This window comes from Rhipicephalus microplus, chromosome 8 (assembly GCF_043290135.1).
Source record: "Rhipicephalus microplus isolate Deutch F79 chromosome 8, USDA_Rmic, whole genome shotgun sequence".
In the NCBI taxonomy this organism is placed as follows: Eukaryota; Metazoa; Arthropoda; class Arachnida; order Ixodida; family Ixodidae; genus Rhipicephalus; species Rhipicephalus microplus.
In genome coordinates, this window is record NC_134707.1 from 62343453 (window position 1) to 62487631 (window position 144179).

At 46.0% G+C, this 144179-nt stretch overlaps 5 protein-coding genes across 19 annotated transcripts in view; 4 read left to right on the forward strand and 1 right to left on the reverse strand.

The window, feature by feature from the left end:
• The first annotated feature begins 2237 nt into the window (after nt 1-2237).
• Nucleotides 2238-11792, forward strand: LOC119164524 (uncharacterized). 2 transcript variants are annotated; one of them, XM_075871982.1, is made up of 4 exons: nt 2238-2391; nt 4945-5140; nt 6776-7461; nt 8558-11792. In XM_075871982.1, the coding sequence occupies exons 2-4, from the start codon at nt 4966-4968 to the stop codon at nt 8795-8797; spliced, it is 1101 nt and encodes a 366-aa protein (XP_075728097.1). In that variant the 5' UTR covers nt 2238-2391; nt 4945-4965; the 3' UTR covers nt 8798-11792. The 2 variants fall into 2 exon arrangements, with proteins under 2 accessions (XP_075728097.1, XP_037272627.2); XM_037416730.2 differs by lacking the exon at nt 2238-2391 and adding an exon at nt 2398-3056.
• An 8515-nt stretch (nt 11793-20307) lies between these two features.
• Nucleotides 20308-82096, forward strand: LOC119164525 (uncharacterized). Of its 7 annotated transcripts, XM_075871984.1 has the most exons (6): nt 20309-20531; nt 20600-20762; nt 22213-22408; nt 47767-48434; nt 77358-77426; nt 81077-82096. In XM_075871984.1, exons 3-6 carry the CDS (start codon nt 22234-22236, stop codon nt 81581-81583), a joined length of 1419 nt encoding a protein of 472 aa, XP_075728099.1. In that variant the 5' UTR covers nt 20309-20531; nt 20600-20762; nt 22213-22233; the 3' UTR covers nt 81584-82096. The 7 variants fall into 7 exon arrangements, with proteins under 7 accessions (XP_075728100.1, XP_075728099.1, XP_075728098.1 ...); XM_075871985.1 differs by lacking the exons at nt 77358-77426; nt 81077-82096 and adding exons at nt 60323-60391; nt 63034-64381 and having other exon boundaries at nt 20308-20762; XM_075871983.1 differs by having other exon boundaries at nt 20309-20762.
• On the reverse strand, nt 39217-42730 carry LOC142769094 (uncharacterized). The gene is made up of 2 exons (XM_075871988.1): nt 41693-42730; nt 39217-40426 (listed from the first exon to the last, which is right to left on the reverse strand). The coding sequence occupies exons 1-2, from the start codon at nt 41989-41991 to the stop codon at nt 40336-40338; spliced, it is 390 nt and encodes a 129-aa protein (XP_075728103.1). The 5' UTR covers nt 41992-42730; the 3' UTR covers nt 39217-40335.
• Nucleotides 82097-112195: 30099 nt separating the features above from the next.
• Nucleotides 112196-140818, forward strand: LOC119164527 (uncharacterized). Of its 8 annotated transcripts, none has more exons than XM_075871989.1 (6): nt 112196-113236; nt 121505-121751; nt 123163-123248; nt 124349-124954; nt 128462-128746; nt 138256-140818. In XM_075871989.1, the coding sequence occupies exons 1-6, from the start codon at nt 112724-112726 to the stop codon at nt 138838-138840; spliced, it is 2322 nt and encodes a 773-aa protein (XP_075728104.1). In that variant the 5' UTR covers nt 112196-112723; the 3' UTR covers nt 138841-140818. The 8 variants fall into 8 exon arrangements, with proteins under 8 accessions (XP_075728104.1, XP_075728107.1, XP_075728110.1 ...); XM_075871992.1 differs by having other exon boundaries at nt 138259-140818; XM_075871995.1 differs by having other exon boundaries at nt 124349-124903.
• Nucleotides 140819-142286: 1468 nt separating this feature from the next.
• The window catches only part of LOC119164529 (uncharacterized), a 14015-nt gene continuing 12122 nt past the window's right edge, over nt 142287-144179 (forward strand). Inside the window, exon 1 of the mRNA XM_037416742.2 lies at nt 142287-143276. Coding sequence (XP_037272639.2) covers nt 142566-143276 — 711 coding nt within the window. The 5' untranslated portion in view covers nt 142287-142565. The remainder of the gene's footprint in view (nt 143277-144179) is intronic.

Here is a 144179-nt window from a genome sequence, read left to right on the forward strand (position 1 = left end):
AGCAAGGTCACCATTGGAGCTACGTCATTTAGTGGCTCTAGTAATTATGGCCACTCGAAGACGAAACTTCCCAATTGTCTCGACGTCCTTTTTGGAATAGTACCTTTTCCATGTCTTGCCCTGACAACAGTTAGCTTTACCAAACGCCACCAAGAAGCGGCATTTCTGCAAAAGGCGAAATAGTTTTAATTGAAAGAATTATTGAGTCAATTAACTGACGAAGTTAAACCAGCTTACATGTCAATAAGCATAATGTTCTTTTCAGCAATTTATTGGTTTTCACAGTGCACACTTTACGGCAGACACAAAGTAGAAAAATATATGCAACGTTTTTTTTTTTTAATTTACAATCAACTCCACACCTTTTTTGCTTGAGGTGAATATTGCTACAATATACCAAAGCATGTTAAGAGAAACAAAGTAAGTAATGAATAGATACATGCAAGCATTTTTATTTACAAATCAACTCCACATCTTTTTTGCTTACGGTGAATATGGCTACAAAATACGAAATCATGTTGACAGAAAAAAAGTAATGAATAGATACATGTATGCAAGGTTTTTTTTTTTTCATTTACAACAAACTCTACAACTTTGCCAGCGTGCTTGCAGCAGCTTAGCGCGTTTGCGCGCCGACTTGACCTGCACATTCAAGGCACGCTCTTGCTGAAGGAATCTGGAATAGAAATGCATGCGCGTCACCAAAAAAAAAAAAAAAAAAAAGCTCCTTATCCGGTGAAAGCTCCTTATCCGCACGCGGGATGGCCTTATTCCAATAAGGCCATCCCGCGTGCGGATAGCGAAGCGTCGCATCTTTGGGAGCCGAGAAGTAGTGCCTTTCCGTGTTGTTCTTGTTGCTGCTGTAGCCACTGGTACACCCGGGAACGAAGCTGGTCGGCATTGTCGGCCTCAGCCTCACATGCAGAGGCTCACAGCAATGAAATACAGTCGCTGGAAAATCACTAAATGTGCCACTCGAACGGCATCGCTCATTCAGCACTTCTGAAAACGACCGCGCGAACAAGAAACGCCGGAGACCGGGGCACCGAATGCGCCGGCTACTGCGGCGCATAAGCGAAACCGCCTGCGAGCGCCCCGGCAACCGAGCCGGTTGCGACTGCAGCGCCACAGAAAGATTGGTGGTGGTTCCGGGCAGCGCCGGCCAGTTTTACAACTGAAAATAATCTAGTAACGTTGGCCCTAAGGTGCCAAATGCGACAATTACAAAATGCGACTACCGCGGCCGGAATCGAACCCGCGTCCATCGAGTCAGCAGCCGAGCTCGTAGCCACTGTTCTATTGAGGCGGGCCACCGGATGGATGGATGGATGGATGTGGCTGTACCCTTTAGATCGGGCGGCGGCTAACGCCACCTAGCCGTAATACTTAGTGAACTAACCATTACATTTATCTTTTTTTACCTTTAAATAATGAAGTTGAGGATTCGTACTTCGCAGTGAAGGGTTTAATTTTCACTCGTGCCTTGACTTTAGCCACCAATCAGATAACCTCCTTCTAGTTAAGTCTACCCGCTTAAAGTCTATTTTGCCCTCGCTGTCCCTAAATCCCAGTGCTTAGAAAAACTCTGCGCCATCATCCTGAACTATAGGGTGAAGCCCTTTACAGAACATTATCAAGTGTTCGGCAGTTTCTCCTTCCTCTCCACACGCACTGCATATTGTGTCGACCCCCTTCGTATTTGGCCCGATATGTCTTGGTTCGCAGTACTCCCGTCCTGGCCTCAAACAATAGAGAACTACCCCGAGTATTATCATAGATCCTTTCCTTGGCAATTTCCTGCTTAAAAGTTCGATAGATCTCTAGTGCGGACTTCTTAATCATGCCCATTCTCCACATGTCAGTCTCCGTTTCCTTCACTTTTTTCTTAACCGATAGTTCTTTTTGGTTTGGCCACCTGCTGTTTTCTAAGTATTTACCAGTCAACTTCCTGGTTCGCTTCCTCCATTTTGTATCGACATTCTTCATGTACAAGTAGCTGAAAACCTTCCTAGCCCAACGCTCTTCCCCCATTTCTCTCAATCGCTTCTCAAATTTTATCTTTTACCGAACACCTACAAGCACTGACCTCTAGAAGTAAAGAAAAAAAGCAAAAATGAACATAAAAAGAAAATGAAAGCAAGGTGCAAGAAGTTGCATCAGGTAGTATTGAAGCAAAAAAAAAAGAGCTTTTTTTTCTTTTTTTAGCAGTCCTGTTATAAAAGGAACGCTCATAGCATGCAATCCATCCATCATCCGAAGGGTGTGGCATGGGCCAGGCGCTGTATTATCATCATCATCTGACAGCCTCAGGCGCATGGAGGTGTGATCCAAAGCAATGTTGTTGCAACCTTGGTTATTGGTCCATAAAGCACGGAGCACGGTGATCCAAAGGTAGGGGCAGCACACGTGAGCGCTTTGGGGGCCCATACGTCGTAACTGGCCGCAAATTCGAAAAGTCTCTACTATAAATAAGGGACACGTCCTTGAAAATGGAAGCACTTCGAGTTCGTATTGGTCGGGTTACGCGAATACTACCCGTGATTGACGACGCTCGACAAGAGCGCAAACGCGCGCTCGCACGGGAACGGCAGCGTCGTCGACGGGAGGCTCACCCGGAGCTACGGGCGAAAGCAGCCGAGGTCGAGCGACAGCGGAGGCGAGCTAAGGCCGACCTGCGGAAGAAAGCAGCGGAAGCTCAGCGACGGCGAAGGCAAGCGATTCCCGAGCTAAGGAAGAAAGTTACGGAGGCCGAGCGGCAGCGCAAGCGAACCGATCTCGAGCCGAGATGCAGGGAAAGCGATACAAAACGATGGCGAAGGCAAGCTAACCCGGTTGTTCGGAAGAAGGAAGTCGAAGCTCAACGGATTTGTCGGAAAGAAAACCCCGACCTTTGCGAGAAATCAGCGCAAGCGAAGCTGGCTTGGATGGCTGCGAACCTGGACTTGTTCCGGCGAGAAGCGGAGCGAAACCGCGAGCGCCAAAGATTGAAAACGCAAGAGTTAAAGTGCAGCTCCTCCTCCTCTCATTCGGCGGATTTCACCCTAGGTGGAGCTGGGGTAATTTAGTTAGACCATTTGGCCTTTCTTTCACAAGCGATGCGGGCTTGTTTGTAGCAGAATTTTTTCCCGGGGGGTGCTTCAGCAAACAGAATGAGGCATACATTTTCGCGTATGACCGTACTACGTGCAAAGTTCGCCAGCCAGCAATCCCGAAGGACATTTTACATGGATATAAGTGTCATGAGTGTGCTAATGAAGCTGTGTTGTTTATTGCTAGATAAATATAAAAAAATCAAGGGGAGGGGGGAAGGGCAGCATCTTTCCCCATCCCTTGCACCTTACTCCAGATGCCCATGTTGGTAGCACACCTTTAGTAGGTTTCTTAGTAATGCACATATAAAACAGGACAAAGAGAGTGCTAACTTCCAACACAGTTTATTTTCAAAAACTAGAATGCATTTAATTTATGCACTCCTGTTGCAAATCACAGCCATGTGATGAACAAAGTGAAAAACGCATTCATATTTCAAGGCATGTGTACATATACTAATTCTTTGTCTGACAGTGCCAGCTATAAATCATTAAAAGAGGGAATTAAGGTCAAACTTTCATTATGGAATATTGTGCTTCAGCACGCCAACATCGGCCTGATGTCATGAGTTTCAAAGACATCTTGCGAATTTCGGCCTCATTGGATTTATGAGATGTTTTTAAACCTGCTTTGCTAAGACTGCATGTCCCTTTGAATCTGAAGCGGTTTTATCCATGAGCAATAATGTAGGCTCAAGCAAACGCCGTCACGTTCTGTGATGTCACAGTGAACTGGTGCGAGAACATCGATATACTGCTGCCACCTGTATTTTTTTTCTGCCCATTTTCTCGCTTACCAATCATCCTCTTGCCAGAAGATTGGCACTTTTCATATTGTGAAATTGTGATTTACTAACGCGACAAAAATTGTTCTCTTTGGTGTCTTTAATATTAGGGTCACAACATCTGTCTCTGATTGGAGGTCACGCTACAGGTTGCCTCTGCTGGTTGCTTAGGTTCCCCCAAAGCAGGCTTTGCTCTTGTGAGACAATTTTGCAGAAAAATGAAAAGGCTTTTCACTGGATTGAAGCGATGGGCACATTCACTCAATTTGTGCTGGAGCAGAGAAAGGACAGCGAGCCCCGCCGTGGTGGTCTAGTGGCTAAGGTACTCGGCTGCTGACCCGCAGGTCGTGGGTTCAAATCCTGGCTGCGGCGGCTGCATTTCCGACGGAGGCGGAAATGTTGTAGGCCCATGTGCTCAGATTTGGGTGCTTGTTAAAGAACCCCAGGTGGTCGAAATTTCCGGAGCCCTCCACTACGGCGTCTCTCATAATCATATGGGGGTTTTGGGACGTTAAACCCCACAAATCAATCAGAAAGGACAGCAATCCATCTGTCAAAGGAGAATCTTGTTCGAAATGGTAGCCGTTGCAAAGATTGGACTACCTCAGTGTAAAACGCTTGTGTTGACTGCATTAGAGATAAATATCCCGGCTTGTTAATTACAATTGGGCATTTGTAGCTGGTGTCAAACCAAGAGAGTGGCTCGTAGAAACTTGTTGCTGAGCACTTTCTTTTTCTTTACAGCTGCGGCTTTGCTTTTTTTGTGTGTTTTCCGTTTAACACAGTGAATCAGAGGAATATCTGTGTGGATATATGGAATAAGAGTGTGTAATGTAGGCAAGGACAGCTAAGATACTAACAGTGTCCTTGTCTACGTTAGGCACTCGTATTTCAAGCAATCATGAATCACGAACTTGCCCAATCGGCCTATTTTGACTGGAGATATGGAAGCTGCCGTCTTTCGTTTCACAAAAATGGGTACATGAATATTTCTTTTTTGTTGAACCTGTGGAACTAGCCTTTACAGTTTAATACATTGCTGCACGCTTTGTCATGCTCTCTGACTCTAGGTTGCAGTTCCAGCCGCAGTTATGCAACACAATGCTGCTACGTACCGTGGGCGGTCTACATTGAGTGAGATGGGCCTGTCCAAGTCCACACAGGTCAAGATAACCACTCCAAATATCTGTAGAAGGATGGGAACCGACGAGTTGGAAGGCCACCACGAGCCCTCCTCGACCCCAGAAGTCCCAATTCTAAGCAAAGGTACATGCTTATGCGTTTCGGTATTGTCACTATCGTCAAAGAGTCGTAACTCTGGTCACACGGGCATGTGGAAGGTTGATAGTTCATTGACTTAGTGTTCGATACTGCTACGCAGGTGTTTTGAAGGCCACTGAGTCAATGAATCTTGAATGTGGTATGATCTGAAATTTCAAGCTCTCACAACCAGCTCCTCGCATCTATGAGCTAGTAAATATAGAGAAGTTTGAGTACAGATAGAACAGCTCTTGCCATTTTATTGAAGAATTTTTTTTTAAATAGTACACTATTGATTTTAACGATGGCATTACCGGGGTTTGAATCTTAAAAGAGGGAGCTTTATAGAACTGTAGATTGTTCAGAAAGAGTTATGCATGTAATGCACTTTTCAGGATGTTTTCAGATATCTCAGATGCATAGGCATTGAGCATAGAGAATTATATTTTTTCCAAAGGCGTTTTTTAACTTACGTCACAATGCAAGAACTCTACGAAAGAGCCTGCGCAGTCAGTCCGGCAGTTGCTGTCAGCATAGCCTGTATACATCTCATAAAAATTGCAGATGTGGGGATATCCTGTTTTTTAGTTTACATAATTGTCTCAAATTCGCATGACCGCAGATGATGAACGAAGACAAGTCTCTGTTGACAACACAGCGTATTTACTGAACACACGCACGACACACCCTCAATATACAAGTATACAAAGCCAATATGAATAACTTTGAAATTCAAACTAAGCTCCACTAAGCTTACACACCAACCGTACTACGAACTAAGCCGTCCTTGTCAATGTCTGGCATCTCTAGCTTGGTAGTTCCACTCATGATTTGGGCCGATCTCACTTGACACCGCTGATAATCTTCCTGACAATGTCCTGATTGGTCGTGTTCGGTACCTGTCGGCGTTCTCGACGTTCATGACAAACGTTGCCGTTCCTGCTGATGCCAAAATTGTCCTTCGTCTCACTTGACGTCTTTGCTAAGTGGCAGAAGCCTCTGAGGTGAGGCCTAGTGGCGTTTGCGGGTGCCCAGTGTTAAGAACTGATTTGGCCCACCGGGGACTGTCTTTCGTGGCTTGCTTCGAAGGGGACTTGTGCCAGGAATGCAGCGACGGCTGTGCGCCGTTGCTGCATTCCGAGGCTGCACACGAACCCGGTCGTTGTCTCCGTCCTCTCTTGACCGCCGCATCACAGGCTGCTGAGTCAATTTCCCGCCGCTCCCGTCGCCAGTGCAGTAGCTGGTGGGACGACCTTCTCTTCGCAAGCCCACGTCGACAACACCAGCCCGCTGTTGCTCGCAGCCCGATCACAGCTCGGATCACGCACCTCATGCTTCACGTGATAGTGCTCGGGCTCGCACTGTTTCAAAAGCAGCCTGCACCTCTTTGTCTTCATTCTTCTGCAAGGCTCTTACTCATGACAATTATCCATTCTTGTGGCAAACTAGGCTTGGTGTGCTAAGTATAATTACATCTAGTTCTAGACTTAATTTGAATGAGTGAATGTTTATTCCGTAATAGTGTTGCATCCAGGTATTAAATGTACATAACTATGCTGCTTCTATGAGTGTTGTAGCTGAGGCTTCAAGTTTCTAACCATTGTCACAGTATAGTGCACTGAACTTTCCGTTTTGTTTCAGGTGTGTTTTTAGTGCCGAGAAGTTCAACAGGAGCCAGCTGTGCAGTACAGGAACATGCAAAAGTCAATGATGGCACGGAAGGTGGCCGCCGAATCAAGATGGACGCCAACAAATCGGGCAACGTAAAGAAAGACATCCCTCCCTCTGAAAACGTGTGTTTCGTGGTTGGTCCATACGGCTGCGGCGTTTGCTCGCGCAGTTTCGGGGAGGTGGATGCCCTGTTCTCGCATGTTATGGCGTGTCCCTGGCCCAAGCCCTCCCGGTGCGGCCTGTGTTCGAAGCTGTGCGCGAATTGGGGTGTGGTGCGGGACCACCTCGCCGCTCACGTCAAGATTGATGCGGTAAAGTGCCCGCTGTGTGGAAATGCATTTGGCAAGTACTGGAGCATACGGCGTCACATTCAGCACTACCACGTGCCCTTCCGGCCGTTTGTGTGCAACTGCTGTGACAGCACGTTCATGATGAAGTCGGAGATTAGCAACCACAGCCGTCAGTGTCGCGCCAGGACGCACTTGGTTGACAAATACCTGGGCTCGAGCGAGAAATGCGACTCACAGGCTCGCAGCCACCTGGCCACTGCGGTGTACAGGTGCTCCATTTGCCCGAGTGCGTTTTTGGACAGTTCAATGATAGCGCGGCACATGCGCGTTCACTTGAACCAGGTGCAACAAAGTGTAGGAGGTGAAGTAAGTACATTCGATTTCATTGCATTTACCTTAAGGGAAACTAAAGAGGAATATGATTGTTCCCATATTGCAAAATTTTGATTTCACAATAGCAAAAGTGCCAATCTCACTGAAAGAAGACAGCTGGTTTTGAGAATATTAGGAAGGATTGAAATCGTCAGCTTCTTTAACAGTTGACGAGTGTTCCCAGCACTCCGGCCCACAACTCGGCATCCTATGAGTGACGTCACAACGTAGGTGGCGCCACACCATGTCCTTAAGGCCAATATCGAAAATGAATGTGTTTTTTTGAAGGCGGTGGCATTAAAGGCATAATTAATGAATTTGCTGGTGCCACTATATACTCTTTGTCGAGTTCTTGACAGCAGGGTTTTTACTTAGAGCAACAATGCAAAAATATTTATTTTCTTCTCACTTAACGGATTGGGTGAAAGATCAAACATCTTTGTCTCTCACAGACAAGGAGTTATGTAGTTATGTACATACATAACTACTTGTCACAGACGAGGAGTTATGTATGTTGGTTTTCCTGCTCAGCATGTACGTTGTTAGGTGATGGCAGTTTTTTTTTCTTAACCATTCTAACACTTCTCTGCAATGTCAATGCACCTTCACACATTCTTCAGACAAATGTTTTCAGTTGCGAGTCAGTGCTTATTAACAGGAAGTTTTCGAATAGGGGTTTTAAAAGTTTGGGGTCCCAAACAAATAGCGTCAAGGCCACTGCGCATGCGCCAAACCCAAACCGTGTTTGGGTCAGACAAACGTGACGGCACCCACTGAAGTGACGGCTCTCGGCCAAGACTAGAGTGACATAGAATAGGGTGAGTGTATAAAGTGCCGCAGACCCCATTCAAAAACTCATTGCTCCTGCTTGACCCAAAGCGTCCATACGCAAAGGGCTTTAGGGCCCCAACTTTTTAGGGCCCCTATTCGAAAACTCTCTAATGTCTATTCTGTTTTACTTCGTCATATCCGCACTATATCAAACATGCTTTATGAACCTTTAAATGGGTGTATTTTATCCTTGCTGACAACTTGTGTTGAGATTCTTGTGATACATGTTCTCTAACGCTTATCCTCTCCCTGTGCCTAGGTGCAGAAGAAGCATTCCTTTGATTGCAGCAATGACAGGTCATGCGATGCAAGACCTCCGACAGTCAGGCAAGGATTAGAGGCTGAGGCATCTGCGGAGCGCTTCATCAGTATAGACGTTGCTGACAAGACCACATGCTGTGAGGCCATCTCTAAAGTCACACAAGCAGAGTTGAGCTCTTCCACGGTGTCCAGGTGGACTCAGTGTGATGATCTGGAGGACTTCGAAGACACTTTGTGAAAATTTGCTGCGAAATGTTGTTGCACCCCCACGCATTTTTGTGTGATCATGTATCACTTCTGCCAACGAGTTATTAACTCTTTGCGGTTCAAAACCTTTACGCACCTTCCATCCGTTGCGGTCCGAAACCAAAGAAATCAAAGATGAAGTAAAAGAGGTTTGCTTATTTAGAGATGGCACATAATGCAGTGAGGGCACATGAATCAGCTGCAAAAAAAAAACTTTTCGAGCAGTACTCAACCACAAACTGCTGTGGCCGTGCTGTGTTATTGGTAGTGCCTAAAAACAGACTGAAAAAGGTTGAATTAGCATTTTTATAAAGAGGAGTGCCAAATACATTGCACGAGCAAGCTAATACACGTGTGAAATACAATTGAACTTCGTTGTAGCAAACACCGATATAGTAAATATGTTATTTATAGCAAACCCGGCATGAACTTTGGTTGACTACACTTCACTTTAGTGGCATTTATTATTTGTATATAAGAAAAACAAAAACACAAATGCCATCACAATATTGGTTGCAATGAAAAAATATTTGGTTTGCACAAGTTCTAAAGTTGAGAACTAGCATACAAAGCAAAATAAATACTGACCAACTATTCGCGACCACAATTTTTTAGAATTATTATTGTGACAATAAGCATTGGTTAAATGTGTGGTCACACCCTTTTTTACATAAGTGATCGCAGGCCTGTTTTGGTACTGCCTTATTGTATTTCAGCCTATTTAGTTTTAAATGTCGTAAGGAGACAGTAAAAAAATCACCTGTTAATACTTGGTTTGAGGCATTTAGTAACTGATTTTCGTACCTAGGATTCTCGCTGGAGCAAGACCTTTCAACTTGTCGGAATGGTACAGCGAATAATCGGACATAACAGGTTAACTCAAGTGTTGCATGCTAATCATTATAACGAAGTTCAACTTTCCATCTGCGAATGTGAGGCCTATCACAAATGGAAGACTGAGCTCCATAAAAAAAGGAAAGGGGATGTACCGGTCACACCTGGCATACCATTTGCTAGTTCAATGTATCAGTATCAATGTATCAGTATCAGGCAATGTATCATAGCATTTCATTAATTTAATGTAATCATACATTGCATAGAAAAGAAATCAAAAACTCAACGAACTTTCGGACCTCACTCTTCTCATCCACAGTTACCCTTTTGGGTCTCAGAGCCAAGACGCAGGTGCTGCACAAAGCCCCTCCATCACGTCTGCTGCCGCTTTCCTAAAAAGGCCCTGAAACACTTTATGAGCATAGTGGGAAAATGAAAATGCTGCCGATCGGTTGTAGAGGCTCCCGACAACACACGAGTCAAATATTATAGCGCAGCATGCGGCCTGGAATTCACAATAAATGATCAAAGTCAGCTAAAAATTGCTTTCTTTTCTCCCGACAAGTCACGTAATAAGCCCAAAAATCACTCGTAGTAAGTCCATCTATCAGTCATTCGCTGATTTGAACATGATGCGCTCGGTTGTTACAGAGATCGCCGCGAGAGGCCGTCACTTGTCCACGCGTGCGTGTGTGATAGCACTGAAAAAGGCCACGTATTCAAAGAAAAAAAAAATGCTCAAGGTCACAAGGCACGCATGACGTTTTTTTGTTTGACCCTCCCATTCCTCCCTGCTTAGCTGCCAGCGCTTTCGTCGGGACGAGAGAAGAGAGAATGCGATTGCAGCGCGTGTCAAATACTTGTAACTGGCTTCGTACTGGACAGATTCTTAAATTTTTTGCGGCATTGAATTTGCGAAGCTATACTCTTTTTTTCAGTGAAATCGATGATTACTCAAGAAAGTGTTTCAGGGGCCCCTTTGAGTAGCACCAGCTGTTGTTCCGCCACCCCCTAGTTCCGGAGCTTCCGGAAGGAAGTTATTGAGCCACCACCTTCCTATTTTTTTCCTCTGCTTTGTTTCTACAAATGCATGTGCACATGCGAGAATGCAAATACACTCAAGCCTTGATATAACGAACCTGGATATAGTGAAATATCGGTTATAACAAACGAATTCAGTAAGTCTTGCACTAGATATATTGCTAGAAATATACCTTTATAACGAATATACAGATATAACGAACTTATTTTTGTCCGAGATGCAACTTTGTTATGATGAGGTGTAAGTGTATTTTCTTCATTCCACAAGTGTCGCCTTAAGTTTCGTTCTAAACTGCCGCAGAGGGAATTTTCGCTCGGTGTTTCTGCCTCGCGAGGAATGCCACCTCGCTGCAGCCCGATGCGGGCGACAGCTGAGCGGTGGGACAGCATGAATGAGGCGGTGTGAGCTTTCTGTCCTCCGTGGCGCAGGTGCATGTACCGGAGAAGCAGCAGAAACATAGTGCCGGCAGTGCATTTTAAGTTGGCCAACAGACTGGTGTAAAGCGAGAGGGGGGCAACTTCACCTAGCCGGCAGTAGACACATGGAGGGACTTCAGTCCTACCCAGCCCTGAGCGAGCGCTGTACAGTTTGTGGAAACGCTGAGTTAAACGAATAACGCTGAGCTCAGTATGGAACCAAATTGAAGGTTTACACGCACTGCTTTACTTTCGCACTCTAATGTGGCAAGCATACGCTGGAGATAACGTGACTGTCCTATATGTGCAGGCTTATCTTCAGCAGGAAGATTTGTCTCTTATCCTTAGCAGGAACATTGTTTTGAGTGGTGCAGCAGAGTCCGCTGTCATTTTCACTTTCGTAGTGCCTTAGTATGCTTTCCCACATTTCGCATTGTATTACCTTGTGTGACAGCCTCTCGATGCTGACAGTGCCTTAACAGTGACTTGTGCAAGCCAGCACCACAAGGTGCATGGCACCTCTGTGCATGTACTACTACAATGCATGTGGACTACTTTTCTTAGAAATAAATGGAAAGTTACAGGGGCAAGCCAGCACCACAAGGTGCATGGCACCTCTGTGCATGTACTACTACGATGCATGTGGACTACTTTTCTTAGAAATAAATGGAAAGTTACAGGGGCAAAACTTATAATGCGTAGTCGTAACTCTAGTGCGTAGTAGTCCAGTCTGGGACAGGTACGCATCCAGCCACTCAATTCTGGGGAAGGGGGGGTCTCTCAAAGTATAGGAGGAGGGCAAATCCTGCCTCTTTTATTGTTAGTAGTTACCAATATCACAAGAACCCCTTCACAGCATAAATACTGTTAAAATGTGTTCACAATGGTAATATTCATTTGTGCTGATTGTTTTCATAATTTTAGCAAATAAGAATTAAAGCAAATTATGGGTTATCACTCTTCAGATGTAGGCAAGCTTTGCTGCTCTAAGCCTTTGTAAATAATGGGGCTGCGTGGCCAGTGTGAACATGGGTCGCTGTCATGCTGGGGAGATCGTCAGGACAAGCTGGCGTAAGAAATAAAACTTTATACAAGTGCTTCCCTTGTTCATACCTCGTTGAAGAAGCGCAGCACTTGCCTGTGCGATGAATTTAAAGAACCAACAACCGATTTTTCTCGACCCATTTTTTTCTTGCGGTGCGACAGAAAGCTCACCTTTCTAGGTGTTTGTATCAACAGCAGTTAATCCAATAAGCACGTAGCTAATTTACAAGCTGTATTTTTCAATCTTAAATGCTGCGAGAATAGATGTACATTTCATCTAGCAAGATAGTGACGACGCCAGTCCTTTTCTTAATTTGTGAAAGCTGGTTTCCTGCTTTCATAAAGTTTCGTGTAACTTAACCACCTTTATTTTGAGCTTTACAACATTTTTTTCAAAATAACATGCTCTCACTATGGGATGGTGTGGCCTATGCTTTCCTTATATTTGTACTGCATTGCGTGCACCTGTATCTTAGGTTGCCTGCCTGTGTCACGGGTGGCTTGCCCCGGCATCGTTACTCCCTTGATACGGAAGCCAAGCCATGTCATCGAAAATGTCACTACACATATGCACGACCATGCCGAGTAGCAGCACCATCATTTGCGAGACGAAGTGTTGGAAGCAAAGCTATGTCGCTAAAAACTTTGGTGGCCTAGCAACCACGGGCTCAGTTGCATGAGCAGTAGGAAAAGTTGCTCAAGATTGCTCAAGACATGCTGACGAGCATGAGATCGCTACATTATACAAAGGCAGCACCGCTTTAATGCAAACTACTATTACAGGCCTTTATGTACATATTTATGGATTAATGTTTTTTGATATAAAAAAACAATATTAAATACTGAGAAAATTGTCGACTGCATACAGCAATTAGTCGTCATGTGGCCGGGTGCATCGGATTGTTCACGTTTTTGCTGCCAGAGCTGCCAAATGTCATTTTTGCATGACTTGCAATGAATAAATAAAAACATAAATATTCCTCTTACGAAAAAAAAAAAGATTGGTGTGGGTCAATGCGACAAACTATCTTTCCGACAGTGGAGTGGTCTCATTTCATGTAGCGGACAGTTGTCGGTCTCTGTAAATAAGAAAGTTGCGGTTCACCCCCCTTTACCCTCTCCTAACCTGGTTTCTGCCAATTGTGGAACATGGTGCAGCGTCAAAATGATGAGCACACAGCCCCACTTCAAAAGTTGGTCCCATTAGCCGTGTAGGACTTCACGGGTTGAATACTGAATCTCTAACCATCGCTTTGGGGATTTAGAGGCTCGACCCCGTGTTGTCAGTTTATGTGCGAGGATACACGTTTGGCTAAAGATTGTTGGTATGGTGCCGAAGGAATGAAATTGCAGGTGTGACATGCTCCCTTTGTACTTTCTCTAGGTCGTTTTGAATGTCGGAGAAGCTAGGCTGCAATTATCAAGGTGTTAATTGGGAGAGGCATAACCACAAGAAAGACTTTGATGGCACTTTTGTGACAGAAATGGTAAAAGCCAGAGAACGGAACCGAAGGAATCCGTGAAGGAGGCTCTCACCTGAATTTCGGCACTATCAGAACGCACCTGTAAACATCTCTCGCTGAAAACAGTGCCACCGATTACATTCACAGCCTCCGAAGCATGACGGAAAGGTAAAGGCGTAGTCGTAGTCGCTTCCATGACCAGTACAGTCACCTCCTTAGAAAGGGACTGAATCGATCCCGAAGTGTTGGATTGCTAACACTGTGGTATCAACCTTTCTAGCTTTTTATACCTTTTAACTCTTTCATTACCGCGCAAAAATGGTTGTTTTTCATATGTCTCGAGAAGATCATTTTTGCCAGTTGGAAAAGTACTTCAGCACGCATTACAGCATTCCAAACATTGCACAACGAAATGCTCTTAACAAAAAAAAAAAAAAATGTGTGTTGTAGAGAAACAAAAGTACTTTAGAAGGAATAAAAAAGTGAGAAGTGTAAAATTTTTGGTTACAAAACACTATATATGCAAAAATATTCAAAACAAAGAAAGTTCAGAATATACATTTTATAGATAAATGACCCAGGAACAGTATAAAAAATATTAAATGTTGTACAAAATGTTTCTCTTTACATAGACAAAAAAAATCTGAACCGAGGTGCTGCTTAGTTGCACGTGCAATGTGGTGAATCATTGCATAGTTTTTTGTGAGACACATGTGTACTTGTACAATTTTTCTCAGTAAATCTTTGTTGCAAGAGTCTCCTGGTGTTCCAATAGAGGTAGATGGATACCCGTGATGTGAATAATCTCTGTATAAATGAGATGTCCAATGAACTTTGTTATTTCATTTAGCGTCACCTCTTTTCATGAGCCACCTTACACCGCATAGGTTGGCATCCCAATATATGCATGCAAGCTTATTTCTTTGCATTTTCATGCATATCGTATTAAAAAAAGGCCAATATCGCGCGCAGTTCTAAAGAACGTTTCACACTGCTCCTTAGTCGAGGCCAAGACGTGCTTTGGGGGCCTTGTTAGGAGAAACTCTGCAGCCAGCGCCAGCATACTGCGCTCCAGCGAAGTGTGGACCACGCACGTAACCAGAGTAGCTATAAGATTGTGCGCAAAGGTCTGAAGCTATACGCACTTGCGGCGAAGGAAACAACTTGAGGATGCAAACAAAACAAACACATGAACGGCTGTGGATGTGTCAGGCTGACGCAAAACATTGTCGGCATAAAACTTGAAGCGGAAGTGCTGTCATCCTTGAACGCTAAGCTTGTCGTCACTCAATTCAGGTGGGGTTGCAAGGTAGTTTTGAGCAGGGCAAGTGTTTTTCAGTGCTGATGCGCACGTGATGACGTCATAGGAGTGACTAGTGACAGTAGATGCGACCCTGTGTCTGATATAAAGATGCAAGCAAAACCAATGCTGCTGGAAACTGTTATGGAAGGCCACCTCTCAACACTTTAAACACACGGCGGACCTTCGCAAATATTTTTTTGTAGAACAAATTTTTAGTGACTCCTAGGAACATAATTTGTCAATATGGTTGATTGGGTGAGTTGGTGATACATTATTGTTTTGAAATGAGAGTGCATTACTTGAAAGCGGACAGAAAGACGGAGACAAGCGCTTCTACAGCTTTCTATTGAATATATGGCATAAATTTCTGGCTATCATTACTGCTCAATATAGTCAAATTGCGAAGCTGAGACTTTAATTCGATACTTGGCTTGCAAAGGTTCTTTTCAATACAGAACTTCGATGTTACTGTACCATAATCACTAGGGGCACACACTTCTGTCAGGTTCGCCAGCCTAGTGCACTTTTCCAACAATACACGCACATTAGTTCGCGCAAAGGCCTGTCGAAAATCGCTATGTTGCCGAAATGGGCAAACTCAAATTGATTCTGAAATTTGAGTGGCTGGACTAAATACTAGAAAGTGCTGGCTGCACGCGAAACAAGTTTAACATGTCGAAATTGATTATCCAAAAGCATCGATCACCGCTGATCAATTTGGATAGGTGTGGTAATAAACAAGTTAAACGGACAAGGCACGAGGAGAAGCTGTGACAAACCTATTTAATAAAAAAGAAGGACACAAATTGCTGCTGCTCTAACCGATAAAAGAAATTGTATCTCTAAGTACGGAAGTAGGGGCAGCACACGTGTGTGTGGGGTGGAGTTTGGGAGCTGCATGTGTGCTAGTTTCTAAACAAATTATTTTAGAGAGTATCTATATTGTCAATTATAGAAATCACTAACTGGGAAGCCTGCTCATGTAAAAAAAATTCTCACAATAATAGGAAATGAATGAACAGCAAGCATTGCATCACTTGAGAGGTGGCAAATAATAGTCCTCGCCGTGTGCCAGCTGGGGTATTGTGTGCACCCCACAAATGTTCTCTGACGTCGACAATACTTGCTTGACCTCTGCAACATCACATGCGGTCTCTGTCTATTGCAAACCACGGAAAATGTCGATTGGTCCTGAATACATGAATAAGCAGTCACCCTTACTTTAATGTCAAATTAAAATATCTTATAAGCAATGCTCATCACTAACAATCGATCAGAAGTGTGCCTACATGTAGGACTCTCAAGCATTTTGAGTTTCCTAAGTTTATGTCCAAGGTCCTTCAATTCAAGCACTGGTGCATAATGTTATAGTGTTTGAAAAGAATATTGGTACAATCCTCGTAACTGCATTAAAAGGGCAGTATATTGTATATCACTTCCCTCGACAAGTCAATGACAGCAAATCGCTGGATATATTTGGCTGCTTACTGGCATGTTCATTACCTCTTTCAAGTGTTCTTGAACTGAAAAAAAAAAAAAAAAAGCATGGTGGTGATATCACGTGTAAAGTTCTAAACGCCAGCTAAATATTTGTGAGGAGCCTACACTTGCCTAGTTTCACTGGGACGGGTACATTGGTGACCACAGTACCAGTCTCCAGATTCATAAGGCCCGGGTAGCGCCTCGCACGTTGATGCAACACTCACAGGACTGTCGGACAGTCGCTAGCTGTTGGTCAATACGCACCAGGGATTCCCACCAAATTTGAGAAGGGAAATTCTTAGCCTAACTAAACACTGTGCAGTACATTTCTTTTCACTCCTATGCTGTAGAAGCATTGTTTTTTACATGCAGCGCAACATCAAACCTACAGCATTAGAACTGCAGTTTGCAAAAGCTGCATCTGCTGTTCATTTGTGCACCGCAAAAGCTCTCCAGTGAAGAATAAAGTCGGAAAGGAGTGAAAGGTCAAACCATGTGTGAGATTAGAGTGTTTTAGCAAGTTTTGGCAGTAACGGTAGTTCCGTACAATAAGTACAAATATAGCAACTCGTTATGTATGGTTACGTTTCGTTAAAGTAGCCAGGTCTTGCACATATAAAAAAAGAGAGAACTATAGCGAGAGAGGCCCTACATAATTGGGAAAGGGACAGTGAATAAGTTGAAGGAAAGAAAAGGCTGCCTTCTGAAGAATGCTATTCCCACAGCACAAAGTGCTTGGCTGGTGTAACTTCTTTACCCATTAGAAGAAACGGTGGGTGACCGACAACACTGGGTGTATCCTGTATTGGATGCAGATGCTCTAACTACTCGGCTACCACTCAGTTTTGGGCAGTGGTATACCCGAGGCAACCTGACAAAGAAGGCGTACGAGAGGCACTGAATGAGGACTGGGCTGGCAAAGGCTTTATGGGGGCGGGGGCAATCGCCGCTACCGCTTCCCTATGGATCTTGCAGTAATCTGGGGCAGGTTTTGTATCGCTCTGCAAAGAGATCACTGATCGGCAGAAGTGTTGCACGCCATTCGCCTTGTTTGCTTGAATCCCTGTTTGCTAGTCAAGTTCGTCTCAGGTTTCTGAGACAGCTTGATGGAAAAGCCATAATGAGGTGCACGCTCTCCTGAAGATGCAGACACCACTTAGCAAAATGGTCGATGGGGCGAGTTGGTGATTCATCATGGATTGAAATACGAGCGCGATACGTAGACAGGGACAGGAAAGACGCGGACAAGCACTACTATCAACTGAAAGTTTACGCCTATGCGGTAATCCCAACGAGGGCTGCAAAGTTGCGTCTCTTCCTTTCCTCAACCTCTCATTCTTCTGCACTGGCGGACTGAAGTGAAATGAGCCTAGGAAAGGCACTGGCATGCCCATTCTCTTTTTGTTGTTCCTTTCTATAAATTTTTTACATCACTACCTTTGGCCCGCAGCATGTTGCAAATGTTATGGCCACAGGATGATAATCATCGCCGTGTGCTGAGAGGGCGATCGGCGCGCCTTGGCCCTGAAAACGCTGTTTCTGCGATGGACGCTAAACCAGCTGAACTGCCAGCTTGCAAAGAATGAGAACGTGCCCTAGCACGCGAGAGGCAACGTCGATACATGGTCAATGAAGCTGTTCGCGCGTGGCAAGCAGCGGCCACTCGGCAGCGCAGACAAGCTGACCCTAGCCTCGTCAAAGCCAAGACCGCAGTATAGTGTAATCTATATTACTATCGCAGCCGCGCGTAGGCGCAGGCAAGCCGACTCTTGTGCTGCCAACTCAGAGAAATTTTGATAGATCTAGAGAATTTCGTTAGTATTTAGGGGAAAAAGGAAATTTGTCAACATCTAGAGAAATTTTCTGTTTCCACGTGAAGCAAGCAGATCGACGGAGGCACAGAGTTTCATACAATAATACTTGTATGTACCTCTATGTATGGAGGGGCAAGAGCTTTCGCCAGTGGTGCCCCGTCCTCCGACTCCTGCAGCCGTGTCTATCTTTCCTGTCTTCTCTTTACTTCCATCGCTCGCTGTCCCTGCGCCTCGCTCTTTATCTCTAGTTACCTTTTAATCCTATCCTTTTAATCCTTTCTCTCACCCCATCCCTCGTGAGCTACTGTTGAGGTGCCCTCCCCCTGAGAGACAGTTACAGGGCTCACTTTTCTCTTCTTTTCATTTGAAATCACCCCCCCCCTCCCCCGCTCACAACCTCTTTTTTGTTCCTTAATTTCTTCTAACTTTTCTCTTTTACACCCCCGTCTACACTCCCCCAAAAGCGCTGTGTCATGCCCAGCAGTGGTGCCGAGGGGTGCAAGGGGTATGGCATCTTGGGCTAGTTGGTATGGCATGACGATACAGTTATAGCGCAAGAACAAAACGACGACACAGAGACAAGAAGGACAAGAAGCGCTCGTGTCCTTCTTGTCTTTGTGTCATCGTTTTGTTCTTGCGCTATAACTATCTTCGTGCAAGGGGGGACGGGGCCAGTCAACCTCCTCAACGCTGTGTCAGCGCTCTCCTCTCCCCCACTTTAGCCACCCCTACCCTTGCTTCTGGACTGCTGCTTCTGTTGATGACGACCGTTCCACTGCTCAATTAATCTTTCCTCTTCTTTCCACTTTTCTCCCTTTTCCCTTCCCCGCAGGCACTGCGCCGTGCTCCCGACCGGGTTGCAGAAATAGGTGCCTTTTCTCATCTTCTAACCACTACCCCCACTTTACTGCTGTTCAATCTTGTGAAGTCCGTGTTCGACGTCGATTGCCTGAATCCCGGTTCGAACTAAAGAAAAGGTGATCTCACTCGAGCCCGCCAAGTATATATGTGTTTTCCTTTACACCAACCTCCCATTTTCTCGCCTTTCACCGGCGGCGTTATTTTTGTTTGTTGTTGTTTTTTATCGGTTTCTCTTTTTTGTGAACGCTGTGATTCCGCCAAGGTCACCAAGGTTTCTGTGAAAAGCGCAGCCGAAATAGTAGGCTGCATGTATGTGGTTATTTGCACAGCTCAAAAAAAAAAAAGTTGAAAAAAAAGTGCCTGGTGGAAGAATGCAAGGATATATTTGGAACGAATATATAGCAGTCAACATTTCTAATAAACATATCTTTTCGTTACCATTCAGCAGGTTGCGACGAATGAACTGCCACACGGTATAGTATGCTTTAATTCATGGTTAAACTATTTTTCGTAACAATGTCCTGCATCAGATATCTTGACAAAGATTGAGAGTCACGTTTTTCAAGACATTGTTTATAATTTAAGTAAGCATGCATCACTTCATGTTTTATATGAACACCACCAAGCATTTTCTGCGGAAGAGTTGCAAAACAACAGAATTGATGATTATTTTTGAAAGCTTGCCCACTGGAATATTTCACGCACTACATCTGATTATATATTATTATTATTATTATTATTTCTTTGTAACTTGCATGCTTAAGCGCACTGTATTGTAGTGTAAGATTTCCGTGTTTTGCATTGAACAGCTAGCAGTGTTCCTAAGTATTATTTTGAAAACTATTCCTTCTTCAACCTTTATGCGATGCCTTTTTCTTGGTGATGTGTATAAAATACTGCAATACTACATCTCCCCCCCCCCCCACCCTAAATGTGATGACCGCTTACCTTTGTAATTTCATGGGATAAATGTTTAAAGCTTTTCAGTTTGTACTGCGACATTTTCACCTTCAGCACGGTGATTTCAGAGAATATTTTCAAAAGAATGCGCTAATATATTATAAAAGTGGACTTGGAAATTGTTTTCCACAGCACAAACACATATTAATCTTCAAAAACTGCTTTCCATGAAAATCTAGCGAAATCTAGAGAATTTTTTCACTCCAGAGAGAGTAAAATGGCTCCGCAGGTTGGCAGCACTGGCCGACTCTAGCCTCGTCAAAGCTCCGAGCGCTGCCAGTAGCGCAGCCGCTGGCCAGCGCAGGTACCACGAAGGAAGGAAATCCTCCGTGGCAGGTACAGTGCTGTGTACTAGAATAGTAGGTGTTCTGTGATAGTACACTGTAGCGCAGGCCAGCGAATTCGCTACTGCGGACCCGGCAAGCGGCAGCCGCGCGCAACCCAGAACTGAAAGCTCGGCAAGCAGCGACCGCGCGCCGGCGCAGGCTGGCCAACCCAGAACTGAAGGCACTTCATTGGATGCGACACTGCCTCTGCGCAAAGCTTGCACAGGGAAACAACAACAACAACTGAAGGCCTGGAAAGCTCAGTACACGCGCCAGAACCGAAAAGCCAATCCGGAGCTTCAAAAGAGAGAAGCAGCAGCAAACGCCAGCGCAGCGTAGAGAATTCGGAACTTCGAGCTGCAGAGGCACAGGCTCGTCGCGAGGAACGCCGTCAACGCCGTTTTTGCACGAGGTAGGGTTCCAGAAGGAAACACCGGTCCACCGCTACTGCGTGCTTTGCCCCTCCGCAGGTTTTACGTTTTTGAGCTGTTTTAGACCTGGGCAGCTGGCCTGATGAAGCAAACGATGCGGCTAACCTTCTTTCCAAACTTTTTTGTGTTTCTCCCTCTTCTCTCTCTCTCTCTCTCTGGCGTTATGCCTTTTCTTTCTTTCTCCCCATAATGCTTCTGTAGTCTCCTTTTTCTTTAATTCTGTGTCATTATAGGTCTAGTCGATTAAAAAAAAGTGCACGGCACCGCATTCAAAAAGGTGCAGCCTTTTCTCCTCAACCTCGCTTCCATTTTCTCGCTTGCTTGTATGCTCTGCTGGCCCGCCTGAATAGATGAATGCCTTCGGATCATGGTCTTCTTAAACAGCCCCACTGTTAAAACAATGCCTCATTTACATGGGTGAGAGAAAGTAAATATCATAGTTCAATGATTGTGTGCCTTGTCAGAATCATCTAGCTAGCATTGGAAGGCGCTGGCAACTTGTGCATGTGAATTAAACGTTATAAAGTGTAAACGATGCTGGTGAAATCGGTAAGAAATTTCTTGGTGTTTCTGGAAACTTGCTGGGGTAAAAGGGCACAGTAGCTGGAATTAATTTTTTGGAAGGATACCTTTGGTACGCATGAAAACGTGTAAGAATCCGGCACAACAACCCATCACTCCTGGACACCAAGAACTGCATTAGCACAAAATTGTGACGGATTCATGGGCACGAAAGGATGAGACTCTATTGCAATGTAAGAGGGGTGGTGGTGCTTTTGCCATTGTGAAACTGTAATTTTCCAATGTGAGAGAAATCGTTCTTTTAGTACTACCGCCTCAACAGCTGCCTCCAATCAGAGGTCATGCTACAGGTTGCCTCTGCTGATTGTGTGGTTTCCTGTAGAGCAGGCTTTGCTCTTGTGAGACAATCTTGCAGAAGAAAAAAACTGCTTCACACTGGATCAAAGGCGTCTTTAGACACAGCCATTCTTTCAACCAGTGCTGGAGTGGCGAAGGAAGAGCAATCAACCCACGCAATGAAACCTACACCTGAAGAAATAGCCAGTGCTAAGATCTGACTACTTCAGTGCAAAAGAGTTGTGCCGACTGCACTGAAGTTAAATGTTCTTGCTTTTGAATGGGATTGTGCATTTGTAGCTCGCGTTGAAACATGAGAATGACCCGCAGAAATCTGTTCATGTGCACATTCTTTCTTTATGGCTGTTCCTTTGTTGTTCTTGGTGTGTTCCTCCATTTACACAGTGAAGCAGAGGAGCATCTGCGAATAGATATGGAAACCAACCCCTTTCAGATATGTAACAAACAAGGGTGGATGATTATTTATTTTCTGTGGAACCTGTGGAAGTATGCTTTACATGCCTTTGCGGTTTAATGCATTTCTGCATGCTTTGTCGTGCTCCCCTACTTTAGGTTGCAGTTCCTCCCGCAGCCATGCAACGCAATGCTGCTTCGTGTCGTGACCAGTCTACGTCGTGTGAGGTGGGCCTGTCCAAATCAATACAGGCCGAGCTACCCACTCCTAGCATCTCGAGAGGGACCCAAACCAACAAGTTGAGAGGCCTTCAGGAGTTTTCTTCAACCCCGAGTGTGTCACTGCAAAACAGAGGTACACCGCCACGTATTTCAGTGTCATCCCCGTGCTACGTGACGTCAATAGGCAAAAATGAGTGCCCTACACTCGCCGCAATGACACAGCAGGCAATGCTGACTAACACTCCCGTATTTAATGCACATGCATACCCAATAAAGTGAAGGGGGGATAGCCGCCAGGGTAGCTCAGTTGGTAGAGCATCGGATGCGTTATTCGAAGGTCGCAGGTTTGGACCCTGCTCACGGCAAGTTATCTTTACATTACAATTACTTATAATAATATTTCACATACTTTCCTTGGCAGAATTGTCTGTCAGTTCTCATTAACGTTGTTTCTAACAAAGGAAACGAGCCCTTGTGTTTACCCTTCTTCCCTTTATCCCCGTCATCACAGTCACTTATACCCGTGTCATAGGGGCGTCTAGAAAGTTGATAGTCTATTGACTTAGTGGTCAAAATAGAGCTGCTACATGGGCGCTTCGAAGGCCACCGAGTCGGCAATCTGTTGAGTCAATGCAGCAGCTGATCACTCTGCCAGAGTCTCGATGGTCATTGAGCAGTGGAAGCAGAGACAGCGAAAACGAGCCATCTCGTACACAGTGTGCTTGACTAACAGTTAGAGTGAATGTACTCAAACAATTGTGGTTTAAAAATAGTATCTGGGAGTGATATAGGTTATTTAATAAGGTATATTTACCTCCTGAAATTTTCAAACTACTCAGAGCGATGTGCACGTGTTGTCTATAGAGTATGTGTAGCCGCATTGAGTGGTTTAAACTTGTCCACTGTTTCCAGGTAGAACTTTTTTTAGGCTAGTTGGTGCATGTCATACGGCAGGAACAAGGCGCAAACGAGACGAACCCCAGAAGAGACATGGATGAATGCTTCGTTTCTAAGCTGTCCAGTAGAGAAACGGTGGCAAATTCTACGGAAGCAATAAGGTGCAAAAACACAAGAAGAGATGTGGACAATGCATTACAATGCATAAATAAGTGATTAAATTTTATAAACAGAATTAAGAGACATGTTTGTACCTTTGAGTAGATTTACCATAATATCCCAAGCAAAGCACCTTCTTCCTCTTTTGGGAGGTTTGAAATATGCGCTGACCACAGAGAAAATGCCCCCCCCCCCCCCCTTCTCCTGTCACTCGGTCACGCCCAGTCCTGCTCGATTCTGCTCTCTGCTTACCGACTCCCGCAGCAGTGGTTCCTAGGAACCCAAGTTCTGAGGGTCTTTGGATATGTGCACAATTTCTTGATACTGTTACAGTGTTGTGCCTTGCAGGTGCTTTCAGAGTTAAAGGGTTACTGACACAAGAACTTTGGCCTCACGTTTTTCTGCTGCAATTTGTTGCTGGGGGCCTGTTAGCCACGACACGACACATCATTTGCTGCAGCACGCAACAAATAATTATTTACAGGCCCTTTATTATGGATCAGTTTCGGTTTGAGAGAGCTTCAAAAACCGGGTGCAACTGTCGCCACCTAGCGTGCGGAGCTTTTGACCACGTCAGCACACAGAACTGTGACACAGTTGCGCATGGTCCGCATAAAGAATTACATTTGAATAGGAAACAGGACTGCAATATTGCCAAACACAAAAATTTCTAAGCCTGGGCCACGGCCACGCACTCGCAACTAGCCGCCGTGAAATATAGACTGCGGTAACAAATGCGGCAAAAGAAAAATGGCAGTTATGATGTCATCATAACTTTTGTTGACTGCAGCGTGGTGACATGAGAGAAGTAGGGGGTCACATAGGGGTCCCCTTCAATGGTGTCAATGGCACAATAGAGTTGAGGGCTCGCACAGACTTCAAAATCTTTTTAAAATACCTTCCCAGCTATATTCGCTGTTGATGTTTTGCAGATGATATACGAATGTTCCTGGGAATCAACCCTACAAGCTATCTCGGCCACGAAATTTTGTGTCAGTGCCCTTTTAACGTAAATCATCAAGACAATTGAGACATGTCATTGCCCCTTTGTCGTGACACATGAAATTTTGCACAAGTATTTCCTCGGCGTCAGTGGAAACTGAAAATGCATGCGTTTTCAATGAAACATTTCATTAGGGACATGCTTGGTCGGGATTTGGTGGTGTATCATGGAACTTTTTGTCACATTGAAACCAAAACAATCATAGGGCTGGTGCACACTGGCGACTAGCCGCGGTCGCACGACCATTTGCGACTGGTTGCAAGCAGTCGCGAACGGTCGCAAAGCGACTGCTTTGGCTTGTCGCTACCTGACCGACTGCAGTCGCAAAACAGTTTAACCAATCAGCGAAGATCAGAAGTGACGTCAGCCTTTGTTTACATCCGGGCTCCTCGTATGTTTTTTTTTTTTTCTCAGTGCGCTTGCCTACTGCCGTGAGGTACGAACGACGCGTGCGTTCCTCCATGGATTTTTCCTCGCGTCAGGTGAATGCCACCATGGCCAGCTTTGAGTACTCGGCCGAGCTCCTCATCGTCGCGATAAAAATGTACCCATATCTGTATGAAAAGCGGCACCCTTCTTTTAAAGATCGGACGAAGAAGGATCGGGCTTGGGCAGAGATCGGAAGCATGTTCAGCATGTCGAGTAAGTACCGAGATTTTTTGTTTGAATAGCTATATAAGCAAGAACAGTTGTGTACTGCATGGCTGGCGTTGCCAATGAATGAACAATGAAAATATTGGTATTTGTACTGCAAAGTGACATGGTTAGTTTGCATTAGATGTATTGACTGTGATGTATGCGAGGGCAGTTGTGTCTACGTTTATTCTCGCGACTTTCCGAGTTTAACATCGAAATCGACGTGACAGAACATTGTATAGCTGATAATAAAGCTCAGACGTTCGAAATACTGCTCGCGGTTCCCAACTCACCTAGCGCATGCTTCTTGCTGTGTTTGTACATCATCTTCTGGCCAAGGGAATGTGTGCTTTTGTGAATGTGCGGCCTTTGCAATGCATAATATCTAGTGCGCGGTGAGGGGGGGGGGGGGTGCTACACTTTAATTCTGCCTATGTATTGCAGTTGTGCCATTTTAAAAAAGAATGCAAAGTAGCTTTTGCTTTGAGCGCATTTTGTGCGCTCCATAGAAGAGCGTGTAATTAAGACATACAAAACATGTTTAGCAGCACTCTCTAATGTCCAGATTCGGGAGTCAGACATGCTGTTGATGCCAAATGACATGCAATTGTAAAAAAAAAAAAGATATGGTAGTGTTCTAGTGGCTGGGCGAACACTGAAGGAAAGCACAGATGGGGGAATTTATTCCCCTGTAATGTGGCCCATATCTAGTCCAAATTTCTTCACAACTGTTCCTTTCCTCTCCTGTGTTTGTCTATTGGTGCCTTTATATCTCGATTATTCCTTTCTTCCCAGAGGTTATATCTCTCCGCTTCCAACTGTGCCTCATTTTTGTTTGTTTCCTTTGTTCCTATATTTTAAAGTCAATTTTTCATGTCTGCTTCTATGTGTTGGTATGTTTTCTTGTTTTGGCCCCTTTATTTTCTTCTTATATTTTCCTTCCTCTTGCTCTCTTTATGTTACACTTTGAGTCATATACTATGTTTGTTGCATTTCTTTCTCTCAAAAATTGTCATCTTGCTCTAGTTAGTTTCAACCTTCTTTTCAAGTTATTTAACATGTTTGCTTTTGTTTGACAACAATCTCTCCCGCTGTACATGACAGTGGTGCTTGGCCGATACCAATGGCATATACTCACCTGTGGAGTTTTACACAGTGCAGTAATGCTTAAAAAGCTTCACTGTGAAGGTGATAAAGACATCATGTGCTGGTTCATGAAATAGACTTTTTACCAGTGAACTTCAATTGCCGACAGCATAAACAGCCTCTTTGTTACAATAGCTTGGCAGACATGCTTACCTTCAAGAAACAGTGTACATAACTCTCTGCGCAGCTAATCATTGCATCAGCTGTGATGTCGTGCACATGTAGGTGGATGGTCCAAAACACTAGGTGGGTGGTATTTCTGGAACCCTCGGCTGCAGGTTCCCTCAATCATGTCGTGGTTTCGCAATGTTAAGCCCCTACCAATACTTAAGTTTAGATGGCATGCGATTCATTTTGATGCCCAATATTCAGATTTCTAGGGTGCTGCAACCGAAATGATCTGGGCAAAGAATATAAAGACCGCTCACAATTGTGCAGAAATAAAGTAGAAAATTGTGTAAAACAACATGTGTAAAATACATTACACAACATGTGTAAACAACATGTGTAAAATACATTAAATAGTCAGAAGCATCATTATATAAAGCTTAAATGGAAAAAAATTGAAAAAAAGAGTACACACAACAGTGATGACACACAACAGGATAATAAAAAACATATATATAAACTCAGCAGAAGAAAAGGTACGTTAACAAAATACAATAGGCTGCAGGTAACAAGTGTAGGCGCGAATAACACACACAAAATATTCAAGTAATTCACATAAACAACACCACCGCATAACTACATTAATCGATTGGAACTTCCAAGAACATTTTTACCGCTTTCAGAAAGGATGATGATTCTGTTAGAGTGTCTACATCAGCTGGCAAGGAATTCCAGTTGGTTATTGACAGGGCTAAGGGCAAGTTTTGGTATGTTTTTGTTCTCGGGAAGATGGAATTAACTTTGTTAGGGTGATCAACAAGGGCTGAAATGTGTGATGGCGGGAGGATATGCTTGCACGCAAACTGGGAGTTGCTGTGGAAGAGCGAGTGAAAATTAGATAGCCTTGCAAGTTTACGGCACGTGGCAAGGGAGGGCAGATTAAGCGATTTCAGTATGAAACTTACGCTTTCATACGGTGAGTATGACGACATTATGAAGCGCGCAGCTTTGTTTTTTGAATTGATTCAACCAGGTAAGTTAAATTTTCAGTGTGAGGGTGCCATATTATTGAAGCATACTCCAGCGATGGTCTTATCAGGGAAACGTGTGCATGCAGTCTGGTTTCTTTGTTGGGAACGTTTTTATATTTCTGCCAGTCCTCCGACGCGTTCGTTCTCGACGCTTTAGTGTATGCACTCTTTTTTCTATTAAGCCGTCTTTTAATGTCACGGGTGAACCATGGATCAACCGCTTTTTCAGTTATTATAATCACCGGCACACAAAGACGTTCTATTTCTTTCAATTTGTCACGAAATAAGCACCTGTTTTGTTCAGTAGACTGATTGGGAAAGTTAGATATAAATTCATCCGAAAAAGATTCTAGCAATCTGTTAAGCTTATCAGTGTCTGCGCGTGCGTAGTTAAGTAAATTTTTTCGAACGTTTGTTTTCTTGGCATGCGGAAGAGGCAGAGAGCAGTGAACTGTCCTATGATCACTTATTTCTTCTAAGATCTCAACTTTAGTGCTGTCGGGATGATTGGTTATTATAAGATCTAAAATATTGCTGTCACGTGTTGGTTCCTGCACAATCTGTTGTAGATTGTGATAATGGAAAAGGCGCAGAAAGTTAAGCTGTTCATGGCGATTAGGATGAGCAGGGACAGATAAAGTGGACCAGTTGATTGAAGGATAGTTAAAGTCGCCACCAAGTGTTAGAAAACAATTAGGAAACTTGAGGAGAATGGAATCAATGGCTTCCTGAAGAAGCTCAACAAAATCCTGCCGGCAATCAGGGGGTCGGTAACAGGCACCAATCATGAAATGAATGTGATCGAAATATGATGAAACCCAGACAATATCGAGGGAAGAATCTGAGGGAAGAAGCGATGGCTGATAGATTTCTTGTATGGCAATAATAACGCCACCACCTCGACAACCCATTCTATCTTTACGAAACAGAACAGACGATGATGGAAACGAAAGTTCGCTGTTCGTTACGTCCTCGGTCAACCATGATTCCGTACCTACGACTATATTAGCTGAGCACGTGTACACGAGGGCGTCTATTGCATCAAGCTTTTTATAAACGCTGCGAAAATTAAACAAAAGTAGCGAGACCGATTTTGACAAGTTTGGCGTGTGGTGACGTGTTTTACAGGGTCATTCAGGAGGGCTTTATTTGTTTACACCATGACAATGCAATCATTTACCGAGTCGTAACAGAATGTAGAACCATGCATCTGAAGCTTGTTAAAACGCACCGTATATTTTTCATCGCCTTTACGTTGAGCCTTAGCGTAGTCGCGTAACTTCTTTCTGGCAAGTTGGACTTTTGGCGAGAAATCTTCCTCAAGCCAGACTTTGGGCTTTTGTAGGTCTTTCAACTTTGGGGCGCTAGACAGAGCTTCTAATTTTGATTTGAAGTTCAAAAACTTCACTATGATAGGGCGGTTAAAGTCGGGTCGAGGTTTTCCTAATCTATGAGCACGTTCGATGTCACCAGCCTCAATTTTCAGATGTGTCGAAAAGAATTTTTTGACTATTCTTTCAGACTCTGCATACCCTTCGTGCTCTTCTTCTGGAAGGCCTTTGGTTATAAGGTTATTTCGCCTCATTCGATTGTTCATATCGTCCACGACGTCAGCAAGACCTTCGTTCGTCTTGCAAACATTTTCTTTTACTTCCTAAACTGTGTCGATGACAGTTTCAACGTTTCCTGTCAGGTCCTATACTTTGTGAACGGTGTTTTCTAGGCTTGAGAGGCGGCACTCAATGCTTGTGATCTGCTGTTTGATTTCAGTGTAAGGGGGTTTAATAGCGACGCCAGGTAATAGGCAGACAGCCGGTACGGAAACAAATGCTCGGGCAGTCCAGCGTCTACAGCTCGTGCTACCGCTCGCGCTTCGCACTCAGCGATAGTCCCACTAGTCATTGCCTTGCGAATTCCCCCCTACAATGCCCCGGCGACGAAGACGAGCCATCCTGGCGACTCAAGGTGACGAGAGAACAGGAGGGTCGTAACAGGGCTTGAGGCGACTGACGTGGACCGTCTCACGACCAAGGCGGCACTTGTTCGTGGACGGCTTGAGCGGTTCAATCACATAGGTGACAGAAGAAGGGTGCTGTATGATGCGGTAAGGGCCCGTATACTTCGGTGCAAACTTGGGAGTCAGTCCAGGAGAGTGGAAAGGCAGTCGGAGCCACACGAGAGAACCGACAGGGAAGGTATTCTGAACAAGATCATGGTCGTGGCGATCTTTTTGGAGGGCTTGGTTATCGGCTGTGAAGGACCGTGCAAGTTGACGACACTCTTCGGCATGTTCGGCCATTTCAGAAACTGGGCTGAACTCGGAGGCATCAGGATTGTTTGGCAGAATTGTGTCGAATGTGTTGCATGGGTCACGTGTGTCACCAGCGGAGCGTCGGGTAATTGCAGAACAAGTAGACGACATGCTACAGCGTGGAGTCATCAAGCCTTCTTGTAGTCCTTGGTCTTCCCCAGTTGTACTCGTCAAAAAAAAGGATGGTTCAATCCGGTTCTGCTAGGACTACAGGCGCCTAAACAACATTACGAGGAAAGATGTTTACCCTCTTCCCCGCATAGACGACGCTCTCGATTGTCTCCAAGGTGCAGAATTCTTTTCCTCGGTTGACCTTCGCTCGGGTTATTGGCAGGTCCCAATGGCTGTGTCTGATCGTCCAAAACGGCGTTTGTCACACCGGATGGCCTCTATGAATTTACCGTGATGCCATTCGGACTCTGCAATGCGCCTGCCACATTCGAGCGAATGATGGACAGCATTTTACGCGGTCTCAAATGGAACATTTGCTTGTGCTATCTTGATGACGTAGTGGTTTTTTCACCCGATTTCACTTCGCATCTCACTCGTCTTCGTAAGATTCTACAGTGCCTTACAAATGCCAGGCTTCAGCTTAACCTGAAGAAGTGTCACTTCGGGGCTAAACAACTCACCATACTTGGTCATGTCGTCTCGAAAGCCGGCATTCTTCCCGACCCTGACAAGCTTCGTGCTGTTGCCGAATTTCCTAAGCCGACCACTGTTAAAGAACTACGTAGCTTTGTGGGCCTGTGCTCCTATTTTCGTCGCTTTGTCCGGAACTTTGCCTCCATCATCGCTCCACTCACCAAACTCCTTGCTGGCCCTGCAGATCTTTCAAATTGGACAGCAGCCTGTGACGAATCCTTCGCAACACTGCGCCAACTCCTTACCTCACCACCCGTACTGCGCCATTACGACCCCACTGCGCCAACCGAAGTACACACGGATGCAAGTGGCGTCGGCCTTGGTGCAGTACTCGCGCAACGCAAGCCAGGTTTTACGGAGTATGTGGTCGCCTATGCCCGCCGCGCCCTCACTAAGGCAGAAGCCAACTATTCTGTCACGGAAAAAGAGTGCCTCGCGATTGTGTGGGCGTTAAACAAGTTTCGCCCCTATTTGTATGGCCAAACTTTTGATGTGGTAACTGACCATCATGCACTCAGTTGGCTGGCTTCACTCAAAGATCCTTCCGGCCGCCTCGGACGTTGGGCACTACGCCTCCAGGAATTTGACATACGCGTCTACCGATCGGGGTGAAAGCACTCTGACGCAGATGCGCTTTCGCGATCACCCGTGAAATCTAATGATACGGATATATCAGCCCGGGACCTTCCCCTCTCTGCCGTCAGCGTCACAGACATGCCATCCGAACAGCGGAAGGACCCTTGGATCGCCTCGCTCTTGAATATGCTGTCTTACGCATCAACTTCCGGTTACCCGCGTGCTCTTCGCCGCCAAGCAACGCATTTCGCCATACGGGATGGCCTGTTATACCGTCGCAACTATCAAGTGGCGGGTCGTAAATGGCTGCTAGTCATACCCAGCACCTCCACCACTTTGTAAGGGGGTTTAATAGCGACGCCAGGTAATAGGCAGACAGCCGGTACGGAAACAAATGCTCGGGCAGTCCAGCGTCTACAGCTCGTGCTACCGCTCGCGCTTCGCACTCAGCGATGGTCCCACTAGTCATTGCTTTGCGAATTCCCCCCTACATCAGTTAAGCTGGACGTGGTTTCATCATGACACTTTTTTAGCAAGCTGAGAACATCCTCGATCTTAGGACCGGGATTTGCCTCCACGTCGCCAGCACAAAGCAGCAGCAATGCAAGACACATTGACAGCAAGAGAGTCGAGGGCCTAGGGCTGAGTACACGGATAAGACCTGATCCAGCAGAGAAACGGCTGCCGAAAAAACATTTAGGCATTCGGCAAGCAAAGAACAAACCAATGCGAGCACGATAACTACACACATTGTAGCGAAGCCTCCGAACTATGAAATGGGTCGAACTCTTGAGTACCTTCTAGTGGGGCTACCCAACAAGGACGCCGCTCGCGCTGAGAGCCCGTGCCTGGCTGTGACTGTCGCCATTGTATATTCTCGCTCGTTGCCGGCTAATAAACGCCTTAACAATTTGGTGGAGGTGCTGGGATCCCTGTCTATGCCTTTGGAGCTACGATCACGTACCCTGCCATCTACTATGTACCACGACGTTTCTCAGCAAACGCCTCCTCCAATGCCACCCCCTTGTCCCGGTGTCCCCAGAATCCGCGATCCACCCATCTTCACTGGCGCTGATGGCACTGACGTGGAGGACTGGCTCGCCATTTACGAGCGCGTGAGCGTCCCCAACAAATGGGACGAGGACGGCAAGCTGACCAACTTGGTGTTTTACCTTGCCGGTGTCGCCAGTTTGTGGTACAACAACCACGCGTCCGATTTTGCCACCTGGTCCGATTTCAAGACCGCAATCGTCAACGTCTTCGGCCGCCCTGCTGTTCGCAAACTGCAAGCCGAGCAGCGCTTGCGTGAACGTGCTCAGGAGGCTGGTGAGTCATTCACCAGCTATATTGAAGATGTCCTCGACCTATGTAACAAATCCAATCACACCATGTCCGAGTCTGACAAGATCCGAAACATCATGAAAGGCATTGACGATGATGCCTTCACGATGCTGCTCGCCAAAAACCCCGGCACGGTGGCTGAGGTCATCACACTGTGCCAGAGCTACGAGGAGCTCCGCCGGCAGCGTTCGATGACCCGACGCTCCCCACCACGAGCTGCAACGCTTGCTGGCTTGGAGGCCAGTTGTGACCAAGTGGCGTTGATGGCAGACCTGAAGTCCTTTATCCGCGAGGAAATCGCACGTCAGTTCTCGCTCCTGCCCTTTGCCCACCAACCTGCTGTTCAACAGTCGGCTACTACCGTTCTCCCTCCCATCTGCCGATTGATTGATCAGGAAATAGCGGAGGTAATGCCTGCGTACCACCCTCCACAGCCTCCGGCTCCTGCGCCCCTGAGTTACGCGCAAGTGGTTGCCAGGCCGCCCCAAGTCGTTCCAGCAACCGCCCCTCTGACTTACGCTGAAACTGCCACTCGACCTCCGTCCTTTGCAGCGGGTGTGCCCGCTACGTATGTTGACGTAACCCCTCAGCCTCAGCTTCAGTCCACCATGCAGCCACCGTTCCGTCCATCAGCCCTTGCGACATGGGTGAGACCTACCCCGGTGAACAGATGGCGCACACCCGACAACCGGCCCATCTGCTTTGCCTGCGGTTACGCCGGTCACGTGGCCCGTTATTGCCATCGCGTACAGCCGGCTTCAATTTCTTCACCTGTTGCTGGCCAATTCAGCCGTCCTTATCGCGAAGAACCGCCGTCTATGCCACCTCGATCTCGCCCAGGTCCATCTCGAAGATCACCGTCTCCACGACGCCAGTCCCTGTCTCCCATGCGGCCAAGTGCGGCAGCTCATGAGCGGGAAAACTAGTCGTCGCAGTCCCTGAGGCAAGGACTGCGACGCTATCGCAATGTGAAAGCCCTCAGAGCAGCCCCTCGAATGTCATTGACGTGCTTGTGGACGGTGTTTGTGCATCGGCTCTTATTGACACTGGAGCTGCCGTATCAGTTATGGACGAAAAACTCTGCCGCTTACTTCGAAAAGTGTCGACGCCACTTTCTGGGTTATCCCTCCGTACTGCAAGTTTGCACCGGATTCATCCTACAGCAGGGTGCACAGCTCGCGTTGTCATCCAGGACGTTCTGTATGTCACCCAGTTCATCATCATTCAGGCATGCTCTCATGACGTCATCCTGGGATGGGACTTTCTGTCCCGCCATGACGCCGTCATCCATTGTGCCGCCGCCGGAATTGAGCTCTCACCCTTCTCGCATTTGACGCCAGAAGACAGTCCCCCGACACTGAGCAAGATTCTAACGAAAGACGATACAACAGTGCCTCCAAACTCGACGACGGCTGTGTCTGTCTACTGCGCTGGTCTCTCCGACACCATTGGACTTGTTTCGCCATCTGACCGCGCTTGCAGCAGGAAAGGGTTGCTAGTACCTTTCGCGACCGTGCAGGTCAACCAGGGCAACACTGCTATTTTTGTAACCAACCCGTCCCCGTACGCTGTTACCTTGCTTCGAGGGGAATGTCTCGGCAGAGTGGAACCAGTCGACGACGCACAAGTCCTGGACGTACCCGATGACACGCGCGCTCCCAGGTCGTGTACCATCAATGCTGTTTCCACTTCTGATTCGTCGTCTGCTGATGTATTTGGCCCCTCCATCGCTGACAACCTTACGGCCGTACAGCGTTCCCAACTTCTGGACCTGTTACAAGAATATCGTTCTTTCGATGTCGGGCGAAGTTCTCTCGGTCGCACGTCCGTTGTTACGCATCGCATCGACACTGGTGCCCATCCACCTTTACGGCAACGTCAATATCGCGTGTCGCCTGCTGAACGTCGAGTAATTAATGATCAGGTTGACGATATGCTCCGACGCGACGTTATTCGGCCCTCCGACAGTCCATGGGCGTCTCCTGTTGTTCTTGTTGCGAAGAAAGACGGTTCTGTGCGGTTCTGTGTGGACTACAGGCGGCTCAATAAGATCACTCGCAAGGATGTTTATCCACTGCCACGCATCGATGATGCGATTGACAGCCTTCATGGAGCCGATTTTTTTTCTTTTCTCGATCTGCGCTCGGGGTACTGGCAAGTACCCATGGCTGACGACGCTCGACCAAAGACCGCCTTCGTCACGCCAGACGGCTTGTACGAGTTCAACGTCATGCCATTTGGTCTATGTAATGCACCTGCGACCTTTGAGCGCATGATGGACACCGTTCTGCGCAACTTGAAATGGTACACGTGCTTGTGTTACCTCGACGATGTCATTGTCTTTGCTCCGGATTTCTCCTAGCATCTCCAACGTATGAAAGAAGTTTTCGCACGTGTGAGCAATGCCGGCTTACAACTAAATCTGAAAAAGTGCCGCTTTGCAGCACGGCAACTCACCATACTGGGGTACGTCATGTCCAAAGACGGCATTCTTCCTGATCCTGCCAAGCTTCGGGCCGTGGCCGAATTCCCCAAACCTGCATCTGTCAAAGAACTGCGTAGTTTCGTGGGCCTGTGCTCATACTTCCGACGCTTCATACGAAATTTCGCCACGATCATATCACCACTGACGAAGCTCCTTGGGAGCAACGGGCCCTTCAATTTGTGGTCATCCGAGTGCGACGACGCGTTCGCGAAGCTCCGCCATTTGTTGACGTCGCCTCCCATTCTACAACACTACGACCCTACAGCCCCAACGGAGGTGCACACGGACGCCAGCGGAGTAGGCCTCGGCGCTGTCCTGGCGCAGCGAAAACCCGGATTCCCTGAATATGTCGTAGCATATGCAAGCCGTACGCTCACTAGAGCAGAGAAAAACTACACCGTCATGGAGAAAGAGTGCCTGGCGATCGTCTGGGCTCTTACAAAGTTTCGACCGTATTTGTATGGTCGCCCATTCGATGTCGTCACCGACCATCATGCACTATGCTGGCTTTCATCATTGAAGGATCCCTCCGGCCGTCTCGCCCGTTGGGCTCTTCGTTTACAAGACTACGACATCCGCGTGCTGTACCGCAACGGACGCCAGCATGCTGACGCCGACGCCCTCTCGCGCTCCCCTCTGCCTGAAGGTGATGTGCTCTGCTCAGTATCCTCGGCTGCTGTTTCTGCCATTGATGTTGACATCATCGCTACCGAACAGTGAAAGGATAATTGGATCGGCCCGTTCATCGACACGCTCTCTGATGCATCCGCAACGCCTTCCACGCGTGCATTGCGTCGTCAAGCTCGCCATTTTGCCATTAGTGACGGCCTCCTACACCGACGCAATTACGACGCCGACGGCCGGCAGTGGTTACTCGTGATACCCCGCAGTCTGCGGTCAGAGATATGTGAATCCTTCCATTCTGATCCGCAATGCGGGCACTCTGGGGTATTCAAAACCTACCATCGCATTCGACAACGCTACTTCTGGCGCGGGATGTACCGCTATGTGCAGCAGTTCGTTCGCTCTTGCCTCACTTGCCAACGCCGTAAACCGTCAGCCCACATGTCGCACGCCAGTCTACAACCGTTACCTTGCCCTGACCGTCCCTTTGGGCGCGTAGGTATCGATTTGTATGGACCACTTCCTCCGACGTCGGCTGGTAACCGCCGGGCCATCGTTGCCGTTGACCATTTAACGCGATACGCCGAAACCGCCGCTTTCCCTGCGGCTGCTGCGCGCGATGTTGCGTCCTTCCTGCTGCATCGATTTATACTGCGCCACGGACCACCCCAAGAGCTTCTCAGCGATCGAGGCCGTGTCTTCTTGTCGGAAGTCGTCGAAGCCATTCTGACGGAGTGCCATTCTGTCCACCGCAAAACTACTGCTTACCACCCACAGACGAATGGCCTCACCGAACGCTTTAATCGCACCCTCGGCGACATGCTTTCTATATACGTCGCTGCCAACCACACTAATTGGGATAATATACTGCCCTTCGTCACCTACGCCTACAACACCGCCCCTCAGAGCACGACTGGTTTTTCACCTTTCTACTTGCTGTACGGAAAGCACCCGTCGCACACCATGGACACGATACTCCCGTACAGGCCGGATCCATCTGAGTGTACACCTATTTCCGAGACAGCCAGGCTTGCTGAAGAGTGTCGCGAGCTTGCCAAGACTTTTACGACACAAGAGCAAGAGCGGCAGAAGAGTATCCGTGATGGCTCCACCACTTCTGAGCCCACGTTCCTTCCTGGTGCGCTTGTATGGCTCTCGATCCCGACCTCTGCCGCTGGCCTCTCTTCCAAACTACGTCCCAAATACGAAGGCCCCTACCGTGTCATCGAGCGCACCTCACCCGTCAACTATCTGATCGAACCCGTTGAACAATCTTCGGACATGCGCCGCCGTGGGCGAGACATCGTCAACGTGGAGCGCCTGAAGGCTTATTATAACTCGCTCATAATAACAAGCTGTTAGGTCGCCAGGCAGCTCCCTCTTCGACCCCGGGGTAATTGTAGCGAAGCCTCCGAACTATGAAATGGGTCGAACTCTTGAGTACCTTCTAGTGGGGCTACCCAACAGGGACGCCGCTCGCGCTGAGAGCCCGTGCCTGGCTGTGACTGTCGCCATTGTATATTCTCGCTCGTTGCCGGCTAATAAACGCCTTAACATCAATACCCATGTTCAAAAAGAGGGATCTGCAGGCCACATAAAATTCAGTAGCAGCTATAACAATAAAAATTCATACCTAAAACGGTAGAAAGCAGTGGTTAGACAGTTGCCACTTGTGGCCGCAAATCCCGGTGGTTCGTCGCTTCACTTCGGTTTTATGGGTCTGAAGGTGCTGTCGTCGCTGACATCACGTGGTTGGTCAGCGTCATGGAGATGGCACGGTCACGATCGCTTCGGTCTTCTATCTTCGATAAGCAGTCAGGCGACAGTCAGCACGAGGCGAACTTTGCAATGCTAAAACGGTAGAAAGCAGTGATTAGACAGTTGCCACTTGTGGCCGCAAATCCCGGTGGTTCGTCGCTTCACTTCGGTTTTATCGGTCTGAAGGTGCTGTCGTCACTGACATCACGTGGTTGGTCAGCGTCATGGAGATGGCACGGTCACGATCGCTTCGGTCGTCTATCTTCGATAAGCAGCCAGGCGACAGTCAGCACGAGGCGAACTTTGCAATGATAAAACGGTAGAAAGCAGTGGTTAGACAGTTGCCACTTGTGGCCGCAAAGTCGTTATTGTACAACGTCAAATATTTCTGAAAAAGCAAGGTATTCATCAGCGACAGGCCGCAATTAAGCAAACTAATGCATTATCTGCCCACACTGGCAACACATTCATGTCATTTCGTTATGAACAAGTGCCCAGTGCTGATTGCAATATAAGTGAGCTGAATAATGTGAAGCATTCACTCATTCGTAGCAGTAAAATGATGCTGCAAAAGTCGTATGCAGCATGTGTTCAAGAAACATGTAGACAGCACGCACAGTTTCATCAGACCGATCGTTTGCACAGCCATTTAGGATTGACTGTATAAATTTCATTCACATAGCCAGTGAGATATTGTTATGGGGTTAGAGACTTTTGTACAAAATGCGTTTACAGGAGAAAACCCACAGGCAAGATTCACAATGGCTGATTAACACCCTCGCGTGCCTATCAGCTGCTTGAGTTCTTCCTCTTCCTTTACTTCATCTCCGTGACAATATCTCTTGTTCTCATTTAGATGCGCAGCCTACATAGCATTTTATTAACATAATAGGCACATTAAACTTCTGTATGCACACCTTCCACACAGCAGTGCTTAATCAAGAGGTAACGCAAGTGACTTCTTATGATAAATAAACCTCGTGTTGAGTGCAATCATATTGACATTTTAACTCCCTAAGAATGCCTAAAACTGTTCATGTACTAGTGGCATCATCAAATACATAGAGAGAAGTTTTCATCACTGCAGTTCACCGCCTCGGCCAAGCCATGCAGCAGAACCGGAACGTACCCCTGATACGGCTGAGGAGACTGGTGTCGACACCTGCAGCAATGAGTAAAACCTTTATGAATCCACCTAAGTAATGGCAAATGAAGCGCATGCATAGATAGCCAATGTATTAAATCTTAAAAACATGTTTTGTAACTTTCTTCGTGTTCTTGCACATTTGAAGAATGTGCCTAATGTTTTCCCACCAGATTCTGCTGCATGCGATTGTAACACTTTATAAGTTTATAATAATACTGCCTTCTTCTGCAGTGATGCTTCAGCAACCACCTCAAGAGAGCAGCCACCATCAAAAATGGTGGGTAAACGAAAAAATTATTTTATTTACTCCTGGCGAGAGATCACAATCACAACTTTTTGAAAAGGATCTCTTTCTGTACATTTAAGCAATATGTATAATTCACTGCAGGTCACGCTCGTCAAGACGACAACGGACTTGCGAGGGCGCTAGGTGAGATATACCGCAAGAGTTGGAGGATAAACTTGCAGATTTTTTTCTAACAATCCTGCGCACGCTACAAAATACAAAACTTTATAAGGTTAACGCTCGGTCAAGTTGGTACACAGACATAGTAAAAAAAAAAAAGCAGTGTGAGAACGACAAGGTAGAAACAGAAGAAACAGGATAGAGCACTGAGTTTAAACTGATATTTTTCATTGTGGGCACATTTATACTAAGGCAGACAGAACCCATGTAACTACCGTAATATTTAGACGTTAATATCAGAAGATCAGCACCCTCTCCCAAAACATGAGTGTCCGTTTCAAAGATCAAAAGCCCATTTATTTCTCACAGAGAGGTAGACCCTATTGACACATTTATCTTTTAAGTGTACTATTTAATTTGCTTCAGTTACTCTATTTTTTTTCTTTCTTAGTGCCGAAAATCACTAACATCAGTTGAAAGTCAGTGCTCTGTCTTGTTTCTTCTGTTTGTACCTTGTCGTTCTCACAGTGTTTTTTTTTATTGCTAAATGGTGCTTTATGAAGTAACAATGCAACCTTAAAGCATTCATATGCATTAATCGCAGATCACACTTGCTTTACAGCAATGCAGGAGAGGGCACAAGCCATGAAGCTGTGGCGCAAGCGTGCCTGGAGCACCTTGAACACATCAGAGCGAACAGGGGGGTCATCAAAAAAGATAACATTGGTTTCTTCGCTCTACGTACCGATGCACGCCTCAGAGAGCTACCAGTGCACATTGCGCAAGATGTAATGCATGCAGTAGAACTTACGCTGTACGAAGCAGAGGCCAAACTGCGTCAGAGAAGTGAAGCAACTTGAAGTGTTTATATAATGCCAATGACACCCACCCATCTTTTTTATCTTGTGTTCACTTTTCTAGTCCCAACTTAAAGGGGTCATGACTGGTCACTCAACAATTGACGGTTGTCAGCAAAAAACAATACTACAGAGTAAAATGTGCTACTACACGTGTGAAAAGGGGCCTTAACAGATTATTTTAGTCAAAAATAAGCCGTAGAAATGCTCGACCCTTAAAACTCAATCTACCACAAGTGACCGCCATTTTTTCATGGCGCGCAAGACGTCACAAGCGGAAGGAGCAGTAGCAAATGGTATACGCATTGCACATTCACAGGACCCATTTTGACGTCCGAAATTATTTGTTGCAAGTATCAGCACTACATTGCTGTTTCGAGTCATTTAGCTTTAGTGGCGAGTTCAACAATGCGAAAAAATTTGATTGCAAGCGCAGTTGACGACGGAACAGGACCGTCTGCCAGAATGCACACTGTGCAGCAGCTTGTCGAGCAAGTAGTTTGTGATGTCATGGATAGTGAGCGCGTCAGTATTGCCCAACTGTCAGGCTACTAGCTCGCTTATAAAAATATGCAATTATAAATTAACAGCTTGACCAAATCGTTCGAATTTTGCCAGCTTGTATGTGAACATACAAGAATCAGCCCATACAATACACGTTATGGTTGAAAATTGGATATCATGACCCCTTTAAGGCAACTTATTTCTGTGATAATTGTAGTGATAACCGTGCAATAACTCAAAAATTTTAACATGAATTATTTATTTTTGTGTTTTCATGGTTATATTTAGACATGACAGTTTTCCCTGTAATGTATCTGTTGTGTCACCGTAGGCTTTTCTCTTGTTTGTTTAGCTTGGGAAGATGCTATGTACATAAGTTCTGTAAGCAATAAAATGCATTTACAACCCACCATCACCTTGTACGCCTCAAGTGCTGTTCACCACTTTGTCCTGCCAAGGCACCTGACCGTCTGTGACGAAGTAGTGCGCCAATTTATCTCGCACTTCCTTGGCATACCTACAACGCATAAGTGCCATGTGAAATTTATGCCGGCATAGCCATGATGGAAGACGCACACTGTAAAAGGAGCATGCTGAGCTTGAAAATCTCACGCATAGTTGCATTTCAGTGTCGTAGTCATGACGCTATATTGCCAAAGTGTTCCTCGTTTTTGATGTATTAATGAGCGCTACCTCTGCTGCCTATCTTCTACGGCATTATCACAGCTTGTGATAGAATGCATATTTACTGATTAACTTTAGAAATTTCGATATGTCAAGTTCCATGACAGCCAACGTCAGCAACTGCTCCAATTTGGACAAAACCATTGTACACTTGTCAGAGAATGATTGCCCTGTACAGTTAAACCTAATTAAATGTAGCTCGGTCAGTTCAAAATCCATCATAACTGATAGACCCGTTCAATAGGCATCAGCAAGGTACTCAACACGAATACCGTTTTCTTTTGTTAAAACCTCATCTTATGCGGCACGTGGCTGTTCCCACCAATTTGCAACAAAGTTGACTTCTATGTTTTCTTATTGCTCCTAGTTAACATATATTCAACTACAATAGAAAGTAGAAGAATCAGGGACTCATTTCTGTTAAGACACAGTTGTAATTGGAACAAACAAAAAAACTAATGTAAGTATATAGGATGCTGTTGGTATTAATTATGATATAAATGTGAAGAAACCAAATGGACGTAAATATCGGCACTTCTAGGGACAAAACTTGTGCCCACAAATCTCCCATAAAGTGGCCGGGGAGTTTGGGTAGAAGCTACCCTGGTAGAACATAGAACTGTATATTTGAAGGTCAGAGGTTCATTTCACAGACACCAAGGTATCCTTTCACTACACTTCTTTCTTCATATTGTCATTGTGAATACTACTAGCATCCCCTACACATTCCCTTGCTTTGATGTGTGGTAGTACCGAAGAACTTTCACCAACTGATGCTTATAATTCAAAGTAGTAAAAATTTACTAGCTCTTGAGCAACACAGACGATTTTACATACACGTAGTGTTCATGTCTTTACATGTTTTCTTTCACAACGTGCATTCTAAAAACTTCACTGCAGAGCAACATTTTTTACAATGTGTGTTTCTCGTATGCTTTAACACAAAACCTACTGTCCGAGCACTGTTTAAATGCCCATTACTAATGCAAAACACATGTGTGCCTCTCGTTTCTGTCCCCTCTGCATCCTTCAGTTTTTGTTGGTTGCGCACTATATGTGCCACGGCACCTCAACAGTCATAAATTGAATAAAAGCATACCTCGCAGCATTGCAGCCGGTAGGCCTTGATGGTATGAGCGCTCCGCCGGCTGCTTCCTCATCCCTCCAGCTTCCAGGTGAAAGATGTCCTTCCCAATCCTCGCTGTCTGTGGCACCAGGCGGGCAATAGGCAGTGGAGGATGCTGTAGACTCCTTAAGGAGAACGTTATGTAGCACTATGCATGCTCCAATGTATGCCTTTATATTGACTTCTTTCGCCTTAATTGGTCGGCGCAGCACCCTCCACCTTTGTGCCGGAATGCCAAAGGTATTCTCAATAGTGCGGCGTGTCCTGGACATCCTGTAATTGAAGACGCGACGCTCGTACGACTTGTCGTCATCTTCGTGCAGTGCTGAAAAGGAAGACACTGAGCATTGTAACAAAAATAACCTCACAAGCCTTATATGACAAACGCTATCATTGGTGATTACAAATTAAACATGCGGACCGCCCTGCACTGTCACAAAGGGCCAGCAAAGATGCTAACTTGCCATCACAGATGTTTCTGTGAGAGACCTTCAAAGGCCCCGATAAACTGTATAACTGTAATTGCCTACATCCATGCAAGAAAAAAATCTCAAAATTCAAAACAATGATCACACAAGGAAGCACAATCAAGTGCACTAGTCGCCAGTGTGTGCTTAAAGAGTACGCCCTTGTTTTTCTCCTCGTTCTGAGTTTTGGTGGCTGTTCTCGCATTGCACCAACCGAACCAGTTTTGCATGCTTCTGAAACATGACTGCCTAGTCAAACACTTCCCTATTGCATATTGCTTTTACAAATCTCACAGGTCATTTGTAGAGTCATAGAACGCCGGAATTTGTACCTCTCTTTTTTTTTTCAAATGTAAGTAGCGAGGTCCTGCTTTCACCCACGTTTGAGGCATAATTGGGACCACATATTGCTGGGGTGCAATGTGTTGTAATTGTACCAGTGCAAGCACTTTTTTCCCACAACATTAAACACATGTCCAATCGCGAGAGAGGTGCACCAACATTTTTTCCTAAGATACATGCATAGTCTACATTTCTACAGACTTGTCACGGTGCAACAATTCCTTAGTAAAATTCAGATGGCACGTAACAGCTACAATACAATGTCTTGAGTCCTGAAAGCTTATGCTGTTACTTAAATGGTAAACACAAACAGGTAATGATGCCTTGAGCCACCTATGTGATGTCCAAAATCACAACAGGCTTCGCTGTAGCATACCTTCTGCACAGCTCTTTCACATATACTGAAAAGAACTAAGCCTTTCTTTCATGCATTCTTAACTTACTTCGTCTTGCGTATGGCCACATCACGTACTCCTTCAGCGGGAAGGCCTATTCGCCGACGAAGAAGGGAGGGGACCCTCGTGTCCCATTGTGCTCACTAGTGGCAAGTCCAGTGCTCTTTGCAAAATATTTTTTTTTTTGGAGATTGCAGCGGGAGAAAATCCCACCGTCACTCTCACTTCCAGAGTGCCCGACTTCCACGTATATGAACCTGGGTGCAAAAGTACTGTAGTTCAAGACTTCACTTCAGGTATATCAGCAAAGGCCAGCCACCAATACTCAGTGCATGTCTTGAAACCCATTGTCTTTCTATGAAAAATGTTAGTTGACCATGCACTGTAACTGTGCCCGCATACAATACTCATTGTTACATCAGTGGTGCACAATATAACAAGACAACTATATTGTTTTGTGCAGCATTCATCTCTAATGCATTACCAAGTGGCACAGCAGTCCGTCACTCTGAAGGATGGACTACTGTTTAGCCTTCTAAAGTTATGTGTACTTGCATGTAGACATGGCAAAGGAAAATCATACACATCACTCAACCTCTTGAATATCACTTGTTACCTTGTGCATTAATGAAATTGTTAACACCTTGGCTCATAATGCTGATGCTACCTTACTAGTGTGCACATTTCAATACAAGAACCCAGAATCGCCTTTATTGGGCATCACACACAGCAAGCAGCGACTTGCTGAATGAGCCCTTATAATTGAAGTCCATAGACCCGGAGTTCTTAGGGCACTCTATGGTCACGTGCTTGCCATCTATAGCACCGAGGCAGTGAGGGATGTTCCACCTCTTGTGAAATTCTTGTGAAATCTGCCAAAAAAAAAAAAATCCCATAAATGATCGCCTTCACACACGTTGTCAATGCTACGAAATGTACATCTGGCTGCTTCAAGTACACAAAACTTTTTGTAGCCAAAAAAACATATGTAGCTAAAAATGTGCCTCTCCTGAAGGGACTCTTAAGTCAATATGACAGAGGTTATGGCACTGATGCTATGCCGAACAGGTTGCCTACAGGTTTTACTATGAACTCTGGTAACCTGCATTTACTAGTGAAACGGAATGTTTACTTCAATTATATGCAAGTTATTGAGTACTAATGAACATAAAGCCTGTGGTGTAATGTATTTTGCATATGATTATCCTCATATGCTCCCTTGTGTTGAGAGGGTCAGGATTACGATGAGCTAAACATAAGCACATAATTCCCAGTTGAGTTCAACATTCATTTCTCCCTTCCAGTAAAGGTGTGTTTCCAGTGTGTTGCTACAATATGTTTGCGTTGACATAGGCTGATCGGGCTTGCATTGCACTTCTCACATGCAACCACATTCACTCTTTCAAGTCATTTCTCAGTTGAAACCAAACTCTCACACATCAGCCATGAGAATTTTTGTGGAAAACGTTGCAATGTTACTCACTCCTTTAATGACTGTGTTACCTTTATGTTGCGTTGTATAGACTTTGCCAGTAAAGCTGCTTCTATTGAGTTGTGTGTTAACCATCTTCACACTCTGAACACAGGATAACTAATCTCACCAATGCATACACAAATCTATCAAATAGCGATTTTATGCCCTTGCCTGTTTCAATATATTGTGCAATGCCTGAAAGGCAGTGTCCTGAAGTGTGTGCTATTTTGGTATTGTCCTAGCTACATTTCAATTACACCACACAAAGCAGCACAAGCCAGCAATGTATCAAGATCGTTGCTGCAAAAATGCAGGAAAAACTAGCCTGTCATACCTTCATCCACTCATCTGTTGTTGAAGGGTGCTGGAGGTACAGTGGCTGAAGTACAAGCCAAAGGGGCTCACTGACCTCCAACACTATGGTGGAAACTGTTGATTTCCCTGCTAGGAAGTTGAAGGCCACGTCCCTTTGGGTTTCCCCTGTCGCCAGAAACCTGGCAAGGCAATGAGATGCAGCGATGAAATAAATCAATACACTGAAATTAGCATGCATTAGGTACACTACTCGGTCCTTATGAAGGCAATCCTTTCAGATAGAGCTTTCTTTGTTAATTGAGCATCTTTAATAATTACTTTACAGGTGACTGGACAGTTAACATTCAGAATCTCACTGCACTGCTTGTGAACTCTGTAAGCTGTCGAATATGCAGTGAATATTTCTGTGCGTACACATTTTGGCGAATCATAAGCATGCATCAATCTTTTCATGGAAGAGCATATGTGCTCATATCACTCAGGTTGAAGATGGGCAACCTAAACGTACCTGTAGCAATTCGCTCAGCATGGATTTCTGAAAAGCTGTAAATTCAAGGTGAACCTATTTCACAAAACATACATTCCTCAAGTCTATTGTTTAAATTGCTTTCACACATTGCACTACCATCAACAATACGTTTTGCCACTGCGCTACTGTCCACAGGGTATTGGGTCACTGTCAATTTAACAGAACATACGCATTATTGTAGCAAGGTGCAGGGGTTAAAATTTCGCATGTGTACTTGTGCAAACGCACGCACACCGTCGTGCATGCAGATACATAAAGTGTGGTTGGTTAAACCTCCTCTCTCCCCGATGCTGAAAAATATTTTTGGCATGAATACTCTGAGTGCCTCGAACAGCACATCAATTTGTCCTATCAATTTGGGCATAATTGTACATGCTAAGCTTAGGCTTGTGTTTCACTTATTTTATAACATCATTAATAATTGCGCTCTATATAGTATCTGTGCATCAGGAAAACAGAAAACTGGAACTGGCACGTCCGAATAGTAATGTCATTGTGTAGCGCAGAATCCAATTTTCTGGGATTTTACAAGCGGAAACCACGTAGCGATTACGCAATAAGCCACAACAGATGGTTTCCAAAATTTCACCACCTGTGATTTTAAGGTACGTGCGCAACAAACGCGCCAACCTAAATGCATTTCGCCTCCACCTAAAGGCGATCGATGCGGCCGTAATCAAACTCGTCACCTACGCGTAAACTGCCGACCGCAGTAACGACTGCACCATCGAGCCCGCATACGTCAAAAATGCAATTAGTTCTACCCACCCAAGCAAAACTTCCTTACAAGCGATGTGCAGCCGCAAGCTGCAACATATTAATCTTCAAACCTCACGCTCTTACCTAATGGTCATAGCTAGGCGGTCGTGCGCCGAAATTGCAGGCCGGTAGTTTGTGTCCTGCTTGGATATTGCGGGGTGCAGCAGTTCAAGCAAAGTGTCGAACGCTCGTAGCGGCATCCGCATGAAGCTAACCACCAAAAAAAGAACGAGATAACAGGTTATGCACTATCTTATAAGCACGTAAAACAACCATAAACTTACTCTCGGAAATACTCTTCGTCGTGCTAGTGCAAGTCGGGAAGCAAACGACCTGCGTGGCCAGCCACCTCTCGCGAGCGAAGGGACAGTCGCACCCACCACCGCCTTTTTTGCTGTGAAGGTTTTCGTGCTGCCAGCGCTGACACGTTGGCAGAGCACATCAGCACCGCCATAACCTCTTCTTCATCACTAGTCTCGAAGTCCATGATGCTGCCGGGAGAACGCTACGCAAACACAGCCGTCGGAAACAAGCGCGTCGCACACAGCTGGCTCCGATCGCCGCCGGTCACCAAAGTTCTCGTTCATAACGAGATCTGTACGTGACTCTCCGGGTTTGCGACTTCCGCTCGCTCGCATGCAGCTTTGCCGGTGTGAACGTCGCTCCCAATTTGGTCGTCAGTCGCAAATGGTCGCACGACCGCGGCTAGTCACGGGTGTGCACCAGCCAATAGTCCTACACAATTATTGCAAGAAATAACCGAACCACTCAGCAGCTGTTTAGAACTGTCGCCTAGCAGCTAGCACTGCAACTCCATTGAGTCAATAGATGTTTATATGTCCATTGACTGGATGGTCGTTCAAGAGTGCCCATGTTCCATGGGTATCATGTGACAATTAAGAGGCAGTGTCAACTTAGGCCTAATTTTGAAATGATTTATGTATCTTCATTGAAACATGAATGTTACCATCATGAAACATTGGGACGACAAAATCTGCCAGGCCTGCGCTGAACGTGCTGCACTGTCACAGCGAAAGCTAGACGAGCGGCCTTTAGGAGCCTTTTTGAACGCTCCTTGAGCAGCTGCTGAAAACACATTTGCAGGGTATGCCCCACTATGCCATTAATCATTGTGTAATAGGCAGGCATTCGCTATGCCATCCTTCGTCATTCTTCGGAGAAGTGTGATAGCTTCTGCACACTTGCAAGGAACTTTGTGCAATTTTTTCTTGTGCTGTGGCTGATGACTACAATGAAGAATTATGCCTGAAGCTTTAGTAATGGACTGGAGCATTCGACGACTAGTCTGGCAGTTGCCATCAGCCTGGCCTGTATATGTCTCGTAAAATTTGCAGATCTAGTGACGTCCTGTTTGTCCATTCTTGCGGCAAGCCAGGTATATGACAGCAAGTACAGTTGTGTCTTGTTTTAGAAGCTCTGTGAGTGAGCGAATGTCTTGTTGGGAATAGTGTTACATTCGGTTACTCAAACCTCGGTATAATGAACACAAATATAATGAAAGGGTTATATTAAAGTATGTGCAAAATAGTCTTGCAGCAGATACAGTATTGAGAATAACCCTTATAATGAATTTTCGGATATAACAAACTTAGTTTCTTGTAAGGTACCACTTTGTTATAATGAGGTTTGAGTGTATTAGATGAACATAACTATGTGCTTCCTTCATGTGTGTGCTACCTAAGGTTTTACATTTATTAACTATTTTCGCTGTGTGGTGCGCTAAACTTTCTGTTTTATTTTGGCAGTGCCTTCAGTGTCGACAAATTCAACAGGAGCCGGACATGCAAACGTTCACGGCACAACGGAAGGTGACTGTCGAATCAAGATGACTGCTGACGCATCGTGCAACATTAAGAGAGAAAACCCTTCCTTTGGAAATGTGTGTTTTGTGGTTAGTGCATACGGCTGCGGCGTTTGCTCGCGAAGTTTCGAGGAGGTCGATCTCCTGTTCTCGCACGTACTGGTGTGCCCATGGCCAGAGCCGTTCCAGTGCGGCCTGTGTATGGAGCCCTGCAGGAGCTGGGGCGCAACACGGGACCACCTCGCCGCTCACATGAAGAAAGGCACGGAAAACTGCCCACTGTGTGGTCACACGTTTGGCAAGCAGTGGACTATATTGCGCCACATTCAGCGCCACCACATGCCTGTGAAGCCGTTCGTTTGCAACTGTTGTGGGGGCGCATTCGTTGGGAAGGTGGACATTCACCAGCACAGCCGTCTGTGCCGTGCGAGGACGCAAGAGGTCGAGAGATACCTCGGCTCGAGTGAGAAAGGCGACTCGCAGGCTCGCAGCCACCTGGCCACCACGGTGTACAAATGCTCCCTTTGCCCGAGTAGGTTTTTGGACCGCTTGGTGATAGCGAAGCACATGCGTGCTCACCTGAACAAGGTCCAACGAAGTCACAACGACGATGTAAGTACACTCTAATTCATTTCATTGCGTATATCACCTTAGAGAGAGACTGAATAGAAAGACGATTTTTCTGTTATTACTAAATTCCGATTTCGTGATACCGACAGAACTGCTCTCGCCACAAGAAGAAACCTGGTTTTTTGATTATCCGAGATGCTTGAAATTGTCAACTTCTTGCACCTACATTTGGAGAGTTGTGCTCGCGGACGGATTCGAACATGATGCGCCAAAAGGAAACAGTGTGGGTGACCTTTTTTTTATTTGCAAAGAGGGTGAGAAAGAGTGAATACCTGAAAAACACGCTCAGCTGGATTCGTCGTCCTCTAGGTTGTTCCCATATGAGTGCACTTCATGCATGTCATTGTCGTCCCATATTAGAGCGGTTCAAGTGAAGATACAGAGGGTAAAGACAAACAGGTTGCGTGTAAAGATGAACGTCGCCACGAGAAATAGAACTAGCATGAACAAGATGTGCCACATGCCCTCGCTCATGAGCTGAGCAGTTGAACGCGGCTGGTCCAAAATGCGCTAGTGTGGGTTTACGTCTGTAAGCCAGAACAGCCTTACAGACGACGGACGCAGCTATTGTCTGTGTCAAGCTACGATTAGTAAGTTAAGTGTACCGCTGTGTGTATTATGCGCCTCCATCTGCGGCCTCACTTAACTATGCTGTAACAGTTACGATGAACCACTGACAAGTTCAACATAACGCTTTTCCTGATGGGAGGCGATGTGCAACTGCACCGAGACCGGCAGGGGTCGATTGGATTCTCCTGTGGTGTTTTCTTCATCAAGAAGAAGCCATTTCCTACTGTTATCCACTTGCAGTCTCAGTCATCCTCGCCGGTCTTTATTCCATGCAGATGTCTCTGGTTTCACAGAGTTTGAAGGGCAAGGAAGCGGTAGAGCTTTATCGCGTTATGTCATTTAGAAAGGGGGAAGCAGCAACATGTCATCTACTCCCTCTGTCGCTTGGATGCACCAAGTACATCGCTTGGGGGTGACTGTTCTCGACTATTGTCATCGTGGTCATTTCTGTGCGGCAAGGTGACTGTGAAATCGGAATGTCTGTGATTCGCCGCCCGCAAAATCTGTGGCATAAGTGTTGCGACGTGTGCGCCTGCGTGTTATTTAGGTGTCGCAACGTGGGAATCCTGGTCGTCTTTTACAATATGTGCTGCCCGCCTACATGAGTTGTGTACGTGCTGACATGGCGCAAGAAAAAAAAAAAAACCAACAAAACCTGCTAGAGCAACACAGTACAAAAGTAAACAAACCAGGTGATGAAAATATGCAGTCGTGTATGCATTATAAATTGAATTGTAGTCATCCGGTGATTTTGTGAATGATTTGACATGTACCTATTGGTGCAGCTGCTCATCTTAATGGAATAGATTTTCCCCGACTTATGAGCCAGGTTGAAGTGCCCATAGCATAAGCACTTGTCTCACGCTCGATGCCCGAACACCTTGCATGCAAAACGCTTTGCGAGGTTCTTTAAACCACGAAATGATCCGTGCTTAGTAATATCACTGCATAAATCGTGTACAATGCAGTGATCACAATTTATCATGATCATTTGCGTCGATCGAGATCGTTAATGAAGCGATGTCACTAAGACTGTTATTTTGCGAAAAAGAAGAAAATTTCGTTTTAAAGGCAATGTATCATACTTAACGATACATTAGGAATTATTACTTTTGTCTAACATGTTCTTTTTTTTATTTCACCTGTATTGCTTGCTTAGTAACAATTTGTTTATATAAAATTGTAATACTGTGAAAAAACAAAACAAGCAAACATGAAGGATGTATTGCACTTCTTTGTAAATCGTGAAAGCAAAGTATGGTGTGCTATTCACTGGCATTTGTGGGAAAGTGGAAACCCTATTGCCTAGCGCCTTTACACAGACACACCTTTGCACAGACACACCTTCGCACAGACACATTCATAGAAGGTAGTGTCCCCTGTTTCAGCGAAACTGAGTCCTGCTTTGAAAAAGTTGAATATTCCAGGGCTGACGGGGTCATGGCAACACCAGTGCAAGCTGTCGAAGTAAGAAAAAAATAATTGCCTACAGCTTTTAGTCGCTGCCAATTTGGCCGCTTACATCACCCCGAAATAAACTTAACGTATGCAGCCGCCCCACTGTTGAACACAATGTGCGCTATGCTCCTTCATTTCGTTGAAACTTTTAAGATGTCGAATGAAACATCGGCGTTTACCTCAAGAAGGCATTACAGACAGCTTTATGAAATGTGGTTAATGGCCTTGTTTTGTTTTGTGAAACAGCAAAAGAACAATTGCTTTATTTTAAACTTTACCTTAAATGTGACATTGTTTAGGTACCACCACAGGTATCGTGCAGCATTGCCGCCTTCTAGAGATGTACAGTACCGTCCACTGTTAAAGGGAAAACTCCAACAATCACCTGCCCTATTGTGGGCCCCGTAACTGCAAGTACACCTATGAACATTGTTCGTGCCCGGCACCCTTCTATCAAAAAGAGTGAGAACAGTCAAGCAGCAGTGATCTTATGCAAATCTAAGACACTATGTTTTTGCCACAAAGCAAAATCCCGACATGGTGTGCACGAAAATGCTCCCCACAACTTGCTTCTCATGGATTCCGACATAAACGCGGGGGGGGGGGGGGGGGAGGATTCAAACAGCAGAAATATTGCTAAGCTGATGCTGAATTTCCTTTCATCACAAGTTTTTATCTGGCTTTGGTTTCTTTATTTCGATATCAATGAACTATTGCAAGATAATGGTTGTATGCGAGAGAATTATTGCCATTGTTTGGGATCTACTTTCTTTGTTGCGCGGAGGCATGCAAAATAAGGGCAATGCGGCTTTGTGGGTGGAGCTTATGTTTATTGTTAGGCTGCCAACAACTAGAGGTGAGCTTTATAGGCATGCACTTACCCTCATCCTGTTTGCAATTCAGCTTTGTTGAACGGCACTGATGCTCAGAACCATCGTCTATAGCACATGCCAGTGGAAAGTTTGAACTACTGTGCATTGCCTGCAGTGTAAATGAGCCATGGCGCACATAACATTCATCAGTTAATGCAAAGTGCACTATGTTACCGATGGACATATGCTGTGAGTTAAAAAAAGAACATGTTTGTTACAGCACAGAAATGATGAGAGATAAGACAGAAGGTACACCAATGAGAGCTGTCACTCAATTAGAAAAATTTATGTGAAGTCTAACATAAAGGCTAGAGCAACAACTGTGTCAGCACCCTGCCGCGGTGGTCTAGTGGCTAAGGTACTCTGCTGCCAACCTGCAGGTTGCGGGATCAAATCCTGGCTGCGGCGGCTGCATTTTCGATGAAGGCGAAAATGCTGTAGGCCCGTGCACTCAGATTAGGGTGCACATTAAAGAATTCCAGGTGGTCGAAATTTCCGGAGCCCTCCACTACGGCATCTCTCGTAATCGTATGGTGCTTTTGTGACGTTAAAGGGACACTAAAGTCAACTATTAAGTAGAAGTTGATTGTTGAAATGGCGGTCCAGAAGCCTCGTAGTGTTACTTTTGTGCCAAGGAAGGGCCTATTTTGAAAGAAAATCACGTTTTAGTGCTCCGCATCTCGTTAGCACACTTCAAATTACCCACCTCAAGAAGCGGACCGACTCATGTCACTGCTGCCATGCACAATGTTTCCCGGCTTTACTGCGCTTGTCGCAGCAGACTGAAAGCAGTGGGCGCCACAGCAGCAACAACGGCCATGGATCAATTTTCCGCCATTGGCTTCAAAATTGCAGGCGCATTCGTTTTGACTGCGCCCAGCTAAATGGCACCACTTGTCCCGTGTAACCACGTGAAAATTGAATTCTCGAACCACTTGCGCCATTCCCTATTGTAACATCCGGCGGTTCTTTTTTTCAATGAATCAAACAGAAACGAACAAGCAGCATTTTATTGCGTCTCTTGATGCACGAAAGGTTCTTTATTTAGTGCAGTTAGATCGATTACTAGTGATTAATAGTAGGCGGTCCGTCTGTTGTCATCGAGATCATTTTGAAAATGTTTTACTGTGGCGCTTGTGTTGTTGTGCATTTACGTTAATTTCTCGGTAAGTAGGGCACTGTTGTTGATAATATTGTCGTTTTAGATGTTGCCATACATTGAGCTTTCACTCTGATGTAAATTGTTATTTGACATTAGTGTCCCTTTAAACCCCACATATAATCATCATCAAGAACTGTGTCAGCATGCGCAGAAGGTTTAGAAAGTTTAAACACAACAACAACCAAAAACAATGCGTATCACCTACCACAAGTAATCGTAATCTGGTATTACGTACTAGATTACATTTTCTTGTTGGAGGTCTTACATAAGGCAGAATGTCCAATGCACTAATGTGCCCTTGACAGAGCACAGTCATTGGCTCAAGAATCCCAGTACATTGCGGCTTGCATCACATTGCAACATGTGTGCCTGCTCACTTGTTTTTGCCATTGCTGAGATATTGTAAAGACATAGTTGCCAAGTGATAGAGGTCTTCCACATTAAGGGAGTACTGACACGATTTCGAGGCTCTGTAATCAGCACGTTTTATGGGTGGAGTGCCTTAGAGTTGAGTCTTGTCCCTCCATCCTCTGTTTTTCGTAGTCTTGGTGTGCTCGGAGTCTGCTGGGGCCACTGTGGTGCCAGCGCTTGCTCCAGATGCTTGCACTGGTTTTGCATTGAGCCCGCCAGGAGTGCCGAGGTGCCCCAAGGGCTACATAAGCGCTCGCTCCCAACGCGTGCTCTCTTTCTTTCTTCAGCCACGGATGGTCGCACCCGCTATGAATGAAAAGGCGGCTCAACATCAAGCGGAGTTGAGGGCTCGTAGAGCTGCTGCAGCACGTCGACGCCGGCAAGCGGACCCTCTGCGGAGGGCTCGCGAAACAGCAGCAGCACGGCGACGCCGGCAGGCGGACCCTGTGCGGAGAGCTCGCGAAGCAGCAGCAGCACGGCGACGCCGGCAAGCGAACCTGGAGGCAGTGAGGGCGCGCGAAGCTGCAGCGGCACGGCGACGCCGGCAAGTGAACCTGGAGGCGGTGAGGGCGCGAGATGCTGCAGCAGCACGGCGACGCCGGCAAGTGGACCCACAACTGAGGGCCCGCGAAGCTGCAGCAGCACGGCGCCGCCGGCAAGCGAACCTGGAGGTGTTTAGAGCGCGGGAAGCTGCAGCAGCACGGCGACGCCGGCAAGCGAACCTGGAAGCGGTGAGAGCGCAGGAAGCAGCAAAGCGCCGGGAGTGTTCACATGCAGACTGGAAAGTCTAAGCCGAGGAAAGCTTCATCAGCCTCGACGATGCCGGCAGGCAGACGCAGAGGCGGCGAGAATGCAGGAAATAGCGGCAAAAGACCGCAAGCGCTCACAAGTGTACAAGGTGCAGAAAACTGTAGAAGCACGGAGACCCAAGTGATCTATCAATGCTCCGCCCACTGGTCATCATTCACTTTGTATATTCGTTGATTTTTTTATATGTCTTGACATGGACTATTGACGCTCTCCACACATCAGTGGCAGACAACACGTGCAAATTATCTTCCATTTTCAAGTTTTCGTCACCCAGAATCTGCAAGCTGGCCTCATTATTATGAACATTATAAGTACCAGCCGGCACAGTGCACTGTACTAGCTCTGTGTCGTGCATGGATGGTGAATTGCAGGAATTGGTGCTGGAATTGCTGAACAACAATTCGCATTGTGTTTTTTGCATGCACTAGTGCGACTGATTAGATATTACAGAGGTGCTGGTTATCTGCTGCGAGATACCATGTCCTAGTCATGTAAGGCCGAGTTTAAACATCACAGCGAAATCGCTTCCCCTATACGGAAACCAAAAGTGCTCTTTTGTAGTAGTGGCAATAAAGATGTATTCAATGCATTTGTAGGCTCCACAATGTCCTTTTTTTAGAGTTTATAGCACCATTGTTCTTATTTAGAGTAACAATCGGAAAATGTTTGAATTTCATGACAATGTGCCCAAAACAGATTGGGTTATGCATGCATAAGTCAAGTATCATTGTCTCTTTCAGACAAGGAGCTGGTATATCTGCTCAGCACATGTGCGATTCCGCGATGTGCGATGCGATGTTTCCTTTCCCAGCTTTTTTATTTTCTGCACTGTGTTTATATGCTTTTCACTGGTATCTTCTTGTGCTCTTCAAATGAATTTCAGCAATCTATATTCCGGTGGTTGAAATTGTGGTGCAGGCCTCACTTCAATCTCACTGTCACGCAAGCCTTCTATGACAAGTTTTTAATATGGTAAAGTAAAACAAATAATTATTGATAACGTCTTATATTTGCGTTGAAGCTTTGTAAACAAGCGCCACGAGTCTCTAGAACGAAATTCATTGCAAGTAGATTCGAAGCCTCTATACTTTTGACAATTTTCATGGTAGTTGAAGTGCCACTCAAGGAGCCTCGTGTAGAAATGAACACCACAGTTTCGACCAGCTTTAGGAGCTTGCTCTTAATGCTCAAAGCTTGTCCATCATTGTAGACGCTAGTTTTCATTGCTCCGGCTAGAGGCGCAGCTGTTACTCTGATTTCAAGAGTATTCACTAGATGAGGTGACGCTCGTTTTTGGTGTGCTTCCTCTCTCTTCGCTGGGAGCTCACTCAGTGCACTTCACTGCCGCTGCTCGTCATGAACACCCAGGAAGCCAAAGCAGCAGCATTGAGGGCTCGCAAGGTGGCAGCAGCGCGGGCTCGCCACCAAGACCCTACGGTGAGAGCTCCATAAAGTTTATACATAGTGCATGAAATGTAAAGTTATGCATGGGTTGCACATGACGTCATTTTTGGCTAGCTAAGTGAGCGACTGCCATGTTTGTCAACATTGAGTCAAGCAGCTTATTGCGGCATTGGAGCTGGTTCGAGTTATTCGAGCAATGTGACGAAAGAAAACGTGTGCACTGTTTGCCCATCGTATTCCAAAGAGCTTGTGGGACCGACTTGTATACGTTGCCGAGCGAAAGTTGAAATGTGCGATGGCGTCGACATGTCGGAACTTCGAGTCAGTAAGGAAGCTGCACCGACTGCCAGTCTTCTGCCTTCCGTGACACACGGTGACATCGTGAATTATTTGGTGCTTTCGACAAGTCATGTCACTCTGCAAAAAATGAAGGTCTGCAAGTCGCTGGACGGCCACAACTTCTTCATCTGTGTATGGGTGAATAGCATAGCAGCAAAGCAGCTTGTATCACAGCATGTCGTCGTTCTATAAGCAAGGTTAGTGACGACGCTGTTTCATGTTACGGTCGAAGTAAAACTTTGTCTTTCTCAAGACGCATGGGGTTCAAGAGGATATACTTGTGATAGTTTATCACGCTCTGGTGCTGCGTCTATGACAGGCAGTTCGAGTGATGTTCCCAACTCCGTGGACAGCGCGCCTGCTGTGACTGCATCCAACGTGTTCGTCTGTCAACTTTTAGAGAGGTGGAAAAGTGCAGATGCTGCGGCAGTAGTCCGTTCGTAATAGCCATGGCCTGGCAGTAGGCTCTGTGTCCACTCAGGTTCGCGTTGTTTGTTAAATTGATGGATTATCCTATGAAAGAAGACACGTTCACATATTTTGCATCGTTAGACCTCATATAACAACACTAGACATGGTTTCTCGAGGGGAAAAGGTCGTCTTTACGTCGCAGAGAATCTAGGTAGCATTCTGGAGAAACAGTGCAATCACGTCAGTAATCGTAGTATACCTGGACATAACTCGAAAATACCCTTACCTGTGATGAAGGGATGACTGAAAACAGGGATGTATTTCTCTTTCTTTAGCTTTCCTCGGACATCCTTGTTCACACACGCTGATTTGTAATAATCGCTGGCAAACTAAGCATTTTAACACATGGCTGTCTGTTGCCTTTAGAATAATAAGTTCCACTTCTTTCTCTGCATCCAAAAATAACACAAACAGTCATGGTGAAGCAGGTAGCGCGACCAAAGACCTGATCCCACCGCTCGAATGCTCGTGACTACGTTTCCAGGCAGCTGCATATGTTGACAAACATGGCGGATCTTGGTCTTGTCATTTTCAGATGCGACATACATGCAACCTTGCCGAAATGTTCAATGAAGATGTAATAAAAAAGGTGGCTGAAGATGAACTCGTGGTTATTGATCAGATTCATAGACTAGGAAAATCTTCTGTTTTTTAATGCATGGCCTATAATACTGAAGCTTTTAGTTTTCAAGGGAAAAAAACTGCTATACTTAAGAATTTGCTATAATTTAAGGGGTCAAAGATCGGAGTGGGCGATTTCACTCCCCATGGGCGCAGTATGAGAAAGAAACTGTTGCAAGCAGCTCGGGCCAAGAAACAGACAAGCGACAAAGTAAATCTTGTGTTTAACAAGCTAAAAATAAAAAATAAAGTATTGGGATGGTATGAGAATAGAAACTGCATTAGTACGCAAGTTGTGACCACGCGACACCTAGAAACGCTCCAAGTAATGTTCACAAACGTAAATGTTCTCGGAATAATTCTAAAAATAACCTGGCTAGAATAACGTTTACTGAGCACAGATCCAAACTTTGTTGCACTCACCGAAACGTGCCTGCCAAGTGACGTTGGAGATCTGGAGATAACCTTTCCAAACTATGTAATCTTACGTGAAGACAGACCTACGTGTGAGGGAGGCGTGGCCGTCCTAAAAAAAAAAAAAGAGAGCGCATTCACAGCTCTCCTAGATGTCGAAGGAGCAGAAGCAGTATTCTGTAAAATTCACTAACTTGCTTATTTGGGCCGCTTGGTGCAAGATCAACGAAGCGAAAAAAACAGTTTTCCTTTACAGTTTACAGAAGTGTACAAAGATTTCTTGAACAAAATTTCCACGCCACTGTTCTCCTGTCTCTTCTTTTATGTTGTGTGTGCTATATCTATACACTCATGTGTGGAATAAAAGCTTGGTTGTAAGTCAGCACAGGGTCTCTCCCTTTCACTGTCTCATGTTTCGCGCTGTTTTTTCGCTTCGTTGTAAAATGCACTAACCACCTATCCTACTATAATTGGTCATGCTTATTACAGTCACTCTTCACCCATGTAAGCAATGCATTGTCGGTATTAATACCTGTACCTTCATGCTTTATAAGCGCTCGTTCTGGACACCAGCTCTCTTTCTCTCTTCAGCCACGGATGGTCGCACTTGCTATGGATGAAAAGGCGGCTCAACGGCAAGCGGAGTTGAGGGCTCATAGAGCTGCTGCAGCGCGTCGACGCTGGCAAGCAGACCCTCTGCGGAGGGCTCGCGAAGCAGCAGCAGCACGGCGCCGCCGCCAAGCGAACCTGGAAGCGGTGAGAGCGCGAGAAGCTGCAGCAGCACGGCGACGTCGGCAAAAAACCCAGAAGCGGTGAGAGCGCGGGAGGCTTTAGCAGCCCGGCGACGCCGGCAAGCGAACCTGGAGGCGGTGAGAGCGCGGGACGCTGCAGCGGCACGACGACGCCGGCAAGCGAACCTGGAGGTGGTGAGAGCGCGGGAAGCAGCGGCAAAACGCCAGAAGCGTTCACATGCAGACTTGGCAGAAGACAAGGAAAACTTCAGCAGCACGACAACGCCGGCAATAGGACCTGGAAGTGGTGAGAATGTGGGAAGAGGCGGCAAAATGCAGGAAGCATTCACAAGTGGACTTGCAGTCTAAGGTCTGTGAAACTGCAGAAGTACAGTGACCTGAATGATCTCCCGTTGTTTTTCCCATTTTCCATCATTCACTTCATTGTTATTAGGCCATTTTCTTGTTGTCCTGGCATGGACTATAGACGCTTTCTACATATCAGTGGCAGACAAGGCATGTGAAATATCTTCGAATTCTAAGTTTTCGTCACCCAGAATCTGCAAGCCTACCTCACTGTTATGAGCATTATAACAACGAGCTGACACAGTGAACTGTGCCAACTCTGCGTCTTGCATGGATGGTAAATTGCAGGAATCGATGCCGGAATCGCTGGACAACAATTAACTTCGTGTTGTTTGTATGCACCATGTGCGACTGACAAGATATGACAGAGGTGCTGCTTACCTGCTGCGAGATACGATATTCTAATGACGTAACACTGAGTTTTAAACATCACAGCGAAACTGCTCCTCCTATACGAAAACCAAAAGGGCTCTTTTGTAATATAATGGTAATAAAAATATAGTCAGTGCATTTGTAGACTTCTCACTACTTTCATTTAGGGTTTTTGACATCATTGTTCTTATTTAGAGCGCCAATCAGAAAATATTTAAATTTCTTGTCAGTAGTCCTATAAACAGATTGGGTTGTACACGCACAAGTCAAGCATCATTCTCTCTTGCTGACAAGGAGCTGGTGTATCTGCTCAGCACATGTGCCATTCCGCTATATGCAATGTTTCTTTTTCCAGCTTTTGTAACACTTCTGCACCATGCCTATATGCTTTTCACCCTTGTTTTTTTGTGTTCCTGAAATAAATTTCAGTTGCTAGTCAGTGCTCATCTATGTTCTTTCTGTTTTACTCTGACTGCATTGTTTTCACGTTGTACTAAACTAGCCCAACACACAATGCTATTGAAAGAGGAACATGGCATTCATCACACAAACACACAATAAATAGAACATGTCACATCCACTTAGCTTTACTGCATGCATAGAGTATTAAAAATTTGATGACATTCTAGTACTGTGATGATTCAGTCACCATGGGAACTATGGGAAGTAAAAGCTTCAGATTGGGTTACATTACGTACAAAAGGGTGGCTACTTGGGCTGGTTGGTATTGCACTTTTGAAAGAAATATACTTTCTTAATGTGCAGGGAACGTCTTCAGAAGGAAAAAAGAGGAGAGAGATAGGAAAGAGTGCATAGGAGAAAAAAAAAGCGTTATGTACCCCTAGAGCTCCTAGTGCACCGCAGCTCTGTTCTGCCACAATGGTGCATGTGGTGTCTTCTGGTGTAGGCAGTGCAGTGCAGCAAAAATCATTCAAACCGTGCCTTCGTTGAAAGCTGCTGGAGCGTGTTAGGTCTCTTGGTTTGCTGTGATGTTGTAGCATTAGAGGTTCTAGCAAGCGCCATTTATGCACTGGTCTACACAGATGTAGTGTCCCATACCGTCCAGGAAACTGCATAGAGTTAATTTTTTCCTTACTATAATTATCTTGCCAAGACGTGATCAACTTGATGGCAAAACGATGGTGAAGTAAACCAGACGCATAGGTATGCACCACTTATTTGTTCGATTTGACAGTTCTGCGCATGAACAGACAATCCTCGTGTTGCAGCAGAAATACATTAAGTGTGCCTCACTCGATACAGTATATTTGATTGCATAAATAAACTGCACATAATTTTGAAAGAAAAGCAGACGTCTTTCTTTTCACAATTGCAAAAAAGAAAGTTCATTTTTTTGTAATCCCGAATTTAGAACACCAGTGCACAGCAATCCATATTCCGTTGGTTGGTATTGTGGTGCAGGCTTCATGTCAATCTCTCTGCCACGCTAGTCTTCTTTGACAGGTTTTTAATATGGGAAAGGGAAACGAATAATTATTGATAACTTCTTATATTTTGGTTAAAACTGTGTAAACAAGTGTCATTTATCTCTAGAACGAAATTCATCTCAAGCAGATTCGAAGCCTGTACACTACCCATCATTCCCATGGTGGTTGAAGTGACGCTCAAGGAGTCTCCCATAGAAATGAACACCAGGGTTACCTCCTGTTTGAGGAGTTTGCTCCTTATGCTCACCGTAGCCACTCAATTTAATTTCTCTAGCTAGAGGCGCAGCTGTTGCTCCGATTTCAAGAGTGCCCATTTGATGGTGCACCGCTAATGTGGGGCTCGTTTTTGGTTTGCTTTTTTTTTCTTCGCTGGGAGTTCACTCAATGCACTTCACTACCGATACTCATCATGAACACACAGGAAGCCAAGGCTGCGGCATTGACGGAGGGCAAGGCAACTGCAGCGCAGGTTTGCCGCCAAGACCCTACGGTGAGAGCTTCATAAAGTTTATACATAGTGCATGAAATGTAAAATAATGCATGGGTTGCACATGACGTCATTTTTGGCTAGCGAAGTGAGCGACTGCCATGTTTGTCAACATTGAGTCAAGCAGCGGAGCAGCTTATTGCGGCATCGGAACTGGTTCGAGTTATTCGAGCAATGTGACGAAAGAAAACGTGTGCACTGTTTGCCCGTCGTATTCCGAAGAGCTTGTGGGACCGACTTGTATACGTTGCTGAGCGAAAGTTGAAATGTGCGACGGCGTCGACCTGTAGGAACTACGAATCGGTAAGAAAGCTGCACCGAACATCAATCTGCTGCCTTTTGTGACACACGGCGACATCGAGAACTATTTGGTGCTTTCGACAAATCATGTCACGCTGCAACAAATGAAGGTCTGCAATACGCTGGACCGCCACAACTTCTTCACCTGCATATGGGTGAATAGCATAGCAGCAAAGCAGCTTGTATCACAGCGTGTCGTCGTTCTATTAGCAAGGTTAGTTATGACGCTGCTTCACGTTACGATCGAAGTAAAACTTTGTCTTTCTCAAGACGCATGGGCTTCGAGAGGGTATACTTGTGATAGTTTATCACGCTCTGGTGCTGCGTCTATGACAGGCAGTTCGAGTCATGTTCCCGACTCTGTGGACAGCGCGCTCGCTGTGACTGCATCCAACGTGTTCGTCTGTCAACTTTTAGAGAGGTGGAAAAGCGCAGATGTTTCGGCAGTAGCCCGGTCGTAATGGCCATGGCCCGGCAGTAGGCTCAGTGTCCACTCGGGGTTCGTGTCGTTCATTAAATTAACAGGTTGTCTTATGAAAGAAGACACGGTCACATATGTTGCACTGTTAGACCTCATATAACAACACTAGACACCTTTATTTGGTGGGAAAAGGTTGTCTGCACATCGCAAAGAATCTAGGTAGCATTACGGAGAAGCAGTGCGATCACGTTAGTAATCGTAGTAAACCTGGACATAACTCGAAAATACCCTAACCTGTAATGAAGTGATGACTGAAAACTGGGATGTATTTCTCTCTTCAGCTTTCCTTGATTAAAGCATGCCAGCCAAGCGATATGGCGCTTTTCGGACATCCTTGTTCACGCACATTGATTTGTAATAATCGCTGTCAAACTAAGCTTTTTAACACATTGCTGTGCCTTGCCTATAAAATAAGATGTCCCACTTTTTTTTTGTGCATTCAGAAATGGCAGGAACAGGCATGGTGACGTCGGTAGCGTGATTGAAAACCAGATCTAACCGCTGAAAAGCTCACAACTACGCTGCATATGTTGACAAACATGGCTGTTATCGGTACTGTCGTTTTCAGATGTCGTTTCAGACTTGCAACCTTGCTGAAATGTTCAATATAGATGTAATAAAGAATTTACTTGATGTAGAACTCGTGGCTATTGAGCGAATCCATAGATTAGGAAAGTCAATAATGCCCGGCCTATAATACTATAGCTGCAAGTTTTTGAGAAAAGAAACTGGTATGCTTAAAGAGAGAGAAACGAGAAAAAAAGGAAGGCAGGGAGGTTAACCAGATGCTAGTATACGGTATGCTACCCTACACTGGGGTTGGGGAATAGGGGGTAGAAACAGAAAAGGAGAGTTAAAAAAAGAAAAGGAGAGTGCCGGTATACTTAAAAATTGGTATAATTTAATTGGTCAAAGATTGGAGTGGGTGATTTTGAATCGCCATGTGTGCGGTATGAGAAACAAACTGTTGCAAGCAGCTAGGGCAAATAAACTGGCAGACGACAAGGTGAATGAACGAAGTAATGAGTGAAGTAATGTTTATCATGTTTAACAAGCTAAAAATTGAAAATAAAGTATTTAGATGAAATGCAGATGCAAACAGCATTTGGCCTCTTCAGTGCAACCCTCAGCAATAAAAAGTCGAAGAAACCCAAGTACGCACATTGCGACCACGCGACACCCAGAAACGCTCGAAGTAATGTTCACTAACGTAAACATTCTCAGCATGATTCTAAAGACAACTTGGCTAAAATAATTTTTACTGAGCACAAATTCAGACTTTGTCGCACCCACTGAAATGTGCCTGTCAAGGGACGTCGGGGACTTGGAGACAATGCCACCAAACCATGTTCTCTTACATAAAGACAGATCTATGTGTGGGAAAGGTGTGGGCATGCCAAAAATAAAAGATATCCTGTTCACGGCTCTCCCAAATATCGAAGGAGTGCAAACAGTATTGGGTAAAACGCACTAAATTGCTTATTTGGGCTGGTTGGTGCATGATCAGTGAAGCGAAAAAACAGTTTTTCTTCAAAGTTTTACAGGAGTCTACAAAGATTTCTTGACTGAAAGTTCCACGCCACTGTTCTTCTCTCCCTCCTTTTATGTTGTGTCGGCTATATATACATCCATGTGTGGAATAAAAGCTTGGCTGTAAGTCAGCACATTGTCTCTCTCTTTCACTATCCCATGTAATGTGCCCTTTTCTCGCTTCGTTGTAAAATGCACTAACCACCTGTCGTACTGTAATTTGTCGTGCTTATTACAGTCACTCTTCACCTTTAGAAACAATGCATTCTCTGTATCAATACCTGCACCCTCGTGCTGTATAAGTGCTCATTCTAGACTCCCACTCTCTTTTTAGCCACAGGTGGTCGCTTCCGCTATGGATGAAGAGGCGGCTGAACGGCAAGCGGAGTTGAGGGCTCGAAGAGCTGCTGCAGCGCGTCGACGCCGGCAAGCAGACCCTCTGCGGAGGGCCCGCGAAGCTGCAGCTGCACGCCGACGCCGCCAAGCGAACCTGGAGGCGGTGAGAGCGCGGGATGCTGCAGCAGCACGGCGACGCCGGCAAGCGAACCTGGAGGAGGCGAGAGCGCGGGCTGCTGCAGCAGCACGGCGGCGCCGGCAAGCGGACCCACTGCTGAGGGCCCGGGAAGCTGCAGCAGCACGGCGACGCCGGCATGCTAAAATGGAAGCGGTGAGAGCGCGAGAAGCTGCAGCAGCACAGCGACGCCGGCAAGCAAACATGGAGGTGGTGAGAGCACGGGAAGCAGAGGCAAAACGCCAGAAGCGTTCACATGCAGACTCGGCAATCTAAGAGAAGGGAAACTTCAGCCGTACAACGCCGGCAATAGGATCTGGAGGTGGTGAAAATGTGAGAAGCAGCGGCAAAACGCCGGAAGCATTCACAAGTGGACTGCAGAAGCACAATGACCCCAATGATTTCCGGTTGCTTCGTCCACTGGTCATCATTCACTTTTTATGTTTGTTGATTTTTTAGTTGTCTTGGCATGGACTATTGACGCTTTCCACACATCAGTGGCAGACAACACATGTAAAATATCTTCTAATTTCAAGTTTTCATCGCCCAGAATCGGCAAGCCAGCCTCACTGTTATGAACATTATAACAACGAGCCAACGCAGTGCACTGCGAGAACTTTGCATCATGCATGGATCGTAAAACACAGGCATTGATGCCGGAATTACTGGGCAACAATTAACGCGGTGTTGTTTGTATGCACAATGTGCGACTGGCAAGATATGAGAGAGGTGCGGCTTACCTCCTGCGATATACCATGTCCTAGTGACGTAAAGCAGAGTTTAAACATCACAGTGAAATTGCTCCGTCTATATGGAAACTAAAAGAGCTCCTTTGTAATATAGTGGCTATAAATATATATGCAATGCACTTGTAGGCTCCACAATACCTTTTTTAAATACTCGGCCCCATTGTTTTTATTTAGAGCTGCAATCGGAAAATGTTAGATTTCCGGGTAAGTTCTCCTATAACGGATTAGGTAATGCATGTACAAGTCAAGGATCATTGTCTGTTGCGGACAAGGAGCTGGTGTATCTGCTGAGCACATATGCCATGGCACGATACGCAATGTTTCCTTTCCCAACTTTTTTAACACTTCTGCACTATATTGATATGCTTTCCACTCGTATCTTCTTGATCTTGAAATAAATTTCAGTTGCTAGTCAGCCCTCATCTATGTTCCTTCTGTATTACCCTGACAGCGTTGTTTTCACGCCATACAAAACTAGCCCAACACTCAATACAAGGGTAACATGGCGTTCATTGCGAAAAAAAAAAAAAAAAAACATGTCACACTGCTTAGCTTCACTGCATGCGTAGAGATGAAAAAAATTTGAAAGCATTCTGGCTCTTCGATTATTAAGTCACCGTGCAAATTATAGGAAGTAAAAGCTTCAGATTATATTAGCTTATGTACCCATAAAGCTCCTAGTGCTCCGCAGCTCTGTTCTGCCACAATGGTGCCTGTGGCGTCTTCTGGCGTAGGTAGTGTGTTGCAGCACAAAGCATTCAAGTGGTGCTTTATTTTAAACCTTCTGAAACGTGTTACGTTTTTTGGTTTGCTCTGATGTTGTTCTTTAAGGTTGCATTTGACAGTTTTAGCAAAGCGTCATTCATGTACTGGTCTACTCAAACAGTGTCCAATGCCATCTAAGAAACTGCACAGAAGTAATTGTTTCTTAAATGTAAGTGGATCTTGCCAAGATGCGATCAACTCGGTGCAAAACAATGGTGTAGTCAAGTAGACACATAGGCGTGCACCACTTATTTCTTCGATTTCACAGTTCTGCGCATGAACAGACAATCCCGGTGTTGTAGCAGAAATACGTTAACAGTGCCTCACTTGATACAGTATGTTTAAGTGCAGCAATGGACTGCACATAATTTTGAGAGAAAAATAGGCGTGTTTCTTTTCACTAAAGCGTGTTCATTCTTTTGTAATTCGAATTTAGAACACCATTACTGAGCAATCCGTATTCTATTGGTTGAAATTGTGGTGCAGGCTTCATGTCAATCTCGCTGTCACGCAAGTCTTCTTTGATAAGTTTTTATTACGGAAATGCGAAACAAGTACTTATTGATAACTTCGTATGTTTTGGTTACAACTGTGTAAACAAGTGTCATTAATCTCTAGAACGAAATTCATCCCAAGCAGATTCGAAGCCTGTATACTACCCATCGTTTTTATGGTGGTTGAAGTGACGCCCAAGGAGTCTCCCGTAGAAATGAACACAAGAGTTTCCTCCTGTTTGAGGAGTTTGCTCCTTATGCTCATCGTAGCCGCTAGGTTTCATTTCTCTTGCTAGAGGCGCAGCTGTTGCTCTGATTTCAAGAGTGCTCATTAGATGGTGCGACGCTAATGTGGGGCTCGCTTTTGGTGTGCTTCTCTACTCTTCACTGGGAGTTCACTCAATGCACTTCACTACCGCTACTCGTCTTGAACACCCAGGAAGCCAAGGCAGCGGCATTGAGGAAGGGCAAGGCAGCAGCAGCGCAGGTTTGCCGCCAAGACCCTACGGTGAGAGCTTCAGAAAGTTTATACATAGTGCATGAAATGTAAAGTAATGCATGGGTTGCACATGACGTCATTTTTGGCTAGTTAAGTGAGTGACTGCCATGTTTGTCAACATCAAGTTGAGCTGCGGGCACAGCTTATTGCGGCGTTAGAGCTGGTTGATTTTATTCTAACAATATGACGAAAAAAAATGTGATCACTGTTTGCCCGTCTTATTCCGAAGAACTGGTGGGACCGACTCGTGTACATTGCCGAGCGAAAATTGAAATGTGCGATGGCATCGACCTGTACAAACTGCACATCGGTAAAAATGCTACATCGAATGTCGATCTGCTGCCTTCCGTGACACACGGCGACATCGTGAACTTCTGGGGCTTTCGACAAATTGTCTCATGCTGCTACAAATGAAGGCCTGCAAGTTGCTGAGCGGCCACGACTTCTTCTCCAGCGGATGGGTGAATAGCATAGCAGCAAAGCAGCTTCTCTCACAGTGTGCCGTCCTTCCATAAGCGAGGTTAATTACGGCGCTCTTTAACTTTACGGTCAAAGTAAATCTTAGTCTTTCTCAAGACACATGGGCTTCGACAGGATCTACTTGTGATGGTTTATCACGTTTTGGTGCTTCGTCTATAACAAGCAAGTCGAGTGATGTTACCGGTAACGTGTCCGCTGTGACTGCATTTAGTGGGTTTGTTTGCCGCCTTTTAGAGAGCTGGAAATGCGCAGATGCTGTGGCAGTAGTTCGATCATAACGGCCGTGGCCCGGCAGTAGGCTCTGTGCTCAGTCGGAGTTTGCATCGTGTGTTTAATTGGGCGATTGTCATATGAAAGAAGACACGTTCACCTATGTTGCACCGTTAGACCTCATATAACATCAAGAGGCAAGGTTGATCGAGCAGAAAACGTCTTCTATACATCGCAAGGAACTTACGTTGCAATGTGGAGAAGCCACGCAATGACTTCGGTAAGCGTGGTACACCTGAACATAATGCGAAAGTACCCTTACCTGTGATGAAGTGGTGACTGTAGACGGAGATGTATTTTTTTCTTCTTTCTTCAAGTTTCCTCGAATAATGCGCGCCAGCCGAGTGATACAGCGCTTTTTTGGACATTCTTGTTCACGCGCCCTGACCTGTAAGAATCGTGGTCAAGCTAAGCATTCTTACACTACGCTGAAAGACGCAGGCAGACTTCACCAGGCAGGGGGAGCAGAAGCATTTATTCCGCGATGTCTCCCTTGGCTCGGAACACCAGCGAGAGGAAATGATAATGATGGATATGTACAAGTGAGAATGATGAAATGCTTGGAATGTGCTTACAAGTTCCCGCCTTCTTCGTTTGAGTGTATTATTGATACTATTCTTCGTGTCCTAAAATCGAAGACCTGCCTCTGTTACTTAGATGATATCATTGCTTTTTCATCTACCTTTGCCCAACATCTTTAATGATTAGACGAGGTACTTCAATGTCCTTCCAAGTATGGCCTTCAGAAAAATACAAATAAGTGCTCCTTTGTCAGCAAAAGTATCAAAGTTGTCGGTTATGTCGTTTCCAAAGACTAAATCCAACCAGATCCCGAGAAGATCGCAGCTGTGCTACAGTTGGTGTTGTGAAATAAGGGAGACATCGCAGAATAAACGCTTCTGCTCTCCCTGCCTGGTGAAGTCTGCCTGCGTCTTTCAGAGTGGTATTAAATTGCTTAGTGTGCCCACAATTAATAAAAAAAAGTGCACCGGAACAAGAATGTCCAAAAAGCGCCGTAATGTTTGGCTGGTGCGCATTATTCGAGGAAACCTGAAGAAAGAAGAAAGAGAAATACATGTCTGTCTACAGTCATCATTTCATCACAGCTAAAGGTATATTGAGTTATGTCAAGGTTTACCACGCTTACTGATGTGATCGCGTTGCTTCTTCAGAATTCTACCTAGATTCTTTGCGATGTACAGATGACCTTTTTCCCTCGAATAACAGTGTCTCGTGTTGTTATATGAGATTTTTTTTTGTTCACAGGACAACCGACCAATTAAACTGACGATGCAAACCTACAGCTGTAGCATCTGCGCACTTCCAGCTCTCTAAAAGGCGACAGACAAACGAGCTGGATGCAGTCGCAGCGATCACACCGTCGCGAACATTACTCAAACTGCGTGTCATAAACGCAGCACCAGAACGTGATGAACCACCACAAGTAGATCCTGTCGAAGCCCGTGTGTCTGGAGAAAGACAGAGATTTACTTCGACCGTAACGTTAAAGAGCACCGTAATTAACCTTACTTATAGAAGGACGGCACGCTCTGATAGAAGATGTTTTGCTGCTGTGCTATTCACCCATCCGCTGGTGAATGAGTTGTGGCTGTGCAGCGACTTGCAGACCTTCATTTCTTGCAGCGTGACATGACTTGTCGAAATCACCAAATAGTGCACAATGTCGCCGTGTTGTCACGAAAGGTAGTTGTGCCTTGCGTTTGAATAAAAAGTTTGACTTCTTGTTCTGCATCCAAAAATGGCACAAACAGTCATGGTGAAACTGTTAGCATGACTGAAGACCTGATCTTACTGCTGGAAAGCTCGCAACTATGCTTTCAAGCAGCTGCATATGTTCACAAACATGGCTGTTCTTCGTCCTGTCATTTCCAGATGAGACGTACGTGCAACCTTGCAAAAATGGTCAATGAAGATGTAATAAAGAAGGTACTTTAAGTAGAACTCGTAGTTATTGATCAGATCCATAGACTAGGAAACCTTCTGTCAATAATGCACGGCCATTAGTACTAAAGCTTCTAGTTTTCAAGTAGAAAAACTGCTATACTTAAGAACTGCTGTAATTTAAGGGGTCAAAGATCTGAGTGGGTGATGTCACTCCCCATGTGCGCGGTACAAGAAACTAACTGTTGCAAGCAGCTAGGCCGAACGACAAGGTAAAATTCATGTTTAACAAGCTAAAAATAAAAAAAATTAAGTATTTGGATGGGATGAGGATGCAAACTGCATTGGCCCTCTTAAGGGCAACCCTCGCCAATAAAAAGTCGAAAAAACCCAAGTACGCACGATGCGACCACGCGACACCTAGAAACGCTCGAAGTAAAGTTCACAATCGTAAACGTTCTCTGAATAATTCTAAAGACAACCTGGCTAAAATAACAATTACTGAGCACAGATCCAGACTTTGTCGCACTCACCGCAACGTGCCTGCCAAGTGACATCAGGGACTTGGAGATAACGTTGCCAAACTGTGTAATCTTGCGTAAAGACGCGGATGTACATGTCAGGGAGGTGTGGCCATCCTAGAAAAAAAAAAAAGAGAGAGATCGCTTTCACGGCTCTCCTAAATGTCGAAGGAGTAGAAGCAGTATTCGGCTGTAAATTTATTAAATTGCTTATTTGGGTTGCTTGGTGCATAATCAACGAAGCGAAAAAAAGAGTTTTCCTTCACAGTTTACAGAAGCATGGGAGGACTTCTTGAACAGAAGTTCTACGCCACTGTCCTCCTTTGCCTTGTTTTATGTTGTGTATGCTATGTATTGTAACGCGAATCGAAAGAGCGAGAAAGAAGAACAGGTAGGACGCTCTCGAGCAATGGTGATTCGGCAGTGACGGTTGAGCGCTGGCATTTTCAGTGTAAATAAACCCATCATATCCGTAACAGCTTTGGTGAAGCAGTGCTGGATAATTTGCCATCCTGGATCCCGCAGCAGAAGTTCTTCGAAGAAGCAGACGCTTAGCTGGTCTACCCCCGGACAACATCAGCATGAACGACGACACAGCAATCCCGTTGACGTACTATGCTGCTGCATCTACCAGTGCCACCGACATGGCACAAGGTGGCCGTCGACCTCGAGAACCTAACTAGTGGGCACTTGAACCACGGATATTTTTAGGTAAAACTGACAAAGACGTGGATGCTTGGCTAAAACACTACGACAGAGTGAGCCGCTACTACGAATGGGGCGCGCCGGCGAAGCTCGTGAACGTAGCATTTTTTCTTGCCGGGACTGCCTTGCTTCGGTTTGAGAACCATGAACATGTCCTCACCACTTGGAATATGTTTGTTGAAGAACTGAAGGCCTGCTTTGGGGACACTACCTCTACGAAAAAGAAAGCTGAGCAAAGGCTGTCACGTAGGGCTCAGTTGCCCGGCGAAACGTGCACAACCTACATTGAAGAGGTATTGAAGCTTTGCGGGATTATCAGGTTGAAAACCCGGAGAATTTTACCCAAGTTCGGGCGCTTGGGCAATATTTCCACTGTTGCAAGTATGGACGTCGGCGCCTGCGAAGACATTCCCTTCCTGGTATGTCGGGTAGTTCGAGAAGAGCTCGTACGGCTTCAAGTAGGTGACGCTCACAACCAATGCTCGTTCGCCGCGTGCCCCGAACCACCTCCCTACTAGATGCGAGAACGCCACGTCGAAAACCGACAGCGCACAGAAACAGCAGATTTCACCCCGCGGCTTCCGTTTTTCCCGACGGATCACGGCCACCACCGCATGTCATCATCTTGGCGGGCCGCTGCAGATCTCCGAACATCGTCAACCAGGCCTCTATCAGAAGACTACTATGCGTCATCGCGAAATGTTCCTGCAGAGAACGACCTGTCTCCGTGTACTTCTGCCACCTCTGCTCCTGCTAATGTAAGCCGAAAAGTCCCCGTTTGCTACACATGCGGTCTCCCACAGCATATTTCACGCTTCTGTCCCAGCCGGCCACCTGCGTCGCCACGTTTATCGACGTACTCGGCTCGTATGCACCAAACGCCTGTGCTGCCACGTTTTTCGACAAACCCCCCTCGTATGCACGAAATCTAAACCTCTCACCCGGCCCACCATCGTCCCCGACAGCAATGGCCCAATGAATTTTGAAGCAAGTCCCCCGCCTCCGAGTGAAGCGTGACGCCCCCTCCGACATGTCCCCGCCGGTCGCTGTCTCCGTGTCGTCGGTCGCCTTTCCCGCATCTGCTGGGAAACTAGCTGGTGCGACCCATGGAGGTGCGGTCGCGGGACGGTCAGTTTCGCCAATTCCTCCTTCTGCTGTGATGTTGATGAACAAAGTGTGTGCATGTATAGATGGTGTAGATAATCTTGCTCTTATAGACACTGGTGCTGCTATTTCAGTTATGAGTCTTCGTTTCAAGCATCGTTTCTTGGGCCTCGTGTGGGATCGTAAAGAAACTTTTCGTGGAGTTGGAGGCGAAGCGTTATGCCATGTTGGTATTTGCTCAGTTGTACTCGCGATTGGTGGACAAAATTTCCAAGTTGAATTCACTGTGCTGGCTCGGGCAACTAATGGCATCATTTTAAGGATAGACCTCCTTCATGAATGCGGTGCTATGCTTGACTGTGGAACTGGAGAGATTCTTCTACAAAGTACGCTGCCTGCTGCCATGGTTGATGATTTTTCGACTCTGCCCATCGATGCGCTTTCGTTGTCTGAAGATGTGACGATCTTTGGTCGGACAGCAGCGCTTGTTCCCGTAGGCTCTTCTCACGTCCGCTCAGGACCCTGCACTGGACTTGTCGAGCCTGATCATACAAACACCATCAAGAAGAATGTGCTGGTCCCACGGTCTGTCCTTACAGCCATTGACGGACATGCTTGTTTGTGGGCACTCAGTGCAGCTTCAGAGCCTGTTGTTCTACCAGCCAGATTCAAACTGGGAACGTTTGAGGAACAGGCCACAGTTGAGGTCAGAATGGGCTCAGACTCTCCAGCCACCAGTCAGACTGCGCCCAACTACTCAGCCGAGATGAAACGCATGATCAATAAGTCGTTGCCTTCTTCCGAGCAGCATGTCCTCAAGGAGGTGCTTACGCGCTACGCGGGAGTCTTTGATTTCGCTCAAGACAAGCGTTGTTCCATGTTGCCCGAATCCCGTATGCACCACCGCATCAACACGGGAGATGCTACACCGATACGTCAGAAACCCTATCGCGTATCACAGTCAGAGAGGCAAGTCATCGCTGATCAGGTCAACGAAATGCTGCAGAAAGGTGTTATTCAAGAGTCAGGCAGTTTCTGGGCAGCTCCTGTTATATTGGTAAAAAAGAAAGACAACTCTTGGCGATTTTGTGTAGACTACCGCCGTCTCAATGCCATCACAAAGAAAGACGTGTATCCGCTCCCACGCATCGATGATGCTGATGATTGTCTGCACTCGGGCGCATACTTCTCGTTTGTCGACTTAAGGTCTGGATACTGGCAGATACCGATGCATCCATCCGACAGAGAGAAGACTGCTTTTGTCACGCCTGATAGGTTATTTGAATTAAACATTTTGCCGTTTGGCTTATGTAATGCCCCGGCTACCTCCGAGCGATTCGTGGACTCCATTCTTCGCGGTCTAAAATGGGAGATATGTATGTGTTACCTCGATGATGTAGTTATTTTCGGCAAGACATTGCACGAGCACAACCATCGACTTAGCGTTGTTCTAGATTGCATCAAACAAGCTGGTCTCGTTTTAAACGCAAAGTGTCATTTTGGTGAGCGTCAAGCCCTTGTGCTCGAATATCTAGTCGACAGGGACGGTATACGGCCAGACCCGCAAAGGATCAGTGCTGTCTGAGACTACAAGCAACCAACGTCGGTGAAGGATCTCCATAACTTCGTGGGTCTGTGTTCTTATTTTCGCCGGTTTATCAAAGATTTCGCCCACATTGCTCATCCTCTGACAGAGTTGGCTCCGCAAAAATGCTCAATTCCGATGGGCCGTTGATTGTGAGGCTGCTTTTAAACAGCTGAAGTATTTGCTTACATCCGGGCCCCTCTTGTGCCATTTCCACCTGGGGGCACTCACGCAACCACATAAAGATGCTAGTGGTATCGGTGTTGGTGCCATGCCAGATCAGTATCACAACAGCCGCCAGCACGTCGTGGCATATGCAAGTCGTGCTTTGACTAAGACGGAGAAGAATTATACAGTCACCGAACTGAAATGTCTTGGGGTTGTTTTCGCCGTCCAAAAGTTCAGACCTTAATTGTATGGCCGGCAATTCAAGATCGTCACAGATCATCATTCCCTTTGTTGGCTCGTCGGACTACATGACCCAGCTGGACGGTTGGCTCGTTGGGCCTTACAGCTTCAAGAATATAATTTTTCTGTGACCTACAAGAGCGATCGATGTCATGGAGATGCTGACTGCTTATCTCGTTTTCCGTCTCCGACTGTGGATGCTGATGATGATTTCGACAACTACATGGCTGTAATCTCATCCAACTTCCCAAATTTGGACGCCTTCCATCACGAGCAACAGCGTGACCCTTGGCTGAAACCAATGATCGATGTGGCTCGTAGCTCTAAACGCGCCACGGCATTCGTGATTCATGACGCCCTGCTATATCGCAAGAATTACTACAGCCATAGTTCCACACTACTACTCGTCATGCCAGAATGCCTGCGTCTTGTGGTATTCCAAGCCATGCACGATGACATCACGTCTGGGCACCTTGGATTTGCCCGAACACTTCAACGTATCTGACAACGTTTTTATTGGTCTCGACTCTGGAAGACCACAAAGCACTACGGCGCAAGTTGTGATGTCTGCCAACGCCACAAACAACCTACCACGCCATTGGCCTGCCCACTGCAACTGGTTAAGCCACCGACATCACCATTCGAAAAAGTTGGCATAGATTTACTGGGCCCTTTCCCCAAGTCTACCACTGGCTGCCACTGGATTATTGTGAGCGTAGATTACCTGACGCGGTATACTTAAACGATGGCGGTTGCTTCAGCCACATCATCTGATGTGTCATGGTTTCTTCTGCACTTGATCATACTCCGTCACGGGGCCCCTCGTGTGGTGATAAGTGATCGTTGCCGGCAGTTTACCGCTGACATTGTCGAAGAGTTGCTATGGCTTTGTGGGTGCCAGTATCAGCCTTCTACGCCATACCACCCTCAGACTAACAGTATCACTGAGCGCACCAAACGTACCATCATCAACATGCTTTCAATGTACCTCACAGCGGATCACAAGAACTGGGATGCGGTGTTACTTCTTGTTACATACGCGTTTAATACAGCGAAACACGAAGTCATAGGTTATACGGCTTTCTTTATTCAGTATGCTCATCATCCCCAAAGCTTTTTTGACACCATACTTCTTTTTTCGATGAACGAAAACGCCGGTGTCGCACAGACTTTGTGTTATGCCGAAGAAGCTCGTCGACTTGCACGGCTCCGAACTTTTTCCGCTCATGCTCACGCGAGAGACCGTCACGACGCAAAACACCCGCCTGTGACTTTCGCTATAGGTGATTTCGTCTGGCGCCCATTCGAAAGAAGGGACTTTGCCGGAAGCTTCTTTCCCAGTACGCAGGACCATTCGTCATTACTCAGTGCCTGAGCGACGTCATTTACGTTGTTGCAAAAGTTACAGCTCAGAACCGGCGTTCGCGTAAGACGCAAATTGTGCACATTGCCCGATTGAAGCCTTACAACAACCGATCGCTTCTACTCGCTCAGTGAGCTTAGTCTTGCCCGGAGGAAATTGTAACGCGGACTGAAAGAGCGAGAAAGACAAAGAAGCAGGATGCTCTCGAGCAATGATGATTCTTCAGTGACGGTGGAGCGCTGGCATTTTCAGTGTAAATGAACCCATCACATCCGTAACAGTATATACACTCATGTGTGGAATAAAAGCTTGATAGTGAGTCAGCACAATGTCTCTCCATTTCACTGTTTCGTGTTTCGAGCTGTTTTTTCGCTTCGTTGTAAAATGCATTAACCACCTGTCGTACTGTAATTGGTCGTGCTTATTGCAGTCACTCTTCGCCCTTAGAAGCAATGCATTCTCTGTATCAATACCTGTACCTTCATGCTGTACAAGTGCTTGTTTCGGATGCATGCTCTCTTTTTCTCTTCAGCCACGGATGGTCACAGCTGCTATGGATGAAAAGGCGGCTCAACGCCAAGCGGAGTTGAGAGCTCGTAAAGCTGCTGCAGCACGTCGACGCCGGCAAGCGGACCCTCTGTGGAGGGCTCGCGAAACAGCAGCAGCACGGCGACGCCGGCAGGCGGACCCTGTGCGGAGAGCTCGCGAAGCAGCAGCAGCACGGCGACGCCGGCAAGCGAACCTGGAAGCGGCGAGAGCGCGGGAAGCTGCAGCAGCACGGCGACGCCGGCAGGCGGACCCTGTGCGGAGAGCTCGCGAAGCAGCAGCAGCGCGGCGACGCCGGCAAGCGAACCTGGAAGCGGCAAGGGCACGTGAAGCTGCAGCATCACGGCGACGCCGGCAAGCGAACCCGGAGGCAGTGAGAGCGCGGAAGTCGAAGCAGCACGACGCCGCCGGAAAATGAAACGAGAGATGATGAAAGTGGGGGACGCTGCAGCAGCAGGGCGATGCCGGCAATCGAACCTGGAAACGGTGAGAGCGCGGGAAGCAGCGGCAAAACACCAGAAGCGTTCACATGCAGACTCGACTGCCTCAGACAAGGGAAACTTTCGCAGCACGACGACACCGGCGATAGGACCCAGAGGCTGTGAGAATGTGGGAAGCGGCGGCAAAACGGCTGAAGCGTTCACCAGTGAAGCTGTAGTTTAAGGTGCGAGAAACTGTAGAAGCCCGGCGACCCGAATGATCTCCCGATGCTTCGCCCACTGGTCATTATTCACTTCGTGAATATTCAGTGATTTTTTCAGTTATCTTGACACGGACTATTGACGCTTTCCACACATCAGTGGCAGACAACACGTGTGAAATATCTTCGAAATTGAAGTTTTTTGTCACCCAGAAAATGCACGCCAGCCTCACTGTTATCAACAGTATAACAACGAGCCGACGCAGTGCACTATGCGAACTTTGCGTCATGCATGGATCGGAAAACCCTGGAGTTGGTGACGGAATCACTGGACAACAATTCACTCAGTGTTGTTTGTATGCACCACATGCGACTGACAAGATATGACCGAGGTGCTGTTAATCTGCTGCAAGATACTATGTCCTAGTGACGTAAGGCGGAGTTTTAACATCACAGTGGAATTGCTCCTCCGGTACAGAAACCAAAAGTGCTCTTTTGTAATGTAGTGATAATAAATATATATTCAATGCATTTGTAGGCTCCATAATACCTTTATTTAAGATTTTTGGCTCTATTGTTTTTATCTAAAGCTACAATCGGAAAATGTTAGGATTTCGTGTCACTTCTATAACGGATTGGGTTGTGCATGCACAAGTCAAGCACCATTGTCTCTTGCGGACAAGGAGCTGGTGTGTCTGCTCAGCACATGTGCCATGGCACGATACGCATTGTTTCCTTTTCCAGCATTTTTAACACTTCTGCACTATGTTGATCTGCTTTTCACTCGTATCTTGTGTTCTTGAAATGAATTTCAGCTGCTAGTCAAGGTTAATCTATATCCCTTCTGTATTACTCTGAGAGCGTCGTTTTCACGCTATACCAAACTAGCCCAACATTCAATACAAGGGTAACATGGCGTTCATCACAAAAAGAAAGAAAAAAACATGTCACATCTGCTTAGCTTTACTGCATGCATAGAGACGAAACAAAGTGACAGCATTCTGGCTCTTTGATGATTCAGTCACAGTGAGAACTATGGGAAGTAAAAGCTTCAGATTGTTCTGCTTTATGTAATCGCAAAACTCCTAGTGCACAGCAGCTCTATTCTGCCACAATGGTGCGTGTGGTGTCTTCTGGTGTAGGTAGTGCACTGCAGCACAAGTCATTCAAGCTGTACTTTTTTTTAAAGCTTCTGAAACGAGTTACGTCTCTTTGTTTGCTCTGATGTTGTTCTTAAAGGTTGTGTTTGACAGTTTTGGCAAAGCGTCATTCATGTACTGGTGTGCACAGACGTAGTGTCCTATGCCATCTAGGAAACTGCGCAGAGGTAATTTTTTCTTTAATATAACTGTATCTTGCCAAAGTGCAATCACCTCGGTGGCAAAACAATGGTGAAGTCAAGTAGACACATAGGCACGCACCACTTATTTGTTCCATTTCACAGTTCTGCGTATGAACAGACAATCCTGGTGTTGCAGCTGAAATACGTTAAGTGTGCCTCACTCGATACAGTACGTTTAATTGCATAAATGGACTGCACATAATTGTGAACGAAAAACAGTCGTGTTTTTTTCACTATTGCAAAAAAAAAGTTCATTCTTTTGTAATCCCGAATTCAGAACACCATTGCACGGCAATCCATATTCCTTTGGTTGAAATTGTGGTGCAGGCTTCATGTCAATCTCTCTGTCACGCTAGTCTTCTTTGACAGGTTTTTAATATGGGAAAGCGAAACAAATAATTATTGATAACTTCTTATATTTTGGTTAAAGCTGTGTAAACAAGTGTCATGAATCTCTAGAACGAAATTCATCCCAAGCAGATTCGAAGCCTGTATACTACCCACCGTTTTTATGGTGCTTGAAGTGACGCCCAAGTAGTCTCCTGTAGAAATGAACACAAGAGTTTCCTCCTGTTTGAGGAGTTTGCTCCTTATGCTCACCGTAGCCGCTAGATTTCATTTCTCTTGCTAGAGGCGCAGCTGTTGCTCCGGTTTCAAGAGTGCTCATTAGATGGTGCACCGCTAATGTGGGGCTCGTTTTTGGTGTGCTTCTTTACTCTTCGCTGGGAGTTTACTCAATGCACTTCACTACCGCAACTCGTCGTGAACACCCAGGAAGCCAAGGCAGCGGCATTGAGGGAGGGCAAGGCAGCAGCAGGGCAGGTTTGCCGCCAAGACCCTACGGTGAGAGCTTCAGAAAGTTTATACATAGTGCATGAAATGTAAGGTATTGCATGGGTTGCACTTGACGTCATTTTTGGCTAGTGAAGTGAGTGACTGCCTCGTTCGTCAATGAGTGGGGCAGCGCGTACAGCTTACTGCCGCATTGGAGCTTGTTGGAGTTATTCTAGCGATATGGCGGAAAAAAACGGGCGCACTGTTTGTCCGTCTTATTCCGAAGAGCTGGTGGAACCGACTCATGCACGTTGCCGAGCGAAAATTGAAATGTGCGATGGCATCGACCTGTATGAACTGCACATCGGTAAAGATGCTACACCGAACGTCAGTTTGCTGCCTTCCGTGACACACGGCGACATCGTGAACTTCTGGTGCTTTCGACAAATCGTGTCATGCTGCAACAAATGAAGGCTTGCAATTCGCTGGACGGCCACAACTTTTTCACCAGCGAATGGGTGAATGGCATAGTAGCAAAGCAGCTTCTATCACAGCGTGGCGTCCATCTTTAAGCGAGCTTAATTACAGTGCTCTTTAACGTTACGGTCGAAGTAAATCAGTCTTTTTCAAGACACATGGGCTTCGACAGGATCTCCTTGTGATGGTTTATCCTGTTCTGGTGCGGCGTCTATAACAAGCAGGTCGAGTGATGTTCCCGATGGCGTGTCCGCTGTGACTGCATCCCCTGGGTTCGTCTGTCGCCTCTTAGAGAGCTGGAAACGCGCAGATGCTGCTGCAGTGGTTTGATCATAATGGCCGTGGCCCGGCAGTAGGCTCTGTAATCAGTCGGGGTTTGCATGGTGCGTTTAATTGAGTGAATGTCATATGAAAGAAGACACATTCACATATGTTGCACCGTTAGACTTCATATAACAACAAAAGACGAGGTTATTCGAGCGGAAAACATCTTCTGTACATCGCAATAAATTTAAGTAGCACTGGAGAAGCCACGCAATAACGTTAGTAAGCTTGGTAAACCTAAACATAACTCGAAAGTACCCTTACCTGTGACGAAATGATGACTGTAGACGGAGATGTATTTTTTTTCTTCTTTCTTCAAGTTTCCTCGAATAATGCCCGCCAGCTGAGCGATACGGCTATTCTTGGACATTCTTGTTCTCGCACCCTGATTTGTAAGAATCGCGGTCAAACTAAGCATTCTTACACTATGCTGGAAGACGCAGGCAGACTTTACCAGGCAGGGCGAGCAGAAGCGTTTATTTTGCGATGTTTCCCTTGGCTCGGAACACCAGCGAGAGGGAACAATAATGATGGGTGTGTACAAGTGAGAATGATGAAGTGCTTGGAATGTGCTTACAAGTTCCCGCCCACTTCATTTGAGCGTATGATCGATACTATTCTACGTGGCCTAAAATGGAAGACCTGTCTCTGTTACTTAGATAATATCATTGCATTTTCATTTTTCTTTGCCTAACATCTTCAACGATTAGACGAGCTACTTCAATTTCTTTCCAAGTCTGGCCTTCAGATAAATACAAGAAAGTGCACCTTTGTCAGCAAAAGTATCAAAGTTGTCGGTCATGTCGTTTCCAAACACTGAATCCAACCAGATCCCGAGAAGATCGCAGCTGTGCTACAGTTGGTGTTGTGAAATAAGGGAGACATCGCAGTATAAACGCTTCTGCTCTCCCTGCCTGGTGAAGTCTGCCTGTGTCCTTCAGAGTGGTATTAAATTGCTTAGTGTGCATGTAATTAATAAAAATTAGTGCACCAGAACAAGAATGTCCAAAAGGCGCCGTATTGCTTGGCTGGTGCGCACTATTCAAGGAAACCTTTAGAAAGAAGAAAAAGAAATACATCTCTGTCTACAGTCATCACTTCATCACAGGTAAGGAAAATTCCTTGCGATGTACAGAAGATATTTTTCGCATAAATAACCTCGTCTTTTGTTGTTATATGAGGCCTAACGGTGCTAGGTATGAGATTTTTCTTCATTCATAGGACAACCGACCAAATAAAGGGACGGGGCGGACTTTGAGCTGGATGCAGTCACTGAGGGCACGCTGTCGGGAACATCAGTCGAACTGCATGTCATAGACGCAGCACCAGAGCGTGATGAACCACCATCAGTAAATCCTGTCAAAGCCCATGTGTGTTAAGAAAGACTAAGATTTACTTCGACCGTAACGTTAAAGAGCACCGTAATTAACGTCTCTTATAGAAGGACGGCACGCTGTGATAGAAGCTGCTTTGCTGCTATGCTATTCACCCATCCGCTGGTGAATAAGTTGTGGCTGTCCAGCGACTTCGCACCTTCATTTGTTGCAGCATGACATGACTTGTCGAAAGCACCAAATAGTTCACGATGTAACCGTGTGTCACAGAAGGCAGCTGTGCCTTGTGTTTGAATAAAAGCTGCACTTCTTGTTCTTTATTCAAAAATGGCTCAAATAGTCATGGTGAAACTGTTAGCATGACCGAAGACCTGATCTCACTGCTGGAAAGCTCGCAACTATGCTTTCAAGCAGCTGCATATGTTCACAAACACGGCTGTTCTCGGTCCTGTCATTTCCAGAAGGGACTTACGTGTAACCTTGCGGAAATGGTTAATGAAGATTTAAGAAACAAGGTACTTGAAGTAGAACTCGTGGCTATTGATCAGATCCATAGACTAGGAAACCTTCTGTCAATTATGCACGGCCAATAATACTAAAGCTTCTAGTTTTCAAGTAGAAAAACTGCTATACTTAAAAATTGCTATAATTTAAGTGGTCAAAGATCTGAGTGGGTGATGTCACTCCCCATGTGCACGGTATGAGACAGAAACTGTTGCAGGCAGCTAGGCCGAACGACAAGGTTTATTTCATGTTTAACGAGCTAAAAATTAAAAAAAAATACGTATTTGGATGTGATCAGGATGCAAACTGCATTGGGCCTCTTAAGGGCAACCCTCGCCAATAAAAAGTCGAAGAAACCCAAGTACGCACAGTGCGACCACGCGACACCTAGAAACGCTCAAAGTAAAGTTCACAAACGTAAATGTTCTCAGAATAATTCTAAAGACAACCTGGCTAGAATAACAATTACTGAGCACAGATCCAGACTTTGTCACACTCACCGCAACGTGCCTGCCAAGTGATGTCAGGGACTTGGAGATGACGTTGCCAAACTGTGTAATCTTACGTAAAGACAGATGTAAGTGTCGGGGAGGTGTGGCCATCCTAAAAAAAACGGAGAGATCCCATTCACGGCTCTCCTAAATGTCGAAAAAGTAGAAGCGGTATTCTGTAAAATTCACTAAATTGCTTATTTGGCCCGCAGGGCGCATAATCAACGAAGCGAAAAAACAGTTTTTCTTCACAGTTTACAGAAGCCTACAGAGATTTCTTGAACAAAAGTTCCACGCTGCTGTTTTCCGCTCCCTTCTTTCATGTTGTGTGTACTATATATATACACTAATATGTGGAATAAAATCTTAGTTGTGAGTCAGCACAGTGTCTCTCCATATCACTGTCCCCTATCTCGTGCTGTTTTTTGGCTTCGTTGTAAAATGCACTAATCACCTGTCATACTGTAATTGGTTGTGCTTACTACACTCACTCTTCACCCTTAGAAGCAATGCATTCTCGGTATTAATACCTGTACCTTGGTGCTATATAAACGTTCGCTCCGGACGCGCCCTCTCTTTTTCTTTTCAGCCACGGATGGTCGCACCCACTACGGATGAAAAGGCTGCTCAACGAAAAGCGGAGTTAAGAGCTCGCAAAGCTGCTGCAGCACGTCAACGCCGGCAGACGGACCCTCTGTGGAGGGCTCGCCAAGCTGAAGCTGCACGGCGACGCCGGCAAGCGAACCTGGAAGCGGCAAGGGCACGTGAAGCTGCAGCATCACGGCGACGCCGGCAAGCGAACCCGGAGGCAGTGAGAGCGCGGGAAGCCGAAGCAGCACGACGCCGCCGGAAAATGAAACGAGAGGCGATGAGAGCGGGGGACGCCGCAGCAGTAGGGCGATGCCGGCCATCGAACCTGGAGACGAAGAGAGCGCGGGAAGCAGCGGCAAAACACCAGAAGGGCACACATGCAGACTCAACCGTCCCAGACAAGGGAAACTTCAGCAGCACGACGACACCGGCGATAGACCCAGAGGCGGTGAGAATGTGGGAAGCGGCGGCAAAACGGCGGAAGCGTTCACCAGTGAAGCTGTAGTTTAAGGTGCAAGAAACTGTAGAAGCCCGGCGACCCGAATGATCTCCCGATGCTTCGCCCACTGGTCATTATTCACTTCGTGAATATTCAGTGATTTTTTCAGTTATCTTGACACGGACTATTGACGCTTTCCACACATCAGTGGCAGCCAACACGTGTGAAATATCTTCGAACTTGAAGTTTTTTGTCACCCAGAAAATGCACGCCAGCCTCACTGTTATCAACACTATAACAACGAGCCGACGCAGTGCACTATGCGAACTTTGCGTCATGCATGGATCGGAAAACCCTGGAGTTGGTGACGGAATCACTGGACAACAATTCACTCAGTGTTGTTTGTATGCACCACATGCGACTGACAAGATATGACCGAGGTGCTGTTAATCTGCTGCAAGACACTATGTCCTAGTGACGTAAGGTGGAGTTTTAACATTACAGTGGAATTGCTCCTCCTGTACAGAAACCAAAAGTGCTCTTTTGTAATGTAGTGATAATAAATGTATATTCAATGCATTTGTAGGCTCCACAATACCTTTATATAAGATTTTTGGCCCTATTGTTTTTATCTAAACCTACAATCGGAAAATGTTAAAGTTTCGTGTCACTTCTCCTATAACGGATTGGGTTGTGCATGCACAAGTCAAGCACCATTGTCTCTTGCGGACAAGGAGCTGGTATGTCTGCTCAGCACATGTGCCATGGTACGATACACAGTGTTTCCTTTTCCAGCATTTTTAACACTTCTGCACTATGTTGATCTGCTTTTCACTCGTATCTTGTGTTCGTGAAATGAATTTCAGCTGCTAGTCAAGGTTAATCTATGTCCCTTCTGTATTACTCTGACAGCGTCGTTTTCACGCTATACCAAACTAGCCCAACATTCAATACAAGGGTAACATGGCATTCATCACCAAAAGAAAAAAAAAACATGTCACATCTGCTTAGCTCTACTGCATGCATAGAGATGAAAAAAATTGACAGCATTCTGGTTTTTTGATAATTCAGTCACCGGGAGAATTATGAGAAGTAAAAGCTTCAGATTATTTTGCCTTATGTACCCATAAAGCTCCTAGTGCACCGCAGCTCCGTTCTGCCACATTGGTGCGTGTAGTGTCTTCTGGTGTAGGTAGTGCAGTGCATCACAAATCATTCAAGCGGTGCTTTTTTTAAAGCTTCTGAAGCGAGCTACGTCTCTTGGTTTGCTCAGATGTTGTTCCTAAAGGTTGTGTTTGTGATTTTTAGCAAAGCGTCATTCATGTACTGGTCTGCACAGATGTAGTGTCCCATGCCATCTAGGTAACTGCGCAGAGGTAATTATTTCTTTAATGTAAGTGCATCTTGCGAAAGTGCAATCAACTCGGTGGCAAAACGACTGTGAAGTCAAGAAGACACATAGGCATGCACCACTTATTTCTTCGATTTTACAGTTCTGCATATGAACAGACAATCCTGGTGTTGCAGCAGAAATATGTTAAGTGTGCCTCACTTGATACAGTATGTTTAATTGCATGAATGGACCTCACATAATTTTGAAGAAAAAAAAAACGGTCATGTTTCTTTTTACTATTGCAAAAAAAAAAAGTTCATTTTTTCGTTATCCCAAATTTAGAACACCATTACACAGCAATCCATATTCCATTCGTTGAAATTGTGGTCATGTCAAACTCGCTGTCACGCAAGTCTTTGACAAGTTTTTAATATGGGAAAGCAAAACGTATAATTATTGATAACTTCTTATATTTTGGTTAAAGCTGTGTAAACAAGTGTCATGAATCTCTAGAACGAAATTCGTCCCAAGCAGATTCGAAGCCTGTATACTACCCACCGTTTTTATGGTGCTTGAAGTGACGCCCAAGTAGTCTCCTGTAGAAATGAACACAAGAGTTTCCTCCTGTTTGAGGAGTTTGCTCCTTATGCTCACTGTAGCCGCTAGATTTCATTTCTCTTGCTAGAGGCGCAGCTGTTGCTCCGGTTTCAAGAGTGCTCATTAGATGGTGCACCGCTAATGTGGGGCTCGTTTTTGGTGTGCTTCTTTACTTTTGCTGGGAGTTTACTCAATGCACTTCACTACCGCAACTCGTCGTGAACACCCAGGAAGCCAAGGCAGCGGCATTGAGGGAGGGCAAGGCAGCAGCAGGGCAGGTTTGCCGCCAAGACCCTACGGTGAGAGCTTCAGAAAGTTTATACATAGTGCATGAAATGTAAGGTATTGCATGGGTTGCACTTGACGTCATTTTTGGCTAGTGAAGTGAGCGACTGCCATGTTTGTCAACATTGAGTCGGGCAGCGCATGCAGCTTACTGCCGCATTGGAGCTTGTTGAAGTTATTTTTGATGTTTATGTAAATGCATTTGTATTTTGCATTTCCAATGTCTACTTCTGTTCCCTAATTTTTCTGTTCTTTATACACTGCGTTTCAAGCATATAGTTACATATATTGGGTGCTCTACAAATATAGATTTTGATGTTGTATTATTTATTGTGATGTTTTTGAATTGTGCTGCTCTGGGATGTTTTTGCTTACCTCACTGCTGTCCTTGTTTTTTGTTCACGTGCTGGGATATAGACCTAGTCAGGAAACAGTTACATCTGTTTCTTTTTGCCTGATCTCGGTCGCATGTAACTGTTTTGGACGCATGCCAAAGAAAGAGTATTAATATTAATATATGGCAAAAAAAAACGTGTGCACTGTTTGCCCGTCGTATTCCAAAGAACTTGTGGGCCCGACTTGTGTACATTACCGAGCAAAAGTAAAAATGAGCGATGGCGTCGACCGGTATGAACTGTGCATCGGTAAGGTTGCTATACTGAACATCGATATGTTGGCTTGTGTGACACACGGCGACGTCGTGAACTGTTTGGTGGTTTTGACAAATAACGTCACGCTGCTACAAAAGATGGTCTGCAAGTTGCTGGACGGCCACAACTTCTTCACCTGCGGATGGGTGAATATAGCATAGCAGCAAAGCAGCCCGTATTACAGCATGCCGTCGTTATATAAGCGCGGTTAGTTACGACACTCGTTCACGTTACTGTCGAAGTAAATTGTAGTCTTTCTCAAGACATACGGGGTTCGACAGGCTCTACTTGTGATGGTTTATTAGACTCTGGTGCTGTGTCTATGACAGGCAGTTCAAGTGATGTTCCCGACTTCGTAGACGGCATGCCCGCTGGGACTGCATCCAGCGCGTTCATGTGTTGCCTTTTAGAGAGCTGAAAACGCGCAGATGCTGCTGCAGTAGTCAGTTCATAATGGCTGTTGGCTGGCAGTAGGCTCCGTGCTCAGTTGGGGCTCGCATCGTCCGTTTAATTGGTTGGTAATCCTATGAAAGAAGCCACAATTTAATATGTCGCACCTTTAGACCTCGTATAAAGACACGGGACCTGGTTATTGGAGGGGGAAAAGTCGTCTGTATATCGCAGATTATCTAGGTAGCACTCTGGAGAAGCAACTTGATCACGTCAGTAAGCATGATAAACCTGGATATAACTCAAAAATACCCTTACCTGTGATGAAGGATGAGTGAAAACAGGGATGTATTTCTCTTTTTTTAGAAATTCTCGATTATTGCGCGCCAGCTAAGCATTGTGGCACTTTTTGGACATTCTTGTTCTGGCGCGCTGATTTGCAATACTCGTGGGCAAACTAACCATTCTGACGCGTGGCTGTGCCTTGCCTTTAGAATCAGAAGTTCCACTTATCCTGCATCCAAAAATGGCACAACTAGTCATTGTAAAGCCGGTAGCGTGGCCAAACACCAGATATAATTGCTGGAAAGCTCGCGACTATGCTTTTAGGCAGCTACATTTGTTGAAAAACATGGCTGTTCTCGGTCCTGTCATTCCCAAACGTGACATACATGCAACCTTGCCGAAATAGTAAATGAAGATGTAATGAAGAAGGTACTTGTAGTAGAACTCGTGGCTATTGAGCAGATCCATAGACTTGGAAAACCTTCTGTCAATAATGCACGGCCTATAATACTAAAGCTTCTAGTTTTCAAGTAGAAAAACTGCTATACTTAAAAATTGCTATAATTCAAGGGGTCAAAGATCTGAGTGGGCGATGTCACTCACCATGTGCACGGTATGAGACAGAAACTGTTGCAAGTAGCTAGGGCCAATGTGGCAGGCGACAAAGAGAATCTCATGTTTAACAAGCTAAAATTTAAAATGTATTGATGAATGTAGTGGGTGATGCATAGTTCGGAAAACACATCGTCAGTGCTAAGCACGAGACTCTCGCGCCGGACGTTATCGCTGCTTTCGCTGGCTCCTACCTAGTTTCAAATAACAGTTCTGACTGTCGCAATTCTTTATTATATTTGGTGGAGTTTGCTGGGTCTCCTCGCAATCCTGGAGTTGTGAAGCCGGACTTGACCTCCCGCTATGACCACTGCATCTGCCACAAGCCCTCCGCCTATGGCTCCCCAGGCCATCATGTGCTCCGGTGCGGTTCGTCAGCAGGACCCTCCCATATTCAGCGGCACGGACGATCACGACGTCGATGACTGGCTGGCTACCTACGAACTCGTGAGTGTCCTGAACAAATGGGACGAAGCCACGAGACTGGCCACCATCGGCATTTACCTCAGTGGAATTGCCCGCTTGTGGCTTTGGAACCATGAAACTGACGTTCCGACCTGGACAGAATTCAAAACAAAGTTCAGCGAAGTCTTCGGTCCTCCTGCTGTTCGCAAACTTCGTGTGGAGCAAAGCTTTCAGTCAAAATCCCAACTGCCTGGTGATAATTTCACCAGTTACATAGAAGACGTCATTGACTTGTGCAAACGCGTCGATGCCAACATGACAGAGGTGGACCGCATCAAGCACATTTTCAAGGGTATCGACAAGGACGCATTCCAGATGCTCATTTCAAAAAGCCCGGCTACTGTCGCTCAAGTTACCGAGCTCTGCCAAAGCTATGATGAGCTCCGCCGGCAACATCTCGTCACCCGCCGTGCTGTCCCCCATCAGAATCGATGTCCGGCTTGACTCTCTCCCAAGATCCCGTCCTTCTCTCGCAGATAAAATATTTTGTACGCGAAGAAGTTGCCCGCCAACTGTCGCTCATCTCCGGCCTACCGGAGCGCAGTGCACCACTTAGCCCTACACTGCGGACTATTATACAAGACCAAGTGTCTGAGGCCCTTCCTTAACAGCTGGTGCCACCAGTCAATGCGCCATTGACGTATGCCGAAGCAGCAGCACGACCACGACCACACACGTTCCGAGCGCCGCCTCCACTGCCTGCTCCTGTTTATACCACCCAGCCGCCACGACCTCCAGTCCACCGAGTCCCTAATCCATGGCGCACTGCTGACAACCGACCGATCTGCTTTTCATGTGGTCTACCTGGACATGTCGCACGTCTTTGCCGCCGCCCGCTCCATTCACGTGAAAACCCGCGTTCATATGAGTACGACCACACGTTTCCCTACACTCTGGACTCCGAATTGCACCCTCGGCCAAGCCAACGACCACCTTCTGATCGCCGATCTCCTTCTCCACGTCGTCGCTCGCCCTCCCCGATGCGCCGACGCCCCCCGACAATCGAAGCGGAAAAATAAATGGCGCAGTTCCCGAGGCAAGAACTGCATCCTCGTCGCAAAGCACAAGCCCTCTTCGTTCGCCGCCGAATGTGATTAATGCTGTTCTTGAAGGTGCACCTGTACTTGCCCTTATTGATACTGGTGCTGCCATTTCTGTCATTTCCGAAAAAGTTAGCCGTGCAATTCGAAAAGTGACAACGCCTTACTTGGGTTCGTTTCTTCATACTGCCACTGCACAGCCTGTTCAGCCTGTGGCGGAGTGTACCGCCAGACTTGTAATTCAAGGAGTGCTTTACACAGTGCAGTTCGTACTACTCCCGCACTGTTCTCACGACATCATTTTAGGCTGGGATTTTCTCTCCCATCACCAAGCCGTCATTGATTGTGCCCGTGCCGAAGTTGTTTTTGTCCTCTTGGTGACGCTCTACCTGCGGATGATCGCCCTTCCTATGCGAAGTTGGTCATTAGTGGCGACACTCGGATCCCTCCGTGCACTACTGTCTTCGCACCTGTGTCGTGTTCCACCGTTGTCGACGCTACCGCATTCTTCACGCCTTCCGCTGCTTTCGTTCGTCGCCACCTGTCACCGCTCCCAACCGCTCTCGTTACTCTTCAAGGTGGTGCGACCGACGTGCCTGTGGGGAATCCTTTCCCATTTACGATTACGCTGCTTCGGGGCGAATGTACCGGCTCAATAGAATAATTCGAAACCATCGCTACACTTGACGTTCCTGATGGATCATCGGAAGCCAGCGCCTTATCCTGTAGTTTCGGGAATGGCCCTTCCTCTGCCGACATTCTCAGCTGTGTAATCGACGAAGACCTAAACCCGCAACAGAGGTGTGAGCTTTTGACCCTTCTTGACAAGTTTCGGCCATCTTTTGACAGTCACAGCGCTACCTTAGGTCGAACATCTACTGTATGCCACCAGGTCGACACAGGTAATCATCCACCACAACGGCAGTGACCGTACCGTGTTTCACCGACTGAACGCTGTGTCATCAATGAACAAGTAGGTGACATGCTAAAGCGCGGCGTCGTTCAGCTATTAAACAGTCCTTGGGCGTCGCCGGTTGTTGTAGTTAAAAAGAAAGATGCCACAATACGCTTTTGCGTAGATTATCGTCACCTAAACAAAATAACACGAATGTGTATCCGTTGCCTCGGATCGATGACGCCCTCGACTCTTTACAAGGCGCAGAGTTCTTTTCCTCCCTTGATCTACGCTCTGGGTATTGGGAAGTGCCCATGAATCCGGACGATAAACCAAAAACTGCCTTTATTACACCAGACGGCTTATACGAATTTAACGTGATGTCATTCGGCCTATGCAATGCGCCGGCCACATTAGAGTGCATGATGGACACTATCTTACGAGGCCTGAAATGGAACACGTGTTTGTGCTACTTAGATGATGTGGTGGTATTCTCGCCCGATTTTCCCACGCACCTTCGTCACTTGGAACAGGTTCTATGCTGCCTTTCTGCAGCAGGCCTCCAACTAAACTTGAAAAAGTGTCACTTTGGAGCACGCAAGCAGACCATTCTCGGACACGTCGTGTCGAAGGATGGCGTTCTCCCTGACCCCTCTAAGTTACGTGCTGTTAGCGAGTTCCCGAGGCCCACGTCTCTCAAGGAGCTGCGTAGTTTCATTGGGCTTTGCTCATACTTTCGCCGCTTCGTCCGGGATTTCGCCTCGATCATAGCACCTCTGACAGACCTATTTAAGGGAGACCGCAATCTATCTGCGTGGTCTCCAGCCTGCGACAGTGCTTTTGCGAAGCTCCGTGAACTGCTAAAAACACCACCCATACTGCGACATTTCGATTCAAGTGCTCCCACAGAAATCCACACGAATGCTAGCGGTGTCGGTCTTGGCACTGTATTCGCCCAACGAAAGCCTGGTTACCAAGAATATGTTGTCGAGTACGCGAGCCGCACTCTTACAAGAACAGAAGCAAATTATTCGGTAACTGAGAAAGAATGCCTAGCGATCATATGGGCCATTACCAAATTTCGGCCTTATCTGTATGGCCGCCCTTTCGATGTTGTTACCGATCACCACGCGCTCTGCTGGTTATCCTCCCTCAAGGATCCCTCCGGACGCTTGGCACGGTGGGCTTTACGACTCCAAGAGTACGACATCCGTCATTTATCGCTCTGGCCAAAAGCATGCCGATGCCGATGCTCTTTAGCGTTCACCTGTTTCTGTTGATATTGCGAGTGTCTCCATTCAAGACAACTCACTTCCACTATCAGGACCCATCGACATGGCTGCGGAGCAGCACAATGATTCGTGGATTGCGTCTCTGATGGATTACCTATCTGAAACGCTTGTCCACCCGCCATCTCGAGGACCACACCGACAAGCCTCTCACTTTGCCATTCGTGATGGAATACTTTATCACCGCAACTGATGGCCGCAAATGGCTACTCGTCATACCCAGGCATCTTCGTGCCAGCATATGTGCTGCTTCCATGCTGATCCGCAGTGTGCACACGTCGGTTTGTTTAAAACCTACGCCAGGCTACGTTTTCGGTTTCATTGGCGCGGCATGTACACATTCTTTCAAAAGTACATTCGATCTTGCACAGAGTGCCAACGCCGCAAGCACAATCCTAGCCGTCCTACTGCACCAATGCAGCCGTTATCATGCCCAGTGCGACCATTCGACCGGGTTGGGATAGACCTTTATGGTCCTCTGCCATACACATCAGGTGGGAATCGATGGATAATTGTAGCGATCGACCATCTTACGAGATATGCAGAAACGGCCGCTCTACCAGCCGCGACGGCACGTGACGTCCCGTCTTTCCTCCTGCAACGTTTTGTTCTGCGTCACGGTGCTCCACGTGAACTTTTGAGCGACCGAGGCCGCGTCTCTCTCGCGGATGTTATTCAAGAACTTCTTGCTGAATGCCACGTGATTCACCGCTTTACTACCGCATATCGGCCACAAACAAATGGCTTGACCAAACGTTTCAACCGCACTCTTGGCGACATGCTTTCTATGTATGTCGCCCCGCCGCGGTGGTCTAGTGGCTAAGGTACTCGGCTGCTGACCCGCAGGTCGCGGGTTCGATTCCCGGCTGCAGCGGCTGCATTTCCGATGGAGGCGGAAATGTTGTAGGCCCGTGTACTCAGATTTGGGTGCTTTGTTAAAGAACCCCAGGTGGTCAAAATTTCCGGAGCCCTCTACTACGGCGTTTCTCATAATCAAATGGTGGTTTTGGGACGTTAAACCCCACAAATCAATCAATCAATCTATGTATGTCGCCTCCGATCACACCAACTGGGATCTTATCCTTCCCTACGTTACGTACGCTTACAACACGACACCTCAAGCGACGACAGGCTTTTCTCCTTTCTTTTTACTCTATGGTCGAGAGCCATCATCTCCAATCGACACCATTCTCCCTTACTGACCCGACTCATCCGAAGGAACATCAGTTTCCGAAGCCGCTCGGTATGCGGAAGAATGTCTACAATCAGCTCGCGCCCTTACAACACAAGAACAAGGGCTACAAAAATCTTGTCACGACGATGGACGGTCCCACTACCAGTTTTCGCCCAACTCTCTTGTTTGGCTGTGGGTGCCTCTCACTGCTGCTCCTGGTACATCTACAAAGTTCGTCAGCAGGTACCATGGGCCTTACTGCGTCATAGAGAAAACTTCCGCTGTCAACTACCTCATCGAACCCCTCACGCCTACTCCGGACCTGCGTCGCCGAGGACGCGAAATCGTACACGTGGATCGTCTCAAATCGTATCACAAAACACTTGTTCTCACGACACCTTAGAACACCTACTTGGCTCCGTCTTCAGCGAGGGGGAAATATGTAATGATGAATGTACTGGGTCATACATAGCTCGGTAAACACATCGTCAGTGCTAAGCACGAGACTCTCGCGCTGGACGTTATCGCTGCTTTCGCTGGCAAGGCCTACGCTCCTACCTAGTTTCAAATAACAGTTCTGACTGTCACAGTTGTTTATTATAAATAAAGTATTTGGATGAAGTGTGGATGTAAACTGCATTAGGCCTCTGAAGTGCAACCCTCAGCAATAAAAAGTCAAAGAAACCCAAGTACGCACATTTCGACCACGCGACACCCAGAAACGCTCGAAGTTGAAAAACATGAAGGTTCTCAGCATAATTCTAAAGACAACCTGGCTAGAATAATTTTTACTGAGCACAGATCCTGACTTAGTCGCACTCACTGCAACGTGCCTGTCAAGTGACGTCAAGGACTTGAGATAACGTTGCCAAGCTATGTAATCTTACACAAAGACAGATCTACGTGTGGAAGAGGTGCGGCCATTCTAAAAAGAAAACATTTCGCATTCACGGCTCTCTAAATGTAGAAGTAGAAGTGGTATTCTGTAAAATTCACTAAATTGTTTATTTGGGCCGCTTGGTTGCATCAACGAAGCGAGAAAACTTTTTCTTCACAGTTTTTCGCACCCTGAAGGCTATGGACAGGGATCCCCTTGTGATTGTGAGTGATTTCAACGCTCACAGCACACTCAGGGGGTACGTGTGTGATGAGAAGCGTGGGCGCAAGCTAGCGGAACTTGCGTCCACACTGGGCCTCACTCTTCACACTGACCCTGCATATCCAATGCGAGTGGGTAACTCTGGACTTGGGACACGTGTCTGGACTTTACCTTCACTAAGAACATTAGACATCCAGACTAGGCCAACACCGAGGAAACCCTCGGCAGCGACCACTTGGGACACGTGTCCGGACTTTACCTTCACTAAGAACATTAGACACGCAGACTAGGCCAACACCGAGGAAACCCTCGGCAGCGACCACTGTATACTCAACACAACTGTAACGACCACATCACTGGCAAGACCCCACGCCCAAGCCCGCCTACCCGACTGGACAAAGTTCCAGAAAAATTACACCAATCTGGCCCCGATTCGCGAAACAAGTTACCACGCGTTGTCACAAGAATTGGTTAGCCACCTTCGTTCGACGGAAACTCAAGTTCAACTCTCAGAGGCTACGCCAGGGGTGGACAACCACCTCCTTCACCTCTGGAAGGTGCGACACAGCCTCGTCTGCAGATGGAGCCGCCAAAAACACAAACGGAAGCTCAAAATTCGCATTGCTGAGCTCACTCAACGAGCAGCTGAGTACGCAGCCCAGCTTGTCGACTCGAATTAGGTTGAACGTTGCAAAACGGCTGCTAGACAAATGTTCAGCCAGAATACTTGGCGTCTCTTTCACGCCTTGATATCGACCCAAACCAGAGCCGAGGTACAGAAACATCTCCAATGGGCTATCCATGCCTTTTATGGAGACACTTCAAAATTAGCATGCAAACCACGCAATCAATACCTCTGTGTTCGACATGACATACAAGGGCCAGGGTACTCGTATGCAGGTTCTGAGAACGCAGACCTGGATCAGCCGTTTCGGCTCCATGACCTGAAGGCGGCGCTGGCTAATATGAAGCAAGGAATGGCACTGGGGAGAGACAAAGTAACAGTGAAATTACTTGCCAACCTCCCCGACCAGGCGTGCGATGTACTGCTCGCGTACATAAACACTGTCTGACTTGGTGGGACACCCCTCCCAATCGAATGGAAGACTGCCCTGGTCACTTTCATTCTAAAAGCTGGCAAACGCGTGAACACGGATAACCTTCGCCCCATCTCTCTCACGTCTTGTGCGGAAAAGTTGATGGAGACTATGGTGCGAGATCGGTATCCGAGTATTTGGAGAACCAACACGAATTTGCTGACACCATGTTTGGCTTCCGCCTGCACCAGTCCGCACAGGATGTCTTGCTTCAGTTAGACCGCAAATTCTGAATCCCCGCGATTACCCTCTTAATGACGAGGCTGTACTCGCCCTCGACTTGAAAGGAGCTTTCGACAGCGTCACACATGACATTATTCTCACCCTTACTGTTTAATCTGGCTATGATGAACTTACCGGCTCAGCTGGAGAGTATTGAAGGCATACAACACTCACTTTATGCCGACGACATTATTATATAGGCTAAACACGGATCGGTAGGAGGCGTAGAAGCCAACCTGTAGCAAGCGGCGAAGATCGTGTATACCTACGCCCACCGCTGCGGCCTTCAGTGCTCCCCGACCAAATCAGAATTTGTGCACATTCAGTCTTCGCCAAAGTGCACTACTAAAATTGAACTGTCCTTGCAAAGCAGACCCATCCCAGAACACGATGATATCAGAGTGTTGGGTCTGTTTATTCGCAAACATCACCGAGTTGATACAACATTGACAAAACTGCATAAGTTGGGTGACCAGGTGGGCTGTATGGTTCGCCGGGTTTCCAACAAGCGCGAGGGGTTACGTTGCAGGGATGCCTTGTGGCTGGCGCATGCATTCGTAACCAGTTGAGTCCTCTACTCGGCTTCTTACTCTACCTGCGTAAGTTCGACCAGAACGCTCTTGAGGTGATTCTCAGGCAGGCGTACAAGCGTGCCCTCGATCTCTCTATAACCACGTCCAACCAGCGTCTTATGGGCCTGGGGATGATAAACACTTTTCCAGAGCTCCGGGAAGCGCACTTGACCAATCAATACAACTTCGTCGGGTCGCCGCCTATTAGCCCGACTACACATCCACCATCCAACAGAGACAGAGGAGCACGTACGCATTCCAGAAGTCTGTAGATTTGCCCTGCATGTGCACCCTCTTCCGGCCAACATGACACATGACAACCACAGTGGCAGGCGCGTTGCGGGGGTGGAGGCACAGCTCGCCACTATGGGAACAAACATGGCATATTTTACATAGACACCTCCGGCCCTCACCATGGGTGGTGGTACACGGCTGCAGTCGTCCATCAAAATGTCGCAGTGAATGGCCTCAGATTCAAAACACAGGACATAACATATGCGGAGGAAGTCGCCATCGCACTAGCTGTTGCAGACCTGGACTCGCGCGTCCTCATTACAGGCACGAGAGGGCCTGCCGAAGTATTCAACGACCTGACGTATTGCATCTTACAAAACAGCAATTACGTTGGGGCCCCCGCGCCCCAAAGGATCAGCTCACATAGGCCTCGAAGGCAATGAAATGGCTGACGCCGCCGCCCACGCGCTCACTTTCCGGGTAACGCCTTCAGACCCTTCCGAAATGGATCTCGAACCCAATCCGGCCTTGACATTTCGAGAAATTACTGAATTCTACCGATTTGGCCATTCAATTTATCCTAAACTGTATAAGGGTCTTACAAAGGTGGAGGAGCATTTACTCATCCGCCTTTACACCAAAACACTGCTGTGCCCGGCAGTTTTAAATATCTCGATCCTGCTTGTACAGAAAAATGCCTGCACTGTACGGAGAAGTCTTCCACATGGTGTGGGCATGCCAGTCGACTCCTAGCCTCACTTCAAAACCGAACCCTACCCAGGGAGAACTGGGTGGCGGCCCTGCTCGGCTGCTCCGACCTGGCGAGCCAGAAGACCCTGGTCAACCGAGTCAGAGTCGCTTTGGACACCAATGGGCTTCTGTAATGAGGAGCCCATCTAGTGTTTTTGAGGGGTGGCTCGCACCGGGCCACCACCCACACACTCCTTGTATATAGAAATAATAAAATTTTTTTTCTCTCTTCACAGTTTTTCAGATGCATACAAAAATTTATTGAGTAAAAGTTCCATGCCACTGTTCTCCTCTCTCTTCTTTCATGATGTGTGTGCTGTATATACACCCTCGTGTGGAATAAAACTTTGGTTGTAAGTCAGCACATTATCTCTTGGTTTCACTGTCCCGTGTTTCGCGCTGTTTTTTTCACTTCGTTGTAAAATGCACTAACCACCTGTCGTTCTGTAATTGGTCGGGCTTATTGCAGTCACTCTTCCCCCTTAAAAGCAATGCATTCTCTGTATCAATACCTGTACCTTCGTGCTGTATAAGTGCTTGTTTCGGATGCATGCTCTCTTTTTCTCTTCAGTCACGGATGTTTACAGCCGCTGTGGATGAAAAGGTGGCTCAACGACAAGCGGAGTTGAAGGCTCGTAGGGCTGCTGGAGAGCGTCGACGCCGGCAAGCAGACCCTCTGCGGAGGGCTCGCGAAGCTGCAGCAGCACAGCGACGCCGGCAAGCGAACCTGGAGGTGGTGAGAGCCCGGGACGCTGCAGGAGCACGGCGACGCCGGCAAGCAAACCTGGAAACGGTGAGAGCACGGGAAGCGGCAGCAGCGTGACGACGAGCAACAGAACCCAGAGGCAGTGAGAGCGTGGGAAGCGGCGGCAAAATGCCGGTAGCGTTCAATGGTGAACCTGCAGTCTAAGGTGCAAGAAACTGCAGAAGCACAGCGACCCGAATGATCTCTTGTTGCTTTGCTCTCTCGTGATCGTTTACTTTGTATATTCGGTGATTTCTTAGTTGTTTTGGTGTGGATTATGGACGTTTTCCACACATGAATCCCAGACAACAGGTGTGAAATATCTTCGAATTTCAAGTTTTTGTCACCCAGAATCTGGAAGCCAGCGTCACTGTTATGAAGATTATAACAACGAGCCGACGCAGTGCACAGTGCGAACTTTGAGTCATACATGGATCATAAAACACAGAAATTGGTGCCGGAATCGCTGAACAACAATTCACTTAGTGTTGTTTGTATGCACCACGTGCGACTGACAAGATATAAAAGACGTGCTGCTTATCTGCTTCGAGATACTATGTCCTAGTGATGTAAGGTTGTATTTAAACATTGCAGTGAAATTGCTCCCCTTTTATGGTAACCAAAAGTGCTCTTTTGTAATATAGTGGTAATAACATATATTCAATGCATTGGTAGGCTCTACAATACCTTTCTTTGGGGTTTTTTGCAACATTGTTTTTATTTTGAGCTACAAAAAATATTTGAATTTCGTGTCAATTCTCGTATAATGAATTAGGTTATGCATGCACCACTCCCGCGATAAGCAATGTTTTCTTTTTCAACTTTTTTAACACTTCTGCACTGTGTTGATGTGCTTTTCACTCGTATCTTGTGTTCTCGAAATGAATTTCAGTTGCTAGTCAAGGCTCATCTATGTCCCTGCTGTTTTACTCTGACTGCGTCGTTTTCATGCTGTACTAAACTAGCCCAACATTCAATGCTATTGAAAGAGGAACATGGCGTTCATCATATGCACACACAAAAAAAAGAACATGTCACATATACTTAGCTTTACTGCATGACCCCGCTGCGATGATCTAGTGGCTAAGGTACTCGGTTGCTGACTTGCAGGTCCTGGGATCGAATCCCGGCTGTGGCAGCTGCATTTCCGATGGAGGCGGAAATGTTGTAGGCCCGTGTGTTCATATTTGGGTGCAGTTTAAAGAACCTCAGGGTGTCGAAATTTTCGAAGTCCTCCACTACTGTGTCTCTCATAATCGTATGGTGGTTTTGGGACGTTAAACCCCACTTATCAATCAATCGATCAGCTTTACTGCATGCATAGAGTATTAAAAATTTGATGATGTTCTGGCGCTGTAATGATTCAGTCATCATGAGAATTATGGGAAGTTAAAGCTTCAGATTGGATTGCGCTATGTACCACTAGAGCTCCTAGTACGCTGCAGATCTATTGTTCCACAACGGTGCGTGTGGTGTCTTCTGGTGTAGGTAGCGTGCTGCACACAGCATTTGTTGAAAGCTGCTGAAGTGTGTTAGGTCTCTTGGTTTGCTGTGATGTTGTAGCCTTAGAGGTTGTATTTGACAGTTCTAGCAAAGCGTCATTCATGCACTGGTCTGCACAGACGTAGTGTCCACTGCCGTCCAAGAAGCTGCATACAGTGATTTTTTTCTTTACTATAATTGCATCTTGCCAAGATGCGATCAACTCGATGGCAAAACGACAGTGAAGTCAAGTAGACACATAGTTACGCACCACTTATTTGTTCGATTTCACAGTTCTGCGCATGGACGTACACTCCTGGTCTTGCAGCAGAAATACATTAAGTGTACCTCACTTGATATAGTATTTTTACCCCAAGATTAAGGGTGAAATTTGTCTTCAGACAGTACAAATCGAATACTGATGCATTTAAAGTTTAGTACAAATGTTGATTTGGTATGCCGAAATAGTGAGAAATTCTTTTGATGGATGCACATTGTTTTGTCGATAGATTTATATCACGTTATCAGCTGTGGTACAGCGCTGAATTTTAATTGCACTTATAGCACTTTTATCGCACTTTCACTGTGTGTAGGGGCTGAAGACAAGTCCCATTGTATGCAGAAATGACAGGTTGTGCTCTGCGAAACCTCCGAAGGTCAAGTGAAGAGTCGAGGCATTTGCAAAGTGCTTCATTAGAGTAAATGTTGTTCAGAAGGCCACACGCCACGAGATAATCTCTAAAGCCATACAGGCTGATTTGTTCCTTTCCACAGTCTCCAGCAGGACACAGTGCAGCGATATGGAAGACTGTGAAGACGCATCGTGAACTTCTGCTGCGCAATGTATGTGCACCTCATGAATTTTTGTGCGATCATCCATTGGTCCTACTACTTATAGGGCTTACCAGTTAATAGTTGGTTTGAAGCATAAAATTAATTAAACACAAACCTCAATAAAGCAAGTTTCATGCATTTTGCATGAAAATACGTTTCTGATATCCGAAAATGCGTTATAATGTTTTATTCCTAATATTCTATCTATTGCTAGACTATTTTTTATTTACTTCGTAATGACCGGTATTTCGTTGTATTCAGATTCGTTATAACAAGGTCGAAGTGTATTTCTGGATTTTTAGATTGAGTCAGTGTGTCAATTCATTAGAAGATTTTTATCTCTTCTAGTCTGCAAATGTTAAATATAACAGATTAACTTTTATTATGCCAATTGTTACAACAAAGTTGAACTGTTCTACGAACGAGAGACTCTTCACAACTGGAGATTTATCACTGTAAAAAAAAAGGAAGTAACAATCATGTCTTGAAATTTGCACATTAATCTCTAGGTAGTAATATTACTGTGACGCTGACCCCGCCGCGGTGGTCTAGTGGCTAAGGTACTCGGCTGCTGACCCGCAGGTCGCGGGTTCGAATCCCGGCTGCGGCGGCTGCATTTCCGATGGAGGCGGAAATGCTGTAGGCCCGTGTGCTCAGATTTGGGTGCACGCTAAAGAACCCCAGGTGGTCGAAATTTCCGGAGCCCTCCACTACGGCGTCTCTCATAATCATATGGTGGTTTTGGGACGTTAAACCCCACAAATCAATCAAAAATGCTGTAGGCCCGTGTGCTCACATTTGAGTGCATGTTAAAGAACCCCAGGTGGTCGAAATTTTTGGAGCCCTCAACTACGGCATCTCTCATAATCATATTGTGGTTTTGGGATGTTAAACTCTACATGTCAGTCAATTACTGTAACACTGTGTGAATGTACAGCTGCGGCCACATCTGTGTAGAGTGCGTGAGCAGCAATTTTTTGTAAAGCCCCTGAATAAAATAAAAGTAACGACATCTATTGTTATTTTCATCTATCTTCCTCTCCTGCACCCCCCCCCCCCCCCCCCGATGCTTGAAGCTCCCACTGGCCGAACTCCATCACGTGCCCCTCAGGCGCGTTTTCTCTTGCTTGTTTTTTTGTCTCTCCTGGGCTCGAGCTCCATAGCGGTGCCCAACACGATGAGCTTGACATGTGTGCAGCGTGTCTCGCGCATCGTTTTCGGACTTTTGCTGCATGGTTTCTGTCCGTATGTGTTTGCGATTCGCCTTTGGTGCACTTGCGGTTACTGCATGCATCAAGCTGACGGCTAGCTGCTTTTGGATTACGTTTGAGAAGTGAGACGTGCCACAATGGGAGATCTGACTGCATAAAATCTGCTGGAATGACTTCGAACCGTGTCAACTCTGTAAAAAGTATGGGGGCGTCTCTTCGCATTTTGCTAAAATCGTTGGGTTTTTGTCCTTCTAAAGGGTGCATATTTAATTATTTTTTATTTTTTCGTAATGTTCTTCCACGGCTTTCTTGAAGTAGTTTTCAAACGCGTTTTTGTTAATCACAGTGCAAGATTCATGCTTTTCAGCTGGAGACGCTTCTCGTCTTGCGTGCAAGGCGCGTTCCATGGTGAAACTGAGGTCTCGAATCTGGCATTTTTTGTGTGCGGAAAACGCAGCCTGCGTTTTCAGCTCTACGTGCTGGTGTGCAATTGCCGCATTCTTTGACTAATAAATACAGATATTCTTCGCAGCGCCAGTTGCTTCAAGAAAGCATTTTTTTCTCTGCGTGTCATCCCACCGATAAATATCCACAGTTGTCAGCTGTTCGATAACGGCCTCCGTAACTCGCAGTTGTTTCGCACCGCCACCCAAGTGCAACAACATTCCGATGTCCTCTCACCCGGCGTTGCAGCTTGCTGCGGTGACTCGGGCTGCCGATGTCATCGCCCCGAAAGGCACGCATGGTCGTGTAGACGTCACGTGGGACCGCACGATGATCCAAGAACATTAGGTGGTCCAAACACACTTAATAATAAAGTTTATTTCTCCGTCAATCTGTCGATGTCCTCTTGTTGTGTTTTGGCAGTCAGTAATAACGTCACACGAAAAAAATCTTTACGAAATACCAGCTGACGAGCATGAGCGGCAACAGCGCTGGACATGGAGAACATCCGCTAGCTATGGCCCGTGTAGGTGGAGCCATGGTCGAAAGAAGGGAGAGCGAACGTTGGCACAGGAGGAGAAGAGAGGAGTTGTCGTTACTTTTATTTCATTCAGGGGCTTTAGGCTCTTGCTGTACAGGGCGACACCTTGAGATGATTTCGGGCTCTGACGTGGTCAGCTTGACTACTAGGCTGCACAAGCTCCTGACACACAACGTCGGAGCCAGAAACTGCCTGAAAGTGTCGTCCCACATTGCGAAAGCCAGCTGCTTGAACGCTGCACACAGACCTAGCCGCGTTGTGCTGGAATAACATTGCGTACTAAAGAAACCAATGTCTTGTGTAACGATCTGTGAGCTCCGACTCTTCTCTACATCAGTTATTCTTTGTAATCCAAAGTTGCAGATCTAAGCACGACCGCATGCAGCTCAATCATGTGGGGGTGCACTGTATAGTTTGTGGCGATGCCAAGTTCAACATTCGTAATGCTGGGCTCAATATGGAAACAAATTGAAGACTTCTTGCACTGCTTTATGATCGCATTCTAATATGGGAAGCGTACATCAGAGATTTCATGAGAATTTGCTCCCACGGCTCATCTTCAGCGGGAACATTTCCATTTGCAAAACGTTGAACACTCGCTTGCGTATGCGAGTGATTGTTTTGAGATTTGCAGTAAAGTTCACTGTTATTTATTCTTTCATAGTGCCTGGTTGTGCTTTTTCACATTCGTATTTTCTGACATACCTTGCCAGCCTGTCATTGCTGACAACACCTTAACTCTTTCGTTACCGCACGAGAATGGTTGTTTTTCATATGTCTTAAGAAGATTGTTTTTGCCAGTTTGAAAAGTACTCCAGCACGCATGGCAGCATACCAAACTTTTCAGAATGAAATGCTCTTTCCAAAAAAATATATGTTGTAGAGCAACAAAAATATTTTAGAATGAATAAAAATGTGAAAGTGTGAAATTTTTCATCACCAGCTGGTAAACAGTGAAATAAAAATCACTATATATGCAAAAATATTCATAACAAAAAAATGTGAATATAAATTTTTTAAATAAATGACCTAAGAACGGTATAAAAATAGTTATTGTAGTACAAAACTTTCTCTTCACATAGAGAAAGAAAATTGGAACCGAGGTGCTGCTTCATTTCTCATGCCATGCGGTGAAGCATTGCATGGGTTTTTGTGAGAGAAAGTGTACTCATGCTCTCTTCTCAGTAAATTTTCATTGCCTTACGATAAGAGTCTCCAGGTATTCCAATATAGATAGATACCCGTGATGTGAATAATCGCTCTATAAATGAGACGTCCAATGAACTTCACTATTTCATCTAGCGTCGCCTCTTTCCATGAGCCACCTCACTCTTTATAGGTTGGTGTTCCAATATATGCCAAGCATATTCCTTTGCACCTTTGCGCGTATCATAATAAAGAAAATACAATATTGCGTGCAGTTCTAAAATGTTCCGCACTGCTCCGTAGTCGGGGCCAAGATGTGCTCTGGGGGCCTTCGTGTCATTAGGAGAAGCTCTGCAGCCAGCGCCACCACACCGCGCCCTAGCGAAGTGTGGACCACGCACATAACCTGAATAACTATAAGATTATGCACAAAAGTCGGAAGCTATATGCACTTGCGGCGGAGGAGATAACTTGAGGATGTAAACAAAACAAACCCATGAACCACTACGGATGTGTCAGGCTGACTCATAACATCGTCGCCATGAAACTTTAAGCTGAGGTGCAGTCATCCACGTAATTTCAGCTTGTTCTCACTCAATTCATGTGGGTTGGCAAGACAGTTTCAAGTTGGCAAGACAGTTTCAAGCAGCGCATGTCTTTTGCAGCGCTGATGCGCACCCATGTGCGCATGATGGCCGCGTAATAGGAGCGACTAGTGACACTAGATGTTACCCCGTGTCTGATATAACAATACAAGCAATACCAAAGTGGCTGGGAACGGGCTGCGAGAGCCACCTGCACACTTAATACATCGGCGGACCTTGGGAAATGTATTTTTGTAGAAATAATATTCCCTGACTTCTAGTAACAGCTCTCTATTAATTAGCTGGCATAAATTTCCGACAATTATTACTGCTAAACTTGGTCAAATTGCAAAACTAATTCATCAATTCAATATTTGGCTTGCAAAGTTTCTTTTCATTACAGAACTTCGATGTTACTGTAGCATGATCATGAGGGGCACGCACTTTTGTCAAGTTCGCTAACCTGGTGCATTTTTTCAACTACACACACACATTGGTTCGCGCAAAAGCCTGTAAAAAAATCGCTATGTTGCCCCAGTTTGCAAATTCAAATTTATTCTGAAAATTGAGTGGCTGGACTAACTACTAGAAAGTGCTGGGTGCACGAGAAAGGAATTTAACATGCCAAAATCGGTGACCGTAAAGCGTCGATCACCGGTGATCGATTTGAATAGGCGTGGTAATGAAAGAAGCAACTCTGACGGCGCGCGCAACATCTGTCGGTTTCAGCCGTGCAAGCCAGCGCAGCAAGGTGCTCGGCACCTGACTTGTAGTACCACATGGCAACAATTTACTACAGCAGTTTTATAAGAGACAAATTCACAGACCTCTTTATAAGAGACAAGTGGGAATGGGAGACGCAATGTGTCTACATTGAAACACACTCATACCTCAATATGATAAACTCAGTTATAACAAAATATCAGTTATAACGAAGTAAATGAAGAATAGTGTTGATATAGGGTTGGAAACATACCTTTACAACGAATTTATGCATATAAAGAACTTATTTTTGTGCAAGATGTAATTTGGTTATAATGAGGTTTGTGTGTAGTTGTTGACAAGAAGATGCGTATGTGGCATCCTGCTTTAAAGAGACACTTCATTTAAAGACAAGAGTTGCTCCCCCATGCATGTCTCCTATAAAGGAGTTAAATGTATGATACTCGCGGACAACTTTTTTTGGAAATAAACGGAATATTACAGGAGCAAACCTTTGGCAAATGTACTCCTATGTGAAGCAAACTAGAAAGCGATGCGCGTACCACCGTAGAAAGTGGTGACTGCACGGCATAATATATTTGCAAATCATTTGCTGTTGCATTGCAAACCATTTGTTGTTTCTTTTGACCGCTGTTTATGAGTAAAGTGCATCGCAAGTTTTTGAAACGAGTAGACGGAAGAGCCGGAACGAGACGAACATTCCTTGATCATGCAGGCACCATTTGGAGTTCGAGGTACAAAGTTCATGGGAGGTGCGATGCGGAAAAAAAAAAAAAGAAAGCTGCATTAAACTGTAACCTATGCTAACGAAATTTTTGCTGTATATATATAGGCCTTTATACTGATTTCAAATATGCAATTAGTAGTGTTATAGTAACTTGCACAGTTTTGTTTTCCGCAATGACAATGTGTAAAGTTTGTTTTGGACAAGCGTTGTATAGCACTAAACTTTTATGGTTCTGAGCCATTGATTGATATTGCCCTACATTAAGTGTAGAATGCAAATAATTATCAAGAATGTGCGTGAAACATTTCAATGGACAAAAAAAAGCCCATAATAATTGCTTAATTTAGGTTTGTAATAATTATACAGGCTACATATTTCAAAGGAAATACTTGCACTTGTCACATATTAAGGAATATGTGGGCAAAGTTTCATCCCAATCGGGCTTTCAGAAATATCGAAAAAAACATGATGTCCATTTTCTGGAAATCTTAAAGAAAACTGAAAAAATCCTGAAAAAAAATGCATTTCAAAGGTATAAGTGATAGGTCACCTATGCCGAAATGATATCTTTTTAAGATAATTTCATCTGTCATAAGAGCTTGGCAATCATAGCTAAAATTTTTGAGCATGTGGCTTTAGTAAGCTCCTCATGTGGAATACATTGGTAAGCAGCCAGGTGACTATTTCTGGGAGACTCTAGACAATGAGCTCTTTTTAGTTTTTATTAGTCACATTGTGCTCTTTAAAAGTGAGTTCAATTTCGAATTTGGTTACAATCTTCAGTATTTTTGTTGGAAAGTAGGGAAACTATGCCTGTGAAAGCAAATAAAAATGAAAAATGTGTAATTTTATTAAAAAAATCTTGTGGCTTTTGACTCGTGACTCCCCTTAGTGTTACTTTCTCATGCTTTCAGAAAGCAAAGTGAAAACGTGCACAAACAACAATAGTCTCGCGAAGAAAGCATTGAAGGAAGGACGGGATTGCGCAATCCCTATGTCTGGGGCGGATATTCGGCATTTTATATCACAAGGAGCTAACCATTGTTTGATAGAGAAGTGGTTTGAGAACCCTAAATCAAAGGAAACGGTACTTTATGAAGTTGATCCACACAGAAAATTTTCCATAGCGACAGACCTCCCACGATACCTAGAGACATTGATCCACCGACTTAAATTGGAAGTAGCATACACAAACAGCTTCCTGCATAAGATACATTGATTCAACTCACCGGAATGCTATTGTGGTCATGCAGAAGAAAATGTTCGCCATATTCTTTTAGAGTGCGTTGAATACGCGAATGAAAGAGAAAAATTAAAGAACAAATTAGCAAGTTTGGACAGACGGCCCCTCATAATAAAGAAACTACTTGGACCATGGCCTGAGATGCATCTCCAGAAAAAGGCAAAAATCTTCCTGACAGACTTTTTAGTGGAGACCGAACTGGACAAGCGCCTATGACTGACAGTCAGAGATGGGTATTATGTAAAGTGTGGTCATGTATATACTGACATTAGATTAGTAAGGTGTGCGTGTAAGTAGTTTATGACGGTGTGAACTGCGTGAAGAAAACTGTGTATTGGCATGATATTTGAACTGGTTTCAGTGTGCTATTATGTTTTTTTTTCTTTCTTTTCCATATTGTTAATTTTTGGGTATCATTCTGTATTATTATTTTATTTTTCGCTGCAGAACTTTGTGATATGGAGTAGCCGAGGCAACAGGCACCTCAACCTCTCCACAGCAAAACAGTTAAAACAGAACAGAACAATTGTGCATATTTCACTAGTGTGTGCTGCGTTTGGTCTCAAAGGGCTTTTTACAAAAGATGATTTTTTAAATTCTTATAAAGAGAAAATGGACACAGTTGTGGAACTACATTCATTAGCGGTAGCATTTACACAATTTGGCCCTGTAGCTTTTGCGTCATTGCCAAAAAAGTTGTCTGCATGTGAAAAACTCACGGATCGTCTAGTGTGTTGTGTATACACTCAAACCTCATTATAACAGTTGCATCTCACACGAAAATGAATTTGTCATATCCAAAAATTTGTTATAAAGGTATATTCCTAGTGCTCTATTAGAAGGCTCTGTTATTATTATTATTATTCCTAGTTATTATTATTATTCTCTATTATTATTATTCCTAGTACTCTATTATTAACTTTTTATGACCAATATTTCGTTATATCCAGGTTCGTTATATGGAGGTTTGAGTGTACTTGAAAGTAGAAAGGTGTGTTAACAGTTACACACGTTCACAAGAGAATGTCTAAGTACGAGCTCGAAATTTCACCGATTATTTATTGGCAAAAGCACTAAAATAATTGGTAAGAAGTGGCTCCAAAAGTGCTTGTGGGAAGATGACAGTTATATGAATTACTATATATATATGCATATCAAGACTATTACTAGGAGCATTATGAATGCACATTTGGTACTCGAAGCTTTAGCTATATCAAAGCAGGCAATTGATTTTGTTAGTGACCCTTCTCTGAGACTGTGTTCCTTCGTATGTGTGTGCAATTTCTTACATCATTCTTGTAGCCGTGCGCGTGCTCTTAGTGTCATATTTTTGCTGTTTATGCACTGCTTTTGTCAATAATTAGTGCACATGTCTATTTATTCTCACTCTCTAATACTTCTAAGTCTACAGTTAACTGGTAACAGTGACAATGGTTTCTTCTAGCTAACAATACAAGATAGATGTCTTATGTATGAATCTCGTTTCGATACAGCAGGCTCCGATCCTACAGCAGCAGCTAAACAAAACAGTGCATTTGAGAGGCTGCACTGAGTAAAGCTTTGTTCGTGGCACACGAACGTGTAAATGGCCACCCAAGACAAGATATAACAGGTGCAGCTTGGGGCTGCTCTGAAATCGATTGTAAATACACATAAAACTAGAAAACTGGTTATGGTGCATCCCCTTTAGTTAAAGGCGTACGGCCTAAGAGGCTGTTGCCAACTATCCAGCTGGAACATATCTTTCATACGCGCAGTCGATAGACTCTTTGCAGCAGAAACGCCACAGTGACCAGGCATATTCTGTACAAACTCGTACTCAGCGACTGTTACTTGACAGTTCGGTAATTACATTAACAAAGGCAGTCGTGAGACAAATAAAAGAACGAAATCTTTAATCTCCACTTCATGTCATGCGTGGCACATGCACCACACGCACGTGCCACATGCATGCGCTTCAGACTTTATGTAGCAGTGTTTCAGAGCACACTGAAGGGCTTGTCATAGGATTGTCAGCGTTTAGGTTAAAGCACCATCAAATCATTCACACCATGAATGTAGCAACAGGTTGTGTACCAAGGCCGCTATGGACTATTACATCATATCCTCTTCCTCACCTTTGTCCTGCCTCCTCAACTCATGAGACAGGCTGCCATTGCTGGCGATCGCAGAGCTCTCATGAGAGCACTCGAGGATTTGAGCTTCGCCCAGTCTGGACCTCCCGAGCGTGCATGCTGACAGGTTGTCCACGATATCGGAGGCCATCACCCAGTGTGCCCGGCAGCATGCATGCCGTCTGGCAACAGAGATGAAGATCGCGGAGTGGTTGATATTCGGTCCGACATGTGCCCCCCACCCTACCGATTGATCTTCCGCTCATTCCACTTACAATCGGATCATCAACCTGGGTGACGTTGCGTTTTCAGAGGATGTTGTACTTTGAATGGGTAGTTCAATGTGTTTGGCTGAGCCATAGTGACCTGCAGCAATTCACAGCTTCAAAGCATTTTAGTAAATTACAGAGTTTATATAGAGAGCTGAAATTAGTCTATTAATGACCCTTAAGACTTCGTCTGCCAGCCCAATGTGTTTGTACAAAATCGTCTAGATTGTTTCAGGGTCCCTTTAGTAGGGCACAGATAACAAGATGATGGCGTTTCGGGCAAAGGGAGTACTATAACCGTAGAGTTATTTTCTGAAAGGGGCACGATGCAGGTTTATCTATTTCATTTGTAGAGTACTGCAGACCCAAGGTATGTGCCCCCATTGGTGAACATCAAATATTTAACAAGATAACTAAAGAAAGCAACAATAGTGCATCAGAAATAAACAAGTATATTTCGTCATTCTTGTAACAGTTCTGATCTTGTGTGTCATTTGCGTTGTTGAAAAATACATGCACACTTGACTGTCTTTTTGATGGGTGGGGTTGCCCTGCAGATTGTAGGGCAGTCACACCCACCACATCCTGCAATGTGCAGCTAGGAATACGCAACATGACTACAACATGTTTGGACATTCAACTGGCCGTGAAGTACGTAAAAGTGTTGCACATTACTACATTCACTGTGTAGAAATGTACAGAGATGATTCCGTTGGACCATTGAGATGTGCTGTAGTTATTAGAGAGCACCCCAAGTATGATAATAACAATAAAGCATGTGGGAAACAGAACTGATGCATCATTTCTCGATTGCCACTAGGCAAGCAATCATCTGAGCCAGTGACGACCATCCTATTTCACAGTTACTTTGTGGGCAAAGTGGGCCACTCAAGTTGCACGACGACCAATGCCACTATGTAAGACAATCTTCATATCATCTGCAATTTATCATTGAGGGAGTTATGATGGGGGGGCTCAAATCCGCTTGGTTACTACAGTGAATAAGTGCTCCGTTCGCCCGAGGGTGTTTTTGAACCGTTTGCTGATGACGAAGCATATGCAGGCTCACTTGAATCAGGTGCAACGAAGCCGAAAAAGTAAAGTACGTTATATGTTAATTTGTTGCATTTCTTTATAATAAAGGGGCACCGGGAGAAAATTTTCGTTCCATACTGTGTACGGTGCTACGATTTTATGTTATGGGAAGACAATTAACAGTTATTTGCAACATAAAATAAAACTTTCGTTTTCTTGATGCGTACATCCCATACTTATTTTGCATGAGAGCCATGCAAATGCCACTCATCCTGCGACTTCATTTTCAATGCAACCACGGCACCAGACTCCCTGCTTGTCACTGACCCATGATCAGATCAGTTTCAGAAATATCTGGAGAGCTTGAAATCAACTTCTTGCACATCCATTTGAAGAGTTGCGCTCGCGAAGGGTCTGGAATCTGATGCATTGAAAGGAAACAATGTGGGTGAGAAGTCGCCTTTCTTCTGCATATTTTCAGTCGCTGCTGTATTCTGTTTCAGCATGTGCCAGACACAGGCTCTCTCTTTTTGTCTTTTGTATTTTTCTGTGTTATTCTGTTGGCCATTCCGACACCACCTCCCTCGCACTCCAGGACACTGAACGGTTTATTGGGGTACCGGCGGTGGCAAACTCGCAGAGGGTGCTTTGTTGGTGTCCTTCATTATGTGCAGGTACTCTAGGACACTCAATTGTGCTTTGGGGTATTGGAGGGAGTGAACACACACAGAGAGGGTGCTTTGTTGTTCCTTGAATGTGTGCTGGCCTCCCAGGACACCAAAATGTGCTATAGGTGTATTGGAGGAGACACATTCACAGATAGGGTTTTGTTGGTATCTTTGGTTTTGTGCAGGTACCCTCGGGCACCCGATTGTGCTTTGGGGTTTTGGAGGGAGTGAACACACACAGAGAGGGTGCTTTGTTCCTCCTTGAATGTGTGCTGGTCTCCCAGGACACCAAAATGTGCTTTGGGTGTATTGGAGGAGACACATTCACAGATGGGGTTTTGTTGGTGTCCTTGGTTTTGTGCAGGCACCCTAGTACACCCTATTGTGCGTTTGGGTATTGGAGGGGATGCACCCAGAGTATGTTTTGTTGGTGTCCTTTATTGGGTGGTTAGTAGTGAACAAGTGCCCCTTACATGTCATTTAACATTTTCAGGTGCCTTATCTGTGTGAGTGATACTGTCGCAGTGGAACTAACGTGAATAGTTTTCAAATGGCCAGGACACTCTTCTGTTTCTTGTCAACTTCCTCATATGTGTAACATTTTCGCACGAGGAACAAGTGTTGCTTTGTACTTCCTACTGATGTTACCATAGAAGAATGTCGCAAGTGTCAGGTACCGCTTTGCAAGGCCATTGGCTCCAGGTGACTGCACAGGTGATTCGTCTACATGCTCAGTTACAAGCTCACAAATTATGACAATGTGCACACAGTTACTGAATTCCAGAAAAAAAAAAACACGGAAACCAGAAAACGTACACGTCATAGCAATCTATTGACAGTGGGTAGTGATTACCAAGTGTCTATTGTTACAATGTACACACACCTCTATACTGGGTGTTCAAAGCTAAGCGTTATGATTTTTTAAAATTCAATACTGGAAAGAACATGAGAACCACCTTTCCAGATAAATTTTGCATCCAGGGGGACACATAGTGAGGCAATAATTATGGCTGTCAGTGGCACAATTAATAAAGATTTAATAAACTTTTCAATGACTGCAGCAAAGGAAAATATTTATATATAATAGTTGGAGGCAGTCTCATTTTTACACAGTTACATGTGGAAGAATTCTTCTGGCATGTCTGTGCTCCGAGATATCCTGCAGCAAAATTTGATTGCCTTGCATGATTACGCATGCAGGGCGGTAAAGATCGGCGCAATATTCCTCCCTGATGTGAGGAAAAGCCACAGCTTTCCATTGCTAACTGCTAGTAGAACGACAACCGTTATCACCTTTCCAATGCCTTCGACCCGTTGTCATATTAAACGACCCACGCAACTGCCATGACCCATTGGAAAAGAGCTTCACCCCAGTGCTGACCGCCTTGCATGCGTAATCTTGCTAAAGATTAATTAAATTTGCCACGAGAAATCTCAAAGCACAGACATGCTAGAAGAATTCTTCCAACTGTAACTGTGTAGAAACGTGACTGTCTCCCACTTTTCAATACAAATATGCCTGCTTGCTGCCATCATTAAAAAGTTACACCCCTGTATATTGCTGTGTACTTGCAATTGAGTCTATTGAAAGAATTTAGCTTTTCCGGCCAAACAACGAGCATATATACATGCTCGTAGTCGAAAAAAACAGTGGTAAGGATGTCAAATACACAAAACCTTAGTCTCGCAATGTGTACACATAAAGGATGATGCAGGTGGGGGCTCTCACCTCATTCCCAACCCTTGCTATTCTCTATATGGCTATGCATGCTGTCATTTTTTATATCATCTTTTTGTGTAGCCATCATCCTGCGTCTTATCATTATCTTTCATCTTTCGTTTCTCTTCTCTCTGCATCACCTGTCACGGTGGTCTTGTGGTTAAGGCACTCGGCTGCTGACTTGCAGGTCCTGAGATCAAATCCCAGCTGCGACAGCCGCATTTTCGATAGAGGCGAAAATTATTGAGGCCTGTGTGCTTCGGTTTAGGTGCACTTTAAAAAACTCCAGGTGGTCGAAGTTCCCGGAGCCCTGCTACGGCGTCTCTTATAATAATGTGGTGGTATTGGGACGTTACACCCTAACAATTATCATTATCTTCCCTCTGCATTCGTCTCCTCCTCCTCAACCTTTTTCACGGCACTGCCACAAGCACCATGGAGCCAATGTAGTACGACGTCTGGAGTTTCCGTTGCTAAAACTCTTCGAAGACTATGTTTTATTTAACGCTCCCACACTGCAGCAGATTTCAGGGGACACTCCCAGCATTTATCCACTACCTAAATGGTATGTATCAACAAATCCATAGACTTTCCTATTTTACAGAAATCTAGGGACTTGATCCATCTGTTCGCAAAACAGAGTGCAAAACTCATAAAACTAGTCAGTAATAACCTATTCCAACCTATTCCAGAAGCTGCCGCACACCCTTTCCCGCCATGGACTCTGTTCAACTAAAAGGAGAATGTGCGTAGGCTTGTCGTCGATGGTTGTAACGGTTGGGTGACTCGGAGCTACGGGAGAAAGCAGCGGAGCAGGGTTGACTGGGCTGCAGCCCCCAACAAAAATCTCGCCTGCCCCCCCCCCCCCCCCGGCACCCAAGAGCAAGTCGTCAAAATACAAAAATACAGCGCACAAGTACTGTGCCTCCCTGCTCCCGTGAAAAAAAAAACAATGTTGTTTGTATCACCCCCCTCTCCCCCCCCCCCCCCCAAAAAAAAAAACCTGGCGCCACCCCGGCAGCGAAGGTGAAGCGACAGTGAGGCAAGCAAATGCCGAGCGGCGCTGTAGAAAGGGAGTCTAAACCATGACCTACTACACTCCTGACCTGCCCAGAGAGCACCTCTTCCAGCGCCCACGTTCTAGTTCATACCTTCTGCCGCTAGGGCCGTAACTTAGGAGCACTGTGGCGCTAGTCAGCACCTGTTCGCTGACGTCAGCTTGAGTGTTCGTGGTCATATTTCGGCCAACAGAGCACTCATATTGCGTAATTATTATGCACTAATGAAAAATAATTTTGAAACAAATATTTCAAAAGTCATTCACAAATTCTTTGCAATTAAATGGACGCAACATCACATATGCTGTCCTACACTATGTAAGTCTACGGATTCTCGCATTTGTCCACCAGTGTGCAATAAATTTTTCGTCACACTGAACAGCTTACTTGACCAGTCATCTAAGTGAAAAAATAGTCACATATATGCCGGCTGTTCATCACGGAATGCAGCCGTTCTTACTCTAGCGCCGTCCAAACAGCCGTAAAGTAGCAGACGAACAGGTTATAGGTAGCGCCACCTACGGCGAGCGATTGAACGAGAGCGGGGACACGCGCTCCCATAGGAACCCCGCTATCTGAACAGGTCAGGAGTGTAGTAGGTCATGGTCTAAACAATAGTGCAGACGAGCCGATGCCAAGCTGGGACGCAGAGAAAGCGAAGCAAAACCGACCGTAAACTTGCAAAGTCCGAAGCAAAAACTCTATGGAATCGTCGAAAAAAGAACTGCTCGGGAAACTGGTGCGGGCCAAGCGCGCGTGGAGCAGTGTGAACCCAGACTTGTACAGGCAGAAGTAGAACGTAATCACGAGCGCCGGAGACGAAAAACACAGGACCGCAACCACCGCAGCTGCGCTCTTGTCCTTGTCTTTTCGTCGTCGTTCTGTTTTCGCGCTATATAACTATCGGCTGTGTCCGTACCACGGCGACCGTCCTATCCCCCCCGCTGTGCATGCGCCAACTATTCCCTCTCGCGAGGAGTGGTAGAGCGTTGCCTCCGCCTCGTTTATTGCCCTTTCCCGTTTGTCCCTTTGTCACGGCTAGCGCTCGTATATGCGCTCCGTTGCACTCTCCCATGACCTACTACACTCCTGACCTGTTCAGATAGCGGGGTTCCTATGGGAGCGCGTGTCCCCGCTCTCGTTCAATCGCTCGCCGTAGGTGGCGCTACCTATAACCTGTTCGTCTGCTACTTTACGGCTGTTTGGACGGCGCTAGAGTAAGAACGGCTGCATTCCGTGATGAACAGCCGGCATATATGTGACTATTTTTTCACTTAGATGACTGGTCAAGTAAGCTGTTCAGTGTGACGAAAAATTTATTGCACACTGGTGGACAAATGCGAGAATCCGTAGACTTACATAGTGTAGGACAGCATATGTGATGTTGCGTCCATTTAATTGCAAAGAATTTGTGAATGACTTTTGAAATATTTGTTTCAAAATTATTTTTCATTAGTGCATAATAATTACGCAATATGAGTGCTCTGTTGGCCGAAATATGACCACGAACACTCAAGCTGACGTCAGCGAACAGGTGCTGACTAGCGCCACAGTGCTCCTAAGTTACGGCCCTAGCGGCAGAAGGTATGAACTAGAACGTGGGCGCTGGAAGAGGTGCTCTCTGGGCAGGTCAGGAGTGTAGTAGGTCATGCACTCTCCTATGAAACGGCGCTATGGACATCAACGTTGGCACCAGTTGTGGCGGCATCGGTAACATAGGCTGTGACGGCAGCGTGCGCAGCACTGTTGAGCGGAAGAGAGCTCGCGATGCCGAACGTAAACGGGAGCGCCGGAAATCAGACGCCAAACTTCGAGCTCGTGAAGTCGCAAGAAAACGGCAACGGCGGCAATCGGACCCGGAAGTCCGAGCTCGCGAGGCCGAACGTAGACGGCAACGGCGAGCTGAAGACCCCGAACTCCGGGTTCGCGAAGCCGAAGCGCAACGGCAACGCCGAGCTAGAGACATCGAGAGTGCGAGGCAACGCGAAGCCGAAAAGCAACGGAAACGGCGAGCCGCAAATCCCGAAGCGTTTAGGCAACGTGATTCTGCGGCCAGGGCATTGAGGCGTGCGAGAAAACTGCAACCACCGGGAATTGACGGAGCGACCGCACACTTCCACGACCGACACTTCGGACACAGCTGCTCCGTGTGCGACCGACTTGGGTTCGACAACAACCTAAGCAAGGTCGGTAGCATTCAGAGAACGATCGTTGTTACGCCCACTCTCACTACTAAAGGGAGCCAAGTGGCTATGTGAAGCCATATAGTTTGTGTGAAGCAGCCAGAGAACACTAGAGTTAGCTAAAGGTAGCAGTAACTCTGGAGAACACCTCTAAGCGCAGTCTGAGCACACACACGGTAATACACACGAGTGGGTGGGGGGTAACGTTAAGCGGTGCCCACCGTATACACAACTCCACACAGGCACTGCGCCGTGCTCCCGACCGGGTTGCAGAAATTAGGTGCCTTTTCTCATCTTCTAACCACTACCACCACTCCACACAGAAGTGAAAACACGACCCTCAATACAGTAGGTCGTGAGTGAAACCTACAAATGGAATGACGATAGTTATAGCGCGAAAACAAAACTTGTCTCTGAACACCATCGCTGCTTCGCATCCCCACATGGTTCCATTTAGTGGGAGGTAGAGCAACTTTTTACCCCATTCGGTATTTATTACTTCTTGTTGGCGGTATACAGCGACCTTGGCTGCGTATCTCCAGCAATCATTACCTTTCTTTTTTAGTTTTATCTATTTAACTTTATTCAACGCTGCATTCGCGCAGGCGATCCCGCGTAACAGGCACAGCCAGATCACCATCGCCACCGAAGAAAGTCGCGGGCACCAACGTTTCTAGACTATGGCGGGCACGGCCTGTTCTGTGGCGCGGCTCGCGCAGAGGTAGCGCAGCGCGATGGTTTCATCTCTGCTTTTGAAGTAAGGCGCAGGATGCTTGCACGGCTGTAAGCTCTGTAAACGTGAAATATGCCATGGTGGCGGCGGTTGTGGTTAGAAGAAGAAGGCGCCTAATTTCTGCAGCCCGGTAGGGAGCACGGCGCAGCGCCCGTACGCTATGGGACCCCGTAAGGTATACCTCACAGAGGAGGACAGGAGACGCCACCGGCAAGGGAGGAGGTGCGAGTTACGTGCCAGCTTGACGGAGGAGGAGCTAAAGCACAGGAAGGAGCTTGCGCGAGAGAACAATCGCAGGAGGCGCGCGGTACGGGCGAAGGCGTCGAGAGAGCGCCGGCTGCAGCGACTCCAAGAGGCCGAAGAGAAAGCCGCCGAGCTCGTGCGAAGGGCACTGGTAAGATGAGCGCGTAAAAGCAGCACACGCCCGTAACTCGAGAATTCAGAACCAAGTTCTTTTTCGGGTGGCGCCGGCCTTAAAGATAAAGTGGTTCAGCTTTGTTAATCTAAACGCTAAATGGACTATGAATTAAGAGATTGTTGTTCCCGACGAAAGTAACCATATCGAAAGGCCAACGCGAGGCATTTTGCAAGGTCAGTAGATTATGATAAAATTTGCTAGCTATGCACCTTTGCATGTTTGCATAATTTATGCTAAATTACAGGCTTGAAATATGGGAAAATCGTTCGTAAATCAATCTTATATATTGTCTTTGAATGCTTTCCTTGCTTCCTGACATATTGTATGTGACGTCATTTAGGGCAAAGCGACACAGCCGAGGGTGCATCATCTGCCGTGCTGTCCGCTAGGCGAGAATGTTTGGCCAGTGGTTTCCGTATGGATATCAATTCCCTGTGGGTGTGAAATGGGTGGTAGTTGGTGTTGCGTTGTGGGTTGCACAAACCGCACGCGCAAGAGGCAGAGAATTTGCTATCACAACTTTCCAAGTGACGGTGCTCTCCGCTAGAAGTGGATCAGTGCTGTTGGCCATGAAGGCTAATCTCCGAGCACATGGGCAGCCGTGTGTACCAATAATTTCTCGCTGGAGTCCTATGAAATTAGCGTTCAATTAATGGAAGCTTTTGGGTTGTCCAAGCCACGCTTTTATATGCACTTGAAGGCTGATGCCTTGCCGGCTGCCACCAAAGGAAAGCCACCAAAAAGAGAGTGGTGGTACGTGAAAGAATATTTTAAACATTTATGTAAATTATATTGTTACAAATTGTCTAGAAAAGTGCTGATATCATGCACAAATGATGCTATTGCTAGATGGTCTCCACAAGCATCCTTAATTTAGTATTTTACCTGACTGAGCTGTCACAGACTTCAGGAGCCTGTACTGGCGATGGCACCTGGTAGCGAAATGCACAACCAGACAAGTACGCAATGTAAACAAGTGTGTTGCATCGGCTTCGTTACTTCATCAAAGAGCAAAGGTGATTGTGGCAGGCCTCCGATTGTGACTGAATCGCAGCTGTCATTGTTAACTCCAGAAGTGAGAAGAGATTCTATGTCGCAAGATATGTTTGTTCTTGCAAACTTGTTTTTGTGAACCGGCACCAGGAACACAAGAGCAGAATTTCTAGGGTTCAAGTTTTTTCGTCTATTAATTGCATCATTTCTATATGACAGGTCTGACGAGTTTGTGTACATGGCACAGGCATGATGTGGCTGATGTGCAGTGGCCATCTTTCTTTTGAGCATCTGCTCCTTATGGCTTTTATGCTCCGTGTTTGCGGGAACAGCGTGCCTTGCACAAAAGCCGTTTCTTACCAGCTTTTATGTCACGCACAAGCAGCGCACCTGGTTAGGTTTCGGTGTTGCACCTTTTTGGTTATTGAAAACTATTTTCGGGTGCGCTGAGTATTTCAGCTATTGGACATGTGACAAGAGCATCATTAAAAACACGAAAACGCCATTCACCTGTCTTGGTCAAAGAATCTTTGCACTTGGTCTCTAATCTCCACTACAATTTGCCCAGACTTGGAGATTTCTTTAGAAAATTTGTAACACAAAGGCACACATAGAGCATTTTGGGTCCCGAATTATAAAGCATATGGAACTGGTAGGGTGAGTGAAGAATGAAGAAGTGCTGCTTTTTTTTTTTTTTTCACTACCCACTAATGTTTTATCTTGTAAGATGGGGATTCTTGAATAAATCTTCAAGATATAACTTCCGCTCCAGCATTTTTAGGGGCGAAGCCCCTTATGGCCGAGGCTTGTCCCCTCTATCGCTGTAGCCATCTGCTAGCACTTGGAGCGCTCAGTAGAGGCGCAGCTGTGCTCCCGCTTCTAGTTTGAATGGAGACCACTAAATGGCTCTGCAGCCCTCGCTCCACTTCGGCGCATGCTCTAGTTTGATCGGAGACCGCTAGAGATCCATAACTACAAACCGTGCTCGCTCTAGGTGTTCTCTCTCTCTTTTGACAGTCGTTGGTTAGTGCGCTTCGATAATATGAATGAAGACAAGGCTGCAGAGCGGAGGGGTGGCAAAGCAGCAGTGTGAGTTCGCCGTCAAGCCGACCCAAAGCTTAAGGCCCAAGCAGCCGAAGCGAGAAGCTCAAACAGCACGGGCTCGTCGACAAGTGACTCGGAGGCGGCATGGGTCTGCGAAGCGGAATTCAGTTCAGTTTCAGTTTATTTCGGACATAGTTAAATGACATGAAATATGTCCACGAGGCAAGGCAAAAGGAGACTCGTATGTCTCCTGACGAGGCCTTCTCCCCGGACTTACACGTCGGACAGCCAGGAGTAAAATCGGAGAAAATAACTGCAATGCTCATTGCACAACTTATATAAACAAAAAACGAACAGTAGAAAACACATTAGGACAAAAATTATACAAAGTTTACGTTGTTCAGGTTTAACAGTTTTATAAAGGTGCATAAATATACAAAATTACATATTTTCGTGTTCAAAGCAAAATAATTATAATGTCAAGGAGGCAGGAAAAGTAGCTTTACTTGTTTTTAAAACGAGACATACTTGAGTTCTGATTAGCCAATTCGATTAGGGATGTGTATGCATTCAGCAATGAAATAATCTGATAATCTATAGTTTTAGTGCCATAATTAGTTCTTGGTCTTGATCCCGTCAATGAAATAGTGCAAAGGTCATATGCCACTTGTCTGTTTAGATATTTGCTGGAGAACATGGTGCGATCACGTTTGAATTCATGGAAAATCATTGCTGCCAAAGAAAGCTGATATAACTCTGAGAATGGTGGTACGTTCAGACTTTTATACAGATATCCAGTTGATAAGGGAGAAAGGGCAGAAATCATTTTTAGGCTCCTTTTTTGTATAGAGGAAACACGTTCAGCATCCGTCTTGTTGCACATACCCCAGACTAGGTGACAATATGTTAAGTGGGAATGAATAAAAGCGAAGTACAATTGTTTTCTAACATGCAACGGCAATAAATATTTTAGCCTGTATAACATAGCAAAAGATCTAGATAGCTTAGCACGAACATAATTTATGTGCTCAGATCAGCTGAGGTCAAACCTAAAAACGACTCCCAAGAAGTGGCAAGAGTTGACGGGCGTTATTATATTGTTATTGATACTCAATTCTACGTTAGGAAGAAGTGTTTTATTTTTTGGACGAAATATTACATACTGTGTTTTCTTTACGTTTAAGTTTATTGCGTTCACATTAAGCCAGGTATGAAGTTCATTTAGCCAGATATTAGCACGGTGCTCTAATAAATTTAGATCTGGGCCACAAAAGAAAACGTTAGTGTCATCGGCGTACATAGCAATGGCGGGAGTAAAAGAAATGTTAGCAATATCATTAATATATAAAAGAAAGAGCAAAGGACCCAAAATAGATCCCTTTGGGACCCCAAAGTTTATCTTACCTTAGTCTGACTTTGATTCCTGAAGCTGTGTATATTGCATTCTGCTTTCGAGGTAACTCTTTAATTATGTAAGGGCCAGTCCACGAATACCATATGTCGTTAGCTTATGAAACAAGATTTGGTGTTTGATCGAATCAAACGCTTTTCGAAAGTCAAGAAAAATTCCAACTGTAAAATATCGCTGTTCGAAATTACCAAGTATCTTTTATTTTACCTGCAGTAGAGCAGATTCCCGTGATTTTCCACATTGAAAGCCGTACTGGTGTTTCGAGATAATATTTTTAACTTGAATAAAATCATACGATCGTTTATAACTAATACGCTCTGCGATTTTTGAAAAAAGAGGCAGTACCGATATTGGTCGATAATTGTTCAGGTCATTTTTACTGCCACCTTTATGAATGACAGTAACACGCGCAACCTTCATTTTCTCAGGGAAAATTCCAGTCTCCAACATTCTGTTGCAGATATAAGTTAGTGGGGCAGAAATGTCACAGATAGCAGCTTTAATCAGCGAAACGCTGATTTCATCGTAACTGGGCGAGCACGTTTCTTTCAGTGCGAACACCGCAGATGCTATCTCTACATCTGAGGTAGGTGTTAAAAACATAGAATTTTTGTAGGCTGTAGGAATGTAGGAAATAGCAGACTTCGAAGATGATGCTACCTTGAAGCCAAGGAAAGCACCTGATGTCAAAAAATGTATAATAAACTGATTTGCAAGCGTCCTGCCAGAGATGGATGTTCCATTTATGTGTAGTTCAGTAGGTATATGTGGTCGTTCGATTCCTATAATTTTGTTAACAGCACCCCAAAGCCGTTTAGGGTTATTAATTAGCGGCAAAATCTTATTTGATATGCATTTTTTGCCTTCTTTAGGTCCAAGCTTAATTTATTCCTATACTTTTTAAACGCGACTAAATCTGCCTGATTCTTTGTTGTCAGGAAACAAGCGAACATGAAGTCTTTTTCTTTAATGCGTTTAAATAATGACGGTGTGATCCACTCTTTTCTAGCTTTTATGTGCTTCTTAACCATAACACCTGGAAAAGCGTAATTATAGAACTCACTGATTTTTTGAATAAAGATATCATAGGCTTTTGATGTATCAGATTCGCGGTACAATTCATTCCAGCTAGTTTCACTCATTAAAGAACAGAAGTTCGTAATGCTAGTGGGGTTTATTATCCGACGCGTAATTAGATTTTGATACGTATTTTTTAGGGCGAGGAGGAGGAAGGAGGAGGAGGAAGGGAAGAAATGAAAGGCAGGGAGGTTTTAGGGCGAACAGAGCAAAAAATGGCAAGTGGTCTCTCACTCCCGACGAAAACACACCAGACACTATGTTTTCCGGATGGAAACTTGTAAAACAGACATCAAGCAATGTGGCAGATTGTTTAGTGACCCTTGTGGGTTGATTAACGACATTTTCACACCCATAAAACGACATTACCTCAATCAGATTTGTTTTAACATTGCTGTTTGCAAGTAAGTCTACATTTAGATAATCAAATATTATCACATTGCATTTGTTGAGAGCAGCGAATTCCAAAAAAACACTCAACAATTTAAAATGTTTCTACTTTACTATGAGGAGGACGATATAATAAAAGAACAGTGACCTTGTTAGTAACAATACAAATTGCTTCATAGGCATCATTGATAACAGTAAACTCATGAACAATGTCATAAAGCATGTTTGCTTTTACATACAGGGCCACACCATCTCCCCGTTTATTTTCACGGAACATAGAAATGTTGTTGCAACCAGGAAAATGCCTGACATTCATATTGAATCTAAACCACGTCTCTGAGAAGCCAATGATGTCAAAGCAGTATTTTAATATTGGCAAATTTGCCTCACATTCCTCTGTTTAGTTTTTAAGGCTTTGCGCATTTCAATGGTATAGGGAAAGGGTTCCATTAGGAGGGTGGCTATCATTGCTTATTAAATTATTAAAGAGGTCTGCATCAAAGTACGACGTCATGGCTACTGAAGATTACAGTCACTTCTTGCTGCTCTTGGCAGCAGTTCACGAGATCTTAGCTACATCGTCTTCTGAGGCGATCCTTATTGCACGGACATTAGGTTCTTTTGTTGCAAAGATCCTGCCCTTGGATCCTTGGTCAGAAATCTAGACTGAAACGCCGGCAAGTGGATCCTTGGTCGGTGGGGGCACGTGAAACTGCTGCAAAACGCCCAAAGTGGTCGCTACCTGAGGTTGGCGGCGCTGATGTGCCTTTAAAACGCGACTTTTTAGATCGCAGTTACGGACACAGCTGCATATTGATACCATATACGGCGACAAATAAAGTAGTTGCATGTGTATATAGTGTACCACCCCGTGTTTGTCAACTCTTCACATGATGATCGAATTGGCAAAATGTACGACGGAGCCACGGTTTACCAAATTGCCTTGGCAGCTCCTTCCACTCATCATCATTCACCCCGTGGATATGCGGGGATTTTTTTCAAGCGATACTTAACAAACTTTTTGCCGTCAAATTGATGGACACAAACTTCGTTTCAGGCAGGAACTAGTGAAAAATAATGAATTGTGTTTTTATCAAACTGCTTTGTCATGTAACTCAACTGTAAATTTGAGGTGGTGTCGTTTATTGCTCTGGAAGCAGGCATGCCAACGATGCCAGAAATTGAGGGGACGGGACGCTCCAGCCCACCGGTCCCCGCTGGCACCGCCCCAGTCAATTACACAAAAGTCTTGGCCCTTCTGGCTTTCAGCAGTATCGGGCTGCTCTTTTTTAGCCACTTAAACACGATTAGCTCAGAACCTTGGACAAAGGAATGCTCCATCGATACACCAAAAAACAGGGCCGAAAATCAAGGTGACAAAAGGCATATATGTGCCCCTTCCCCACTTAAAAAAGAGTGATGTTCCCCACTTAAAAAGAGCAGCGACATGACTGATTTACAACTAGTAGTTTGCAAGCAAACTTCGAACATGGTCTTTTACATCAACGATATTCCTCTTATAACCTTTTCCAAATTGCGAGGGGAGCCCTATTGTAGAAAGTTGAAAATGGAGAGAATATGGTAAAGAAGGAAATTCAAAAAAGGGAACAGTTTTGCAGTTTTATAATTATTTTCCAGAGCAAAGGTAGCTGTAACTATATTTTTTGTTACAGTTACTGAGTAAAAAGTAACAGTGCTACAGTTACAAGTTCCTCCAACTCAAAAGTAACTAGTTACAAGTTACTGAGAAAAGTAACTAGTTACCGGTAACGCATTACTAGTAGCTAGTTCTTGGCCAACCTAAGCTCATAACCACGTAGCCTGTTTTGCACTATTCTAAAATGCATTACAAGGCACTTTACAATAGGTGCTTGCTAAATCATTAATGCAAAGCCACGTGTTATTGATATGCACTTACCAGGCAAGTACTAGATAGCTATGCCTAATATTAGAGCAAAAAGAAAAATAAATACATGGGAGCACTTGACGGCTGGAGAATTTACAGGGTGTGTTATAGAAGGTGCCTGTAATATTGGGCCGCCGCAACACTCCGTTGAGTGAGTCATTTGTCGACGAGAATGTGCCAGACTTTGTTGGGTGGTTCCTACTCGATTTATGATAATAAGACAAACGGCATTCTTGTAAAACATTCGCTAAAAAAAAAAAAGGTTTGTACTTAATTCATTCATTGTCGCACATGACCAGGGAGAGCCTACCTTATGCGACAAGTGCAAGAATTCTAGAAGAAATGCACAGACGGCAACTATACCACCGTTAAAAGGGGGCGTGGACGTTGCAGTTGGGACCAGAAGACGCGCTGATCGCAAGTTGTGCAAGTCGACACAGGCATCATTGGACCCTTTCATGGTGGACTGGTGGACGGACACGGCGGATCTCGAAGATTTGCAGGACACTGGCACTCATAGAAGGGAGAGCACAGGTGAATGTCCAGGTTTGTTATAGCTGACTGTCTTGGTATAACCACAGAGCTGCTCTTCACTTCTCGTGACAACTGATGAAAATGACGAAACTGAACAGTGTTATACACTCAAACCTCGATATAACAAATCTGAATGTCGCGAAATATCAGTTGTAATGAAGTAAATAAAGAATATGTTTGCTGTAGATACAGAATACACCTTTATAACCAAACATATCTTTATAACGAATTTTTGGATGTAATTAATGAGTTTATTTTTGCATAACATGTAACTTCGTTATAATGATGTTTGAGTGTATCCATGTCACACGAGAAGGTTTAAGGTCGTTTGTATTAAACAGGTACTCTCACCATTTCTCGAAGGTGCCATGCAAATCTCCTATATACGGAGATAGCTCTGATCAAGTGTAAAGCTGAGTAAATGCTGATAAGATACTTCATTTCAGCATTAAAGTTGATTTCCAAGTGGCGCATGTACAGAGATCGGCTTGTATCGAGGCGTCGGGCTACGACGTCAATTCTTGTGGCTTCACGTGCCATTATAGGTAATTCCTGTGACGTCAGTGCATTCAAAATGGCTGCTTGTGTGTCGCCAACCAAGCCACAGAGCCGAGGGACTGCGGAAATGTCAGAATGTTTTGCGCGAGCTTTTGACGAGAAGCTGACTGTGTTGTGACAAACAGTTGCGGTGGAAAATAACACTAGATTTGTAGAACATACTTTATTTGCTTTTCCAGGGAACACCCACGTTTAGTTGTACATTTTTTAGGGTTGTGAGGATTTGGCCTTCCATACGAAACAAGGAATGAGGACTTAAAGTTTTTGTGCCTGTACCGCTTGATTTAATTTGACACATTGAATGGCAATGCATCTTGTGCATTGCTGCATGGCAGGACGTAATGTCTTTTGCAGATAATGGCAGTCACGATGCAGTAATGACTGGAATGAACAAGAAGGATAGGTACAGCATGCATAAAATTGTCACGTTTATCAAGTGTCAATTATGTTTGTGAACAGCAGATGTTCATCAAAGAGAAAGAGAGTTGATTTATTAAAAAGCAGAGAGGTCAGCCTGAGCCAGCGCACTCTAGCCTGCTACTTTTCACAGGGGAAGAGGGACAGGGAAAAAAAAAAAAGGAGTGATGAAAGGTGATGATGGGGACAGAAACAAGTTATGCGTTCATCAGGCTGCGTTTACACCATTGGCGATACGGAGGCCGCACTTCAGGCTGATGGCTACTACTGAGCACATGGCTTGACATAGCGAGCAGCGGTCTTGATGGTCTTGACTATGTATTTAGGAACGAGGATACTTGTATTTTCTGAGCTTCAGCCAGTGCTTCTTGTCACCTTTGTAGCTTTCCCACTCGGTGTCAGTGATGGACCTGAGAAATGGTGCATCCTTTTTCTGTTTCTGGTACAGCACCACCTGTGCATGGATCATCAGGTCGTCACGAAAGAGTACAAAGCCCCGGAGTTTCCGCCGTACATAGGAGTCATCTAGATAGCGTAAGTACTGGTCAACACCTGAGTAGTTGCAACAAATGTTCATATGTATGTGTAGTTTTCTTTCTGCTCATTTAGCAAATACATAGTGCCCACCTCGAGACATACAGTAGACGGCCGACTTTTTGGACATGCCATGTAATTCAGGTGTCTTCGAAACACCATCACTTGCGCTGTAGAGCCAAAAATGTTAGGACGTCAGCAATCTGAGCGGCTGATTTGCTTGACTCTTATATGTTGGTGGACTTTCTGCCACGACTATAGCATCTGAATCAAAGTTGCCCTTGTTGCAGTGCTATCACCCAGAGTAGTTTTGAAGTATCAGCTTTGCAGCAATGCAGCACTGTGATGCAGTCAAGAATTACTGTATTCCAGTCTGAAAAGTGTTTTTCACATTCTCATCTGCAATCCCTGGTAATACAAGAAGCAAAACACACTTCGTATACGTCCTGGTAGGGCTCTGGAGCTATAGTAAGGTACAACTTGAGTACAGGAGAAGGCTTAGGGGGCAGGAACATGACTACTGGTTGACTTTGTGACTTTAGAAATGGCCCGGCTCTTGAGCTGAACGGCTGAGCCAGAAGTACTCCAGCTCGTGATGTCAGTGTGGAGTGAGGGTTCTTTAGTGCAGGCATTGTTTGCAGGCGATGCGTTTTAGGCTTGTTTGGTGCACCGAGTCACCACTTATTGCAGTCACTGTAGTGTTGTATGACGGCACTAAAAGTTTCAGCGCGCTTCTTACATATTGATATTGGTGACAGTCGCTTAGCGATGAGTCTCAACTATATAAAGTTAAGTACACCTTGAAACAAGTGAAGGTGTAGGTTAGACATTTGCTATGTCCAACACTTCGTGCGGAGTGTTTTTGCATTCATACGAAGCCTACGTCAGGCTTTCACAGGCACATCTCTTTAATTTCATTTGCAAATCTCACGTTGTACTCATTGTAATCATTCTCGCACCCATTGGTGCGAGAATGATTATTGCTAATTTTAGTACACATACAAACATTTTTTGTGGTGATTCAAATGCTTTTCAGACAAGAAAACTCGAGTCGTAAGAGGTGCAAGTCATTGCTAAATGCTTGTCCTTACTCTCCCCAGCAGGAGGGACCTGCATCGGGCAGAAGCGACGAGTCACTGGACTCGTCATCGTTCGCGTCCACAGGACCAGTGGGTGCCGCCTACTCAGAGCGAGGAGCTGAAGTTGCTGTACACCAGACTATACTTCCAGCAAATGTGGCCAAACCTGTCACCATCGAGTTATCAGCAAATTTCCTTTACATGTGCGCATTTTGTTTGACTGAATTCGCTGACCTACAAGACCTCGCCGGCCATGTAGAGGTGTGTCCGTGGCCCGAACCGTATCTGTGCGGCCTGTGTTCCAAGCCGTGCGAGGACTGGAAGACGACGAGGACCCACATGGGCGCCCATGTCGGCAACAAATTGAAGTGTCCGTTTTGTCACCGTAGGCATTACAAATTCAAGTACGATCTTGTGCGCCATCACATCATGCTCCACGTAACTGTCTGTCAGTTTATGTGTGGCCTGTGCCGATCGGCGTTCCCAACCAAAAAGGCCCTGCAGTCCCATCATTCCGTGTCTCGATCGAAGGGGCTGCCCTGCAGGTACATCAAGCACCGGCCACGCAAGGACAATGTGAGTGGTCCACGACCCGCAGCTTCGACTCGTCAAGGAGCATTCGTTCAGGTGCAACATCTGTGCAACGTCTGCTCATGTGCGATATCTGTTCAGTTGTAACATTTGCCCAGCTGTGTTCAACTGTGGGCCATTACTGCAACACCACTCGGCCAATTGTGAGGATAAGATGCCTATGCTGGCATTGAGCCGGATTAAACTGTACCGAATGGCCACAAGAAAGGGCCATTTAAATGCTTGCATCTAGACACATGTCAATTCGTGTTTAGTTGTTCATCTTGTGACATTGAGCGCATGGAGGAACTGAACTGTTCGCTGCAGTCTTCGTAAAAGAGGTGCTGCTTGTGATGTTTGTGACACCTGGCGTTATTGTCATTTGATCATAACTTGTAATTACATTTGTGCATGAATATATATTTAACTTGTACAGAATTTATCGTAGCACCTTTATTGAGAGTGAGAAATTAGCATGCAAACTACGCAGTCGGTACCTCTGTGTCCGACGTGACATACAAGGGCCAGGGTACTCGTATGCAGGTTCCGAGAACGCAGAGCTGGATCAACCGTTCCGGCTCCATGACCTGAAGACACCCCTGGCTAAAAAGAAGCAAGGAATGGCACTGGGGAGAGACAAAGTAACAGTGAAATTACTTGCCAACCTCCCCGACCAGGCGTACGACGCGTTACTCGCATACATAGACACTATCTGGCTTGGTGGGACACCCCTCCCAATCGAATGGAAGACAGCCCTGGTCACTTTCATTCCAAAAGCCGGCAACGCCATCAACACGGATAACCTTCGCCCCATCTCTCTCACGTCTTGTGTGGGAAAGCTGATGGAGACTTTGGTGCGAGATCGGCTATCCGAATATTTGGAGAAACAGCACGTATTTGCTGACACCATGTTCGGCTTTGCCTGCACCAGTCCACACAGGATGTCTTGCTTCAGTTAGACCGCGAAATTCTAAATGCCCTCGATTACCCTCTTAATGGCAAGGCTGTACTTTCGTTCTACTTGAAAGGAGGTGTCGACAGCGTCACACATGACATCATTCTGACGCACCTTTCCCAAACCAACTGCGGACACAACACGTTTCGATACATTAGACAATTCCTCCCTGACCGACAGTCATACATCCGAATACAAAATGAAGAACACAGCTCCTACCAATAAGGCATGAGAGGTACCGCACAGGGCGCAGTCCTTTCACCCTTACTGTTTAATCTGGCTATGATGAACCTACCGGCTCAGCTGGAGAGTGTTGAAGGCATACAATACGCACTTTATGCCGACGACATTATTATATGGGCTAAACACGGATTGGTAGGAGGCGTAGAAGCCAACCTGCAGCAAGCGGCGGAGATCGTGGATATCTACGGCCGCCGCTGCGGCCTTCAGTGCTCCCCGACCAAATCAGAATTTGTGCACATTCGCTCTTCGGCAAAGTGCACTACTAAAATTGAACTGTCCTTGCAAAGCAGACGCATCCCAGAACACGATGATATCATAGTGTTGGGTCTGTTTATTCGCAAACATCACCGAGTCGATACAACATTGACAAAACTGCATAAGGTGGGTGACCAGGTGGGCCGTATGGTCCGCCGGGTTTTCAACAAGCGCGGGGGGTTACGTTGCAGGGATGCCTTGCGGCTGGCGCATGCATTCGTAACCAGTTGAGTCCTCTACTCTGCTTCTTACTCTACCTGCGTAAGTTCGACCAGAACGCTCTTGAGGTGATTCTCAGGAAGACGTACAAGCGTGCCCACGATCTATCTATAACCACGTCCAACCAGCGTCTTATGGGCCTGGGGATGATAAACACTTTTCCAGAGCTCCGGGAAGCACACTTGACCAATCAATACGACTTCGTCGGGTCGCCGCCTATTAGCCCGACTACACATCCACCATCCAACAGAGACGGAGGAGCGCGTACGCATTCCAGAAGTCTGGAGATACGCCGTGCATGTGCACCCTCTTCCGGCCAACGTGACACGTGACGACCACAGTGGCAGGTGCCTTGCGCGGGTGGAGGCACTAGCTCACCACTATGGGAACAAACACGGCATATTTTGCATAGACACCTCCGGCCCCCACCATGGGTGGTGGTACACGGCTGCAGTCGTCCACCAAAATGTCGCGGTGAATGGCCTCACATTCAAAGCACAAGACATAACATATTCGGAGGAAGTCGCCATCGCACTAGCTGTTGCAGACCTGGACTCGCGCGTCCTTATTACAGACTCAAGAGGGCCTGCCGAAATATTCAACGACCTGACTTACCGCATCTTACAAAACAGCAATAACGTCGGAGCCCCCGCGTCCCAAAGGATCATATGGACTCCAGCTCACATAGGCCTCGAAGGCAATGAAATGGCTGATGCCGCCGCCTGCGCGCTCACTCTCCGGGTAACGCCTTCAGACCCTTCCGAAATGGATCTCAAACCCAATCTGGCCTTAACATTTTGAGAAATTACTGAATTCTACCGATTCGGCCATTCAATTTATACTAAACCGTGTAAGCGTCTTACAAAGGCAGAAGAGAATTCGCTCCTCCGCCCTTGCATCAAAACACTGCTGTGCCCGGCAGTTTTTAAATATCTCGATCCTGCTTGCACAGAAAAATGCCCGCACTGTGCGAAGAAGTCTTCTACGTGGTGTGGGCATGCCAGTCGAACCCTAGCCTCACCCCAAAACCAAACCCAATCAGGGAGAACTGGGAGGCGGCCCTTCTCGGCTGCTCCGACCTGGCGAGCCAGAAGACCTTGGTCGACCGATTCCGAGTCGCTTTGGACACCAATGGGCTTCTGTAATGAGGAGCCCACCTTGCCAGTCGACCCCTAGCCTCACCCCAATACCGGACCCTAGCCAGAGAGAACTAGGAGGCGGCCCTGCTCGGCTATTTTGCCTTGGCGAGCAAGAAGACCCCGGTCGTCCAAGTCGCTTTGGACACCAATGGGCTTCTACCTTGCCAGTCGACCCATAACCTCACCCCAAAACCGAACCCCACCTAGGGAAAACTGGGAGGCGGCCCTGCTCGGCTGCTCCGCCCTGGCGAGCCAGGGGACCCTGGTCAACCGAGTCCGAGTCACTTTGGACACCAATGGGCTGTGTTGAGGAGCCCATCTTTTGTTTGGGAGGGGTGGTTCGCACCGGGCCACCACCCTTACACTCCCTGTATATAGAAATAATAAAATTTTTTTTCTCTCTTCACAGTTTTTCAGATGCATACATAGATAGGAACAGTGGCATGGAACAAAAGTTCCATGCCACTGTTCTCCTCTCTCTCCTTTCATGATGTGTGTGCTGCATATACACCCTCGTATGGAATAAAAGCTTGGTTGTATGTCAGCACATTATCTCTTGGTTTCACTGTCCCGTGTTTCGCGCTGTTTTTTCACTTCGTTGTAAAATGCACTAACCACCTGTCGTACTGTAATTGGTCGGGCTTATTACAGTCACTCTTCAGCCTGAGAAGCAATGCATTCTCTGTATCAATACCTGTACCTTCGTGCTGTGTAAGTGCTTGTTTCCGATGCATGCTCTCTTTTTCTCTTCAGCCACGGATGGTCACAGCCGCTATGGATGAAAAGGCGGCTCAACGGCAAGCGGAGTTGAAGGCTCGTAGAGCTGCTGCAGCACGTCAACGTCGGCAGACGGACCCTCTGTGGAGGGCTCGCCAAGCTGCAGCAGCACGGCGACGCCGGCAAGCGAACCTGGAGGCGGTGAGAGCACGGGAAGCGGCAGCAGCACGATTACGCCGGCAACAGAACCCAGAGGCGGTCAGAGCGCGGGAAGCAGCGGCAAAACGCCGGCAGCGTTCAAAAGTTAACCCGAAGTCTAAGGTGCGGAAAACTGCAGAAGCACGGCAACCCGAATAATTTCTTGTTGCTTTGCTCACTGGTGATCATTTACTCTGTATATTCGGTGATTTTTTTAGTTGTTTTGGTGTGGACTATGGACGCTTTCTACATATGAATCCCAGACAACAGGTGTGAAATATCTCCGAATTTCAAGTTTTCGTCACCCAGAATCTGGAAGCCAGCCTCACTGTTATGAAGATTATAACAACGAGCCGTCGCAGTGCACTGTGCGAATTTCGAATCATACATACGATCATAAAACACAGAAATTGGTGCCGGAATCGGTGAACGACAAATCACTTAGCGTTGTTTGTATGCACAACGTGCGACTGACAAGATATGAAATACGTGCTGCTTATCTGCTTTGAGATACTATGTCCTAGTGACGTAAGGTTGTGTTTAAACATTGCAGTGAAATTTCTCCCCTTATATGGTTACCAAAAGTGATCTTTTGTAATATAGTGGTAATAACATATATTCAATGCATCGGTAGGCTCTACTATGTCTTTTATCGAGGTTTTTGGCACCATTGTCTTTATCTTGTGCTACAATAAAAAATATTTGAATTTCGTGTCAATTCTCGTATAATGTATTACGTTATGCATGCATAAGTCAAGCATCATTGTATGTTGTGGTCAAGGAGCTGGTGTATCTGCTCAGCACATATGCCACTCCGCGATAAGCAATGTTTCCTTTCTTTACTTTTTTAACACTTCTGCACTATGTTGATGTGCTTTTCACTCGTCTCTTGTGTTCTCGAAATGAATTTCAGTTGCTAGTCAAGGCTCATCTATGTCCCTGCTGTCTTACTCTGACTGCGTCGTTTTCACGCTGTACTAAACTAGCCCAACATTCGATGCTATTGAAAGAGGAACTTGGCGTTCATTACACACATACACAAAAAAAGAACATGTCACATCCGCTTAGCTTCACTGCATGACCCCACTGCGATGGTCTAGTGGCTAAGGTACTCGGTTGCTGACCTGCAGGTCCTGGGATCGAATCCCGGCTGTGGCAGCTGCATTTCCGATGGAGGCGGAAATGTTGTAGGCCCATGTGCTCATATTTGGGTGCACTTTAAAGAACCTCAGGGTGTCGAAATTTCCGAAGTCCTCCATTACTGTGTCTCATAATCATATGGTGGTTTTGGGACATTAAACCCCACATATCAATCAATCGATCAGCTTTACTGCATGCATAGAGTATTAAAAATTTGATGGTGTTCTGGCGCTGTAATGATTCAGTCACCGTGGGAATTATGGGAAGTTGAAGCTTCAGATTGGATTGCGCTATGTACCCCTAGAGCTCTTACTACGCCGCAGATCTATTGTGCCACAACGGTGCGTGTGGTGTGTTCTGGTGTAGGTAGCGTGTTGTAGCACAAAGCATTTGTTGAAAGCTGCTGAAGTGTGCTAGGTCTCTTGGTTTGCTGTGATGTTGTAGCCTTAGAGGTTGTATTTGACAGTTCTAGCAAAGTGTCATTCAAGCACTGGTCTGCACAGACGTAGTGTCCACTGCCGTCCAGGAAACTGCATATAGTTATTTTTTTCTTTACTATAACTGCATCTTGCCAAGACGCGATCAACTCGATGGCAAAACGACTGTAAAGTCAAGTACACACATAGTTACGCACCACTTATTTGTTCGATTTCACAGTTCTGCGCATAAACGTACACTCCTGGTCTTGCAGGAGAAATACATTAAGTGTACCTCACTTGATACAGTATATTTACCCCAAGATTAAGGGTGAAATTCGTCTTCAGACAGTACAAATCGAATACTGATGCATTCGAAGTTCAGTACAAATGTTCATCTGGTATGCCGAAATAGTGAGAAATTCTTTTGATGGATGCACATTGTTTTGCCGATAAATTTGTATCGCGTTATCAGCTGTGATACATCGCCTAATTTTAATCGCACTTATAGCACTTTTATTGCACTTTCCCTGTGTGTAGGGGCTGAAGACAAGTCCCATTGTATGCAGAAACGACAGGTTGTGCTCTGTGAAACCTGCGAAGGTCAAGTGAAGAGTCGAGGCATTTGCGAAGTGCTTCATTAGAGTAAATGTTGTTCAGAAGGCCACACACCACGAGAGGATCTCTAAAGCCATACAGGCTGATTTGTTCCTTTCCACAGTCTCCAGAGAGAGAGAGAAAATAAAATGAGGGAGAGGCAGGGAGGTTAACCAAAAAATGGAGCATCCTGTTTTCTACCCTGCACTAGGCGAAGGGGGAATGGGGAAGGAAGATTGGAAAGAAAGTGAAGAGCGAAATAGACGCGCGCAAAAAAAAGGGGGGGGGGGGGGAGCTGGAGTGCTACAGTCTATACAATAGGCCGCTGCCACGCAAAAAGTTCAGTAAGGCCTTCACTGATTTTCTGTGAGCACACAAATCATGTCGTCTTTCCAGCAATGATTGTTCAGACAAAGGTCTGTCGTCAAGGCGAGCTAATGCAGCAGCTAGTTGCCGTCTTTGCACGCTGTAACGAGGGCAGTGACAGAGAACGTGCTCTATAGTTTCATCGCTGCCGCAATGACCGCAAGCAGCACTGTCTTCCATGCCGATTCGGAAGGCGAAAGCTTTGGTGAAGGCGACACCAAGCCATAGTCGGCAAAGCACCGTTGTCTCAAGTCGAGAGAGTCCAGGCGGAGGCCGGAGTCGACGAGACGTGTCCAGTCTATGCAGTCGCGTGTGCCGTAAGCACTCGGCGTTCCACAGGGATTTTAATTCTGCATTAGCGATTTTTCGGATGGTCATTGCAGCATCAGTCCTCGAAAATGGTATAGATTTTTCTTGACCATCTTCGTGTGCTGATCGGGCAGCTGCATCGGCATGTTCGTTGCCCAATATGCCGCAGTGACTTGGAAGCCACTGAAACGTGATTCTGTGTCCTTCGTCGAAGAGGTGGTGAAGCAGCTCTCTAATTACCAGCACTAGTTGTTCATGAGGTCCCCGGCGTAAGGCGAATATCAAACACTGTAGTGCTGCCTTAGAGTTCGTGAACACGCTCCATTTCTTGGTTTCTTGGTGTTTGATGACTTGAATTGCGCTACGTAGAGCAGCAAGTTCCGCAGCTGTCGATGATGTCTGGTGGGATAAACAAAGCTTCACCGTTGTCGCTGTTGCAGGAAAGATCACCGACCCTGCAGACCCATCCACTTTAGTTGAAGCGTCAGTATATAGATGAGTATGCTCACTGTATTTCTCATATAACAAGAGAAGAGAAAGCTGCTTTAGCGCTGGAGACGAGAGCCGGGCTTTTGACCGTATGCCTGGAACCGTGAGTTCAACATGTGCATAGGTCATACTCCATGGGGGAGTTGAAATCCTCGATGGAGTTGTATATCCCGTAGGAATGCGTGTGCGATATGATAAGACTGTCTGGCAAAATGAGGCACGAGGTCGGGCTTCTGGCAGTGAAGCTAGATGATGGGCAGGGGCACGAGTAAGATGCCTCACGTGTGCTCTGAGCACTTCCATCATGATATGCGTCTTTAGTGGGTAGTCATTAGCGATCTCGATTGTCTCAGCTGTTGATGAACATCGCGGTAGCCCCAGATAAACTCGCAGAGCCATAGCCTGAATGCTTTCGAGAGTCCGAATGTTGGTTCTACAGGTGTTGGTCAACATAGGCAAACTAGCGCAAATAGCCAAGAAAAAGCGTCTTGTACAATTGCATCATTGCATGTACTGAAGTTCCCCAGGTTTTCCCTCGGAGATACTTGAATAAGTTAGCGATTTCTGTCAGCCTCTTCTTCATGTGGGCCCCAGCAGAGGTCTCTATCAATGAATACGCCTAGAAATCTGTGCGTCCTGACATAAGGTATGACTTGGCCATCGATTGATATAGCGTATGGTCTCATTGGCTTTCGACTAAAAGCAATCAATGCGCATTTCGCTGGCGAGATTTTCAGACCCTGGTCCTTGAGGTACATTGATACCAACGTCACAGCTTTCTGAAGTTTTGCGCGTACCTGAGGTCTTGTCACGCCAGATGCCCAGACGCAGATGTCGTCAGCGTACATGGATAACTTGACCACACTTGGTAGTCGTTCTACAAGACCAATGAGAACGAGGTTGAAGAGGGTTGGACTCAAGACGCCACCTTGCGGGACTCCACGATGCGTTGGGTGTTGGACCATCTGCAGTGTTCACAAATAAGGTCCGCCCTTGTAAATAACTGCGTGTCCAACAATACAGTTGCCCGCCTAGGCCCACTGAATCAATGGCTTCGAGGATGGCGTCATGTAGAACGTTGTCGTATGCTCCTTTTACGTCAAGGAACATGGCAGCAGATAGTCGTTTACATGCCTTTTGTTGCTGGACATATTTGACGAGATCTATAACATTGTCGATCGAACATCGGTGACGGCGAAAACCAGCCACGGCGTTCGGATATATCTCATAGTATTTCAGGTACCATTTAAGCCTGGCCAAGATCATTCTCTTCATTACCTTTCCTACGCAACTTGAGAGTGCGATCGGTCGGTAAGAGGCAATGTCCAGGGGAGATCTGCCAGGCTTGAGAATCGGTACTAAGCGGCTAGTCTTCCAATCTTATGGAACGACGCCAGCTTGCCAGGAATCGTTGAAAATGTTAAGGAGTGCTTCTCGTGCCCGTTTACCAAGGTTGCACAGCATCCTGTATGAGATGTCATCCGGGCCAGTTGACGACGACTTATTACATAAGACGAGCGCCGCATCGAGCTCCTGTGATGTAAATGGTAGATCCATGCGCGGGTCCCGTGAGTGAGGGATATGATGCACTGTATGTAGGCTTGTGTAAATTGTCTGGCCCACGGTCATAGCGCAGAAATCTTCTGCTACCTCAATTTCATGCCGGCGTTGAAAAAGTGCAAGGGCTTTGAAGGGAAAACGCTGCTCTGGAACAGAACGTAGGCCTCGCACAATTCTCCATATCTGAGACAGTGGTTTATGAGGATCTAGCGACGCACAAAATTTCCTCCATCGTTGGGTGTCTAATTTGTCCAGGTGCCATTGTATCTTCTTTTGGATGCGCCGGGCTGTTCGTAAATCGTCTGTGGAATTGGTGCGTCGGTATCGTCTTTCGGCACGATGGCGAATCGCACGAAGTCGCTCCAGCTCGAGGTCAAATTCAGAGTACTTTGAAGAGCGTATTATTGTGCGCATAGCCGCATGTGCAGTTTCCTTAATAGCTTGCTGAAGACCATTGGACAGGCCTTCTTCACAAGCATCCTCAAGTTGAGTTTTGAACACACTCCAATCTATTCTTTGTGTTGTGGTAGAGGAGTACGTGTTCGGAATACCTTTAATCTTCAGGTAAGTGGGAATGTGGTCACTTCCGTGTGTTTCAATATCCAAAAACCACTTTACCCGTGTAGCAAATTGGTGTGAAACAAAGGACAAATCAAGGCAGCTGCTATATGTAGTGCCTCGCAAAAACGTAGGACTCGCGTCATTCAGAAGGACGAGACCATGGCAGGAAACCAATGATGCTAGACGTCGTCCCGTTGAATTAAGCCTTGAGCTTCCCCAGATGGGATGATGCGCATTGAAATCCCCGGTGATAACCCACGGACCTGGATGTGCCCTTAATATGCCGTCTAGTTTGTTGGCGTCGAACTTACTTGATGGGGATATATACACACCTAGAAGTGCGAATGTCACCTTTCCTTTTTTAACAGACAAGCACACATACTGATTGCCGTCGTGTGGTTGCACTGGCTGGACGACGTAAGTAAGCTCCCGGCGAAGAAATGCAACAACCTTGCTACTTTCGATGTAACTTGAGGAGAAAAATGACTCATAGCCGGATAATCTGATTGGGTGCGATAATTTTTGTGTATTTTTGTGTTGAAGGTGTATAGCGACGCGTTTAAAACTTTGTATATAAATTTGTTCATTGTTTTCGGATGCAAGTGCTTTAAATTATCTCTATTTCTTACTGTGCGTGTGTGTACATGAATCTGTTCTTGCATTGCATTTTTGATCTTGCCCGCCAACTGTTTGTTGCGAAAAAAAAAGGGGGGGGGCACAGACCTCGTCAAGCCGTAATGTGGCTTTTTGTCTGTGTTCCTGTTATCTGTACAATGTATAGATGCGAAATAAAGTTCAAGTTCAATTTCGGTTCGCTTATAATCATAATAGGAAATCGGTACAGATGAACGAACTGTCGAAAATCAGATATGCGAGATCTCAGACCTCTTGCGTTCCACTGAAAAATCGAAGCTTCTCGGACCTCCTGTCGGAACGACTTGTGATTGTCGGCCATGGCTTTACTGGAGGCTTGCAAGGACTGGACTCAACGCGTCCAGCACCTATAGGCCGCTCCTCTCCTAGCAGTTGGCGTATCGATGCTCGTCGGAAGACTTCTGATGACACTCACAATGAATCGCAGCATAGGAATAATTTGACGATCGGCTGTTGGAGCCTCGTCATCAGCAGCATTGGCTTTCACTGGGGGCAGAGAGCGGGAAGGCTGCTCGGAAGGCCATGCGTTCGCAAGCACCGGCCAGTCTTCAGGGGAGAGAGGCTTCGCCGGTGGAGGTATTCTTGTACTCTCTGGCTTTCTACTGGATGTTGATGGTGGTGTAGACCGAAGTGGTGTATGAATATCACCATGACTGGAGCGCTTCCGTCGGTGGCGACGTCGACGCCGGATTTTCTGTGAAGCTTCTCTATGGGTGGAGTTATCCCTGACCATTTCTTTCTGGGTACCCATTTCTTTCTTAAGTCTTGGGCATTCCTTAGACGTGGCTTCATGCGTACCTCTACAATTGCCGCACCTATAAGTTGTTGCACAACAGGTGTCTACCGTGTGCGCATCCGCGCACCGGGGGCATACGGTAGAGTTCATACAGACGCCCTTGACATGGCCGATCTTGAAACACTTGTGGCACTGGAGCGGCTTTGGGACAAAATGCCGTACCACATGCCGGAAATGTCCCACCTTGACGTGCGTAGGGATTGAGTCGCCCTTAAAGACTATCTTAACGCAGCGGCTGTTCCCGAGGCGGCTTATATGCCTAATGACCACTCCTTCGTACGCCGGTTTTATCAGAATGGGTAGATCCGTGTTTAGGATTGCCAAGTCAATGTCGTAAATAACACCTGCAGTGCAGGTCCCAGTCATCGGTATGACCGCTCGTACTTTGACATCTCCAAATTCTGTCATCATTCGAAGCTTCTCCAGCGTGTCTACATGTGTTGTGTCAACAGCTAAAACGTTCTTACGTGTGTTTAGCCGGACCTCTTTGATTTCATTCTGTGCTATTCCCTCAAGAACAGCGGAAATAGCTTGCCTGTTCAATTTGCGAAGGCTGACGGAAGGATCCACGGGCATGAAGAGAATGGTATGCAGCCAGCGTTCACTCCTTGCCTTCACGGTTGACGTGCTTGCTGGTGATGACGTCTTGATGAGCCTCCTTTTGGCCTTGCGGCTCACCACAGACACGAAGCTGCCATCAGATGAGTCGTCGCCGTCGACTGAGTAGATGTCCGTGTCTTCACTGGAGCTGCACCAAGAGCCTCGTTTCCTTGCGGAGCTTACAAATGTCGAGCTGTAGCCAGACGGGCCAGCAGTTGGTTCTTCGTCTATGGGCACGAGAGCAGGAGCATCTCTTGAGCCGTCGCTGGTGATGGACCCTGAGCCTTGAGCCACAGAAGAGCTTGAGGGCTCCGATATTTGACCACGTGGGCCTGTAGAAGTCGCCGCTGCCATCGCCACAAGGCGGGACGCAGAGAGCGTCCCAGGAATTGTGGAAAATATAACGAAAAACAGTTAGTAGTGACAGACGCGTTCTATCACTAAGTAACTTCGTCGTCGTCCCCACACTCAATAACAGTCTCCAGCAGGACACAGTGCAGCGATATGGAAGACTGTGAAGACACATCGTGAACTTCTGCTGCGCAATGTAGGTGCACCCCATGAATTTTCGTGCGATAATCCATCAGTCCTACTACTTATAGGGCCTACCGGTCGATAGTTGGTTTAAAGCATAAAATTACTTGAAAAATAACGTAAATAAAGCAAGTTTTATGCATTTTGCATGAAAATAAGTTGCTGATATCCGAAAATGCGTTATAAAGGTTTATTCCTGATATTATATTTATTGCTAGACTATTTTTCATTTACTTCGTGATGACTGGTATTTCGTTGTATTCAGAGTCGTTATAACAAGGTCTAAGTGTATTTCTGGATTTTTATATTGAGTCAGTCTGCCAATTCATTAGAAGATTTTTATCTCTCTTAGTCTGCGAATGTTAAATATAACAGACTAACTTTTATTTCTTATGCCAATTTGTTATAACAAAGTTGAACTGTTCTATGACCGAGAGGCTCGCCATAACTGGAGATTTATCACTGTAAAAAAAAAAGATAAGGAAGTAACAATCATGTCTTGAAATTTGCACATTAATCTCTTGGTAGTAATATTACTGTGACGCTGACCTCGCCGCAGTGGTCTAGTGGCTAAGGTACTTGGCCACTGATCTGCAGATCGCGGAATTGAATCTCGGCTGCTTTTTCGATGAAGACGAAAGTGCTGTAGGCCCGTGTGCTCACATTTGGGTGCATGTTAAAGAACCCCAGGTGGTCAAAATTTCTGGAGCCCTCAACTACGACATCTCTCATAATCATATTGTGGTTTTAGAATGTTAAACCCCACATGTCAGTCAATTACTGTAATACTGTGTGAATGCACAGCTGCGGCCACATGTGTATAGAGTGCGTGAGCAGCAGTTTTTTGTAAAGCCCCTGAATAAAGTAAAAGTAATGACATCTATTGTTATTTTCGTCTATCCTCCTCTCTAGCACTCCCCCCCCCCCCCCGATGCTCGAAGCTCCCATTGGCCGAACGCCATCACGTGCCCCTCATGCGCGTTTTCTCTTGCTTGTTTTTTTGTCTCTCCTGGGCTCGAGCTTCGTAGCGGTGCCCAACACGATGAGCTTGACATGTGTGCAGCGTGTCTCGCGCATCTTTTTCGGACTTTTGCTGCGTCGTTTCTGTCCGTATGTGTTTGCAATTCGCCTTTGGTGCACTTGCGGTTACTGCATGCATTAAGCTGATGGCAAGCTGCCTTTGGATTACGTTTGAGAAGTGAGACGCGCCACAATGGGAGATCTGACTGCATAGAATCTGCTGGGATGACTTCGAATTGTGTCAACTCTGTAAAAAGTATGGGGGCGTCTCTTCGCATTTTGCTAAAATCGTTGGGTTTTTGTCCTTCTAAAGGGTGCATATTCATTATTTTTTATTTTTTCGTACTGTTCTTCCACGGCTTTCTTGAAGTAGTTTTCAAACGCGTTTTTGTTAATCACAGTGCAAGATTCATGCTTTTTAGCTGGAGACGCTTCTTGTCTTGCGTGCAAGGCGCGTTCCAAGGTGATTATTGCTAATTTTAGCACACATACAAACATTTTTTGTGGTGATTCAAATGCTTTTCAGGCAAGAAAACTCGAGTCGTAAGAGGTGAAAGTCATTGCCAAATGCTTGTCCTTACTCTCCCCAGCAGGAGGGACCTGCATCGGGCAGAAGCGACGAGTCACTGGACTCGTCATCGTTCGCGTCCACAGGACCAGTGGGTGCCGCCTACTCAGAGCGAGGAGCTGAAGTTGCTGTACACCAGACTATACTTCCAGCAAATGTGGCCAAACCTGTCACCATCGAGTTATCAGCGAATTGCCTTTACATGTGCGCATTTTGTTTGACTGAATTCGCTGACCTACGAGACCTCGCCGGCCATGTAGAGGTGTGTCCGTGGCCCGAACCGTATCTGTGCGGCCTGTGTTCCAAGCCGTGCGAGGACTGGAAGACGACGAAGGCCCACATGGGTGCCCACGTCGGCTATAAATTGAAGTGTCCGTTTTGTCACCGTAGAAATTACAAATTCAAGTACGACCTTGTGCGCCATCACATCATGCTTCACGTAACTGTCTGTCAGTTTATGTGCCAACTGGCGTTCCCAACCAAAAAAGCCCTGCAGTCCCATCATTCCGTGTCTCGCTCGAAGGGGCTGCCTTGCAGGTACATCAAGCACCGGCCACGCAAGGGCAATGTGAGTGGTCCACGACCCGCAGCTTCGACTCATCAATGAGCATTCGTTCAGGTGCAACATCTGTGCAACATCTGCTCATGTGCGATATTTGTTCAGTTGTAACATTCGCCCAGCTGTGTTCAACTGTGGGCCATCACTTCAACACCACTCGTCCCATTGTGAGGATAAGAGACTGCCTATGTTTGCATCGAGCCGGATTAAATTGTACTCAATGGCCACAAGAAAGGGCCATTAAGCGCTTGCATCTGGACACATGTCAATTCGTGTTTAGTTGTTCATCTTGTGACATTGAGTGCATGGAGGAACTGAACCGTTCGCTGCAGTTCTCGTAATAGAGGTGCTGCTTGTGATGCTTGTGACACCTGGTATCATTGTCATTTGATCATAACTCGTAATTATATTTGTGCATGAATATATATTTAACTTGTACAGAATTTATCATAGCACCTTTATTGAGGGTGAGAACTCTTCGCTGAAACCATATTCTGGCTACTATTTTTTTTTGTCGTTGAACTGCAAGCGTCTCTTGTTATTTAAAAAAATTATTACCAACTGTTCATTGTAGACTGCAGCACTTCTATTGATTTTGCCCTCAACGATGCTAACTTGACAGGAGCTCGGAAAATGTTGTGACGACAGTGCATGGAATAAAGACACAGTTTTGGAAATGCCTATCTGATGCCACTCTGGCATCGCATAGGCATTCCTTAATAGGCAGACTTAGGCGCAATGTCATATGAAGAGAAGAAATGGGGACTGCTAGTTACGTTGATCAAGTTGGTGGCACTGAGGATCTTCACAGGTGGTTTGCAGTGCGAGCAATAGTATCAGCAGAAGGCAGCACAGGCCTTTTGCATGCGCTGCTGCTTGTTGAACCTGTATATAACAAATTATTAAACATTACAAAATTAGCAAAATGCCACTATTACAGCAATCATCGTTTGAATTGTTGTACTTTTATTGAGAGTGACAACTGTTCACTGAAACCACATTTCTTGTTATTTTTAAAAATTATTGCCAACTGCCCACTGTGGATGCAGCACTTCTATTAATTTTGCCTTCAATGATGGTAATCTGTGTTCGTGTGCCACATCGTAGTATAGCATTATTAAATAGCACTGCAATCACCAACATGAGATGAATAATATAATAATATCCGCAGTTTTACTTCCCGAAATAACGATGTGATTGTGAGAGACGCCTTAGTGGAGAGCTCTAAAAATGTCCACCATCTGGGGCTCAATGTTTGCGAAGAAAAGGAACAGGAATAAGCTCTCTGTCCTTATTTCGCTCTCTAGGTCGGTCATAGCACTGCCAACCAAAGATGTAGTTACTAACATGCCCGTTTGCCTACTCTTGCGAACAACTTTCGGCGTTGCGTTATGATGCGAACAAGGCATCGACTGCAACCACATCTCTTGCACTGTAGTCACCATCACATCTCTCACATTTACGTTTGTTGGTGCTCACGCGTTTTTCTCGACGAGTGTGCATCTTGTGTGCATATTATGTTCATTGTGTCTGTGTCATTATTGCAAAGGTCTTTCATCTAGTGAAGCATATTTATGAGCAGTCACCCATGTTTTTGAGGTGCACAGAAGGTATGGTATATGAAGTTCTCCTCTCATGCGACTATCCCTTAAGAGGACAAATTGTTCGCTGTGTGTATAAACAAGCAAGTCATGGAACATGAAACAAATGTAGAGCAAGATAAAGGAGGGCCCATACTTACCTAAAGCACATTAAAAATAGCACTTCGTGCTCTTGTGGGCCATACTTCTCCTGATGTATGGATTGCAGCCAAAAGTAAAGATGCAAAAGTAAGAGAAAGTATGGAAGCGATGTGTATCGGCAAAAAGGACAGCTTGCACGTTTGCAACGCTTCCACCACAGTGTATAAAGCCAAGATAACGTTTATTGAGTGTGCGTTACACCACAGTTGAATGTGTTTGTTGCACAGGCATGTATGTATAGGTACGGGGTTTCTGTAAAATAAAGAAGTTTACAGTGCTGAATACATTCCGTCGCCTTCTCTTGTGGTCTGTCTCTTTAGCACCTAAAGCAGTCATAATATGAACGGACTCCAACTTGACCAACGAGAAGTTCGCTTAGTAAAAATACTACTTCCTGCAACTTAAAATGGTGTCATGGGTGGGTTGAAAATGAAGGAACTTAAGACAGCAGAAAGGCCAGGCCACCTCATTAATATGAATCTCCCCCTCCTCCTCCCGCACTAGGAAGAGGTTGTCAGATTGCTGTCTTTTCCTTAAGGAAGCTAGTGACTACCCTACACCTAGAACCTGCTGCATTGTAGGGATCTTACCGTAGCCGGGTGCTAGGTGCCGGAAGAGTGGGAACATCTAGTGGCAGAAGGAGAGCCGCGCTGCCATTATCACAAGCTGCAGAAACACCATCTAGTGGCATGTGCGGAATCTACATGGTGCATGAAATGTACACGGAAGAGAAGTGATTGCGAGCTCATGCTTGAACTGGGGAGTGTTGGCAGGAGGCAAACAACTTCGTTACGGAATGACGATGCTCTCAGTTTGTAGAAGTAGCCAAAAGTGAACCTTTTGGACTGAAAAGGTGACAGCAACAAAATACCCTTCAGAGCAGGTAGTCAGATGTGCAGAGGAACAGAATTGAGAGGAGGGTTAGTTTTTTGAGAGTACTGATGCATGTTTTTGAGCATAAAGAGTCTCCTAAACAGGCTTACAAAGAATCCCTCAAACTTGGTGTTGCTGGAGCTAGTGTTTTGACCAGCGGACTTTTCTTCAAAACTGCAACTCAAAAAGACTAGTCCACTTGCCAAAATGGTGGCTTAAGCGACATCCCTTGTCGTAAGAATTTTTCATCACTTCATTATTCCGCCTTCTCCTGAACTTCCGCCGAAGCATTCTTGGTGTTTCACAAATTGCATTCCCCAAAGAGGTATCCCTAGTTGTTTCCGAAAGGGGTAGTCCCTTGTGCAATCTATATGTTTTGTGCGCAACCACGAAAAAAAAAAAAAAACGCATTTGCACCTCGTGTACCACCGGGAGCGCTTCTCTGTCGTACAGTCTTTTGTCCTGAACCTTTTTTGTAATCAATCCAAAAACTACAATTCCCCAAAGTGTCCCGTCTTTTCGACCGCATATTGCGTTGCAGAGGCTGTGTGTATAGTTCCCAGCAGTGGCGTAGCGAAAGGGGGGGCACACCACGGACCCCCCGCCTTCCCGAATTTTTTTTTTCTCGCCATGGTGTACAGAGCGACAATGACCATTTTATGTAAGTGCCCCCCCCCCCCCCCCCCCAAAAAAAAAAAAGTCTGCCTACGCCTCTGGTTTTCGGTCACGGTGGCTGCATCTTGAGAGCGAGCTCTGTGGCACGCGTGAGAGAACCATGGATGGCCAAATTTAATCTAGAGCCCCTCGCAAAGGAGAAATATTTACCGTAACCACGATGGTAAAATATAATCGCAATAAACACCAGTGCCTTTCTTCTACATTTGGCTCAGACCGACATACATGTTCTAGTTTGCTGCTCCGAGACCACGTATACGCGCTGCCAAGCCAAGCCAAGCGGGACCACTTATTTCCCCTCTTCGTGTGTTCTTTCCGAAATCTACTGCTTTGAAACAGTTTTTGCGGGTGTTCTGTGGGTTTGCTTCGTTTACCGTGCGCTTCACTTCCACTGCACGCTTGCGAAGGCCTTCTCTTATCTGGGGGAATATCCTTCTATCTTTACAAACGGCGTTAAAAGAGGTCACGCAGGATTATGGTAGGATGTTCGCGACGACCTATCGGCGCACGGAAGAAGAGGAGCGCGAATACAAGCGACGGCGAGCCGAAGCAGCCCGACGGCGTCGGCAGAACCTGAGCGAGGAACAGAAAGCGGCCGAGCGGGAACGCAATGCTGCCGCAGCACGCCAAAGGCGGCTGCACCAAACGGAAGAGCAGCGAGCGGCGGAACGTGAACGTCACCGTGCGCGTCGAGCGAACCCGCAAGTACGGGCCGCCGAACGAGAACGCGATGCCGAGGCGAGGCGAAGACGGCGAGCGAACCCGCACCTGCGGGCCGCCGAGCGCGCACGCCGCAGGGAACGTCGACTGGCGGAGGGCGTTAGACCGTCGTCTAGGCGACAGCGTCGGGCTAAAGCTCGCCGGGATCGGCGGCAGACATCGGAGAGGACGCCCTCGTCGGCGGTTTGGTCGCGAGGTGCGAGTAGCGAAGACGACTTCAAGCTGCTGCTCGACGACTTGGGTCAGTTGTGCAGCGCGTGCGACCGCCTGTGCTTCCGCCACGACGTCTCCGAGGTGTCGCCGCGACACGTCCAAACGCTGGCTCGCGAGTTTCCCGAAGAAGAGAACGTCGAAGACTTCGCGCTGTGCCAGGCGTGCAGGGACTCCCTGGAAGCCGGGAGTGTCGCCCTGGTGGCGCGACGATGCGGATACGTGTACCCGCCGATGCCGGAGTGGTTGACGATTATCAGTTCGGTCAGTGAGTGCTTTGAAGTGGTGGTTCTCTCGTGCTAGAATGCGTTCAAAATGTGTTGCTGTATCAAGTTGGGTGCCTGGAGGCAACAACTTCGTTGCCCGAAGTGTGAAAGTTGTTGAGTTGATAGGTGGTAACTGATCGGTCTGATGATCAAGTAATTTGGATCATATTTATGTCTCACAAACTAGTCACCTTGTGTAATCACTGCAGTACAATATTAGAAAGTTTTCGTATAGGGTCCCCAAAGCTTTTTGCATAGGCACGTTTTGGGTCAAGCAGGAGCAGAGAGTTTTCGAATAAGGTGTGCAGGGCTTTTGATACTACCCCAATTCTTGGTCATGCAACTTCAGTGGGTGCCATCACGTTTGTCTGACGTAAAGCTTTTGGCGCAGGCTTTAAAAATTCTCGAATTTAGCGGGAGCCCCAAAGCCTGCCCCAAAAGCTTCGTGTACGCGCAGTGACGAAATCTTGCCCATGGGCTACATTATGCACCCCTGAGCTTGACGATTGGACCCCTGCCCTATGAAATGGCACCTTGGCCCTGCAGTGATGCAGTTTTGGCCACGCAGTCTACATTTTAATTTTCCTGTGCTGCCCTCTGCCATTCTGGAAAGCCTGGGACTACTGGGATAAGTGGTATTGCCCGAACGAAAGCCTCCGAGGTAAAGAGGTGTCTCGCTACTTCCCCGCCAGTGGAAGGGTGCTCCTCACATTTCCGCGTGGCTACGACTTGTGCTCATGTTAGAAAGGCCCTGCTCGGTTGTTGGCTGCGCACCAGTGACGTGTTGCTGAAGTATCGTTGATGAAGTCGGCATAGTCGTGACAAATATTTGCATCTACTCCTCCTTGGTGAGAAAATAAGGTGGGGAAGACGAGCAAAAAACTGAAACCAGCCAAGGCAG

Excerpts from the sequence above, each read along its gene's own strand:
- LOC119164524 (XM_037416730.2), top strand. The coding sequence starts at position 2,490 with ATGGAAGCACTTCGAGTTCGTATTGGTCGGGTTACGCGAATACTACCC. Across the intron at positions 5,141-6,775 it reads AGTCCCAATTCTAAGCAAAG|GTGTGTTTTTAGTGCCGAGA; the intron begins GTACATGCTTAT and ends GTTTTGTTTCAG. Across the intron at positions 7,462-8,557 it reads AACAAAGTGTAGGAGGTGAA|GTGCAGAAGAAGCATTCCTT; the intron begins GTAAGTACATTC and ends CCCTGTGCCTAG.
- LOC142769094 (XM_075871988.1), bottom strand. The coding sequence starts at position 41,991 with ATGTCCAGGACACGCCGCACTATTGAGAATACCTTTGGCATTCCGGCA. Across the intron at positions 40,427-41,692 it reads ACCGGCTGCAATGCTGCGAG|GTATGCCAAGGAAGTGCGAG; the intron begins GTATGCTTTTAT and ends TATGCGTTGTAG.
- LOC119164525 (XM_075871983.1), top strand. The coding sequence starts at position 22,234 with ATGCAACGCAATGCTGCTTCGTGTCGTGACCAGTCTACGTCGTGTGAG. Across the intron at positions 22,409-47,766 it reads TGTGTCACTGCAAAACAGAG|TGCCTTCAGTGTCGACAAAT; the intron begins GTACACCGCCAC and ends TTATTTTGGCAG. Across the intron at positions 48,435-77,357 it reads AACGAAGTCACAACGACGAT|GAAGCCAAGGCAGCGGCATT; the intron begins GTAAGTACACTC and ends GTGAACACCCAG.
- LOC119164527 (XM_075871989.1), top strand. The coding sequence starts at position 112,724 with ATGGACATCAACGTTGGCACCAGTTGTGGCGGCATCGGTAACATAGGC. Across the intron at positions 121,752-123,162 it reads GAGCACAGGTGAATGTCCAG|CACCACCTGTGCATGGATCA; the intron begins GTTTGTTATAGC and ends TTTCTGGTACAG. Across the intron at positions 128,747-138,255 it reads AAGTTAACCCGAAGTCTAAG|CAGGAGGGACCTGCATCGGG; the intron begins GTGCGGAAAACT and ends TACTCTCCCCAG.